The sequence below is a fragment of the Cyrtonyx montezumae genome, unplaced genomic scaffold, assembly GCF_038088225.1.
Source record: "Cyrtonyx montezumae isolate F1298 unplaced genomic scaffold, pur_monq_1.0 scaffold_14, whole genome shotgun sequence".
NCBI classification, from domain to species: Eukaryota; Metazoa; Chordata; class Aves; order Galliformes; family Odontophoridae; genus Cyrtonyx; species Cyrtonyx montezumae.
In genome coordinates, this window is record NW_027071870.1 from 7,791,409 (window position 1) to 7,899,141 (window position 107,733).

Below are 107,733 nucleotides of genomic sequence, written 5' to 3' on the forward strand. Positions count from 1 at the left end.
GTGAAAATATCTGCCAGAAGTATCTGATGTGTTAGATATATGGTGAAAAAGGTGATTCCTTCAGTCATTCCTTACACTCACCCTTTAGCATCTCTGGCAATATGCAGTTTTCAAATATCACCTTCCGCAACAAACTTAGGTCTTTATTTCCATCTATGTTAGCTAACCTACTTGTTTTTAAAAACCAGAAGTACAATAGCAAGGTAATTTAAAACACAATCTCATTTTCTTAAGCTACATATGCCCTAAGAAATAAGCATGTCACCTCCTGATTCACCAGATACCACTTAGGGATAGCCATCCTAATTTTGCACTGCTTATATGCTTCAGCAGCAGTATTTGAGGATGTAGATGAACTTCAGCATGGAACACTTTTTATGCCAGGAGCTTCAGAAGTGTCACGTTTCACAGGGAGAAACTCAAATATAGAAATATTGAGGTATTTTCTAAGTCATTTATTCATGCCAGTTAAACAACCAAATCAGTTTCCTTTTATCAGCTTGTCCAGGGTTATGCAGGAAGCCTCAGGCAGAGCTGAGGTCCCTGTTCCAAGTGTGAAATGTGCATTGCTGAAACACCTGCCCCCTTTTGTGTGTCTCTGAAGGCACTAAATACTGATGCACAAGTACAACGATGTGCCACACCATTATCAAGCGATCAGATCCAGGCACAATTTCCAGATCTAGGTGCAGTTTCTAAAGGAAAATTCTTAGGAGTTTGTCATTTCCACACTAGGACTAATACATTCACCAGATTTAATCACCTATTAATTCAGTTTTAATGGAGTATAGAAGGCAAACCTACCAGAGAATGCTATTGCAGAGGCAGGGCATTTTTCTGTATTCCCAGTCCATACAGATGGTGAAGACAGAGTACCTGCAGAAAAGCCTGCTTGCAAGCCAGAAGAACGAAAGGCTTATTCACTGCATTGATTTCCTTTTTTTTCCCTTTTCCTAAAGAGGTCAATTTACATTGATATGGGGTATTTTAACTTGTGAAGAAATATACCAAACTGAAATGCAAAGTAGATATGCTGTAAACTCATTACTCCAGAAGCCAGCTGCTGCTTGCCAGAAAGGGAAAGTTCCTTTTAACTGTCTTCTGAGACTGATATAAAACAAGTTATATGACAAGGTTTTTTTGTACCATATGTTATCAGGTATTTCTTAAAGCATAAATTATGAGTGATTTTTTTTTCTTTAACGGAAAAGAAGAATTATTCAAGACAAGCAATCCAGCTAACAATAATTCCACTTCTGATGTTTCAGGAAATGAGAAATGACTCCCCCAGTGCTGCTTTCAGTAACTCTAGGAAGATAATTTGAAACACCTTGACATGCAAATTTCCAACAATTATATTCAACAAATACTTTGATTTCACAGTAGCTTATGTGTTTAAACTCTTACAAAATTAAATATTAAAAATGTTGTTTCATAATATTCTTTCAAATGTGTTTCTAATCCACACTTGATTTATTTTTGCAAAAGCCTTAATTTAATCAAATTGATTGGACATTTGGCCCAGTTCCTTCGTAGGAAAGCATACAAATTCTATATAAATAAGCTAAATCATAAGCTAAATCATCAGAAGAAATTTCATTAAAACGTGTAATTAATAAAGTCCTTATTCACTCTATTAGGTATTAAGTCTCTGGAAAGCTCTTTAATTTCATAATCTCCTAACTTTAATGCAATTTGTATTATTCTGTTTTGTATACATTTTTTGTGGTAGTATAATTGTATTTCAATAAAATATTTGTTATTTGTGAATATTTTTCAGCGTTCTAAATTCTCATGGCATTTTGTAACAATTCTCATTAGTTTCCCTTCCTTTGCTTCCTTATTAGTACGCTGTTACTCAATGACATCCTTGGACTATTTTCACAAAAATTAAAATTATCTTTCTTGATATATCTGTGCAGTCGTGTCAAAGCACAATTAAGCATTTATATGGCTGTCACAGTGCTTGACTACCTCTACCTATGGCAAACAGATAAAAACAAAGACAGAAAAGGTAATCTTTGCAAAATTCATTTCCACAGTACAGTAATACCCCATTTATTTAGACTATGGGGTAGGTAAGTGCCCACAGTGTGCTCACAGTGCTTTGCTTTCAGCCACAAAACCAAATAGAAAATGACACTGGACTGAGGAACACGGAAGAAATGTGCTCATATCTCACTTGGCATGGAGTCAAAATGCCACACAAGCACACACGCCTGGAGGTGCTGCAGGCACATAATCAACAGCTGGGGAGAGAAAATCATGTTCATCTCTCTGCAGGTCATCTGCTGTTGTTCCTTCCTCCTTACCGCCTGTATGGTAGTCTAGTTCACTAAGTAGATGTACAATCATAAATTTTGTCAGGTGGTGCTGGTTGTGAGCATGAGAATCTTTAACTTTCAAGTAACTCAGTGTGTTGTTCCAGGACCACCTTGAAAGTGATCATGCACCTCATTACCACATCCCTCTTCTTTGACATGAATTTTTTGTTAATAGATATTGTTTATTTGACTGCTTGCATGAAAATAAAGAAAAGATGCAACTAAATGGGAAGACTGGCTATTTTGAATAGAATTCTGATCATAAAACTAACCACCACTGTGGATAAGAGGAAGAAATGCTATCATCATGGAGACCATTTTGTTTCTGGCTAGCTCATCCCAGCTATCAACTTAGCACCCACCAGCCACTTGCCATTACCCACTCCCAGTGGGATGGGAGAAATCAATTGGAAAAGCAAAAGCAAGAAATTGTGGGTCAAGATAAAAATAACTGTGGGTCATGATAAGCAAAGGAAGAAAAGTCAAAAAGCGATGCAAAAGCGATCATTCACCACCTCTCACAAGGAGACTGGACAGTTTTCAGCCAATTTTGGACAGAAATCATACAGTCCAGAGTGATTTCTTCTGTTTGTTAGTTCTGGATCACTATTAGTGTTCTCACTTGTTACTTCCCAGTGGCAGCGATGATCGGTCTCCTCATATCTTCTATGGGAGTGGTGATTTAAAAGTGGAATGTGATGCCATCATGCAGGGGGTCTGTTTGTGTCTAAAACTATCGGTATGACCATAGTAACTCTTATTCCAGTATAAACCAACGAGGCCTGGACCTATTCATTCTAAGATCTCCACAGATTGATACAGCTTGTAGTAAAAATACCTGAATTTACCCTTGTAGAACAACATGATAAAAAAACTGGGGAGAAAGCAATGCTATTAACGACAAAAATAAATCGCAGGAGGGAGCTAATAGCAGCTGCAATTTCTTTACATACGTTTACCTAACTTTTAGGTCGAAAAAGAATTATATTCGCCCATTTCCATTTGCTGCCTACCGACAGCACGGAGAAGTCGAGCGGGAAAGCGTGCAGCAGGAGCGCGCGCTCACACTGTCCTCAGCGGCTGCCCCGCTTTCCCGCCCTCCGCAGCGCGCATGCGCCGCAGCCATCTCCTAGCAACGGGGAAACAGCGGCTCGGGCCGCTGCAGCGCGATCGCCCCCGGGCGGTGCGTGGAGCCTGAGGGGGTAGCGGGTCGAGCGGCAGGAAGCGTCCCGCTAACGTTTGGGCGCCTTCGGTTCCAAGTAAGCAGAAATAACGCGTTTGTGGAGGCAGCGGTGGGAGTCTCGAAGCCGGAACCGCAGGAGGGGAGGTTTCGGCCCGGCCGCGCCGCGTCACGCGCTGTGGGGGGCAGCCTGCTTCGTGCCGTCCCTCCGCAGCCTTCAGAAACCGCGGGGCGGAGGTTTAAAAACAACAAACCCTGGGTTATTTTTGTGGCTTGGGAGCATAGGTTAAAGTTTTCTCCAACCACAGCCGAAACCGGCAGTTCACTGCCTGCTTGAGCAGCACCTGCTCCTGGATGGATAGCAGGCGCTGTTAGAAGATTTATGGTGGAGCTGTAGGACTTATGTAGATATGTAGAATTCCTCTGAAATAGTATTGTAACAGGTATGAGACCCAAAATAGCACGGGCAGTAAATGAGAGGGGAAAAAGGTGGAATGAAACTTCAAAGATTTACCTGAAATAACACTAACAGGTAGGGAGAAAATCTCACCCCATTTAGTGATGCTCCAAAGGTATGGGATGTATCTGCAGGCAGGAGCTCCTGCACCCAGTGCTGATTTGCTTGCAGGGGAGCATCACCTGTGTGAGAGAACTCTTCTTTTATAACCTTACTGTTTATAGGAATTGATCATCTATATAGTATACTCTCAATGCTGTACTATCTTAAACCAGTGGAAGGCAAGCACAGCTGCTTTCCATTCTTTGTTGGCTGTGAGCAAGCTATCTTTCTCACCTTTGTTAATGGAAACACCAGCACGGTTAGGATTTTTATTGCTGCTGCCATTTTCTGGTTATCTCATGTTCTGCTGCAGTGGTGAATGCCAAGATGGGCCTCTGAGTCCCTACAGCTCCGACTGCTGTCTGCAAATCTACTTCATGTACTTCTATCTCACACTGTAACAAATCTCTTCTTTTAGCCCACTGTTGATATTTTAAAGGCTAATAAGTGAGGATTTAAAATTAAATAATAACTCTATCCTCTTAAATATCACGAGCGTGGTTGTGACACAGTTGAGATGTTTGCAATGTACTCAGGGAAGTTTAAGTACAGTTTTGTACAACACAGGACGGGCTTTATCTGGGGTGTTGTGTTCAGCTGAGGTAATTTGTGCTTTTCAACAGTTCAATTAAAATAAAACTTCTTCCTTATGTCCAATAAGAGTGATGTGGCACTGTTTGCCCAGAGAGGTGGTGGATGCCCCATCCCTTGAGACAACCCAGGTCAGGCTGGACGGGGCTCTGAGCACCTGATGTAGTGTAGGTGTCCCTGTTCATGCAGGGGAGTTGGTCCAGATGGCCTTTAGGGGTTGCTTCCAACTCAAATGATTCTAGGATTGCAAGGATGGTGCGGATAATAAAGAATTGGGTGTTTTGAGGGATGTTAGAAGAGCTCTTTAACCTGACTGAATAGAGTTATATTTGTTATATTTTGTTTGTACTGCATATATATAAAACAGTATGACTAGAATATAGGTAATACATAATATGTTGTAAAAATATTTAGGGCTATATAGAATGTATGGAATATAGTAAATACATACTGCAATATTTATACTATAAATATTTATACTAAAATATTTAGTGATCTACTAAAGGAAGAAACTGACAAAAGCTCAAACACAACACAGATGTAGTAAACTATACTAAAAATAATAAAAAAACCCTCTTGTCTGAGCAATAACTTGTGCAGCAACTTTTGAGTGAGAGGAGCGGGAACAAAATGCCCACTATTTTTTTAAGGTATAACATTGGAGTTATCCAGTGGGATTAATGTGATGTGGTACATGTGACAGGTGGGATTGAATCCAATCATTTAGATTACCACTTTCAGCTCTGTAATGTCCCTATGAAACTGGTAGATGGGAACATTCATTTTAAGATGTGTGCATTGGTAGAGCTGCTTAAAAGCTTGCGTGTATTTAATTTTTACGTATCTTTAAGATGTATTTCTTCCGGTAGACCTCTTTGACTTCTGTATGAAGAGTGTCCAGCTATTGTTCAGAAAATGTCAATTTTTCTCTCTTTCCCTCTCTCTCTTTTTTTTAGATTAAGTCAATTTTTCTTAGGCAGTTTCTCATGGGATGAGGGATCTCACTGAGTCTTGGTGAGACATTTAAAATCACACTCATAATTTCTAAAGATCTCCTTCATTTGAGTTGTCACAGCTTGGATTCTCCAAGGACAGACCCCGGGTTTGATGTTATTTAATATGTTCATTTTAATTTGGAAATGAGCAATAACATGGAGAAATAAAAATTTTCTTCTGAGATAAGATAGTTTCAGTTAATTAAAACTTAAGGTGATTGCTAGAAACTTCTGAGAGCTATTCTGCAGTCAGGTGGACTGGTAACACTATGACAGATGAGGTTAGTTGTTGATACATGGAATATAATTTACACAGGCTTGAATATTTGGAACAACACTCTCTTCAGTAGTGAGCCTGAATTAACTGTAATCTGTTAAAGAAATGACCTGTTTACCATATGTGGATAGCTTAGTGAAAATCTTCACTGAAGAAATTGGGTAATAATTAATCCTCAAAAACGCATAATGTCACTGTAATAAATCAGTAGTGTTCTAGAATTGATTGTGGTATTCTGGATTAGGTTAATCATATCTGAGAAAGATTTAACAGTCACAGAGGGGCTCTGGGACAAGAAACATGTATGTCTGGAAAAGCTGTATGGAAAAAATAATTAAGCCAGCTTAGAAAGGTGATAAATCAGAATGTACAGGGAACTACAAAAGGAAGTAGAGAGGATCAAGTCAGGGCATCTTTCAACTAAATTTGTACTACAGGAATGTGGGAATGTTGTATTGAAATGAGTAATACATTTAAACTGTTTACATATTTTTTAAATCTAAGGAGTAGTTGCTTATGAAGTACACTTGACAATTGGAGCTGTGCCTCAGTGTGCCACAGAATGAAGAGTAAAGGGTTTAAACATTTATGTGGTCAGTAAAAATAAGCACTATTGCTAGAAAGGTCATAACAACTTGTGTTCTAAACCTTTTCACTTTGGGGAAATAAAAATACCTGTAACAGATAGAGGAAAACTGACTTTTGGGATTGATTTCATGAATTTATTGGATATATTTGGCTTTTATCACTGGAAGTAGTATACTGATCTGCCAGAGAAAACTTCTTAACCAGTATATTTTGTTCTGAGTCCTGTCAGTTGCTTTGTGATTTGTGAAGAGTGTTATCATGTTTCTTAATTCCTATTACTTCACTTTGTCCCCATTCATGCACTCTCTCTTGCACTGTACAAATTGATAATACATTGTGCTTCTTTAGCTTGGAATCACAACAGGAGGAAGGTACTCGTTAGTGCACCTCTTACCAGATGCCAGTTAAATTTCAGAAAACAAGTGTTCTTGGGCAACACAAAAGAAGGCAGTACTATTCATCAGAGACTGATGAGCCTGCTGTCTCTCTTCAGTTCTTTTTCTTTCCTCTGTCTGCGAGTTACAGGATAAATAGGAAGCAGGAGATGTGACAGTATCCGCAGAAGTGCAAAACTAGAAGTCCTGTTCTACCTCCTAAAGAGAGATGTTAAGGTTTCTATGATGTGGTGAAAACAAAAACTGGGGAAAAAGCCAGGGGAGATCTCATCATTGGCTATAAATACCTGAAGGGAGGGTGCAGACAAGTCTTATTCAGGCTCTTTTCAGTGTTGCCCGATGCCAGAACAAGAGGCAGTGGGCACAAACTAGAATAAAAGGTGTTGTGTTTGAACATCAGGAAGCATTTCTGTGCTGTGTGGGTGGCAGAGCGCTGGCATGGGCTGCCCATAGACGCTGCAGGTTCTCCTCCTCGGGGATCTTCAGGAGCTGGCTGGGCACAAGCCTGGGCATGCTGCTCTGCTTGGCCCTGCTGCAGCAGGGTTTGTGCTGGGTGTGCCCAGAGGGCTCTGCCAACCTTGGCCATGCTGTCATTCTATGGTCTTGCCCAGATGGTAGTAATGCAGCTTCAGACTTTCTTAAAGGATGAGTCCGTCAGATCCCAAAGTGGATCATGTAATAAGTAACTAATTAGAAACTATTCTTAAATCCTTCTTTGCTCTGCTTTTGCATCAGAGTAGTTGCTCTCAGAAGGGACGTTTGCTTCCTTGACTAAAGAGATTAGTTCCACAGCTGTCTATGTCTTGAACTGATTCTTGAACATCTCATTTCTTCCTAGAATTTCAGTGTGTGTCGGGTCTTAGGTTGTTGTGTCAGTTATTTAGGGTTTTAGAAGGCAGAAGATGTGAAAGGAACATATGTTTTGTAAATGCTTTGACTTAAAAACCATAAAGTAACATGACCTCTGTATGTATGCATTAGAGACAGTGTCAGCATGCACCCCATACAGAAAAGGAAGTGTTTATAGGATTTCAATATTTTGACCAGTACAACCACCATAAGACTTTTCTCATATTTCAAAGTGTAATCTATGTTACAAAGTAAGCCTTACAATATGTTATAAAATAAGTCTATTTTATATTTTTAATTGATACTAATCAGCTATTCATAATCTGGCAATTCAAAAAACCCAAAACCTTCTGTGCATGCTCACTGGTAAATGAGTGTATTGATGAAAAAGGAGTTGAAAGTCCACTGATAGTTTTGTTGTGTTGTTTCTTGTTTTTAATTTTTAAAAAGTCAGCTGTCAAAGAACTTGGTTAATCCAGTGAAGCAGTCATCTTCAGTTAAAAGCAGCAATGCTTAATGTCTTGGAAGCCTGATTTATTTCTTTGTCTTAGTATAGTAATTAGAAATAGGTTGCTGCCTTGGATTTGTGGTATAGGAAGCAGTTCACACTAGCAGGGAAGTTCCTAGAGTAAGCCAATGAAAGGAAGTAATCACAGGAATAATGGTCATCATTATCCAAAGATCTGAGACTTAAAACCTGCTCTACTAAGCAGGCTTCTGCAAGAAATCTTACAAAGAATGAAGTTACTTTTCCTTATTTTATTTGAAGTGGCAGAGATGCCAGGTCAACATACAACAGCCAGGAGGTTAGAGGGTTCCACTTTTGAATTAACAAGTCCACATTCATGACCTTCCTTTGAATAATTTTCCACTTATGGGTCAAATGTTCTGGTCATAGAGGTGTTACTGGAGGCTGTTCCTTCAGCCACTTTTAATAAGACAAGACAGCTGTGTTATGTCACGCGCCTAGTTCTGCTAGTGCTTAGTCTGCTGTGATAGATAGCATCAACGAGACCTAGCTTGGCATGTGGATTCGTGGAGAAATGGTGAAATATTGATCTCGCTTATTTTAATTGTCAACAGTGTAAATGTCAATATATAGGAGCTAGCAACTCTAGGCTCCATTTTTGGTTAGAGGAAAAAATGGCTGGCTTTAGACAACTACTTTAGGATGATCTGCCTTAACAGTTATTGGATATACTTGTTAGATCTCCATCCATTATAGAGGAGAGTGACTCGCTTAAGAACTGAAGCCTAATTTAGTTCTGGTCCTGCAGAAAAGCTGGAGGCCCTTCTGAAATTCAGTAAAACAGGGCAGAGAGAGAGTTCTGGGGACTGTCATTTTGGAAAGAAGGTATAGTTAGACCTAACATCTGCCTTACTGGATAGGAGACAGCATGTGGTCATGTCACTGCACTGAGGCAGGGTATGAGCGAAGGAGAACAGGCTCTTTTTAGATAATGCACTGAAATCAGTACATTCCAGGTGAAGGACAGGAAGCAGCACTGAATGATAGCTCTGTAGACTGCTCAGCTATGCACTGGCTACATCTGTTTAGTCAAAGTCCTTTATTACCTCTAGCTCATGTGATTTAAACTATCAACCCTTTCATCTCAAGACATATGTGAAAAACTACACTCCTCGTAACAACGTACAGAACATTACTAAAGAATATTATTTATTTTGTCATAAAGATTTAATTAATTACATTTAATCAGTTGCAAATAAAGTTTTAGTTTTTAAAACATTTTCGGATAACATAAACCCAACATTTAATCACATTAAAAATATAAATCTCGCTAAAAATTCTGTCTAAGTTAAAAATCTTTAGAATAATAAACTGAGTCAACAGCATTTGTTCTATGCAGAGTTATAGAGAGAAGCTGACTTACGGATCAATAACTTTTAAATATGAGTATTCAATACAGAAGGTGCATTTCTAGTGTTCGGTATATTTGAGAATATTGCACGCATCATAGCAGTCATTGTCTGACTAAAGACAGAAAACAGAGAGCTTTGTGGGGACCAAGCACAGCACCAGTTGTCAGCAGAGTGCATTGAAATCCAGCACAGTAACTGCAGTAAAGGAATAGACTGCAGGACATAATCCATGGTAAAGTGATTATCAAGTTCCCTGTGCTTGTTGCTTTATATGATACTGCCTTTTCAATACTACCATGGAGCCAAGTGTTTCTGAACGTGGGGAGCAACACGCAAGTTCCTTGAAAATATCCTTGAAAGCTGAATGTACTTATATAGCATAAAGGCTTTAGTTGTTCAGTGTTAGAATATGTATAAGAATTTCAATCTGTGAACATTAGTTACATAACAATTCCTCTTATATGTTAATTGGTCCCTACCCAAAACTGCAATTTTAAAACACTGAATTCTTCTATGTCTGTGTATTCATACTTGTACATGTATATGTGCACAAGGGTAAAGTCAATTGGAACTGAAAAATCTTTTTAAGAGTCTTGCTCTCAAAGCTACAATTAGTGACCTGCCTATGAAGTTTTAAACTTCAGGTCTATTCTTAGGATGTGCTTATCATCTGGATTCACTACTGCTATAGTTTATCTGGGAGGCCAGTAGAGGACCGGTACCTGAAAAAGTTCAGAGGATTCAAGAAGAGCTCCAAAGTTTTAGTGGCCACAATAAACGATAGCCATGAGTTTTGTGATCAGCCATGCTACAAACCTCATTGTGCTGGATAATCATCTCTTGCTGCACTTCAGGAAGCTGTCAGGCTATGCCTGGCTGAGGGTGATAGCATACTTTCCCCTTGAGAACTACCAAGGAGTTTTTAAGGGATATTAAAATGAGAGCACATTTTGCTTTTACACAGTGTTAAAACAAATCTAAGTTTGGCATAACTTGGGCTGTGTTCTCTGCATTGTTAGTGCTAGTGGGTCATGTTGTACTTTACTTTTTGCCTGTGGCTTAACTGGAAGGCTCTCAGACAAAGTTTTGCAAGCCACGTGAAATTAGGTCCACATGGGGTTATTACAACCATATGCTTCAGAAGCTGCTATTCAATGCAGCTGAGAAGGTCTTCCAGATTCACTTGCACATGATGCTAGTTAAAAAAAAGACAGAAGTTACCTGGTGTAATTTTTAAAATAAAATAAATAAAAAAAACAGTGAAAATTGTACACTACGAAACTGTTTCTTTGTACCTGCAGACCTGATTTTTGTCTTCTGTAAAATATGGACAGAGAATTTGAATTGAATTTGAAATCCATTTTCAAGGTAGAACTCATTTGTACATTCTATGGCTGTACAGAATGTTTGCCAACATACAGTGTATTGGCAAACACACAGAAATAGCCTGTTCTTGTATGATTTATAGATGCAGTCAGAACTGCCTTATTAAAGAGTGTGTGTGTCTTGTTTATTTGTACTGTGTAACAACTTGAGCCAGTGGTGTCTTGCATCTTTTAGCTAGGTGTTTTTCTGACAGATACATTTCACCAAATGTGTTCAAGTGTTAGAAAGTTTGTTGTGTTGCACAAATGAGATGTTACTGTTTAAAGGGATATGTTTATGTACAGAAATGACGATGTCAGTGAATTCTTTCAATTGTTCAAATTGAACAAATGGATCAAAAGATGCAAAAGTCAGTCTTACAAGTTATTTTAAAGTTTTATCTTATCTTTTATCTTATAAGTTTTCTTAAAGCTGATTCGTGAAACAGAAGGGAGTTTGTTTTTATTTTTCATTTTTGTGTTTTTGTTTTTAGAATGGGTAAAAAAGGGAAGAAGGAAGTAGAGCCTCCACCCAAGGATGTGGTAAGTTTATAAACTACAGCATGCTATAAAATAAACATTGCACAATTAGAGGCCCGGCTCTACCATCTTTACGTAGTTCCTTATTCTTCTAGCTTGCCCACATTATTCTAAAAATGTCTTTTAAAGATAATTCTGTTTCTGCTTTTTTTGGACACCGTACAAACCAGACTGACTGAGCATGTATAGTTCTTTGTGGAGATTGTTGTCTTTGGCAGGCCTTGCAAGAAGTAATGTATGAAACAATCCAGGCTTATTTTTATTTGAGGAGCAGCATTAGCTTTCCATTTGTAAAAATCAAAAGGAGAAGGTGGGAGAGACCTGAAATCTGCTTCTCTTTTGAACTTTGGAAACATTCCTGAGAATGAAACAGTTAAAAGTGTAGATAAATCTGCAGGTTTTTATTTTCTTACTGAATGCAAGGGTTGTACAGATATTTTTGTACATATATATACATATAGTATATATTCTGAATCTCTTGCAGAGATATATGGTCTCTAGGAGTAGTTCAGGTTTCTTTGATATCACTGAGAAGTGCCACAGTAAGAAGTGCTAGAATTGAAGACAAATGTGGAATGATGATGGTGTATGACTTTTTTTACCCCAAAAGTGGAGATTAAAGATCTGACACTAGGTAATGCACACTTTTTTGAGGGCTTCTCTGAAGTCGCAAAGTACAGAGACCCCAGAAGAGATAGACATTTAAAGTACAGAAGTTTTACGAGTCTTACTGGTTTATTCAGAAAGAAGTAGAAGAAAGAGGTGTGAACAAACAAAACACAAAATCAGCACCAGATATTGCATTAGTTAATGAAGAATTGGTTCCTTGGCTACTCTCAGAAAGAGTATAAAATTAAAGGTAAAGCTCGGTACATATGGTTTCACTTTGTTTTGTTTGTTTTTAAACAAAAATAAAAGGGTTTTATGTCTGAGAGTAATGGAACTGCAAGAACTTTTTCAAACATCATACCAAAATAGATTAGCAAAAACTACATTGTGGTGTCAGTGCTAGTTAAGGGTAAATAATTTTGACTAAGACAGTAAAAGTAGCCATTACGGTTGAATTCAAATGTCCAAAGTCATGATGTCACTGAGGTTTAGCAATTGTCTGATCTTACACAACTGTTCTGTGAAAAGACTAATAATACAAATGTAATTCATAAGCTCCAATCAATTATAAATGCTTATGAATGGAGTGAAAACTTTAACATGAGGGGGTAAATTTACCTAACCCTAACCCCAAAACCAAGGAGACAGAAAGAGGATGCATGTGTGTAAGACTAATTAAAGTAGACCTGAATAATTAAGACTAAATATCTTTACAGTCTAATAAAAAAATAGAAAGGCATTATAATAGGGGATTATAATAGGATTTAGGGCCTACAGATAGGCTACTCCCTTCTGAAGTAGTAAAAAGAGACTATAGAAATTTATAGAAAATCAATAGAAACAGGACCGTAGCTCCTATATTCAGAAGCCACCAAAGTTTCTGAAGAAAAAGTATGGTACAGCCATTCAGTAAACTGTGAATAGTGTCAGGAAACATGTTAAGCAATTAAAAAAAGGAAAGCATTAGAAAGTGAACTCCAGATGGCATCTGTGGTTTTTTGGCTTAGACACTTACCCTTGTTGTACTTCAGGTTAGCATTTCTCTTCTAGGAGTGAGATCAGGAGAAAGCAACTGAATGTTGCAAAACAGTATTGAATATGAATATAAATCCTTGATTAGTTTTTACTGTCAGCCAAAAAAATCTTCTAGCTATGAGAATATTGTTGACACCAATTGTGCCAAATCAAATTTCAAACCTTTAAATTTCACTTGGATATTTCAGATGGCAGGAAATGAGATGTGCACAAATGACCTGATGTATTAGTTGTTTTCTTCTGATTGATAAGTAGCTTATGAAAATGTTGAGTCCAAAAAAAGAAACCTTGAGACAATGTGGACAGGTTTATATAAGAGGGCATTGTGTAATTCTCTCATACAATACTGCAGATGATAACTAATTTTTATAGATTTCGAAGGATAGGTAGAAAATATGAACAAATATTGCTATTTGTTCATGAGTTAGGGCACCTGTGTTAAAGGGAAGCCTAAGGTTACCACTAGAGAAAATACTGAATCATTATCACCAAAGGAAAGATACAGCTATCTGAATATTTTTGAAAATAGCTTCACTCGTGACATTGATGTTAAAAATAGAAGTATGGAGGAATAGGAGTGGTACTGTTAACTCTGGACAGAAACACCTTTTGAAGAATTGATACCTAAATATTAATTTGACTTGACTTTTGTAAGGCTTTCAACACTGTCTGTCATAACATCCCCATAGACAAACTGATGAAGCATGGACAAGATAAACAGACAGTGATGTGAATTAAAAACTGGCTGAGCTGCTGAACTCAAAGGGTTGTGATCAGCAACATGAAGCCCAGCTGGAGGCCAGTCACTACTGTTGTGCCCCAGAGGTTAACCTCTTCATTATTTACTTGAGTGACAGGACAGAGTGCATTTGCAGCAAGTTTACAGACAGTATGAAATTGCAAGGAGTGACTGATGCACGGATTGGTTGTGCTGCCATTCAAAGGGACCTCAAAAGACTAGAGAAATAGAGAAAATGAGAATTTCTGTAAGTTCATTAAAGAGAGGTAATGAAGTACAGACTGGGTGATAATTAGCTGCAAAACACCTTTTGCAGGAGAGCACTTGGTGGGCTGTAAGCTGACCATGCTCTAGAAACAGGCACTTGTGGCAAAGGTCAGTAACATTGTAGGGTGCACTAGACAACATTACCATGGCAGCTTATGGGATGTGACTGGTATCTTTGTCTCAACTTTGGTGAGATCAAATCTGGAGTGCCATGTCCAAGTTCTGTGTTTATCTGATACAAGAGTCACATGGACTCACTGGAACAAATCTGGCATAGGGCCACAAAGATGCTGAAAGGCTTGAAGCATTTGTCATATGGGGAGAGGCTGAGAGCTAGAACTGTTCAGTCTGAAGAGAAAGCTCTGAGGGGTCTTGTCAATGTATATAAACACCTGACAGAAGGGAGTTAAGAACTCAGAGCCAGACTCAGTGGTGCCTACTAAAAGGATGAAAGGCAGTAGGTACAAACTGAAACTCAGGAGATTCCGTGTAAAGATAAAAAAGAAAACATCTGTGTTACTAATGGATGATATAACACTGGTTATGAGAAGTAGTTTGGAGTCTTCATCCTTGCAGATTTTCAAAACTGGACAGTGCCTACTCCTAAGCTCTAGCCAACCCTGCTTTGTGTACAGCCAGCTGGATGAACTCCACAAGTGTTTTCCAGTGTCAACTGTTCTATGATTCACTGGAGTATCTTGGTTTGATATTGTTAGTATGGGATCAGACTGCCAGAAGTGAAAGAGTATGACCAGATAAATGCTAACTCCTTTTTTTTTCTAGGTAAAGGATAAAGTATTGAAGACTATCAGGATTCTAGTAATTGCTCATAAAAGGTGCAGGAATAAAGCAGAACTATAGTCATTTAGTCCAAAAAGAGCTTTTGATGAAAATTTTAGAAAAATAGCATGATTAAAGAATAGAATAAAAGGAGACAGATACGTCTTTCAAAAGGTGGGATCAGTCCAGAAGTGAGTCTAATAGGAAGGTGCCTGTTACATTTTTCAGAGAGTAGTAATGAATATAATACCTATAGAAATGTATAGATGTAAGACCAATTTGACTCTGCTTATATGGCAACCTGCCATTAACACCTAGAAGTTATAAATGAATTGTGGTTTATACAACTACCTGTGGACATAAGAAGCAAAGAAAATGGAGCAACGTAGTATTTTTATTATTAGATCAATGTAAATAAATAACTGAGATTTAAAACTCTTATTTCATACTTCATTTCATATTAACCTTTATCTGGGATCAGTCTTTGAGTTTAATTTATGTTTCCTTGAAAGGATAACATCCTTTAATAAAAATTAAAGTTTCATTCTGTCACTAAATGTTTTTCCAGATTTTGCCCTGCTGTTGCCAGTGAAGTTTCTGCAGGGTTGGATTTAACTTTTCCTATTTATATATCACTTTTCATTCAGCACCTAATGTAATTAAAATGTATGCAATTACCTGGGACTGCTATTAAGAATCCATTTTGAATTGTAATGGAGAAAATGTGTATTGTAAATTATTACTTCATTGTGTATGTTTTTACTTTATTGAAGAATGTACTAATAATGGAGCCCTACAACCAATAGAGATAGAGAACATCTTTGTCAGTGTGTAAAAAAAAAAAAAAAAAAAAAAAGGGGCATACAAGGTGTGGCAAGGATTCTGCTTTGCTGCAGGCTGTCTTGTGAATACCCTTCTCATAGCTTCAGCCCTTGAAGTGCTGTTCGAGCAGTGTACCCTTGTGGAGCAGCTGCAAGAGAATGGAAAATTGTAGCTAGAAAAAAATATCCTCTTGCTAGAATAAAAACTGCCCCAATAAGCATATATTCTGTACTTACGTAAGAATTATTGACAGTATATATATTTTTGGTCATTGAGAAGTAATATGTCTTCAGCTAAGCTGAACAGGCATGAATTCAACATCAAAGAAGTATGACCTATTTGGCTTCTTTAAGTTGGGTTGTTTTGATTTTTTTATTGGAAGAAAGTTCTGCTCTATAAGTTTAACTATATCCATATCAGCAGCAATTTGCAGGTAGAGCTTACCCACACTGATAAAGCATTAAGAGTTTATACATAGTCCCAATGTTCTCTACTAATGGAAAAACAAAATGCAAATTTCAGACTAGACGTGTGTACTCAATTTTCATCCTCTTGTAGTGGAGAGGTAGCATGTGTTCATCTGCACTTAGTTAATGACTACCACAACTTGTCCAGCACCTCCATCTTGTCACAGCAAACATGAAATTGGGCAGATCTGCATTTTTTCAAGACCTGCTTGGAGCTAGGGAGAGCAGTTAAGCACATTAGCCAGGTAAACTTTTACTATTAGGAAACATGGATCTTCATAGAATCCTTAGAGTTGGAAGGGACCTTTAATGGTCCCATCTAGTCTAACGCTCCTGTAGTGAGCAGGGACATCCACAGCTAGATGAGGTGCTCACAGCCTGGTTCAGCCTGGCCTTCGGTGTCTCCAGGAATGGGAGTTGTGGGTTTTGTTGTTGTTTTTTAGTCTTGAGTCTTACTAAAGAGTAAAAGGCTGTTTTCAGAACAGCTCCCTTTCTCAAGTGATGTTACTCCTGAAGTCTGCTGAGAGGGTGAAAGCAGATGAATTTGTTGGAACATTTTATTTCTGTATGAGAGAAATCAGAGCTGGAAATGAATGCTTTGCAAAGCTCATCAGGGATTATCATGGAAATACTTGAGCATGTGCAAGATTGTGGTAAGCTAGTGTTCAGCAAGAGTTAACGGAAGCATGGGAAGTGTCATTTTAATTAATTTATTTTTATTAACTCTCGCTAAGTAGTAGTGGCACAGAGTAACCAAACCTTACTTCTTTCCTTATTTGATTTGGTAGCTATAGGATGCTCTTTCAGGTGTAACAGAATTACGTAGTCTGTTCTCTTTAAAACTTTCTAGGTGTGCAGAGAACTGTCAAGGTTTTCCCCAAATCTTTGTACAAGATGAAACCGTGATTGTATTATGTCAATTATTCTTTCTTATTTTTCAAAAACACCTCAAATTACTACTAAAAGTTAGAATTCTCCATTTTTAAATGAAGTGTGGAAGTCTACTGCAGAACACAGTAAGGCTTTAATATAAATTCAAACTATTCTTCCTTCTTTTTTTCTAGTTTGAGCCTTTACTGATTGTAAGCAAAGCAGCAGCCACAGTTGTACTAATGCTTGATTCTCCTGAAGAGGAAGTTTTGGCCAAAGCATGTGAAGCTATATATAAATTTGCATCAAAAGGTTAGTCTTCATTGCAGTAAGCCTTCCTTTGCCTTACTTATGTAACTAAGCTTCCTACTCATGCCATGACAGCCACTCAAATTGAAATACACTGGTAGAATTGTTATTGTAATTCATCTTTTTAATATATTCATTTCCATTTAATTTCTTTTCTTAAGACTTTTCTTATATACTGTTTACTGTATGGGTGGCAATTGTCAATGTGGTTGAAGTTATCAGAGAAAAATGGTGGTTTTGATAGTTGAATAGGCTTCTTGAAGGTGTTTGTGTTCAGCTTACAAAGGCAAACTTGGCTAAGGACATGCTACCAAATTTTGAATATGCAATGAGAGAATTTTAATTGAAGGGAAATAGCTATGAACTGCACACCATAAACTCTTGCTGGCTTTCTTCCTACTGTTCACAATAACATAGAAAGGGAAGACAGCTTCTCCCTTAGTTGATTGTGAAATGAATTATGAAAGGTGGTGTGGGAACTGAGAAGATAAGTTGATTTTGGATTTTGTTTCTAGTTTTTTTGGATTTACTTTTGCATGTGCACTTTTTTCATTTTCCTTGAGTGAGCAGGAAACTGAAGACTAGAATCATACTTAACACTTCTGTTGGTAGAAATCTTGATTGGATCACTGAGTTCCACTTATGGTAGTTGTTTCAGGAAAGTAAATTTGGAAGGCAAAAAGATAGGAAACAAAAATGAGGCTTACAGCAACATAATTCACCTGTACTTCACCAAATAGAAAGTAATCTGTGTATTGCTATGTTAGCCAGTAGTAAATGTGTGGGTATCCAACAGACAGAAGCATCCTTTGCTTTAAATATATGAATTAATCTGACAGAACTGTTCCTGTGCATTGAATTAGAAATCTCAAGTGTGTGGTGATGTTAAAGACTATCCATTACACACACAAAGAAGATATTGTTTAATTTGAGTAGTCAACTTTAGTACTGGGCTTCTGAATGCCTTTTCCTTTCCTTAATGTTTCTTAAAGTAATTTGTTCTATCCCTTTTATATTAAATATCCATGTTGAGATGAATTCTGTTGTAACTGGTGTACCTTTTGAAAGACATCCAAAAAGAAATAAAACAAATTAATGTTCCTTGATAATGTGATGATGAAAAGCCAGCCTATACCCTTCCCCACCACTTGGCATGGTAGGAACAGGTTCTTCCTTCTCTCCAGAGGTGTATGGAATAATCATTTCCACTGGAGATCTGTTGTGTAATATCTTACCCATGCAGTTACCGTGCCTGCGAAGCACCTAACTTTCAGTGCAGTCATTTTGGATTATCTGTAAATTCATTTAACATCAGGTGTCACCAGAACTGATAAAAATAGTCTCTGCTGCTATGTAGCAGCGAGGGCAGGCTGCCCTGCAAGGCAAGGGAAAGCAGGAGTCAGTGACAGTAGAGCAGGCAAGGGGCCGTGGCCTCTGAAATGGGTACATTCCCACGCTACATGAGTTCAGTGAGCAGAACAGGTCCCACAGTGGAAACCAGTCAGTCGACAGTCCAGTGGTCATCGAGCAGTCCATAGTGATGAGGCAGGTTTCAGGTCAAGCCCAGAAGTCAGGGTCTTGATGAGTGGATACATGGCCAAGTGAAATGAATAGAAAGGGACCTGCTTAAATGCAGCTCTGGATAGAAACAGAGAGTCACTGAATAAGGTTTTTCTAGAAGGGAATGGGTCCTCATACATTTTCAAACTTTTTATAGTAACACTGAGACCTATAAGTTACTTTTTTTGTCTTGAAGACTGAGTTCTGTTCTAATGTTATGATCCAGGAAGGAGATCAGGATGACATCAGATCTGTGAACTACACTTTTAGAATGTGTTTGATATATTATGTTTGATACTCTAAGATTTTTAGTAACTTTTTGATGGTATTATTGGCGCATATTGACAAATTTATGTTCTACCTATTATACTTTAGGTCACTGAAATACTGTTATCCTTTGTTACATTAGAACTGTGAGCTTGTTGCATTTTTTACAAAACTTTTAACCTAGTTACTCTTCAGGTGATGAAAACAAAGTGGCACTTCTTGGTCTTGGAGCAGTGGAACGTTTGTACAAACTCATCTCACATGAAGATCCAATTGTACGCAGAAATGCTATAATGGTATTTGGAATCATGTCTTCCAATAGTAAGAATCTCTGTTTCTCAATATTTTTCCATGTGTATGGTTGTAGTTCTTAAAGCAATAGGTGGCTGGTGTGGAAAAAAGAATAAATCCTATCTTAGTAACCCAAGAGATGGTTTTTCTAGTCAGCTCCACTGATTTTGGAAAAAAAATTTAAAAGAAAAGTGAATTTTCTCCCAGTCATTATTTTTGCTTTGACAGGGTGAAACTGGACGATTTTAATACTGTAATTCTGTTTATCTGAGAATGCCTGACTACTTATGATGCTCAGCTTATGTGGATATGACACATTCTGAACTTTTACAAAAGTTGGAAATGAGGGATAAAATACTATTTATCATGTACAGAAAATGCAGCATTTATTGAAGGCACTGGTAGAGCTACGACAATAGGAGAAAAAATGTACTAGATTTATAGCTGCTAATTCAGGTATCAGTAGCAAAAAAAGTCCCGAACTATGAAGCACTGATATACATATTTACCCAGCTTCTTTGGCAGGTCAGTGCTGTTGTAAGTATTTGCTATCTGTATCTGAGCTACTGAAAAGGAACTATCTCTCAGAAACATTTCAGTTATGGCAAACTTGTGTATCTAGTATAGCAGTACCGTTACTGGATGAGTTCACCACAACGCAATGTTACGTTGGACCTTTTGCTCCTTACCTTTCTTTCAACTCTACACTAGCATGCAGTTGTTTTGAACCTAGGCTTATTATGTTACTGTATGAACGTGGATCTGTGTGGCTGAAGATCTTTCATTTATAGTTACAAATTCGTTGTTGTTGTTCTTTCATCTAGTACATTCATCTCACTCTATTTCTCACACTTGTAATGTTAATAATTTCCCTTGCTGTTTTGTTAATAATGCCACAACCTTCCAAGATCACTTGAAATTTGTTTCAAAGAATATTTTTTAGTTGTTCTGTCTAGAGGTAGTTACTTTGCCATTTACAAGGAAAATGCTTCTGAAAGTCTTCCTTGTGATTTTAATAAGACTGTTTAATTAATATTTTCAATTTGCAAAGTGGGCCCTGATGGCAGAAAAATAGTGATGGCTTGAAAACTAAATTAAGGAAGAATTGTTTTTAGTTTGGTTACTCTCAGCTAAAATATTTTATCTGTTCAAGTATGACTTGTCTGACTATGTAATATATATAGCAAGAACGCTGCTAGATGCAAGTATTTTCAGTGTGAAGTGCTGAGAAACTTTTTTTCATGTGAATTAATGAAGACTGTTATCTGGTACTTTAAAATCTCCTTTGTGTTTTCTGGGCCCACTTTCTTTGTATAACTTTGGTTATATGTCAGTACCAATTAGGTCTTTTTGTCACTCATGGAGTAACCTGAAGTACATTTCCCTTGGAGCAGAATCTGGTTCTTTACTCAATCCAGCTTGCCAGATGAAAGACTTCACATATTTATTTCATTGTAGATGATGTCAAGAAGTTACTGAGGGAACTGGATGTCACAAGTTCACTTCTGTCACACCTGGTACCAGAAGGTAACTTACAGTGTTCCTTGTGCAAAAATACTCTCAGAAATCATTAGCTATTGCTATTTGACCAAACAGTGTAATAAAATCCTTCTCTCATAATTTGCCATAATACATATTAAATGGATGATCACTTTTATAGGCAGAGCTCGGTTATTCATTGAGCAATGTTTTATGTTGTACAGATGGAGCACCATGTTTATGGAGAATTGAGGTGCAATTAACAGCTAACGTTTATTTATTTTTTACAATATCTTTGACCACCACATTTGTGAGCATATACTGTGCTGAATAAACTTGATCAATTTTTTTTTTCTTTTCTTATAGAAGATGTGATTATTCATGAATTTGCTACTCTGTGTCTGGCAAATATGGCTGTTGAATATTCTACTAAAGTACAAATACTTGAGCAAGGTGGATTAGAACCACTTATAAGTCTACTAGGTAGTCCTGACCCTGATGTTACAAAGAATTCAGTTGAATGTATCTATCTCCTGGTACAGGTAAAGTTTATTGATTTAGAATAAATAAAATAATAAATAAAAATTACAGTGTCAGATAAGCATTTTCCTGTGAGGTCAATAATTTAAAAATATTTGGTTCCTTTACTCTCCAGGACTCATCAATGTATTTGAAAACATTAGTTGTCACAATAACTGTGAATGTAGCCGATTTGACTATGCTTCTGTTCAACTTAATGCAATTATCCATGCTGTATGGCAGTGTGAGATCAGAATCAGATTCAGATGCGCTTTCAGTTAAATATGTATTTGTTTTTCTTATTTGGAAAACATTAGTTTTGGTAATGATAGTTATAACCAGTCCATACAAAGGCTGGAATAATTCTAGAACTATATTAGTAATTGCATTATACCTTGTTTAGGCCATAGTTACAATTGTGAACATCTTTCTAATGATAGGTGGATGCTGTCAACAGCTACTTTCCATACTAGAGGAATAGATTTGTTATTGGCTACTTTCACACTCAGCACTAATGTCATCCATATGCTGCTTAGCAAAAGAATGGTGCATTTGTATGTCAGTTCTCTTCCGAGGCTTAAGCGAATCAATTCAATAATGGATTCCGTTTATAACTCTATCTCTTTTGGGGCATCAGAGCATGTCTATTCAGAATCACATTTTACTCTTTCTCCTTTTTTACTATCTCGCTGTCTTTGTTGCAGGGTATATCTGGATAACTGCACCTGGTGCTTGCTTATATTGATAAGGATAATTGCATGCTGCACATGTGCAATGAGCTATTTAAAAGCAAATTGCAATTTATTTATATTTTTTTCTATTTTAATAAAATCCACTACTGTCTTTTTATTAAGCAGCATATATATTGTTTAAATTTGAAAATTTTAATCATAGTTTTATAATTATTGAAACAAAAGATGTAACCAGGCAACCAGAGTGTAGTGGGAAAAGTATTTTTCCTCCCATTGAGATAAATAAAAATGATTAAACTAAATTTTAAAAAACTTTCTTAAAAACATGTATGTTGAAATAAGCATGGCAAAACCAAGAGTAAACAGGCTTCTTTAGGTGGAGCTAGATATTGTAGTGTATACCTCAATAGCAAAAAAATTTGGATTTTAATGCAGTGGGTGGAGATTGGTTGGACTAAATTTGATTCTTGGACAAAAAGAAAGGGATCTTTAGAACTGCAGGTTTTTATGTAGTGACTCCTTTTTGTGTTTTTGAAATTAGATTTTTGTGTTCTTAATGTAAACTCAGAAATTGTACTGCTATGTACTCCATTGCTAACATTCCTTGTTGAATATTTTACTGTAGGATTTTCAAAGCCGTGCTGCTGTTGGTGAACTGAATGTAATTCCACCCTTACTGGATCTACTGAAATCTGAATACCCAGTTATTCAGTTGCTGGCCCTTAAAACCTTGGAAGTAATAAGCAAAAACAGAGAGATGAGGATAATACTGGGAGAAAATCAAGGATTAGATTGTCTTCTGAAGATACTGGAAATCAATGTATAGTTTACTTGCCCTACAATTTTTCTGTTCCTGCTGCTAATGTTGTTCTGACTAATGAGAAATATTGTTAATGTTATGGAAGAAAGATATCAGAAGTAATAGCTCCTTACTTGGAGCTTGCTGTGACAGTAACAAAATAAGCAGGAGTACCTAACTTGCTAGAAAAAGCAAAGGGATTCAAGAAAATGTTTGTGTTTGTTTTATTGCCTTATTTGTGATACTCTTCTGTGCTTGCTGCCCTTTCTCAAATGGTTGTAAATATCAGACAAATTCTCCGTATACTTTTTCATATGATGTTTTCTCCAAAATCTTTATTAGATACTGAACTCTGGTGCTGCTTTGCAGTTTGAATACTGAGGTTGTTTTCTGAGTTTCCTTTGATATCCATGCCTTTAAATATAATTTTCTTCCTTGGAAATGTCGTTGTTTATGTTATTATGACACTTGCCGTTGTGCTTCTTGACTTCAGATGTCACCAAGGGAAATACCGTGCATAGAGAAATTTGTGGAGTTTTTGAAATTCTAGGATGACAGGCCCTTTCTGAATACTTGCCTACTCATTTAGATATAAATGAGAAACACTGTTGCTTCTTATTTACAGCTTTTAATAAGTTGAATTCTAAAGTGCATCAAAGAAAGTATATATATGAAAGATACAAAAATGAAAAGCTGTGTTTTGTACTATGTGCAAACTGTCCAAGAGAAAGTTATGACAGTTATCCTCCAAAGTTAAAAAATGAAGATATCTTAATTGTGGTTTAAGGGTTATTTGTCTGGGCTTTTTCCCCACTAGGAATTCAACGATCTACATGGGGAAGCTCTTGCTGTGCTGGGAAATTGTCTTGAAGATGTGCATTCTATGCAATTGATTCAGCAGACAGGAGGCCTTAAAAAGCTACTTTCATTTGTTGGAGTCTCTACTGTTCCTGATATTCAGAAGAATGCAGCAAAGGCAATTGCCAAAGCAGCTTGTGATTGTATGTGACTTTAAAAAATCTATGTGTGTGAATTTGTTTATGAAGTAAATTTTCATCCAGAATGAGGTGATCTTATCTGGTTGAGGACAGTACTTGAGGCAAGGAAGAATTTAAGCAAAGAATCTTGTCAATCTGAGCAAATATACAACTGCTCGTATATATATATATATTTATGTATGATCATTTAAAATTAACTTATTTTGAGATTAATTTATTTTTAAACATGTATTCTTGCAAAACGATGTCCACAAACAGGAAAATGGACCTCTGATTATGACCTTCATCTTTTGTTTAGGGATGCCAGGTAATTTAGATCTTAAATTACCTCTACTGACATATCTCATTGATATAAATTAAGATTTAGTTGTAAGCTTAGTTCCTTTTGTATGCAACTGCTCATCTAAATGTGAAGCACTTGGATATCAGGATATTGGATATTAGGAAAAAATTATTCTTCTTTCTGTCAAAAAAAAAATGATGGAATCACTGTCCCTGGATGTTAGGGACGTGGTTTAGTGGGCATGGTGTTGATGGGTCGACAGTTGGACTTGATGATGTTAGAGATCTTTTCCATGATTCTGTGATTCCATTTCAAATACAAATTCCTTTAGTGAGGACTTGAAAAAAGCCTTTTAAATGGCTTGCAGAATAAAATTCCCAGTGGAGTTAAGTAGTTTAATTGTCATCTTTTTGTAATTATTCATCCAATGCTTCTTTTTTATAGACTTTTCTATAATTCACCAAGGAATCCTAAATTAGACAGTACACACTCATCATTTTTTTGCCCGCAGTGATGCTTTTTAAATAAATCTTTTTTTTATATTCCTTCCATGCACTGGTTTCTGAGTTGCTATATATTTCTAGTACTGCTGTACAACAAAATGCCATGTGAGAAATAATATAATTCTATCTTCTGTCTTGATTTTGTCAAGGGATTTTGATAACAGTAACTATGACTGCAGATCTTAAATATTTTGTTAATATTTCTGTCATCTTGTGGTTATGTTATGGTTTTAATTTTATGGGTATTTTACAAATATCATCTAAATACATAGCTAAAATAGTGTCTCTTTTCTGCAGTATTTCAGACCTCCTTTCTTTTTGCTTCATCTTCTCTTTCCAATTCTTTTCTCACCTTCCTTAATTTGATTTCCTGAATATTTGTAATTATTTGGATTGTAAATTACATATTAATAGAATAGAATCTACCTTTTCTAGTATTCTATATTTCAGCATGCTTTTATCTTTATCTGCTGGAAGCTTTGCAAATCACAGAAAATTATTTTCTTTAATGTTTAGATATCAAAGATAAGAAGGTTGCTTCTTATGCCAGTGTTTTCTGTGTGTATTTTTTCAGCATTGTTATTTTATTATGCTACTTAGGACTGTCAGTATCATTTTTATAGTCCTGTGACAGGCTTGTAAGTAGTATGCTAAGCAGATTTATATTTGCTCCTACTAGTTTCTATCGCATCTTCATCCTTTTTCATATTTATTTTCAAATAAGCATAGTCTTCTTTCTCTCTTTTACTCCTTTTTCAGTTTCTGTGACCTAATATTTTAGCAGCTGTTAGTAGAAGCATGTCTGAGCACAACATTTTTAAAGCACCGTGGCAAGAAGTACACATAATATATTGCAGTATGGCATATGATCTTATATCATTGAATGTTACCGTCAGTGAAGATGCATCTTCTTGTCATATATCTTTACAAATGGAGTCAATGTGGTTTCATTATAAAGGTTTGCTTTCTTCTTCAGCCTATGACAGTTGGTATAGATGGAGCAAGCTGGATAAATAGATCAGAAGATTTAAAATATTTTCTTCCAAGCTGCAGAATTTTGGTGACAACCAGTTAGATAAAGGGTAACATGTAGTGTTGCAGTAGAAACACAATCCAGTTGCTGTTCAGCATGACCCCCAGAAATATTGAATTTTTTTTCAGATACCTTGAGCTACTGGTCTAAAGTCAGCCTTCCACTGGAAAGATATTGAGTGGAATGGCATTGAGGCCATTTAAAACAATACTGCAAAAGCAATAAGAAAGCAGAAATGTTTATCCCAATATGCAGATGATGTTTTTTGTTGGTTTTTTTTTTTTTCCTGTTTGGATCACAGTTGTAAATATACCAAACAACAGCTCTAATTTTTGCTTATACTAATACTTGACTCACTGTAAATCCAATATAGTAAAACATAACTCTTAAGTTCTTATACGGCTTTTTCATTAAACTTGCCGTAGTCATTCAGTAGCCCACTATTTTTAAGTTTGATAATTATGATTGCATTTTATGAATATTTCCTGCATATCTGAGGAAAAAAAAGACTTTTTCATTAAATGGAAAACTATACTTCTGCTATGGTAGAGCATGCATTTGTTTTATTTTAAATCTTCCTAGCTGCGTATGCAGTAGTGTCTGTGTTTGAAATGATTTGGTTTTTCCTCATGTGATCATAGCAAACAGTTTTGTTTTGTGCTGCTCTCAGCCATTTAAAAAGGATTCCTGTAACTTTTGGTTGTTGTTCTTGCTGTTACAAGACAGGCTTAATCACTTATGAAATATTCTCACTGTCATCTTCAGGATGCTACTCTGTTTAAGTTAAATTTGATCACATTTCTTTACGTGATTATCCCTTCAACACTGAAAATTCGTTCCGTTCTGCAATGTTATTTTGAATTTAATGTATTAATCTATCAAGAGTTCTACTTTGTATACTGAGAGTTATAGTGGTAAATTTCATTGTGATTCCTTCCTTGCCCAGCAAATAATGCAGTCACCTTGCAAAATATAGTTTAATGCTGTCAATTACTGAATATCTGTGAGCGAGTTGTTTGGACTGTTGATTAAGGAGTGCTTGACTTTCCTCTGACACACCACAACGGCAGAATGCAGTGGAGTGTATATGGAGAAAGTGATGATCGTGTTCACTCAAGTTTAGCTTCATTCTGACAAACTTTTATTTTGAAGCTAAGTTTTTTACATATGTCTAAATGCAGTTCATTTCAAAAGGGAGCTTACTGAATGTATTCTGTAGCCCAATTAACATATGATTTTTTTATATTTCGCGCTTCTATTTGTCTGGGTTATCTCAATTCAAGATCAATGGAGTTCATGATAATAGTTAACATTTTTCCATTTGAAATTGATGTAGCTAATTCCATAAACTGGCAACAGTGAGCTGAATGGATAGTCAGTAGAAATCTTTGGTCATGACTTTACAGTAAGAATTGGAAGCAGGAAAATACACTGAAAAAGAAAGGTTAGCTTGTGATGGAGTCAATTCATGAAATGCTGGACAGAAGTGCTAGTACTCTGGGCTCTTTTGGTTGGATGTGCCTATTTTATTCAGTATTAAATCAATGCATTCAAATGACTTAGGGGTCAAGAAATTCATCACTGTAAATACGGTGTTGGCATTGAACGTGAGAAGTGCTTAAAGACACGATGCTATTCAGCTCTACATTCTTTCTTTTGTAAAAACCAAAGGGAGCAACATATACAGAGAGAGGGTCAGTATAAAAATATCCTTCCCTTAAATAGAATTGGCACCTGGATCTTAAAAGCTTAATTTTCATCTCTTTAGCTAGCTAGCTAAATATAGATGCATGATGCTTACAGTAATCTCAAAATCTGTTTTTCTACATCATCGAGAAGTTCATTATTCTGCTTAAAATAGTTTAATAGTTTTCACCCATTCAAAGGAATTATTCTCATATAGGCATAAATTATCTTTAAAGTGTAACAGTGTTTCCCATTAACACATCTATTTTTAAAAGCAAGAATAATTTAAAAAAATCTGTACAGTACTAAATAACTCAGTGTACAAGAACCAAATTACTGAGGCATGAAGAACCTCTAGAGATCATTATTGGGGATTATGGACTACTTTGGCAAGCAACAGGCCAGCGGCAGACTTGATTGCTTGTCAAAATGGTCTGTAATCCCAATTAAGGCCCTCTCTTGAGAGCTTGCTGATACACATCAGGGTTGTGGCCAAGGTTCTGCAGATGCTTAAAATCCTCTCTGTTTTATCTGTTGCATCTTTTACTTTGTGACTTCAATTATGTATCTGTGATGATTCTAAAAACAGTTAAAATTGAGCTAGAGAGAAGAAAGCAGCCTTGTTGTGTATGTGCATGGAGCCATTTGATTCACAACTAAGTTTTTAATCACATTGTGTTTCCTTTGGCTTTGTGGACTTAGATTTGTTTAGGTTCATTCACTGTAGACTTAGTTTTATTTAAAAGAATACTTCCGCTATTTTTCTGTCTTTTTTTTTTTCCTTCTAAATTTTTGTTTGACAACAGACCACATAAAGACATTGATCCCTTAAAAAATTAGTGGGTACTAATGCATTTTCCAAATGTGCATATGGATTTGATGGCTTCTGAATTTCTTTGATACATTTAAAAATTTAACTATAACTTGAAGAATATAATTAATCTACTTCATATGCGTATGGTTAAATGTTTATTGACACTTGTAACTGTACGGTTTATGTGCTGTCCAGTGCCTTTGTAAGAAAGTTGAACTCAAGGCAAATACCTGTACACTGGGAGAAGAGAATGTCTGGACCTTTCCTCCAGACTTCTGATCTAATCCATTCTGGAATGAATGAGGATTTTAGCATGCTTGTCAGACTCCTGTGGTTACGCTTGATCCTTGTTAGCATAAACTAAAGTATAATCTACCAAATGGAAAAATCTCTATTAATCAAACCTGTAATCACTGTGTGGATCCTATAGCAATCAAACTTTGCTTTCTGTTATGCATGCTATGTGTGTTTGAAGCTGTATTTAATAGGCATCTTTCTGACTTGATGCAGAGTTCACTGAAGTCTAATGAGTTTTGGATCATGTCCTTTGTGCACATTTCTTAATTGCTAGTGTTGTCTGTTAGCAAAAATGTTCTCATTTCCATGTTATCAACAGCAAGTGTTTTATAGGAAATAAGTATATGAAATCAAATTCATGTCTTCTCACTGACTGGGAAAATGAATGCAGGTTAATTTTTTGTTTGTTTGTTTGTTTAAAGTTGAAAATAGAAAAATCTTAAATGAGGAAGATGTTGAGAACTGTCTCATAAATCTTTTGGAAATTGATGATGATGGAGTTAAAGTTGCTGCTTCCCAAGCTATTTCTGCCATGTGTGAGAATTTAGCTAGCAAACGTGTATTTGGACTGCAGGGTAAGTAGTGTGGGAACTGAGAATCTGTGCTTTTCCTTCTGTAAGGAACATAATATAATTTTGTAGATTGTTGTGGTTTAAAGGTTCGTATATTTTTTTTTTGTTTCAAAGGGATTCCCCAGCTAGTACACTTGCTAAGCAGTGATAATGAAGAAGTAAAAGAAGCTGCAGTCATAGCATTAGCCAATTTGACAACAGCAAGTCCCAGTAATGCAAGGTGAGTCTGCAATAATCAAATTATTATTTAAAACGCTAAGCTGAATGCAAATGATAATGTTTTGATTTTTAATGAATGTCTCATCTTGTCCTTATCCTACAAAGCAGGACTCTTGAATTAACCTGTAAGGCCCTCTGTGATTGTCATGAGTCATCTGGAACTGGTTGGTTCTCATCAGATTTATAAGTGTTGCACTATCCTTGCTAATTTTTGCTTTATCAGGGAGAGGTATGAAGCAGATGTAATGGAAGAGAGGTATAGATCATGTTTTGATAAGAACATGTGTCGAAAATGTGCCTCATAACCTAAGACATTTAATGTGGGGGATTTTTCAAAATTCACTGTAAGATGCCTTTTAAAATTTGATGACTCGTGCAGGTCTTTTTTGACTGATTTGTGACACTCAGATTTTCTGCAGTTGGCACTGTCATTCTCTTTCGCTTTTTGTTGCTTCCAAAGTAATAAAGAATGCTCATTGTGCATTCTCTAAAAGAAAATAAGTATAATGTCATTATCCAAAGTAATTAACAATGGTTGGTTAGCTGACTAAGTTCCAACATAACTGTACCAACTAAATTCTATTGTCAGCTACAGAGTTCTGTTATCCCAACTCTATTAAAAGTTCTGTTCAAGGAAAAGAAGCAGAGCAGTCTGACATATATGAGCAATCACATGTAACTAACAAACCATAAAATAAAATTCCTTAAAAGTTTCCTGGAATATACTCAAGGAAGTTGTAATCCATTCACAAGCATTCTTTGAAGTGAAAAAGTAAAATAACGCACCAAATAAATTATTTGTTTCCATTTATTGATTCAGCTCTAATAGTCACCAGAATTCACTTAATGTTGCCAGATGGAGCCATAATTTGACACAAGAGAATAATATTCTGTTTTCAGATTCACATCGTAGAATTTTTTTGGTCTGATTTTCTGCTCTCCTCATGTGCATGACTCCACTTGGTGTCAGTGGGAGTCATACACACATAAAAAGAGCACAGTACTGGAGTCCAGGGGTCAAGCTCTCAGCTCTGCTACAGCTGTTTTTCGTAGTGCAACCCTTTGAGGTTTCACATTATGAAAAAGGAATCTCTGGAGAGTTTTGAGTTGGTATAGCAGCTTATGTCAACTCGTTCACTTTCTTTTGCCAAGGAGATAGTCATGACATTGTTTAGCTCAACTGCTAGAACAATTCTCTGAGACTTCAGGCAGGGAAATAGCTGTCTCTGTTCCTCTGAATTATAATTGAGGCTGTGTTTTTTTCCTGCTAGGCAGTCAGGAAATTGTAAAGGTGGCTTGCATATACTTCTCTCTCCTTGCAATCCAGCTCTAACTACAATATGGAAGCACCAGATAATCTAATCACAGGTCTTATGTGAAAATCAGGAAGCAATAATTTACATTAAATATGTATATTGGATGAATGCCATGTGACTATATAATTACTTCAAAGCTTCGTTTCTAAATCAAAACCACTAATAAGTCATAGATGGCTCCAAGTGTGACTGGGATCTACAAATGAATATATAGAATTGAACCTTCAGCTGATACAAATTGGTATAGTTCCAGCTCACTGACCGACTGTCTGGCCCATATTTATTCCACATTCACATAACGGATTAAAAATAAAGTTTGGAAAAAAATGCACTGCAGATTGAGTTACCATACTCATATTTCATTTGAGAATATTTTGTGTATCTATCTTGTAAATCACTGAAAGTCAGTGTATATGTAATGAAGATGGTGATACACTTTTTAATGATGTGACCTTGGTGTATAATTGTGTTGACAATATTGTGGTCCCAAATCGGACTAATGAGACCAGTGCCCTTATATTGGCTATGTATTAGATTCTTGTTATAAACCCTCCAAGAATATTGAATCATAAAGCCAGCAGTATCAGGAAGACCTTGCAGGGACAGCACAAGAAAATGGCTACAGCAAAAGTGAAAACCATTTACTATAATTGTGTTTTCACTATTTATCATACAGCTAGATCACAAGTCAGATCTTGTTCAACACATATACTTATGTTCTGCTGTATTTATTTTTATGACTGTTTTGGCATGCGTTATGTTGATTGGAAGATGTGTACCTCGCCCATTCATTGTGTACAGTATATATTAACAGAATGCAAATAGTAGACAAACCAATTCTGTTTGTTTTTTTTTTCCCCTGAAGATTCATTGTTGTTCTTAGGAATATTTGATGAAGAAAAGTTACTTGCTTTTCTTATAATATGGAAGAAAATACAACTTAAAACAAAAGGTGTACTTAAGGCTCCTACAATAACTATCTTATTAGGATAAAGTCTTCCATTGATTAATAACACAAGAACAACACATGCAATGGGAAATACTGTCCCCCACTAATGTATATTAACCTTGACCTCTAGGTGCTTCCCCAAAGCAATGAAAGGCTAGTTCTGCACTCCTGCCCAATCAATCCTTTGTTTCTCAACTGAGACAGCTAATAAAGGTGTCAAATATGGTAGAGCTTTTGTAATTAGAACACCTGTTCACAATGTATGGGACAGAGACTAGCTTGTCATTTCACACCAGTCCCTGAGCAACTGTTATTTGGCAAAAAAAATAAACTGATCAATGACTCCAACCCCTGCAGTATTTTAACAAAAGGTCTAGAGCAGAAGAGAACACGAGTCCAATACTAACAGTTTTACTGGAAAACATGGATTTTTGATGTGACCTCCACCAGAATACATAAAAATTACTGTAACTTTTAATATATTACATCATTTAACCTCTTGCTACATAGCTGATGATGTGTCATGCTTCAGTAGCATATTTTAAAAAAGTTAAATGCCTGATTAATTTAAGAACTGACATCCTCAGATTATGTTCTTATCAGAATTTTAGTGGTCCTGTGTGTTGGTTATAAGGTCTTTTTGAAAGGGAAATCACTTGGGTAAATAAAAATAAGTTTTCTAAGTATGCTGCTCTTTAGAATCTCGCGTACTTCATTCGAACATAAGGTAGGAAAGTGGTTTGAGGTTGTTACTGCATGCATTGCTCCAAGTCCATATGTGTGTGTTTCCCTGCTTCGGGGAGAAAATCTTATGTTCAACTACTTGCATCCATTTCATAATTTTTTAATCCAGATCACTAACTTGCATTGTTGAAAGCCGTATACTGTTACTTGGATGGCTGAATGCCATTTTATAGACTCGATGAAATCTGTCCTTGCTTGATACGTCCAGGCATGGGGAAATGTAGGCACACTTCAGTAATGTTCATTATGCACAGATTGAAGAATTATGCACAAATGAAGAAACAGCAGTGCCATCTATTGGACAGAAAAATACATCATTCTGTGTTACACAACTGCCTCCAGAGCAAACGTTTTACTTTCTCTTTTGCCGACATTTTCCTGTTTAAAGTATAACCAATTATTTTTGCTCTTTGGGTGTTTATGGTAAGCTGATCACGTTAAATATAAACATGATATTGATTAGAAGTAACAAACAGAAATAAGACACCGAATGTATCAGTTAGGTATTAGTTAACTTGACCAGCCATTTCCTTCAGTATTTTCTTAGCACAAATGCCATTTTTAATAGCTGGCTTCATAAATCTGGTACTGTCAGAATGCTGGTCATCTACTAGAATTACCACTGAAAGAAAACATATACTCTGAAATTTACTGCTTTGTTCTAACTAACTAACTAACAGCCTCCATAATATTTGTCTTGAATTGTTTATTTTATGTGCAAAATTTATAGCATTCAGTTAGTTTGGGCTGGGGAAGAAAGGAAAGGATGAATTTTCTTTTTCTGCCCAAAAAACTGCAGGAACTTGTGGTACCCCATGGAATGACAATCTGGCAAAATATTTCTCTTGGGGTTCAATAGTTAGTATCATGCTACACATTTCTAGGAATCCTATCCAGACTCAAGATAGTAAAATATCATCAAAAAATCGCCAAAGCTTGATGATAAAATATTTTCTAATCCTTAAATTCTTCAAAGGAATCTCTGGACCTATTTACATCAAGAAAACTATGTCCATATTGGCGGATGTAGATATTGTTGCAGAATCTGCATATAGGCTTTGTGATATGCATAAAGATTTCCCAGATTTGTGAGTAGACTGAGAACAGGAAGATAGGCTGGGAAAGCATTGCCTTTAGACAGTGCTTAGTGAGTAGAAAATGTTTTTCTCCCTTGACTTAAATCAATGTTACATCTATTCCAAACTGAAATTCACATTCTGATTTAATGATTCAAAATGTATCCTTATTCCTCTCTGTGTGGATAGTGCTCACCTATAAGTGAGAGTCTCTCACTGTCTTAAGGGTAGATTTTCATTGTTCACAGGAGATTTTTATTATTTTTTAGAAGCATTTGGCTGTCAGGGAATAGATTAAAAACTGTCCAATTTTCTTATGTTTCAGATCTTGTTATTATTATTAAGAAGTAATAATTATTGCCATTAGGTATTAATGTCATTAGATAGCAATCTTGCCTATTAGAAAATGGAAAACTTAGTCATAAATTTTCTCTTTCAAGACTGTCAGTGGAACCTAGTTCACATAAACAGATGAAGATTGAAGAGCCACCATTCCCTGACATTCACTTACATGAACATGCATGTTAATTTATGAGAATAGATTGAAAAAAAAAATCTTAGTATATGAATACTAAAGTTAAAAAAGATATGGGCAATAATCTATAATGCAGGTTTTGTCTTTTTTATGGTTTAATCCAAGTTTGTAATCTGGAGGGGGGAAATCAACAATGGAATTCCAATAGGTGTATTGAAAAAAAGTAATATGTTTTAATACTGACCCCTAGTGACAGGATTATATTTTTGTGCTACGGCTCTGCCGTGAAAAGGGGAGTTTTGTTATTTATATTGTTATTTTTCGCATTAGTGCCTGTTCTGCTGAGCTCTGTACAAATACAAGCAGTTAACACATGACATGGATAGATTCCTGTTTTGACTTTCTCTTGCTGTATATCTGTAGTGTGGTGGGGACTTTCCAAACAAAGGACAAGATGGTTGTTACCTAGACAAGCTTTTCTGTGCAAGTTGCATGTTGTTTGGATTGAGAACTGCAGAATGTTTTATGGTAGATTTTTCCCTTGTCAAAAAAGCCGAATCAAAGCCTAATGCTGTGATGTCATGCAGAAATTGGTTTGCACTGTGACTGGTACACAGCTTGTGGACTGTACCCTAAATTGTCTTCCACTGGTAGGTGCAAAATGTTTCATACAACCACCTACTGTGAATGTGTGGATATGTGATCTACCAACCCAGATACTGGATTTTGTACAACACTTCTCTCACAGACAAAAGAAGTATTAGACTAGTTGTTTCATTTTATTTTAACTGTGTTGCCGTCAGGAGTTGTGTTGAAAACTGAGTCCAGTGTGAAGTATTCATCTCTAACACAAATTTCATGTACCGTATCTCAAGTCTCATGAGGACCTAACACACCTCTCAAGTGTGTATCTCTGCAATGACATTCAGTGGTACTCGCAGAGATTAATTATACTTTCTGTGAATTAAAGGAGGTTGAGAGTATCTCACCTTGGAGTAAATTTCTGACAAATCCATTGATGCTTTCACATACGTATTTTCTCTGTAACTATTTACTTCTTATGAATCGAATTAAATATATTTAATTATATAAAATATATTTAATTATGTATTTTAACTAATTCTAGTCTATTCTTTGAAATTATTTAAGTGTATCTAAGAAAAGATCAGATCTGATTATGCAAACCTGTGCTGCTGTGAATTTAAGCTGTGCCCCGGCTGTGGCTTATTATCAGATTAGAGGCTGTCATATGCACAAGGGAGTAAAATTAAGCTTTCACAAGTAACTTAAAACCTTTAGACTTGCAGTCTAGGTAATTTATGCTAACATAGTTCTGTATGTGTACTTAGGGATTAAAATTTTAAGAAAGAAGAAAATGATGTAAGTGTCTCCGCTTTGAATCACCCTGAGAGCTTGAACCATTAGCAGGGCAAAACAGATTGCTGCCATTTGAGATAAGGTAGTGGTTGACCAGAAGAAATCTAACCAGAAGGCATAGAGAGCTCAAGTTTCACAGTCCAAGTACTATTTGTAGAGACTTGGCACAGCTTTGTCATCCTCCTCATCTGGGGCTTCCAAAGATAGAAGCTGCTAGCAGCTCAGACCCTGTGTTCCAAGCAGTTGGTGTAGGGACTCTGCTCTGGCTCTTTCTTTCCTTTCATTACACCTCCACGAAGCTGCTCTGGCAATTCCTGAATGTTCTCTGTAGTTCTGCTCTTGTGACAATGTGGATTCCAGACTGTCAACACTTGTGCTGTTATTGATTTTTCTTGTGCTATTTTTTGTATCAGAAGAAAAGAGAGAGTGAATAGTGTCTTTCTCATGAGGGGCTTTATCAAGGCTAAAGCTATGTGAGATGTTAAAGGGATTTTCCTGAATTTCATCCTTTTTTTTTTCTAACAGTGATAGTGTCAGAACTTTTTTTTAGAGCTTGCAAATAAGACTATAATTAGTTGTCAGGAACAGATATTTCAGGTATATCAACTCAGTTATCAGGAACAGATATTTCAATTTCAATGCTCCTGCAGTGTTTCAAATTCAGTATATTGAAGTTCTAGCAGTGAGATCTTTGTAATTCTGTCAGATAAATTCAGTGACAGCCATCAGAAAACATGAGTGTATTTCTCAGTAAGAGTCGGGTATCACAGACTTCTAGCCCAGGCAGTGTAAGGTTTGATTGGTTCCAGACCATGAGATTTATTGAGTTTTGGTTGGCTGATGTTTTAACAAGGTACTTGTCACTAAAAAATAGGAATTGAAGGTTCTGTTCCTGAAATGAAAAATGAATATTGTTGATGTAATCAATACTTTTATTGCACTACAAAGAGCTCCCAAACTGTTGATCAGCTTCCCATGTGCTAGATTCATACCTGTAATAAACTCACTGACACTAGTTTACTTGGCATAGTGAAGAAAACTATTATATAACTAATTATAAAACTATCATTAAATAAAAAAAGAGCGACTATATAAAACGGTCAGTTGGTTTTGAGAATAATTAAACTGCAAAGTGAACATTGTGGTAAATGCAGAAGGTGTTTACCGAATGTGATTATTCTGATGGCATAACTAGGTAGATAAAGAATTATCAAACTAATAGACTTACGGGACAGAAAGGAATCTATTTCTTGGTGCTTTTCAACTTCTCGTTATGATGTTCTTTTTCAGTCTTTCAAGTTGCTTTCCAGACAGAAACTATGTAATAGAGCTGGATCAGAAATGCCTTGTGTGAAAAAGAAGTCATGCGATTTAACACAGATAGAGTTGATTTAAAAAAATGTGTGTGCAATTAGATGCATAATTCTTATGCATAATTTACATGCAATTATGTATGAAAATGAGATATGCACATGCATAAATGGCTAGCTAAGCACCTCACACACAATCACAGTAATTTTGCGCAGAAATTAAACGTGCGGTTGCAAATACGTTTGGAAAACGAAGTCCATGAAGAGTCCGGTGGCCTTTATGAGAAGGAAATTGATTTTTTTTCCTAAGGAAAGAGGTCGGTTAGATTCTTCTTCAGTCAGGAGAGGGAGAATTAAATTGCATAGAAGAGAACCAGAAGTAAATCTTAATACAGACCTATTTATTTTCAGTAGTGGTAGAAGGAGCAGAAACAAACATACTTCGTTGTTTTTATGAACTGTCAATCTCACAAGTGTTAATTAAACCAGAGCAAACCCAGAGCAAACAGTGGTGTGAAGGTGCACCACAGCTCTTCCGCTCCGTCTCCGCTCCATGTGAGGTGGCTCAGTTCAGCGGCTTGGGGGCGGACTCCATGGTTTCTGTCAGCAATTTGAGCACGGGCAGTTGCTCTCTCCATTATGCTGAACCTTCTCTTCAGGAGGAAAACTAGCTGGATCCGTCCGTACGCACTGAGGGAGTCAATAATCCGTTCCCTTTCTTGCCGTGGCTGGGAGGCTTGGGCGGGGAGCAGAGCTATTATGCTTGATGTGATGCCAACAAAGCCGTGGTTCTTGCCCCAGAGAACCTGCACTCCTGAAAAAACAATAATCTGGATGTTTGGTCTGATTTTTACTGATGATTATTTACACAATGCTCTCTGCCGATTTCTGAGCTTTCCTATGGCACCCCTGACAATTAAAACAATGACATATTCACTTAAATGAAAATCATATGCATCCCCATCTTAACTGTTTAAAAATAGCTTGTATTGTGGCACTTTTGGTAACAATTTTATTGTCTACTTGGAATTTAATTTTTGCAGTAAAAGACAGTGAACAGAACTTTAGTTTTCCTCCAGCTCTTAGCATTTATTCTTTGAGTTCTGAGTGATTTTTCAGATATTTTTCAAGTGAATATCTTAATTACTTGTTATGGTGTATATTTAAAATTAATCCTTTAAATTAAATATTTAATATCCAAACATTTAACGCTTGCTTTTCTATTGGTGTGTAAGAAAAATATTTTAGCTATTCTTGAAGGTAGGCACTTGAAACAATTCAAATGTAATCCTACTGTACTGGACACTCCAGGTAATTTAGACACCTAATTATCATAGCCACGTAATTCTGTATCATAGCATTTTAATTATTTTAACTCTAATTTGAGCTCTATGTGTTTGTGATATTCAGCTATATTGAATATATATCTGAATATTTCAGATATTCAGCTTTTACTTTTCAAAGAAACATAGTGATGTTAAATGCAACATCCTTTTATTTTTTTATTTTTCCCCTTGTCACTACCTTACTTTCTCTCACCTCTCCATGTATTTAGGGAATTTGATATCTCTACTCATGTAGAGGAAAAAACAAAACCTGAGGATCCATATAATTTATTCTTTTCTCTTTTTTCACATAAAAAGTTTATCTTTTTATTATTATTATTTTATTTTCCCCAGCTAAACCAAGGTTCCCTTCAGGATGTAGTCTTGTACTGGGAGTACTGATGGAAGTGCATCATCCCAGAAGGATGTTTCTGATGCAGAAATTGTGTGTTCTGGAGGCTAGCACTTATCTTCATTAGGCAAAGGCAGTGCTGGTAAAAGCTTCTTGCTCTCACTTTTGTTTCCTTGTAATAAAAAAACTATGCAGTGCATATGTTAGCCCAAGATGGAAGCGAAACCTTCCATATTTCAGTCTTGATGTTGTAGTGTTTCGTGGTCCTAAAACTTATTTATATTCATTCTTTCAGTTCCATTTTGAGGTCAGACACTGCTGTCTCTTTAGCACCTGGAGCTCTGTGGCCCTTTTGTGTTTTCCAGAGGGCTGTGGGACAGGAGAGAGTAGAACTGTGGGTTCACTGTTCTTCCCTCAAACCTCTTCTGTAGACCTTCAGCAGGTCACAGTACTTCCCCAAGGTATTCCAGCTCCTCTTAAAATCTTATCCACAGAGATTACTTTCAAATCTCGTTACCTGCTATTGTCACTTCTCAGATGAGTTCTTGCTGCCATGTGATCTGTTATGCTACTTGGTTAAACTTCAGTCATAAAATGCTGATTCAGAATGAATCTGCATGGAAGTAGAATGCAGGAGTGAAATAAATATGTATGGTTATCTAAATCGGTGATTCTCAACCTTTTTGAAGTTGAGTGGCACTTGAGAAAATTGGCTGTGCTCTTTACCTTGCTGAGGTCAGTTTGAAAGCACGAGGAGCTGCACCTTGCTCTTATTGGTAAGTACCATTGTACTTGTGTGCCTTATGCAGATGGTAACAAATCTGCCTGGCTCCTTTCTCTCTGTCAGCCAATAGGGACTGTGTGTTTATTAGGATTTCCTATGTGAGAATCCATATCCTCTGAAGTGCAGCGCAGGAGTAGTAAGTCCACCCTTTGGTGAAATGCTGGATGCTTTATACCTGTGACATGCAGGGATGCAATCCATGAGCAGTGACTCTGTCTCATACATCTTGGAAGCCCTAGAATTTCCATACATCCACCGTAGAGAAAAAAAAACGTTTGTTTTCTGGATAAGATGTGTGTGTATAACTGTGCAATGCTGTAAATCTGTTAGCTTACAGACATACCTTACTGTGCATGGCTGTGCACATGTATGGTGATTCTCTCCCACGCTTTGCTAGTGAGTGTATTAAATCATTGATACATGTGCTCTGAATGTGATGTTTTCCTGATCAAATCACAGTAAGATCTGCAATATGTCACCGTGTGATGTGAATGTATGGCAGGGTTTGCCATGTATTGGCTTTGTATGGTCTTCGAAGAAATGAGTGACTATCAGCATTCCTGAGATTTTTGTGTTTTATCAACACTGTATAGGGAGAATTCATTATGTTTTTGATATAGACAAAATGTACTGAAGAGGTAGTATAAAAAAGCAGTTGCAAGGAAAATTCAGATTGCTACCTGTGCATTTCCTTTGCTAACAACATTACCAACTTTTGTTTAACAAACAGATGAGCCCAGTATAAAATTACTAAGGGCAGACAGTTTCTGGGCATATGCCTGAAGTCATTTGATCAAATTGTATATATAAAACCAGAGGGAAGACAATTCAATTTTTATAGTGTGCTGTTTTATGGCGACATTGGAAAAATTACCCCTGAAATGGTAAGGTAAAACAGATATAAAATGATGCAGACAAAGAAATGAGTCTGTTCTTTAGTAGGAAAAAAAAGCCTTGGCAGGAAGGTTAACAAGAATCTTAAGTTATGGAATTTCTTATGTTATTTGAAGAATGTAAGTTATATTTGTATCAGTAGTCTCTTTTGCCCCTGGCAAGGAAACCAAGGAATACGTAATGAGGTGGTAACTCAAAAACGTATGTTTATCCAGCATTTGAGATTCAGATTTGTTAGAGCATAGTAGTTTCCTCTAAGTTACATCCAAGTTGTCTCTCCCAGGATCTGTGTCACTTGTTGTCAAGAGTTTACTGTCATTGAGAAGACATCACCACCTGCTTTCAAATATATTCTGTATCCCACGTATTACGTATGATGTTGATTTGAAAAATAAATAAATAAAGACCACAAGACTGTTCAGGTGAATGCCAGAAGCAGAATAATGTTAAGGTGATGTGTTCATAGGCCATTTCCTTCTGTTGTGGACTCACCTATAGTCTCAAGTAGCTATTATTGTCACAATACAACAGATTTAGGTCCTCCAAATGTGTCCTCCATTAGTACAGCTGCCCACGTCTGCTGTCTTCTGTTTTAATTTACTGCTTCCTCACCAGTGCTGCTTCAGCTTGGCTGTTCTCTTACCTAGCTCTATGAAAGCATCCTCAAAAACGTTCTAGCATTTGTCCCTAGTTTGGTGGGGTTTTTTTGCAAACAAGTTGTTCTGCTGGTCTAGCTTGGAACTTGTCCACAGCAGCTGTGTTCAGCCATAGGCTGCAGTGATTATGTGGGGACAGGGAGAGTGTTTAAGTTGGTTTGCTACTGATAGGCTGGAGATATGGTACCATGAAACTTGATGCTAATGCGTGAGTGTGCAACCTTTTGGCTTGCATGGGCCACAGTGAGTGAAGGGGATGCATATAAGTTGCTCTGAAAGTAATGCCTCCTATTTATTTCCATGGAAACTACAACAGATACAAAAAGCACAATAACACTGTTTGATAGGAAAAAATCTCAGCTATAAAGCAATATTTTTCCATTCTAGTCACCACCATTAGCTAGGCATTTTCTCCAGCAGTGAACAAGAGCCTGCATGCCACGCTTGTAAAGGTCTACACCAGTGAAGGTGATGCATTGTTGCCAGTGCTGAAATGCACCACACAGTGCCTTGCTGTGCCCATACCCACTGGTTGGTCTCCATAAACATTAAGCAAGTGTCAATGAGCATTAATGCATGTCATGTTTTCCTCACGGAGAAATTAAATTCTACACCTTTGTTTCATCTGCACTTCCATGTCAGACATCATTCTGTCAGACTGCCCCTCTGCTGCCATCTGTCACGTGGCAACAAAATGGAATGGAACATTGGTGGGAAGGTTCAGCCTCTACTGCCATACCACCAACATCCACCTCTGATGTCATGGGCCGACACCATAAAACCAGAGGCACTACTTTCAGAGCAGCCCTCATAAAATATATAACATAGTTAATATATATAAGTAACAAAATTTATTTTAGTCATTTTTATTTTTTAAAGAAGAGATGAATAAATACATAAAACTAGTGCAATATCTGATCTTGTTTTTTGTGAAACTAATGCATCCCTCCCTGGTTTGATGGCAGAGGTTGAAGTACCCAGAGAGCTCTCAAGGTGTTTGTCAGAGATTTTTGATGTAATTTTACTCTTCCTATATTTCATTCTTGACAACTTCACAAATGTGCGTACTTCCAAAAAGTGATGACACGAGTAAGCTGTGATTGTGAAGTGAAAGATGCTTTTCTCTGGTAAGATCAGGATTGTGAAAGTCCAATAAAGAGACATGGTCAGATTTTTGAGTTGAATATCTAATTGCAGCTCTATGCATTCCATTTGAAAATGTGCTCATCATGTATTTATAACAACTGAAAATGGTGCCACGAACATAAATTGATGTTTTTTATGGCAATCTTGAAACCTATTCTCAAACTTCTTTATTAAAGGGAAGGCACGGCTGCATATTCTTCACTCTTCAGAGCCCTATATGCATACAGTTGTTCACCATCACCTGAGCCAGCACTAAATGGTGCTGCTCTCCTCGTACCCAGTGTTCCATCAGTACAGTTCTCATTAGTAGCATACCAGCAGTTTGGTTGTGGCTGAGCAATGGGTGTGTGTGGGACCGCTCTGCTGGGAAGAGCTGCCACCAGAATAGCATAGGGTGGGAGGTGAAGCATTGCCAGCTGAACTGGGCTGCAGTTGGACATGCCTACACTAATGTGTCTGCTCCTGCTGGCTAAATCAGCTCCTAGAAAGACAGTCGGGTAATTTCTATATTGCACTGATCTGCAGCATGTAGACCTACCCTGTAAGAATGACAGGAGCTCACTGTACCATTCATGCTACCTATTCATCCTATTGCACATATTCAAGGAGACAGCAAAAAGAATAGCAATGTGATATGCTGTGCACTAAAATCCTAATTCGGAAAAATGCAAGAATGATTAGTGAAGAGGTGATAGGATTCAGAGGAGACATTTAGCTGGAGCTAAAGATAGAGAAATTCAGTATCTTTGAAAAGGTGGAAGATTTAGTTTGCTTATTTGAAACTTCAGAAAGAATCCATGTCCTAATAAGCCGAAGAATCCAGGAATTTGTGGCTTGATTTGCTTGCTTAGGTTGTGCCTCATGAGCGGTACTTTGCACTGTGAGTCAGATCTAGGTAAGGTGTCAGAAGGATAAGCAAAATTGTTCATTCTTCTTGAAATGTAAGACTAATTTTGTTGGTAAATATAACACAATAAGAGAAAAAAATACTAAAAGTATCTAATTTTTTATTCTTCATTTTCTTAGTGCTGTTGCAGAAGCTGAAGGAATCGTGCCTTTAGTAAAGACCTTAAACTCGGAGAGACATGGAGCAATTGCTAACGCTGCTACAGTGCTAAGCAATATGGCCATGCAAGAGCCTTTGCGCTTAAGTATCCAGAGCCATGGAGTGATGAGTGTGCTCACAGAGCCACTGCGTTCTGCCAGCAGCCAGGTGCAAAGCAGGGCAGCACTCACCGTGGCTGCCTTTGCCTGTGACGCTGTTGCAAGAGATGAGGTAAAAGTCTTCTCCAAGATTGGGGTTGTTTGTAAGAATTGTGAATCCTGAAGTTTTTGTTGCACCTACTGCAGATCCCTGTATTTTGTGTCTGCCTTAAAGTCTTCGGTTTCTAGATAGTAACTAATTTTGCATGGTTTATGAGTTCATCTCCATTTCTTATGAAGACTTGGAAAAGGTTTTCTTTAAATTTCATTTTTACTGCTATGTTTGCATGCACAAGTTCATGCTACACAGCTTTCCTGTAGCTTTAGTGAGTTTCAGCCAGGTCTATATCTTAATCCCTATGTTTATGAGTATTAAACGTTAAGGTTTCTTTCAGCTGCAACTGACAGCTGTATTTTGAAGATGATTAGTTCTCTTTGCTCCCCTCAGTGTTTTATTACTGTCCGCTTTCAAGGTCTGAATGGCAATGCCTGATTTTGATTTATGAGATACTGAATGTGCACAGAGTAAACGTAAGTCAAACAAAACTCAAAATGTAATTAATTCCTCGATCAGTAGCATCCAGCTAGTTGAACTTTTCACTGTTTATCAGTGGTCATATTATTTTCTTTTCATAAATAAAGATGGTGCTCTGTGCATTCATAGATCATAAGCTGGAGATTTCTCAAGGGTCAAAGCTGTTACTTAGGACATGAATAAGGGGAGTGGATAATCAGTCTACCTCTTTCATTGTCCTTAAAATGTCTTTATCTTCAAAAATCCAAATGAGCAATATTTCCTCCAACATGTATAGGAAAGGTGCTGTAGCACACAAGAGAATAGGATGTTAATAAGATTGCCATACATATAGTACAATTCAAATTCAAATATATTGTGATGTAAATTAGTTGCTAGGAGGCAACAGAAAGCAGAAAAAGGTGTGTAACTCTCTGAGGCAGCCTTGGGCTGCATAGTCTCTTCAGTTTCTACATTGCAATCTAGCAGTGTTATAGAGGATGCATGCCACTCTGAACCTCTCTTCAGCTCAGAATAGCACAGAAGCAGGGAACTCCCATAAATGTCCTTTCTGCCAGCCCACCATTGCTTGTCTACAAGTCTTGAATCAAGCTTTGGATGGAGAATTTAATATGTTGTTCTTGCTGGAATGAAGTAGGTGAAATATGTCAGCAGCCATGTCTTCGTGTTCTAATAGTTAAGAAATGCAGGTGGACTGGGACCGCTTGTTGAGCTGCTGCATTCGAAGAACAAAGAAGTCAGAAGAAATGCCTGTTGGGCTGTCATGGTCTGTGCAAGTGATGAACTGACCGCTGCTGAACTGTGCAGGCTAGGGTGAGTAGAAATAATATCAAGGAGCAGAGGGAGGATTTTAATGATATAACTCTATTAAATTGATCTTTACGTATTAATAACAGAAGGACAAAGTTAAGCTGTGCTGTTTGGTAAGCAGAAACTACTTCTCTATTGCCAATGTTATGGATGAAATGGTACTGATTTTACAGAAAAGCTGCAAACCTGAACAAAGAACTGTCAGGAATTATAAAAATATTTATTGTTTCTGTAACCAAATTAGGCTTTATATTGAAGATGTACTTAGATCAGTTAAAAATAGGGAGTACAAGTGTCCCATACATTTGAAACTGAAATTAAAGTTTCAGACTAAGTTCATAATGCAGTGAATTGTATTTAGTACTCAAGTGCTAATTTTTGTTAAAGAGCCCTGATGAACTGCAGATGTGCCAAACTATCATTTTAAAGAGAATCTGCAATATTACTTCCAAGAAACTCCAAGTTCCGTATGTTAATATTTAAATTAGAGAAGCTGTTTTAGCTAAGAATTATGTCTCAAGACTCATATATGGGGTGATTCTTTTATTGTTAAATATATATAATTGCCCTGCTCCCTCTGCTGGACACTTCTCTGGCTGCTGCACAGGTGCTTGCAGCCCATCTGTGAGGGAATTCTGCAGTCAGACCTCAGTAGCAGATCTGGAGACCTCAAAGGTCTCCTATCTGGCTGCCCCCTGTGACTGAATCAGGCCCACTGATATATTCCAGCTTGTTCATTGTGTACTGGCTATAAGAGGGTTTTACAACTTCTGAGGTAACCTCTGCTGGTGCTGAGGTATCCTTATAAATAGAAGAATTTTCTAGTTTTAAAGGTCCCTTACAGAAATTTTGTCTAATTATATCTTGTCCTAAGTGGAATTGAATAACCACCTTTTTATTGCAGTTTATTTTTTAACTTACTGAATTTTGTATCAGAAATAGCATATCCAGCAGGAGCAGGGAGGTGATTGTCCCCCTGTACTCAGCTCTTGTGAGGCCACACCTCAAGTACTGCGTTCAGTTTTGGGCCCCTCACTACAAGAAAGGCATTGAGGGCCTTGAGCATGTCCATGGAAGGGCAACGCAGCTGGTGAGGGGTCTGGAGCACAGTCCTTATGAGGAGTGGCTGAGGTAAATGGGATTGTTCAGTCTGGAGAAGAGAGGGTACAGTGGAGACAGTGTCACTCTCTACAACTGCCTGAAAGGAGGTTGTGGTGAGCTGAGGGTCAACCTCTTCTCCCAGATAATAGCCAAGGAAAAGAGGAAACGGCTCAAGTTGCAGCAGGGAACTTTCAGGTTGGATAATAAGGAAAACTTCTCAAAAAGAGTGGTCAGACACTGAAATGGGGTGTACAGGGAGGTGGTGAAGTCATTGTCCCTGAAGGTGTTCCAGAACTGTGTAGACATACTAAGGAACATGATTTAGTGGGCAACACTGGTGGTAGGTGGACAATTGGACAAGATGATCTTACAGGTCTTTTTCAGCCTTGATGAGTCTATGCAATTTCTCATGCTCCGTGTAAATTTCTCTATTTCCTTTTCATGACAAAGTAAAAACATTGAACCGCTCTTTGTTTTGAACTGGTATCATTCTGTCACACATCTCTAAATTTCTCTCTGTTATTTATGCTATGTTGAAATGTTGTCTCCCAGCCTGGAGGAGAAGGTATTTCAGCTGAGGTCATGCCACCATCAACCTAAGCTCAGTAATTATTTTCCATATCTTGCATATAGCACTGTTCTTATTTAATCCCTTCTTGGTGGCAGTGTCAGAGTAGGGCTCTAACTTATATGTCCTTCCAGTTTGGCAGCATGTTATTGGTAATAATACATTAAGCATAATTTTTCAACCGGTCAGGCACTACTTCATGTTATTTTCATATAGATCACATTTCTCTGACTTGCTCTTGACTGTTCAAATAGGAATATTTGGAAAGCCTTATTAAAGTCACAACATATCTCAAAGTCAAGACATACTTCACATATACACCTTGTGCCTATACATTAAGGCAGTTACCCTATCACAGAAAGGATTAAATTGGCTTTATGTGATTTGTTTATAACCATACATAACGGTTATTTCTAGCCACCTTATCTCTTGCACGCTTGCAAATTGATTGGTTAGGATTCTGATATGATATTCTTTGGACACTGAAATTTGGTTGAATGATCTCCATCATTTCCTTGTTCATTCTTTTTAAATCTAGATACTGTCTATGCCCTTCTCCATTCTTCTGGCTCCTAGCCTGTCCTCCCCAAATTTTCATTTAATTATAAATACTTTAGAAGTTGATTTTGCCATTTCAAAACACAGTATGGGTTAATTATCAAGCACTGCTAACTTTGTCTTCTGAAGCTTACATGTTATACCTACTGCTTCTACCTTCTTGTTAATATTGCTGTTAGGCATCTGTCTGCAACCATTTTATCAAAACTGAAGCAAGAAAGGCAGAGGACGCTTCAGTCTTTTCTGTGCCATCTGTTATGAGTTTTCTTCCCACACTGAGTCATAGGCTTACATTTTTCTCTTTGATTTGTAGTATATGAAACATTTATTTTTGTTTCGGGCCCCTGAATAGTTGTATCTCAATTTGCCTGCGGGCTTTGTGATTTTTGTCCCTTACTTTTTCTTCCCTGCTGGAAGTCTCCATATTTCTATTTCTGCTTGAGTCCTTTCTAGGTTTTCAGATAGTCACAGAATTGTTAGTGCTTCTGCATTTTGTCCCTTTTTGTCTTGTCTTTCCTCCATGTGAGGCCAGTGTGCCTCTAATGGCGTCTTAGACATTCCTATACTCACTAGACTTCATTAATTTTCCCTTTGAAAATTCTTCCCTTCATTATCTTACATTGTGATTATCTGATCTTGTTGAGATTTTCTTCATGACAAACAGTCTGTATGGTTGTTCTACTATTTTTTCCCAGTACTGTCTTCTAAAAGAGATGACTGTCACTTGCCTTGTCTGCCAAATTTGCTCTCTGAATTTCATTTGACATACTTTCAGAAGTCTATCTTGTAAATGTCCACAGCTGAGGCTCCCTGTGTAGTTCAGAGAGAGAAATTATGGAGTTCATTTTATATATACAAATATATATAAAAAATGCATATATAAAATTTATTCCTTAGAATATGAAGAACTTCTGCTTGCATGTATAGACATCCACATAAATTTGAATAAGTACACACACACTTGTTTTTTTTCCTGGTTTTATTATTACTATTATTATTATTATTATATTTTTTATTTTTTTTATTTCATTCCTAAACAGTTCCAAAACTGAACTGTTTTTCTCCTGCTTCAGCTTCCTTTCTTTTCCTATAAAGTTTTTCCTAAGTTTCACAAGCTGAAAGCTCTCAGTATGTGGATTTCAGTGCTGAGAAATGAATCCTTGCACTCCAGCGTACCCACGATTACTTGTTTCTGCTTCCATGCTGCTGAAGTACCACCAGCCTGGTTGTGCTACCACAACTGCTTATACTTCCATGCTAAGCTGAGCTCAGTGCATGTTTGCCAGTTTCTTTCCCAGCCCAGGAGCATTCTGATAAAAAATTGTGGCACCCTGAAAGCATTTCTTCTTGTAACTGTTTAACTGCTGAAAAGAATTGGTTTTGCTTTTGAGCACTGCAAGGCATTTTTTCTTCTCTAGAGAAATAATTCAGTGTAGCACAGCAAGACATGCTGGTCTAAAGAGCATTAGGGTAGCTCTTAGAAATAAGTCTGTCTTGGCCTTCATAATGCTGAAAACTGTGTAATAACAATGAATTGGTACTTAATGATGAATTAGCCATTGTGTTTTGTTTCACAGTGCACTAGACATTCTAGAAGAAATTAATCTGTCAACAGGGCGCAGAAATAACTTCAGTGAAGCTGCTCTGGAAAGGCTACTTGATAACAATCTTTCCCAAAAGTACAGCCAAATGGGATATTTGTCATCAAGTAATGTCATTACTGATGGATTCTATGATTATGGTAAGGTAAGTTACTTTAAATTACTTTGCTTAGAAACAATAAAATTTTCTTCTCCATTTTGAAAAAGAGGACTGTAGCAAAAGCCTGCACCTGACTACCTAAAATAACTCTACATGTTTTCTTGTTATGCTCTCTCCCAGGTTTTATAATAATTGCTTTTGTTTATCTTTCTTTTTGGAGAAATCTCATCATATTTATTCTATCCCCCAGTTACAGTCTTCTTCCCAATCACTTCCCAATCCTGGGTAATTTGTTGAGCTCGTAGTTCCTTACCAGAGCCTTTCTCAGAAGTTAATTCTTCTGGTATCTTTCACTGTAGTTTACTTGATACCAATCTGACACTGAATGACCTATAGACTTTTGTTTATTTTTACATAAAGAAGGGTTCATATTTTCACCTTGGTCATGACCCTTTCTCCCACACAGCACTGTTGATGTATGAAGACTGACTCCACTATGTATCGCCAGTTACTATGTTCAGTTTAAATCAGGGAAGGACTTTTCAAAATGCCCAAATAAATTAGAAATACTAGTCTTACTGAAAGATCAGTGAAATACATGCTTTTAAAGCATTTACCTACTTTTGAAAATTCCATCCTAAATTGTAATATTTTCAACTCAGGAATATTTCCTTATCCAAGATTTTAGAATGGCATAGTGACAATAATTACAAGTTAAATTATTTATAAACATTTTTTTTCTAAGAAAATTGAGGAAGGAAAATGCAAATAGGGAAAAGACTGTTTTTTTGTATATTTAGAATGAGTTTTATAAGTTCTCATGTAAGTCTTCTGTTAAAGATTAGAAATTCTACGTGACTCTTTAGAACTATTTTTTGTCTTCATTTCTAACTGAGAACACCACCTTATTTTTTGCCATTATTTTCTTGTAGATAAAACCTGGCATAAAGCTTCTGTCTTTGGAGGAACTGAGTAAACAAGAGCTTACTGACCGTCGGGCCATAATCTTCATTAATCCAAGGCCACAAGAAGAGTGAGTCATCTAATAATAATTATTGCAGCAACTCATTTTTTCCATCATTTCCACTATTTCCAATATGAAAGTAATCTATAGTTTATAATGTAAGAGATCTATTTTAATTTCAATGGAGTGCTACATGTCCTAACAGGCAAGAGATTGGATTTCATAAAATAAAAATGTGTACAATCAATATTTTTCCCCTATAGACAGAAGAGATTTATTCACTTGATTTGATCTGTTTTAGTTAGAAAACTTAGTGAAGAAGACTCATTCACTGAAACTCTTTGGTTTCTCATGGTGGGACATCAATTTTATTAATAGCTATAACAAAGCTTGCCATCTGCCATAATAATTATGCTATCAAAACTGAATATCAACATGCAACAATGAAACCTATGATTTGATAATCTTGTACAGACAAAAGCATGGCATTTTAAGCACAACATCCCAGGAGGCAGCGCAAAGCTTTCAGGCTTGGTAGAGAATCTGTGACAATTCCTTCTCTGTTTAAGTGGAAGCTAGCCTAACAAATCTTCTTAGATTTGGATGCAGGAAGTTGGTATTGGCCTTGTTTAACTGGGAGTCATTTCGTATAAACAGTCTCACAGATCAAAGAATGCTCTACCAGTATTTTGCAAGTCCAAAATCATCTTCTCTGTCAACACATCACATATTTGGTTTACAGTATCATAAGCTTCCCTTTTAAGCTTGTATACAACACCATAAAGATGTCTGAGAATAATCTATGACAAATTAACCTTTCATGCTCTTTGTTGATCCCTAAGCTTGTCTTTTAACTATTGGGTTTTCTTTCTTTGACTTTCATACAGCTTATTGCCTTGGCACCTTAGAATCAGTCCTACTACTCAGTTACTTTTGTGTCCATCACTGGTATCCTATACTCCATTTTTGATCCCTGAATCCATATTATGTTTATTGCTATTATTTCTTCCTTTTGTATATTTCTTATTAATATATTTACTGTCCTTCAGATTCATAGCTCTGTTTTCATAATTTAACATGCAAATACTATCTTACAAGTAATACACAAAAACATCTTACTTCTTTGCAGTGCCCGTGCAGTAGAGGAAAAGCCACAGCATTTATCTTCTGCACAGACTACTTTGTCACCTTTTACTTCAAGTAAAAGCAGTAGAGAAAAAGTAAGGTATGGTCTCAAAATTTACTAGTTGTCAGCGTTCTGTTGTTTTGCTAAAGTTAAAAATAGAATTCTGATTGAAAATAGTAATAGTTTCCTAACAGAGTACTGTAGCTGAAATACAATCTTCAATAGGTTTTCAAAGCCTTTCTTTCACATCCTAATTGCAGTAATCTTCCTTTGTTTATCTTAGTATTGTTTGTCCTCCCCATATTGTATTTGAACATCTCCCATTTATTTGGCTGTTTTTCCTTTTGATATCCCTAGGAGGCAGTGAAATGCAATTATTTTGCAGCGTGGCAATTAAGCTACAGGGAAATTCGGGTAGTTCTTTCTCAGTGTAAAAGTTACATGCGTGAATGAAAAGTCCCTCTACTACCTGATCTTCATAGTCTTTCTTCATAGATTAAATTTCTTCCATTGAAATTCCACAAGTGACTAAAAGCAGTGAAGAGCGTGTTCAGTACTATCTCAACTTTGACAGCAATGAGCCTAAAAATGCCTCACTCACTCATGGAGAGCCCCCTCTGACCCGTACAGTACACTAGGTACAGTCTTACCAGTCATTTCTGTGGGACTGATCTGTTGAGCATGTTTTCTTCTACCAAATAGGTGCAAACCTCCAATCTCATGGAAAATTCTTTCCTTCTTGTATGGAAAGAGGATTTGAGCCTGCCCCTGCTTGATAGCTGGGGCTTAGCAGTCTTATTCTGGTTTGCTGTAGCTTTACTAGCTTCCCTAATGAGGCATAACAGATGAAATAGTAAGCTCTGTCTGAGGCATTTCCCTGAGAGAGTTCAGATCAAAGTTCTCATCCTGGTCTTAATGACTTTTAATAAAAAATACTGAATTTGTATTTTGTTACTGTGAAAAAAAAAAAAGTGAACCACAGCCTCCCAGCTGAACTGACTCATGTGAAACAGCTGCACATTCACTAGTTCCAGGCAAATGTTCAGGACAGCAAAACCAGTCCAAGCAGAGCCTTCTTGCAATCAGGGGGATAGTGTCTAATCCTTTATAGGAATATGATGCAGCCTACAACTGTACTTGGTTCTACTGTTAGCTAGGTTAGGGACACAACCATTTATCATGTTGGTTTCTGTGGATTTCAGTCCTGACTTCCAAATTTACCTACTTTTGTGGTATAGTGGTCCTTGGCTACTTCTCATGGCTGTGAATTCTTGTCACTGATAGCATTACAGAATACTGTTTCAGGGTTTCAAAAAGGCGAGTGTCTGTCATAGGAACAAGCGTACCATGGTTGCAATTTTCAGCTTGGAGCTCATCCATGAACTATGATATGCTTCTGTCTATGCAGACCTTTTATTGATAGAGGTAATTGCTGATTTCTTTGTATTTCTGTGTTTGTATGAATCTGTCTGTGCTTGGGAGATTAAATGTGCCATAAAGAAAGACTAGGGAAAATTGGAACTTGCTTTGTGATCTCAATAGCTTTAATGGCACCTCCAGTGGAGGAAAAACAGGAACTATCTGGAAGAAGGTCTTTTGTCTGCATAAGCTGCAGTAGAGAAAAAGCTTTAAGGTGTTACACTCTGAATTATATTCATTTAGAAATGAAATGCCAATTTTTGGTAGATAATAGCTGCTGATGTTCAAGTGTTGAGGTTCTGACTTCAAACCTAAGTGTGGGATTAATCTAGCCAAAAGTTACTGACTCACAATTTGGCTAGTAATTCTGTAAGTACTTCTGGAATTCAGCTTAAATCATTTCATATTAAATACCTGAAATGAGTCCATGGGGTTTAACCCAGTAGCAGCTGAGCACCACACAGCTCTTTACTCCCTTCCCCCCAGTCAAGAGAATAAGGCTGAGGCTGGAAACAAAGTAGAACTCATGGGTTGACACAAAAACTGTTACGACAGAGAAAAGAAAAGGGAAAAGAAAAAAAGCAATAATAAACGCTTGGATGTCGTGCAAGGTTCTTGTTTCAGGACGCAGAAGAGTGGATGTGTATTTAGTCTCTTACAGGCCTACTCTAACGTCTGCTAATTTGAATGGTCCTCCTGGTGCCCGTCCCATGTCTATATCAGTTTACTTCAAGGGAGCAGAAGTAATGGGGGAATACCAAGCCAAAAATATTTGCTCTGGACTTGTGGGCATTTCTGTCATTTCAGGAGATGCTCTAGAGACTGAGACTATTTTGCACGGTCTCAAAGTGCACAGCTTAGAGACCTGTTCTGACAAGATAATGTGTTTGTTTATTAGTGTGTGAGGACACTCTTGGATACTTGATTTTTAATGTACAAGAGCTGTAATACCTCCTATTTCCTTATGTTGCCCCATAATGTCAGAAGTGAATGTTGGAGGTATGGCAGTAGGGGTTGAACCTTCCCACCAATATCCTATTCCAGATGGCAGCAGAGGGACAGTCTGACAAAATGGTGACTGACATGAAAGTGTATGTGAAGCAATGGTGTGGAAAAAATTGCACCCACTGATGTTCATTGGTGCTTGCTGAATGTTTCTGGAGACCAAAACGTGGACGTGAGCCAAGTGAGTCAGTGGGTGATGCATTTCAGCAGTGATGTCAGTGATGTGAGAGGCAAGCCATGTTCTGGGCAGCCATGCAGATTTTTGTGAGCACAGCGTGCAGGCTCTTGTTCATTGCTGGTGAAAATGCACAACTAATGGTGGAGACTATGCTGAAAAATAGTGTTCTGTAGCTGAGACTTTGCTCTATCAAAAAGTGTTACTATGCTCTTCATATCTGTTGGAGTTTCCACGGAAATATACAGGAGGCATTACTATTGGAGTAACCAATGTGATTTGTGTCAATTACACAGTAAATGACTGCATTGTTAGCAATTGTAATTCTTTTGGAAAGCAGAAATTTTTATTTAGGAAAAAACAAATTCCTGGCTCAATTTTCCCATAGTAAACTTGCAGGGATACAAAGACTTCTTTCTTCAAGTATAAAATAATTGCTTTTGAATGTCATAATCAAGTTGCATGATTTATAACCCCATTGTCATTCATTTTGAATCCATAATTCATACATCATTATTACTATTAATTTGTAAGATATATGGAAGTTACTTGAAGGTCAGTGGCTGACTCCAAGTCTTAAATGTGCTTATGCTTTTTTCTACATATTTTTTTCCTTTAATCATACATTTCTGTTCAACATTATTTTGCAGAGTACTACTGAACACAGTTTAAAACCATTGTTTTTGAAAAGTGATACTGGTTTATATAAACTGTAGTTGAAAGCTAAGAGAAAGGAGAATTATAATTGTCTGTTGGAAGTGTTTGAATTAGATGTAGAGAAAGTGCCTAGCTGATAGTTTGACATGTATTTGCATAGACAGATAGCAACATTTTGGATCAAACAGTTGCCTATCTGATATATACAGTGGCTGAACTAAAATGCTATCTTTAATGTAGACTAATAAATTTCTTGCATGCTGTATTCTTATAGAGCACTTTCTTGAGGAAAATACTTTCCAGTGCTCATTTTCTCCTTTTTGAAAGACAGGCGAGAAATTTGATAGTGGACAAAAGGAAAGAAAATAGGAGTAATTGGTGTTCTTTGGTGTCAGGGTAGTCCACTGGCTGCCATTTTCCTCATGCTGGCTCTCTGGAATCCCACAGGACATCCATACTGAACTTGCAACATGAATCCTAGCCCAGTTAATTCTCCTCTGCAGTATTGCTCTGCAAAAAAATTGCAGCATATTATAGAATCACAGAATCATAGAATGGTTTGGGTTGGAAAGGACCCCAAGGATCATCAAGTTCCATCCCCCTGCCAGAGGCAAGCCACCGACCTCCAGATCTGCTACTAGAGCAGGTTGCCTAGGGCTCTATCCAACCTGGACTTGGACACCTCCAGGGATGGGCATCCACAGCCTCTGGGCAGCCTGTGCCAACACCTCACCACACTCTCTGTGAAGAACTTCATCAGGAGCAGTAAGGCAGTTTTCAGAGATATGGGTGGATTTTTTGTTTTGTTTTTCGTTTTGTTTTTCCCAGTATCATAATTCCCATAATAAAATAAAATGTGAATAAAAAAGAGGGTGTGAAAGGGTTAGTAGAGGCCTACTGTGATGGTCACTGTTCATTTTATAGCCTTCAGCTGTGAGACAGTGATGCTGTTCCTTATGAGACAAATTTTTAGACAGACATGATGAACTGTTGAGGAAAAGGACAGAGACAGATGTGGAAGACATTAAAAGACACTTCACCAAGGAACAGAATGTAGTTGTACCTTCAGAAAGTAAGCAGCAAGAGACCAAAGCAATAGGAGAAGGGTGGGTACCCTTCTCTCGAATTTTTTCTTCCAGAAAAATTGGGATGAAGGGGAATAAAAGTGATCCAATAGTCATTTGAATAAAAAGGAATAGGAAATAAGTCCTCCAGTTGTAACACAACCACTTAGCACACTTCTCACTGGGAAGAGAAAGTTTCGGGAGGATAAAGTAGAGGAGCAGGGGAGAAAGATGTCAAAGAGCAAGAAATATTCCATCTATAAAAGTCTATTATTTTGAAAACCAGCCAAATTGAGCACAGGGCAGGTGGGAGTAGATCATTTTGATGTTGTTGTCTTTAATAAGTTATTCTCAAGCATAATACGTAAGTGCATAAATGGAGAAGTAGTTGTTTGATCTACTGTTATAAGGTCCCCTGGCTATAGAGTCAAAACAGATGAAGAAAACAGTTTGCCAGCATTTTTAGAGTGTGAGTGTAATTAATAACCAGAACAGTTTATTTAAGACAGTGGTGAATTTTCTATATTTTGAAGATTAAATCTTAATTGGTTGTCCTTCTAAAAAATGTGCTTTTTGAAATCTAAGAAAAGGGCTTTTTGTGAATATAATAAATCTTAATAGGTAAAAGTTGAAAAATATTCTGAAGACAAATTGCTTGAATTAGACTGCTGATAATGGTAAATGCCTTTCTGCTTTGTACAATGCCTTTTTAAGTCTTAAGAGTGCCATTCATTGTAAAAATTTTAAGAATAATTTGAAGAGCATACAGTAATTATATTGTACCCTGGAGCACACTCTCTTGTGGCCCTTTCTTTCTTTTCTTTTTTCTTCCGAGAACGCTGGAAGTATTATGGATTAAGAAAAAAAAAGAAATGAAAGGAGTTCCGTCTTATTTCCCAGTAGAATTACTCAAGATCTACACTGAAAAAAGACATAATGCTTACAAAACACAAGTTCTATGCATTCCCACAAATAAAAAAAATCCTAAAATGTCTGATTGTATGGATCTTAATAATAGCCCCAGTGAGATACTGATTTTGTAGTTCCCATGAAACCTGTGAAATGCACAGTGTTTTATTGGAGGAAAGCAAGCATTTCATTTATTCTTCTGCTAGTTCATTATGGGACCTGTTCAGGATTTGGACTTTAGGAGTAACAGTACTCTATTTACTTTATATTTATTTATTTATTTGTTTATTTATTCTGTGTAAGAAAAGGGAAGGGGAAAAAAGAGGAAAAAATGAAAGAAGTTATTATGTCTGAAGTCCCAGATGAAATAGATCTAGAAGATGCACAGTGGCAGCCACCACCTGACTTTGTGTTAATGAATTACATTAATGATGCTTCCAAGACAATTCTACCACTCAGCACTACTCGGGAACAGGTTGTGGCTCTTGCACAGTGAGTACCTCATTGTATTTCCATAAATAATGCAAGTAAGTTGATATTGGTAAAATAACAGTTTTCACAGGACAACTTTTTCAAGTTTGTTCTTTTTCCTACCCATAATTGGAATGCAGGTCAGCTTTGGCTCAGTATTTTAACATGGATTTTGATTTTAAGATTCTTCTTTCTTATTTTGTTATAATTAGTTTAAAGTACTTAAATAAAGTATCATTGGCAACAAAAAGGCATAATTTTCTCACTCTGAAAATATTCATGTTGGCATTTTCGGGTTTTTGACGTTTATATATCTGCACTGAGCCTTTCCAGTGAGCATTTCTGATAAATCAGGATTTCCAGCATCTTATTGTAAACTTTCCTGGTTGTTCTATAAATGAATGCACAATGAAAACTGTATTTAAAGTCTTTTTATATATTATAACTGTGAGAATTTCCTTTTATTAGAGAGCTTGTTTCATGAAATACATACCCTCTCCACATTGCACCTATTTTGTGATAATACAGATGGCCCTTATTCTTAATTGTCATCTTAGCTGTGATAATGCCCTGAAGGCTGTTGAACAGCAATCAAACATTAGGGGAGTAATTAATGTTTTTTTTTTTTGTTCCCTGGATTTTTAAAACAAACAACTAGAAAGAAGCATCACTTGCCATTATTTTCTTACTGCTACTGGGGATAGCCCAGCACAAAAAAGTGCTATGAGCCTTTCTGTTGACTCCGGTGGGTTTTGGATGAGGGTTATAAAACTGACCCGAATGCAGAAATTGAGTGCTCTGCAGGAGAAGGTCCACATTCCCAGAAGGTGCCCTTTTAATTCCTTGTATGTGGAACTTCATATAATTGCCACTGTCTATGCATGCACCCAGTTAGTGTGATGTAACCATTGCTGGAAAAAAAAAGTCTGTCATTAACCAAACATTATCAGTGAAGGAAAAACTGCATAATATTTGAGACTGCTGCAACTTGTATCTGTTCCTTGCCTTAGGATCTTTCTTGCTCTGTTGGTTTAGAAACTCCTTGGGAGAAGAAATCTCTCGTATTTTGTTTTCTACACCAAAAGCACAAAACACTTTTTAAAGGAATTTTCAGGTGCTACTATAATTAATATCCTGATGGTTTAATGGTGCCAGAACATTGTGATGACGTGTGTACAGGCAGTTGTTATCAATGTGTGATTCATTAGTAGCATTGGCCACTCAGCCTGGGCACCAATCACCGTCATCTCCAAGCAGTGTGGTTTCTTTTATCTTCTCCTCAGTTTAACCTTCGCTATCTTAGCAGTTTCCTGACTGCCTCCTGAATCCGAAGAGTTTGGCGTCAGATCCCGCCGAGTCTCTCAAAATTTGTTTTTTCTTTCTACTAACCTCATTTGTAGTGAAGCAGTCTGCTCTGATATGAGGAATGACTTCTCTGTGGATTGCAAAATTTGACAAGACAGGTATTCATCCTTAGCTGTCCAGCTGTGTATAAATTACGCTGCCTTTCTCAAAGTGGAACTCATAAAATGCTCTTTCAAATCTACTCTTCAAACATACAGATGAAATATTTGCAAATACACAACCTGGTGAAACGATTATCAGGAACTGAAGTAAAATGTTTTCTGTGGGGATTTGTATACATGTGCTGCATTTTCTGTGTGTGCCTGGGTGGCACATGCTGGATGGTCAGGGAAGGAGGAGACAGCTAGCTGCAGGAGCCCCAGCATGTCAGTGCTGTGTTTGCTGGGAGGAGGCTGCCGTGTTTTAGGGAATGCACCACGGTGCTGGCTGCCTCCTTTTAAATGAGCACAGCACATCTTCATGCACGCACAGGAGTAGTGTGCATTTGTAAGCTCAGGGGGCTTTGCTCCCTCTATTGAGAGCTGGCTGCAGACATCTGCAGCACTAGGGTCTGCTTGGAGGCCCCTGCTTCTTCAGGCTTCACGATACTGCATTCAGTCTGCTCAGCAATAATGCCCCGCACTGCTGCTTACCAGCACTTCCCTAGGCCCTGGATTTTTAGGATCAAGACCCCTTGAACTGCTTTGCGTGCACTGAGGCCAAAACCTGTTTGCATTTGTTTACTATGGGTGCAGTGATGCAGAAGTTTCCTCCCAGTCTAAGGTAGTGGCTGTCATGTCAGCTCTGCAGCACCTTGCCCAAAGTTACAGCCCTCAGTAATATCCATGACTTTGGCTGAGGACACTGTGAGGAACAAAGGTGTGCACATAGAGGAGCTGTGGCAGAGGGGAGGAGAAGGTGTCTGCAAAAGGAGTAGGGACCTACTAATCAGAGTTGCATCCTATCTGTGCGCTGTCACCCAGAAGACATTCTTTTGGCAGTGCTTGTGCAGCTTGTGAGTTCTGATCTTCTCTTTCTTCAGTTGAACTAGTATTTTTTTAAGGATGAAGGCATCCTGCTCCAAATGTCGGCCTTGGTGTAAGAAAACACATGTAGCGATTGAGGTATGCTTTCTGGATGTAGTTGCTTTCCTATGTTGTGGATATTGTCTATGGCTTTATTTTTGTCACACATTTTGCCTTAATTACAATTTCAAACAAACACTGGGGCTGGGGATTGTGATACATTACTCAAGTAATCTGCAAGCTGCAGAGATGAACATTAGCTTCTCAACTATTTACTCAGTGATTTCACTTTTGATGATGATGATCTCTGAGTACTTGATGCCCACACTAGACTCCCCAGAATCACAGCTGGCAGCTTTGTCTTTGTTCTGTGACATACGTGAGTGACCTGAGCTATATTTAACTTTAGTTAATAGTTAAAAAAACAGTTACCAAACAAAACAATTACAGCATTCATTGCAACACTATTAGTTGTGTATTGTTCTCTTACTGCTTCTGTACTGTTCATTTTGTGATAAATTCAAGAGGCACTGTAGGTTTAATCGATCCTGGTGTGCATTGGAACAGGTTTGTTGCAGACAAGATGGGTGGTGCAATTGAAAGAGACAAACTACACAATTTCAGCTGGGAGCTTCACATAAGTGAAATACAATTTGAACTGAAATCCAACATTGTGCCTATTGGGAAAGTGAAAAAAGGAACTTTTTACCACAGGGCTTTACTTTTCAAGGTATGTTAACATTTACTTTACAACATAATTTATTTTTTGCCAAATGGATATTAAAACTAGAGTATATTTGCATCTGTGTAACCTAATATTTATATTAATGTAATATCTTGTGTATATGTCTAAGTCTACAGAAATATATACATATTTTACTGGCAGAATTGATTTCCCAGTGAACGAAAGCCAGCACTGCTTCTTTTTGTAAACATTCTTTTTGTCATTAAATTGTCTTAAGTGATATCAGCAAAGCACTTGATAAATAGCAAAAAGCCAAGATGTTGATTTGCTAGTCAAAACATTTTATATTTTCTGTAAACCGTAGAATATCGAATTATGCAGTTTCCTGGGATTTTTGTTTGTTTTCTTTTGTTATGCTGCAAATGTAAATGTGTTGGGACGATTTCTATTCATTATCTGTCCACTATTCTTTGACAATGTGCAACAGCCTTTATGTTCTAGTTGCATAGACTGGAAAGCTTTGTTTTTTCCTCTGTCTTCGTGTCAGCCTGCTCTCTGTCCACACCTTCTTCCTTGGCTGTTGGGTAGCTGGCCTCTTCTCCTCCTTGGATGAAAAGAAGAGAAGGGCTTAGATATTAAGTGGGAGGGACCTAAGAAATAGTATAGTGACATCCACGGGGAGAGAAAGTTCCTAACATATTTTGTGTAGAGAAGGAATTAATTGTGCTGAAGCATTGCCGATGTTCTCTCACCCTTCACTCTCCTCCTACCATTATGTTTCCAAAGAAATATTTCTATAATTTTAAGAGACAGGACAAATCCTGTCTCTTAAAGCCGCTGCAATCTCAGCATGGAATGTCTTTGTCAGTTTGTAAAAAGTTAAAAATCTTTCAGGATTTTATTTGCAGATGCATTCTGAGAGTGTTTTCTGTAGCTGGAAGCCATTGCAGCACTGCTGCGAGCAACACAGAACTGAGGCCATGGAGGGGTTCTATTTAGCAGGCACTCACCTCATGTTTTATTGCTTCATACGCTGAAGGTGCTGAAAAGCGAGAGGTGTGCTTTGGAGTGAAGCAGCAACCCTAAATTTAACACTGATAAAAATGTTACATTCCCACACTTAATAGTGCATACGAAGTATGCAAGGTACACATATCATTACTTGTGTTAATGGTTCTTCAGAATATTATGCAGAACTTCCAGGAAGAAGAGTAACTTTCAGCTCAATGAAGATGCTGTTCTTCATTTGAGATCTGAAAGACAGATTGATGCATGAATATGTTGGTGTCTAAGAAGAGTAAAAACGAGCATTTTTAATATTGTGCATAGAACGTGGTAGAAACAGCACTTATAAGCAGCTGTATAAGCACAACCAACACTAAATATTTGCAATTTGGAACACCATAGATACTTACAGAGTCTGTATCAAGAAAGCTCTTCATGGTATTTCTTTTATTTTTAAGCAGCACTTGCTATAGCACAAGCAGAATGTATAAACTGATTAATGCCTTTTCTTTCTCTTTTAGGTGTTAGCAGACAGACTTGGAATTGGCTGTAGTTTAGTTCGTGGCGAGTATAACAGAGCTTGGAATGAAGTTAAGTTGATTGATGACTCTCCTCAAGGAGTAACTGGGCTTCTGCTTCCTCCTCAAGAGTATATTGTAGATCTGATGTTCATGCCGGGCTTTCTGATGAAGCAAGAAAGTGCAGAGGCAGATCAATACAAATATATTTAATCACACCCAAATTTCTCAAAAATAAGCCTTTTAAGATGATTATGTGCTATTATTTATGAAACAAAAGGGGGTTGTGGTCCAGCTGTCAAAAACAGCGTATCTACAGTCATTTGCTGAAAGGTGTTCTTCATTTTCCGAGAATACACTTTAGATATCTGCATTTGATATGTTGTCCTAAACATCAAATTAAACATATTTTATATAGCCAGCCTCAGTTCTTAGAAATTAGGGAGGGAGTGGAGGCCATTAATGGTGGTACTATTTCAAGACTATGATTAAAATCTAATAGATCAAGAATACTTGGTGTGAATACGTGGTATGTTGTGCTTATTAAATGGATTTAATTTCCAAACTACATTTTTCTTATGGTCCTTCACCTATTGGTGAAATAACAAGTCCTCTAAAAACAATTGCACACGTTTTTGTGTTAAGTAGCCCAAGAACTGAGAATTGGAAGAACTAAGATAACAGCATACTTTCAGCCTCTGGGGAAAACATCCCATTTATATTTCTTGGAACTTGCCATAATTGTAGATAATATTATACTATGGGTGAAAGCAAATATTGCTTGTCCTGGCACAGAGAAGGCAGATGATTGATAAATTATTGCTTGCAATCTCCCTCTAAATTCTTCATTTTTCACTTGAAGATAAAACGAGAAGGGAGCAGTTCTGAATGGAGAACTTGTATTTCTTACATCCATGGCTAACAGCAGTGCTGCCGAAGTGTGGTGGTTTATTGAAGTGAGGTAAAAACACTGACTACAACACTCCAGTAAACACTTCCTGGCTGAAATAGTCAGGAATGTACTGAAATAGAATATCCAAGGGAGCATCATTCGCGTGAGTTTACTTCATTGTGGAAAAGCAACAGGAAGTCCTGTACAAAAGTTAGTCCAATGCAGGCAACAAAGTGCAAAGCAATTTCAAAAGACCAGAGTGATGGTGATGAGGGATTTACTTCCTGCCCACCAAAAAAGTGATAAGGAAGTTTGGGGTCTGTGTTCTTTTAATGTTTTGATAATTGTCTAAGTACAGACCCTTGCATAGTAAGACACTTCAACAGTAAGGGTGGTGCGGCACTGGAACAGGTTGTCCAGAGATGTGGCTGATCCTGGAGACTTTCAAGGCCTGGCTGGATAAGGCCCTGGGCAACCTGATCTAGCTGTGGATGTCTCTGTTCACTGCAGGGGAGTTGAACTAGATGACTTCTAAAGGTCTCTTCCAACTCTAAGGATTGTATTAATTTATACCTTTCTAATGGATGTGAACCAGCAAAGCAGCAAACTGAAGGTGGTGGTGCTGTCAGTGGGATTTTGATATGAGAGGACCTTATGCCTTGACCCTGCACTTCTCTGTGTTTGCATGTTCTGCACAGGATTCTAAGTGGGTAACTCCGGGATTTTTAAACCAGTTTGCTGACTCAGAGATATTTCTGAGGGGTGCTTCTGTAGCTACACCAAGATACAGAAAAGGATTCTTCTGTTTTCCCCAAATTAGATGCAGAAGCAGCACAGACCGCTGGCAGCTGCAGTACCAGGGTTTGCACACTTCCCCTCTGTTGCCCTTTGTTTCTGATCAGTGGTAGGAGCATCCAGGTTAACTTCCACTTGTTTTATCTTTATGTTAGCAAGGGAATTAATGGAATTAATGCATTACAGATAGTTTCTGATTTTCCATTACTAAACAACAGCAACAGCAGAAGACTTCCAGTATGTCACTCCTTCTACTCCGTACTCCCTTGCATTGTAGAAATTGAATTATTTCTGCAGTAAATCTCAGTAACTGTTTAACTCTGGGACCTGAGAAGGATCCAGAGCTCATGGAGCAAAACAGATGTCTCTTTTCAGATCCAAGAGGAACTTTTAAAATCTATCTATCTATATATAAAACTTGGCTTCAGGCAAAAACAAACAAGTCTTGATGATGTACTAATTCATCCATAACTCCTTTGCATGAATCTGGACCTTTTCTATTACATGATTTCCTCCTCCAAAAATCCAACTTGTTATCAACACAGTGCCAAAATGGAGCCTGTGCAGAGGCAGCAGGCTTTTACTGGCTGGCGTGCCAACTAAGTTAAAATAGAAAAGTGCATTAATGCTCTCATTATATTCATAGCTCTCGTGGTGGTTTTTACAAGAGGCAATCTCCCCCCACGACCCACTGCAGTACCTATTTTCTTCAGAAGACTGAAAATAAGCAAAAACTTCCTCAGGCAATGCAAAGCCCCAGAACAGCATGCATCGAAGCCCATGTATGCGCCGTCACAGCAAAGCAGAAGAATAAAGAACGGCAAGAGTCTGTCTGCAGTAATGGCCGACACAGCAAAGGTTAACAGCGTGGCACAAATGCGCGTCTACATTTCCAGAGCAGTTTGCAGTTCAGGGGCAGCACCTCGTGCAGATGTCACCGAGGGAAGGAGCACGGGGCTCTGCTCCAGCACCTCTCCATGGGCCTTGCAGGACTGCTGTGTGGCTGTGGGTTGTGACTGTTTCCTGCTCTTTACCAGTATGGCCATTAGAGCAGAACTTTGCAGATAAATGAATTACCTCTTAATGAGCTAATTATTTTTCTATTATACAAATGCTACCTCTGACACTGAAAGATATCTGGTATACTGGGATGACTTTACCTGGCCTTCCTTGTCCACTATCTCCAGGCAGAATTCATACTTCAGATACAGGTGGTGTATGTGCAGCGATGCCAGAAATGAGGGGGCAAAGATTTGCACATGTGTGTCTCTGACCTATAAAAATGTTATTTGTAGGACATAGCAGGAACTCATGTGTTGGAGGCTCAGTGAGCTAGTAAAAGCTTCTCTCTCATTAAGGAGGGAGCCTATTTGCATGCTAATTAACCAGCCTGCTCTTCCAGCTCATTGATGTTTCACTGACATGCTGAGATGCCATCTATGGAAACTGCACAAAGCAGAACCAAAGACAGCTCCCGCTTGAAGCTGAGTAAATGCTGAGGGACATTTCCTCATATTTAAGGCAAATGACAGGCTGCAAGGTCTGACCTCCCCAGGCTGGGCAGCCACAGCCAAAGGCCTGTTTCAGGCTATGAGACAAAAAAACCCACAACTCTTCAGTAAAAGGCTCTGTTCAAAAGTGCAGTGCTGTTTGGTTCTGCAGCATTTTCTAGTCTTCCTAAGTCTGCCCACCCGCGGCCCATCGGTCCCTTGTGTCTGCTGTAGAAAACTGCAAAATACTACAAACTCCTGTATGGATTCCATAGCGTGCAACACGTTTCCCCTTGTGGTGCCAGCATCTCACAGGTTTGCTCCAGAGCACGGCGCTGCCTTCCTGTGGAGCAGGAGCTGCTCTGGGGGAGCCCACCCCACCCCCTGCTGCAAAGGGCTGTGCTGAGCACCATGGCCCCACGGAGCGCCCAGCCTGCAGGCCCTGCTGCCCCCTGCTTTGTTCTTCTCTCTCGTGTTGTCTCCATGAGATGTCCCCAGACTGTCTCACTGTTTTTAATAGTAGTTTATTGTGTTAACCTATGTCCTTCTACAAATGAGTGGCTCTTCCTAGTTACAAAAGGATTTAAGGATTTGGTGGGGAAAAAAATACAAAAGAAAAACCCAGAACACCAGAAAGAGTAATAGCAACAGAGTACATTAAATCCCTTTTTAATTCAACTTCACTGCAAAGGCAGCTTTTAGTGACAGAGATTGAAAGAAGAGTCCTTGAAGGCCAAGTGTCAATAGGATATTCTAGGGTCTAAAGGATTTTCAAACTGTCATTAATTTTAATTGGCGTTAGGGAACAAATTAGAAAGGATATGAGTGGAGTTCTGCTCCGTGTCCCAAGATACAAGAGGTTTTGTTAGCGATATCTAACATCTGAAGTTGCAAAACAAGCATGTTCTCTGACAAATGGGCACTATTCAGATACCGTTTACCTGTGGTAGATCAGTGCTCACATCACACAGCCTCTTCTCCCAGGTAACAGTGATAGGATGAGAGAGAGTGGCCTTAAGTTGCAGCAGGGGATGTTCAGGTTGGAGGTTAACAAAAATTCCTTCTCAGAAGGAGTGGTGGTGCACTGGCACAGGCTGCACAGGGAGGTGGTGGTCACCGTCCCTGGGGGTGTTGAAGGACTGCATGGATGTGGCACTGAGGGACGTGGTTAGTGGGGGGGGGTGGGGGGTTAGATCCTCTCAGTGGTCTTTTCCAGCCCTGGTGGTTCTGTGATTCAATCTGTGAATCCCTCAGGCAATGCTGTGGGCAGAACGACCTCTCGCACTGCTCCACTCTCTGACACAGTTCTTATTTCCCAAATAAAATATGCGTTTGAGGAAATTGCAATCTGTTTCTAGGTAGCTGGGGGAAAAAAACGTCTTCCAAAACTCAGGGCCAAACAACTCATTCTGAGATACTCCCATCTTCCTGACCCATGTGCTGTGCATTGGTCCTTCTCAGTGCAGTGGTTCCTGGGTGCTCAGCCCCTGCTCTCCCAAACCAGCAGCACTAAGGTGGAGATGAGCAAGCAGCACAAAGCCAGGGAACAGCTCCATGCGTCTTCAGTGAGAGAAGGGGTGGGTTTCACTGAGAACTGGGGGAAACGCAGGGTTTTAGGGTATTTTTCAGCAGCTTGGTTTTGTGTTTCTCCCAGTCAGAAAGTGCATCACACGTGTGTATTTTGGGGCTCCTCTGAGAGAGAAGGAAAGGTTTGTAACAGCGGTTGTGTGAATCCCAGATTTAACAGTACAACCAAATGAATGAGCACGAGTGCAGGCCGTTCTGATGAGCCCCATTCCTCAGGAGCTGCCTCTCACTGGGGAAGAGGAAAGCTGTTGGTGGGGAGCACGGCCCACTGCAGGGAGGAGCACAGCTTAACCTGCTCCTCAATCATTTCTATTCTACTTTTTTATGATACAATCGTGAATTAATTCTTTCTGCATTTGTAATTAGAGGGTAGAGCAGATGGTCAGGGCTTAGTTCAGGGCGATAAATCCATTAAGATAACCTACAGGAAGCTGCTGCTGTAGCAGTTGCCAAATTATCACTTGATGTTTTGTTCAGGGTTTGGAAGGAGGAGCACCACTGTTCTTCACGAAACCACACACACGGCTGTGGGGAATGTGTTATTCCTGGCCATGTGGCTCAGGAAGGATGAGAGGGAATGGACTCAAGTTGTGCCGGGGTGGTTCACATTGGGTATTAGGCAAATCTTCTTAGAAAGTGTGGTGAGGCACTGGCACAGGCTGCCCAGGGAGGCGGTGGAGTCGCCGTCCCTGGAGGTGTTCAAGAAAAGGGTTAGATGTGGCACTGATGGGCGTGGCAAGTGGGCAGTGTTGGTGGTAGGTGGACAGTTGGACTAGCTGATTTTAGAGGTCTTTTCCAACCTTCATGATTCTATGATTCTATGAACAAAAACTGCCTAAGCATGGATCTGGGTTTGCAGAAAGATGCTCGTGTGATTTCTGCAGCTCAGAGCTCCCTGCCTGGCTCGATGGTGACACTCCACTTGTCCCCAGGGCTGGCAGCCAAGGCAGAGCTGGGGCCATGATGAACACAAGCACGCTGTCCCTTAAGTACACACTGAGCTTTTCAGGAGGGACCCATCCCTCGGTGCAGTGTGTCTGTGTTCCAGAGTCAGAAGGCATCTGTAGCAATAAGCCAGCTGAATCACAGTTCAGGGAGAATTTACTTTAAATTTTACATACTGTAGCTAGGGGAGACTTTCAGCAGCTTCCCCTTGTGCGTAATGTGAGGAAAAAAAGAAGTGGAAAATTAAGTAACAGCTTAATTGGCTTTTATAACAGTCTGTGGGGGGAAGTGCAGGCCTGTTCTCTGCCTAGCTACAAAGCACGGTGTGTGCTGTAACCAGGGGAGGACGCATTACCGGCATGACAGGACAGTGATTTTGTTTTCAACAAGATCAGAAAAACAAAATGCCTCCGTTTGGGGGCTGCTTTCTTCCTGGGAAGGACATGTGAAGTGGCTGGAGGGTGGCAGGTCAGGCATTGGGTGGAGATGGGGCTGGTGGCAACCAAGAGCTGCTGCTCTGCTGCCTCCCTTCACCTGCGCTCTGCCCAGCGAGCAGGGCTGGCAGCCAGCGGGGTGCAGGGGCAGAGGGGCAGCAGTGGGCCCTGCAGCTTTGGGCCCTGCAGCCACAGGCCCCACAGTGATGTGTCCTGTGGAGGGTGACAGCTCCGAGTGCAGGATCTCAACTGTGAAATGGGGATGTTGGCATTAGCTGGATCTGCACGTCCCACCTTTGTGCTCACTGTGCTCAACGAGCAGCTGGCAACATTGTGGGCAGTGAAGAGGAGGGTGATGGCAGGGCTGATGAGCACGGTACCTTCTGCTCCCGCTGCTGCCCTGCTTGCACACAATGCCATGCAGAGGGGGGAAGAGGGCACACCAACAGATCTGCCTTGTTTCATTTCTCACAGCCTCCAAGTTGTTGCATTTTGCAGCAGAACCAGCCACTGAGAGGAAGATATCGACAGTCCATTTTTTATTGAATTTGGTCTTAAAAAATCCAAGCAGCAGTTAAATCAATGTCAATTACATTAAAACACACACGTTTCAAGGCTAATCACTTTCTCTTACCCTGCTTCATTTCCTGGTACCTAAGGCAGAGCTGTGCTGGCTTGTCCGCTGGGGGCTGGGGACAGGGCTGGTGGCAGAGAGGTGCAGATAGCACACCACCTTTGCAATTACTCAATCAATACAGCAAAGAGCAATGCTCGTCATGTGCATTGAGGAGAGCAAAAGCATGAGCATTTCTGCATGCAGACACTGGCCTTGCTCTCTGTAAAACCAATCCATAGCAGCCACAAATAAATGTCTCGACAGGATTTTTTTTCCCTGGCACCAATTAGTGTGCGTGCTACGCCTTCTGGCTGCGGTGTGAATTCAGCTGTAATCCGACAGTGGTGAGAGGCAACTGACACCTGCCCTGCTCACTGCTTTGCTGCCCTGCTTGGGCCAGAGTGTGTTCAAACACAACTGTTGTGAGCAGTACAGTAGCTCAGTTGCTGCTGGTCACAATGCCGATCTTACTGTTCACAGCGTGATTTTATTTGCTTTCAGAGACCTATGGCTGTGGATGGCAGGGTGGGAGGATGTGGACAGGTATCTATCATGATTGTTACCTCCAATGGCTCTGAAACAAACCCCTGAGAGGGCAGAATCCCAAAGAGCAAACAGAATGGTTCAGGAAGATATTCCCTGATCCTGGCAAAGCCAAAGATTTATAGCATGCTGCACTGTTCATCATCTGAAGGGACAAGGAGAAATCAGCAAAACTCAGTCAGCCTTTAGCAGTCCCACAAGGCCAGTGCAAAAGTCCAAAGCAGAGTGGAGGCCAACAGTAGGTTATCATGGCCTGAATGAAGTCATGCCACCACTGAGTGCTGCCATGCTGGACGTGCTAGAACTTCAAAATGAACTGGAATCGAAGGCAGCCGAGTGGTATGCACTGTGTTCCATGGGATGGACTGTGCACGCTGTGCCCAGGCCCCTGTCTGCACAACCAGGGCACTCATTCCAGACCACAGATGGAGGAAGAGGGTCTCCCTGCAGAAGCTGTGGAGCCCTGTACCAGAAGCCTGCTCCTTGGGATCCTGAGTGTTTTGTAAGTTCCTCAGAGGTGGTGACTCCAGCACTGAAATCCGTGTGCTTCATGTCTGACTGCTCTCCAAGTTTCTGGGTCACTCTGGAAGTCTTCCCTATTAACCCAAAGGCGTCCCTCCTTCATTTCTTTAAGATTGCTAATATTTATTCTTCAAAGCCCCACTGGGAAGCCCTCTTTTTATGATTTTTCCCATGTTGAATCTGATTCCTATGTACTTGATCCAGCTTTTAAAGACCTACACTATTGACTTATCTTTTTCCTTCTGGGATCAATCTGAAGAACACGGAGCTGGGGCCACACTGCTGTGTGTGCAGCGTGCCCTCCCCAGGTAACACCCCTTAGATCTCTCAGCATCCTGGCCACATCCTGACTGTGCCAGGAGGAGCTGTGTCTGTTCACGTGAGGAATGGAAAGCTGAGCTAGCAGGGAGGAGCAGTCCCTTGGTGCTGGAGAGCTACCTGCAAGATCTCCAGGGTGCCACAGGTGCATGCTCTGCCTTTTCCCCACTGTTGAAGGTCTCCAGCAGCCAGCAGTTATTGCACCAGGATCTGCATTTTTTCTCCTGTCGCACTCGCTGCTCTCCGGCTGACAGTAGTTCTTCCTTTAAGAGATCCCTGAGCTACAGACTGTGGCTGTGGCTGTGGCTGCTGGGTATCACGGCATGCTCACTCTGGTTTTGTTTCCCATCTCCTGGTGTTCGTGCACTGGCCTTTCCTCTGCCTCTGCACAGCTCTCACTGTTCTCATTTGTGCCCTCCTTGTACCACAGCTTGAGACCTTGCCGCCCCTCCCCCTTCTTGCTCCCTAAATTAAATTCCACCATTTTTGCCATTTTAGTTGCATTTACTTTAAAAAACCTGTCTGTAAATGGCCGTGCCATTTAACCTCTGCGCTCTTTACAATACTGTATATTTTGCAACTTCATTAAAATCTGAGTAAAAGGAAATAGAGTGCCTCAGTACAGGACATGCAGATGTCGTTCTGTTCTCTGTAGCTGAACCAGAAAGGATAGTTTCTCATTTTTGATCTAGAAAACAGCCTTTGTACCTTTCCAACTAAGATTTCGGTGCAATACAGCTGATATGCCCTTTTTGTGTGTGTGTGTGTGGTTCTTTTGTGAGTACTTTAAAGGACGCATCATACATCAGAATATCAGATGGGAAGCTGAGGGGTAAGACACACGGGGACTAAGAATAGGGAAGCGTGCAATGGCTGTATTAAAAGGATAAAAAAATAACATCGAAGTGTTGAGGCTGATAATTGCAATTAGTTCGTTGCTGCTATACAGATGAACCTTTGCCCCGATTTGTGTTTTTCCACAGAAGCTTGCTAATCGTCAACACTTTCAGATAAAATGATTTCAGAAGCTTGTGCAGCACTGCAGAGTACCCTGAAGACAAACACAAAACCCAAACGCACCTCGGGAAAATTCAGACGAATTAGAGAAAGTCGAACCCACTTCAGCTGAGGAAGCGTTCCCTGCGCACCGAGGGGAACTGCTTCTGCCGCTCAGCTAATCACCGACCGACAACAGAAGGCAAGAGCCGTGCTGCTGTTTGCAGCATCCTGCTCTCAGAGAACCCAGGTACTTCTGTTTAAAGCATGAAATAACGCAAGACCTCGCGGGCTGATACGGGAGAGCTCAAAAAAGAAACCAAAGAAAAAAGGGAAAGGAAAAAAGAAAGGAAAAAAAAAAAAAGCCTTTTGTGGAAATTGAAAATGGTGAAGTGTGTAAAGTGGCATGAAAATGCATTTATTTTTGCCACAAATGCATGACGTTGCAAAGGACACCGACAATCAGGGAGATGGTACTTGATAAGAGATTCGTTCAGCGTGATTATTTCCCAGTGCATTAATGTCCTTTCTTTCTGAAGTGCATTAGATCATTAGCTACAGGTAAACATGGAGCCCTTCCTCCTCTCTTTCCAAGAACATCTGGGTGTGTATACGTTTATACCATAATTTATCACCTTCTGCTAGCAAATTTTCAATTGGAAGAGTTAGAAATACGTGCAACAAACCTCTAACCCTTAGATAGCAAATTGCAGTGCTTTCATGAAATCACAAACCCTCCGTGAGCCACAAAACTACAGCTGAGATTCATACAGCAAAGAGCACTGCTTAGAATTATCTGGATTCCATCCAGGACGACTGAAATGAGGATCAAAGTAAATGACATGTGCTGGAGGAATGGTGTGTTGAAGGCTAATCTAATGCATATGTTTAGGGAAAGTCCATTTATCCATAAATTAAGTGGTGAAGTACTTCAAAGGACAAATATGATCTTGAACAGCAATATTTTGGGGCACTAAAATGTTTCTATTAGGGAACCTAAGTGATGTTACCATTAGTGAAACCTCACAGAGACTGTTTCCATGCAGACTGGTTTAACAGCCCTGAAGATTGGTCTGTTAGTGGTGGAAAACACCTACAATAAAGCCAGGTATTGTGAGTGGTGTGTAAGGGATGGAGTCAGCCAGGGTCGGACAAAAACCCACACAGAGCTACAGCAGGAAGAGCCTCCCAGGCCTTGCAGGCTTTCAGAGCATGGTGTGTCTTCCCTATGTCCGAATCAGCAGAAGAGTCCCTGTGTCGGTGAATGAAGAATTCCTTTTGAAGATAAAAGGAGAATTACACGAGTATGCACCAGGGAAATTCAGGGCATATGGGTGTTTGTGCTCACCCAGGTTACCATCTGGAAACCTGTGCCCAGCAGGTATGGTGTCTGAGGGGTTTTGAAGAGCAGTAGATCCTGCTTTAGCTGAAAGAAATAGGTCCGGAGCCCAGAACACCCTCACATGAGGATGAGAATCTGCAGAGCACGTTTGCTCGGTGCAGCCTCCTCCGTGTTCTGTTTGTCCCTGGTCTCACAGAGACGGGGAGGAAGCAGGTCATTTCTCATGCATCTTCATGGATCAGTGTAGCAGCCTGCACAACAGCCCCCACAAAAACCAGCCCTTGGTCATCTCTGTTCGCAAATCCTCTTTTATCACCATAGTTACACTGCTCCAAGAAAGCCACATCCGGTAATTGTAAAACGCGTGCTGGAGCTGTGACGCCGTTCTCTGGGTTGCACTCGTTAAGCTCGTTTGGTCAGCTTGTTCATCGTGCCTCTCTAAAAGCTCCTTTTTAGAGAAGATTCTAAGACTTTTCTTCACTGTCGTGGGATCCCACCAAAATACGCCTGTTTCCTTTCACCAGACGTTTTGCTTTAAATCGTACGCTGATATACAGCGATATAATGCCCTCTCCCGCAGCATCGCTGGTGCTGGTGCCCCGTCCACCACTAGGTGCCAGTAGGAGCATTGCTTTTGAGAGACGGGAGGCTGAGATTGGCAGCCCGGCTGCGGCTCTGCACGCACCTCTTGCGGTGGTGTGCGAGTCTGTCTTCATTTGAGCTCTACGTCATCCTAAAGCAGGGAGAAGGGAAGGATAACTCTTTGCTTGCAATTCGCTTCCCGCTATCAATACCTTTAAATAGATGGGATTTTCACATTTCTGCCTGCTAAATCCCCAGAGTAATTCCTGATCCTATTTACGATATGCTCTAGGTTTTAATATGCAGCTGAGCGGGGCTGGTAATCCTGCACATTAACAGGAGGCACCCACAAGGGGACAACCTGTAGTGCTTTCTTCTGATGGCGATGCTTATCTCTTGGGAAAAGCAAATCTTGCGCTGGCAGGATTTTCCCACCGGTGGGTTAAGCTTTGAGCAAGACCCTGTTTTATTTACCAGCTGGGCTGTGGCACACTGCTGGCTGCTTGCAGAAGCCACCCCCCTTCAAGGACCTGGCTTGGTGAGCCAGCACAGCCACCCTTCATACTCACTTCAGTTTTGTGTCACTTTTAATTTCTCATCATAAACTCTGTTCTCGGAAGCTGTGCTCCATTGTGCCAGGCTTTCAGCTGCAACTTTGCAGGTGTAGGTCAGCCACCAACATGTTTAGTTACTGGAAAAATTGAAAAAAAAACTTCTTTCAAGCTTTGTGACTTAACCAAACCATCAGTGAAACAGAAATGGCAAAAGCTGCTGTTGTGGGCTGGTCGAGAATTCCCTTTGGAGAAGAGATTCCAGCACAGCTCAGTGCCACTGAGAAAACTTCGACAGTGCCAAATGTTGTTAATATTAGTACATGATGAGGGAAGAAGATAGTGCTCTTATTAAAAGCAGATGGTTTTGTGGCATCTCTGTTCTTAATCAACAAGGAAGTCTGGTTTCCACTACAGTTCAGAAAATAAGTCCAGTCATGGGTCTGGATGGCTATTGTTTTCTGAGGCACACAGACAGGAAAGCAGCACCAGTGTTGTGAGATGATCAGACAACCTGCTGACATCTATGGGAACGGAAGTTGTCTTCTTTGTGGCAGTGAACCAGTTCACCTGAACACAGGGAATGGTGGCATTGGTGGAAAAATTCTGTCCCCCTTCCCGATATAAAATACACAAGCAGAGCTCTAAGTATCAAGAGCATATGCTGGTTTGGGATGGAGAAAACGATGAGACTGATGAGAGTGTAACTGTTCAAACAGAGCTGAAGGCTGAAACTTAGCAAATGTATTCAGAGGGCCTCAGGTGAGCTGCTGGAAGGGATTTAGTCCAACCATTCATCCCATTACAGAGTCAGTGCTTCCTAATGCAGTCCAACCAAACATTTGCTCACGGCGATCTTGAAATCCACACCTCACGATGTGATCAGGTGGAATGCTTAGGTCTTCCAGCTGTTGGTTAGGCTCTGGGGAAAAGGCTGTGTTCTCTTTGCAGCAGTGCGAGCTTATTGCTGTCTGCCCCGCATAGTGTTCTCTCATTTCATAGAAGCTGCTCTTCTAGGACACTGTCTTTATTCCCGCAGTCATCTCTCTGCTAGACTAGCAAGGGCCAACCCCCTCAATCCTTCCATTTGATGTGGTGTTTTGCAGAGGCCGATCCTTTTGCTGTCCTGTTTTGGTCACCTTTCAGTCGATGCTTTTCCTTGAAGCACAGTACAGAGCTGGACTCAATAAGCAGCTGGGCCCAACCTGCCTTGGCAATTAGGGGCTGTGTGGCTGTTCCTGCCTATGCACCTTCGCCTTCTCACAGCCCATGGCCCACACTGGCATTGTGACCTGCTATAGCACCCAGGGGCTTTCCTAAAGAACTGCCACCACAGCCATTTCTTCCCAACCCAAAATCTGCTGTTTATTACTTCTGAAAGCACACAATTGAGTTTAAGGAATTGCATCTTCAGGGAATTGATCTACCTGCCAAACCAACTGCTAGTTAAGGTTGCTTTTAAAGGTTTCTCTCCCCCAGTGGTCTTGCAGCCCCTTTTAGAAGGATTAGGTATCAGCTGTGAACATCAGAGGAGCTCTCTATAGTCAGTGACCACAATGTAGTTCATGTTTGCAGTAACAGCAGGTTTGGGGGTTATTTTCCCCTTACACGAGAGACCTTTAGCCAAAGCTGTACTTTCTGTGAACCACGAAGGCAACGTCCTGAAGGAGAACCTAACTAGAACTCTCTCAGGCAATGGAACATGGAGTCTTTCTTCTTCTAAATCCATGACTTGGATTCTGTGTCCAATAGCACAGCTGAAGTGAGATTTGCTCCAGGAGCTTCCTCTTACACAAATAATACTATGATAGTGTAATGATCTGTGTAGTACCTTCAGACTGCTGTTATCACTTGTGTGTTTCAGAATCCGAAAATACAAATGAATGTGAAGTGTTCTGTACTTAAGGGGGGGAAAAAAGCAACATTAAAATACATGTTCAGTAATGCGATCCTTTAGTTGAGAACATGCCCAGTCTGTTCCTCCTTGTACTAGTTTGCAAATACTTTGTATTCCTCCAAGCATTGTCACTGTGGTTTTCTGTAACAGGAAAATAAATCATGTTTGTTAAATTGAGCTTTCCTGCTTTCAGATTTTTTTCAGCAAAAATAATCTCTAAGTCAGAACATCAGCTTCATGAAACTGGCTGGGCTTAAATGACTCCCTGCTGAGAGTTACTAGGCAACATCTCATTTGGCTTCACCTATAACAGGCTGTTTCCATTCTCCCTGGCTCTGTTGCCTCAGTAATAAAAAGGGTGTGTTCACTTAGACTTCTGTGGCCTGGTGCAATCTAAAAAGTGTTTAATGTCTTTAGAAAGCAGAGCTCTAGTGCATGGAATTTACCTTTCCTCTTCTATTGTGTCTTTGGAGCTCTGCATTTTTTCCCATTCTCCCTGTGCTTTCTAAGCAATTTCATAACTCTTTCACAAATGGGCACAGTGATTGTCACAGCCAGCCTAAAACAGAGCTGCACCACAGCCACCTGGGAGGCGTGAAGCAGCAAGAACAGATGCAGCTACTGCTGCAGCACGGTGTCACAGCTGGCAGTGGCTGTGCTGCCATCAGAGGTGGCTGGGCTCTGTGTGCAGCAGGTGCTGGCCTGAGAACGGTGACTTTAGCTGGGATATCAAGCTGCAGAGCTCCTCCTATCTGCACATGCATCCTGTCACGTGCTAACATCACTTATCTGGGCGGGCTTACAGCAGGGTAATGACAGTGGTTTTAAACTTCTCTTAAGTTTTCCTTAAGTCATGCACGGTCCTTTTGTGATGATCAGCATAGATCATAGGTGGGATGAGAACTGGCAAAATAAACACTTCTGTCTGTGCCCACGGACACCAGATCTCACTGACACCTTCTGAGGGTGAAAGACTGAATGCCATACCAACAAAATGGACAACAGAGCAAAGAAACCACATACCCACAAGCACTTGAGTGCAAACTGCACTCAGTTTAGCACCTTGAATGTAAGCAGCCAGCAGAGACCACCTCCTAGTGAACTTGCACGTTAGTATTGGCTGGGAAGTTTGCCTGAGTGAGGGAGCATTTACACCTGTAAACATCATAGTGCACAACTGGGTGCTGGAGGTATGCAGCAGCTGGTTCCTCTTTACTCATAGAACAGAATAACCTGAGAAGGAGTCTTGTAAGGCTCAAGTTTGGCTTGTGCAGTGTTAATTACAGGTATTAAATATATGCACAGTCCCATTCCATCACAGACAGCCCCTGGCCTGCAGCAGATTGCAAGATTGCCAAGCAGCAGTGTAAAGCAAAACTACTGCCGCGGAGAATTCAGTGAGCTAAGCAACTTCATTCCATTTATTCCAATTAAAATAGTGGAAGAAGAAAGATTGGCTCCCCCTATATTTGTGAAGTTAGAGTGATGGCACATCACCTCTCAGTGTGGCTCTGCCCTGTGGTTTGAAGGAGCAGCACTGAGAGACATTCTAATATCCCTCCATGTACACGTCACCGTACCTCTAAATGTGTTTGGATGCCTGCACGTACCTGTGTGTATACATCAGTAGAGGAACAGGGAAAATGGTCTTTCTTTGTAAGCATGGTCACCCCTTCTACTGAAACACAACCACACAAATAAATGTGAAAAACTGAGACAGTAGGTAAGGGAGGTAAGAGTACAGATTTCTTGAATTAGCCCTCCTGAAGTTTTGTTTGTTTGGGTTGGGTGGTTTGGTTGTTTCGGTTGTGTTTTTTTTGTCATTCTGACTCTCATTCTCTGCTGCATCACTGGATGGAACTGGTCCCATGGTGATCTCGTGTAGCGTTGGGGGTACGAGGCATGACTTTCTTGATCTCTCTTTTTGTTAATTTACCTCTTGCAAAAAATTATCTGGATCAAATGGGGCACTTCAGTACTCCTCTATAGAATGTCCTCTCTGACAGCCTTGTTTTCTATTGTCTGTCCTGCAGTGCAGGATGGGGAACCACGTTCATTTGGGTACAGTACAATTCTCTTTACCAGAGCAGTATCAGTACGAGGGTAACTTAAGGTTGTGACAATATCTGCAGGTACAAAGTCCCAGGCTGTGTGTCTTTGGTTTTGCCACTCCCTCTGCTGGCTTTTTATTCTCTATCACCTCAAAGTTCTGTTTTTCACTTTTAAGACCTATCGTAGCTTGGTCTCACCTTGTGTTTGATCTCATACATTCTGACAGTGCTGACCTAAGCTCTGCCAGTAATGTCTGCTTCTGTAACTTTAAGGTTGATTTTTCTTTGAATGTATTTGTGTTTTAGCTTGGGCTGCCCAAGACATGGAGGAAATTCATCCCAGAATCTGCAAGGTGACTTAATTACTCTGCCTCTCTCTTCCCTAGAATTTATATCTCTCAGTATGAATACACAGCATATCTAAGCAACTGGTGGATGGGATTACACCAGCCATAATGGTTCCACCGTGTTGCTTCAAGTATGTGCAATGCAATATTTATTGTCATGTATTTGAGCATGTCTCCTACAAAGATGCATTGATACAGACTAATTTATGTCAATAAGCAGAGCTGTTGACATTCATGGTCTCATCCCTGTGTGACATGAACTGCTGGACATTCAAGACCTCTGATCCTGAGATCCTTGGGATGGAAACAGCATTATTTTCTGTGCCTACAGTACCAACCCCAGCACGAAAGATTCAGCTGAAGGCCCAAGGTGTTATGATACACTATTGAAGACCATCACAGGCTACAAGAATTCCCTTGTGCATCTTCACTGAATTCGTTCCATGATAGCAAATAAAGAACAGTTGCTTCTCTGAGCTGAGTGTAATCTGCCAGGCAACTCCAAATCGATGATGTTCCATCCTTTAAATGCGAGAAGCCTTTCAACATTACCATTTCATTAATCAGTTTCAATGATGATACTTTTTCTCTCATTGTGTTTTTAAATATCCTTTTAACAAACTCTAATTTATGTTTCTACATCATTCTCAAGAGATTTTGACTTCTTAAATAAACTAGTCCAGGCCTTCCTTAGTCCTTGAAGCGTCTCTGCAAGTAAGTAATCATTCTTGGTTTTGCTGAGGGAAGACTCCATGAGAATAACTTCACTGACTTGCTGAAGCAGCCAAGCCAGAATTAGAATTTGTGCGACTCTTAATGGTGTCCACATTTTCAGACATTACTGTTTCTAAAACTTCTTTGGCACTTAATTGTTTGGAGAGGAAGTGCAATTTAGCACATATTTTTCTAACTGTGTGTCAATGATTTATGTGCCAGTTTGGCCCATAATGGGCAGATGCAGGGGGACCCAAGGACCCACGCCCCAGGAGAGGGGAAAAGGGAAAGAGCAGGGAGATGGGCCTAAAAACAAAACAGCAGCAACGATCTGAGGAGGAAAGCTAATTTACTAAATAAGATATGGGAATGCAAAAAAACACAATATAATACAATATAATTGGAAGTGAAGCTAAAAAATCAAATAAAATGAGCAAGAGACAGTGTCCAAAAACCAAAGACCTTACCCTAATGCTGAAAGTGAGATGGCTCAGGGGTTCACACGCTGCTGGGATGATCCAAAAGGGAAAGAGAAGGATCTTGTGACTTGCCAACAGCTTTATCTTTCCCTGTGAATGGAAAATGGAAAAACAAAAGTAACACAAAGTTCTCTGGGGTACATAGTTGTTCTTCTCTTCTGAGACAGGTATACCTGGAACTATCAGTGATCCACAGAACTGCAACTGTAACTCTGTAACTCCCAGTGCACTGCATGATGTTATGGTGTACACTCATGACAACAACAACAACAAAAAATTATAAAACCATGACATTGTTGTATTACAGATAACTTTTGTATTACTAGCAGCTCCACCCTCCTTGCACCAGAAATGTCCGTTATGTTATCCATGTATCCACAGAACTGCAGTGATGCTCTGTCCTGCAGCACCATGCTGAACTGCCTCTTTCTCCACTCACATAATGACTTTTTGCACCAGGAAGCCAAGTATTTTACAGCATCTCTCCTGTGCCTTTCCTACCTCTTACCTTACCCAAGCCATGAGCATGCCACGTACCTCCCAGTACCCCATCACCTCACGGATTTCACAGCTCTTAATGCATAAATAATGCCTAGCCCTGCCCTTTGAGGCAGTGGTGAGCCACATGTCACAGAATAGGAAGCTGAGGGACAGCTGTGGGAAGTGACTCGCCCATAGTTCCCTGGGGCAGGGCAGGGAAATCTAATTACAGAAAGGATTCTCAAAAGCTCTCCAAGTGCGAGCTGCTGCCAAAATTCACAAAGGCAAAGTAGCTTAAAAGCAAAGCTCTTATTGAAGAAGTGCCCAGATTTTTTCAAGACTGAAAGAATTTGTCTCAAGGCAGGTGTGTCCATGGGGACTGGTTTTAGTAGCGCTGAGGAATGTGTGTGGAAGGGATTGGCAGCTTGCCACAGGGCAGAAGAAAGAGAAATTCATGCTCATTATTGTTCCTTTTACTGTCTTCTCTCTTTCTCTCTCCCCGACTCCCTTTAGATCCATGATAGCCTTCTTCTCTCTTCCCCAGAAATCTGTTTGTAATATCCCCCCAACTCTGTCTTTCTTAACTGAACTCACCCTTGTCTTGCGTCTGAACCATCTTAGCTTCCATCCCTCAGTCCACTTCCCCTAGTGCCAGAGATGACCAAGCACACAGCCAAGTGCCCACATCTGAGTCAGCAGCTACTTGTGTGCACTGGGGGTGGCTGTGGGGACCTGCCCTGCAGGGTGCAGAGAGGCTGGCAGAGCAGCTATCAGATGTGCTGCTTCAGATCCCCCTCCTCTGCACACGCTTTGTCAGCATTTACAAAGCAATTCCCTGAAAAACTGTCATTTAGAGAGGAGCTGCTAAAGAAATTGGGGGAAAAAATACAATTTACCAATGATGCTTGAGTATTCTGCCCAGTTCGGGAGACGAAGACTCTGCTGTCCTGATCCTCACTGAAATATAGAAATGTGGATCAGAGCTGGGCTCAGATGTCATTTCTGAAAGACCAAAAGCCAGATCGGGGCATTTATAATAGGAAGAAGGAACAGGGAAGGATAATAAGATACTTTGCACAATTCACAGAATCTGAGAATCACAGAATTGTTTGAATTGGAAGAGACCTTTGAATGTCATCTGTTCCAACTCCCCTGCAATGAACATGGATCTCTACACTAGATCAGGTGCTCTGAGCCCTGTCCAGCCTGACCTGGAATGTCTACAGATATGGGGCACCCACCACCTCTCTGGGCAACCTATTCCAGTGCCTCACCACCCTTACTGTTAAAAGCTTCTTCCTTATATCCAATCTAAATCTCCCTTGGTTTAGTTTGAAGCCATTTCCCCTTGTTCTTTCACCACAGACCCTGCTAAAGAGTCTGTCCACATCTTCCTCTCAGTATCTACAGTCTCCCCTGTAGATACTGACAGGCTGATACCAGCTCTGCCCAGAGCTTTCTCTTGTCCAGGCTGCACAGCCCCAGCTCTCTCAGCCTGTCCTCACAGGAGAGGTGTTCCATCTATGGGATGATTTTTGTGGCCCTCCTCTGGACACACTCCAACAGGTCCATGTCTCTCCTGTACTGAGGACTTCAAATCTGGACGCGGTACTCTGGGTGAGGTCTCAGCAGTACAGAGCAGAGGGGCAGGATCACCTCCCTGACTTGCTGACTACTCTTCTTTTGATGCAGCCCAGGATATAGTTGGCCGTCTGGGAAGTGAGGGCACATTACTGGCTCATGTCCAGTAATTGTTAGAAATGGTCACATGTGGCACTAAGGGAGGTGCTAGAGTCAAGAAGAGATCATGAGAATTAGTGTTTTCAAGGAGTCAGAACTCAGGGATGAAGATATGGCCAGTAAGAGTGATCATTGGCAGCTAAGGAGTGAGCTCTCAGGAATGGGATGCTGAGATCAATCCTTCCTGATGTGAAGTCTCTCAGGGACAGTTCTGATTGAGCCACGAGATACCCTCACATTTTCTTGGATTGCTGAAGGAGAAAGCCTTGTGAAGGGCTAGGATCTGAGCAGAGCTAGAAGCAGGTGTTCCTGCTTGGGAAGTTTAGGAGATTGACCGCACTGCTAATCAGAATACCAGGTGCAAAATGAACCCTCACACATCCACTGCCCCAGGAATGACCCTATTCCCAATCCAGAAAATCTTTGCTCCCTGTTTTAGGCTTTATATTACCTCTTAGTCCTGGGCCTCTCCTGAATGCACTTGGGTATTCATGCTTGGGTCCATTATGAACAAAGGTCATTAAACCTTGTTATGTACAATGTCTAGCTGGAGTTTCCTTAGGCCCCCAGAGAAGGAAAAAAGGGGCTCCATGACACTTCTCCTTGGCAATGGTCCAAATAGCCGTTTGCCTCTGGGCTTGGGCTGTAAGGAGGGCATTTTCCAAAAACGGATCACATGTAACTTTCAGTGACCTTGTAGCCTTCACTTTACTTTTATGAATGAATCTCTATTAAAAGCAGGGGGTAAATGTTTTTTCTTTGTCCCTCTTTCAGTTTACAAATTTGTCTTCTCCTATAGCCAGCTGTTAAAAGATTGGTTCTGCCCCTGCTTTCACCTTTCCTGTTTTATCAGCTAAGACGTCAAACTGGGGGCCTGACCACTTGGTGTTAAAGATCCATGGCTCTTTTTGTAAGGCAGTGGCCTGGCCAACTCTAGACTCTAAATGCTGCCTTGTCTTACAGTTTGAGTTAGCCTCTCACACCCTAAATAGCTAGGCGTTGTTGTCTTGAGCAGTGAAGAGCTTCTGTGTCCTAATTCAGGGGGACAGCAGTTAAGCAGTAGGTGAAAGAAAAGCACGTACTTCCGACATACTAGCACTCATAAGAGGCTTAACTTTTTTAGCCTTTGCAAGTTGTTTGATAACCACGGTTGAAAAGGGCTGTTTTGTGGGTGCTGGGAAGAGATGCAGGCATGATTATGAGGTTGACATACACCACAGCAGGAAGATCTCATGGGGTGAGGTGCAGTACAGGGAATAAGTGAGAACTGAGGTGGAGGTGTAGCACAAAAGAGATGTTATTCTTGTTGAGAAAGACATGGTGTGGTTTGGGGATACTGCTCCATGGAGGTATATGGATGGATGGTTTTGGAGAGGGATGGACAGTGACTATTCAGGTTTACCTGCAAATACTGCTTTAAAATCTCCACTTTTATATTTCAGAATGAGAACTCTCTCTTAGAACACAGCGCAGCTCAGATGGCTGCTCTGCGGTGACATCTAAGGCATGATTGCTTTCAGACCTGCTACAACCCTAGATCATCTAGAAAAAGCAGCCTCCCACAAATAGATTATACAGACCTACTTTCTCTCTCAAAGTCTTTCTGCACACGATGCTTTAGGTAGGTCACATATTGAGAGGGGAGGCTTGTTATCTACAGTTCGCTGTTGCATCAAAGGAGATTGCAGATGCTCAGCGTGGATCTGATCCAATACTCTTTGAAGTCAATGCAAAGCCTTCCCTCAGCCCCTCATTCAGTTCCTCTCTCTCAGTAGCTCCTTATGCAAATCATAGTCTATTTTGTGTATCTCTCCAATAGAATCATCATGTTTCTCCCAACCATATCCCTTTGTGGAACTGGATAGCAAACCTTTCAAAATTCTTGGCATTCTCTTTTTCTGGTGAAGCATGACTCGAAAGCAAATTGGAACCAACCAAAGCAGGGGAAGAAGCAAACCCTGACCCCAACAAACCTGTGGAAGTACCAATTACCGGGAGCTATTATCACGCTGTCTGCAGTAGGACTGCTCACCTGGGTAACAGCCAGGAGAAATGGGCCTCAGAGAGGGACCTGCTGAAAATCAGACACAACGCAGCTGAATGCAGGCCACTTGACAGCAGAAGGCTGTCAGGAAGCCAAACTGGAAAGAGGTGGCCAAACCTAAAATAAAACCACCTGCATTTTCAAAATAAACGAAATTGTGTATGGAACTCTGGAGCACAGAGATCCTAGAAAGTTTAGGGCAAAACTGTTGAAAAATGAGGCTGAAATTCACAGTAGAGGCTAAAACTACAATCTGGGGCAGCCCCATTTGTGACAACAGAGGTGCACCCTAATGCTCGTGCCTTTTACGATAGTCCTCACGTATTCATGTGCTCGCTGCTCCCTTTACAATTAGAAACCCAGGATACAGATTAAAGCAATAGCAGGTGGCATCGTAATTGCAATCAGCCTCATATCTGAACCTCTTGTTTGTCACATAAGCTCCCTACAGCTTGGCTCTCGGCCCTGTGGCTTAGGACAGGTTTGAAGAAGGGCTGGACGTCTGAACGCCGCCCATTGCGGACGGCGCCATTTGGAGGAAGGGAGCAGAGGAGCCGCTTCCCCCTTTCCATTTGCGAGAGTGCACACGTCAACTATTTTAGCGACATTATGAAGTCGGAAGGGCGGGCGGAGGCCCTGGGCTGAGGCGCCTGCAGGCAGCGCCATGCCGCGCCGCGCCGCGCCACAAGATGGCGGCAGAGAGCCGAGCGCGGCCGGGCGCGCACAACCTGCCCGCGGGTTCGGCTGCCGCCTCCGGGGAAGCTGACGAGAAGCCAAAAGCTGTTTTAAACCTCTCCCACTTGTGCTGTGGTGTTTCGCTGGCCACCTGATAACCAAGCTCGCCAGTTTCAGCCTGGAATTGCAAGGTGTGGGTGCAGATTTACTTGCAATTCATTTTCCTGTCTCCAGAAGTCTCTGTGGCATCGGCCTCTGGGCAGGAATGGTGGAAAGCTGCCAGCTCTCTGCTGGTGTTTTGGTGGCAGATAAAAACGTGTGACTTGAAATGCAGAAAGGCAGAGCTCGAGGGAGCAGCATGGCTTGCCAAAGGAGATGGCAACTGTGGGCACTGGAACAGGCTGCACAGAGAGGTGGGGCACGCCGCATCCCTGGGGACTTCTCATGGTAAGGCTGGATGCGGCTCCGAGCATGTGATGCAGATGTGATGTCCCTGTTCATGCAGGGGAGTTGGACTAGGTGGCCTTAAAAGGTCCCTTCCAACTCTTAACAGTCTGGCACTCACCAAAATGAAGTGACATGGGTACGAAATTTGGTAACTAACTGCGATAGATGAGGGAAGAAATTCGGTTTGCATCCTCTGTGAGCGCTCAGAACATGTATAACCTAGGTGAATTTTATGGCTTAGGTAACATTTATTAACACGACACTCCGAAGAGGCAGAAGTATACTCACCATATAAACTCCGTTTGGTCTTGGTGGCAGGAAAGAACTGGTTGTGCCATAGCCAACGGTACACCCTAAAATGCATTCCTGTCCCTCCACAGCTATCCCTGAACAATTGAGACTTCTCAGAATATAAAATATACGGAGGCAGCATCTCTGCATTCTAAAGAAAGGAAAACCCAGTGTGTGGATTCCCAGGCAGAAGTCCTGGGAATGCAGGAGCTGAGCCGTAAAGACCTGCAGAGGATTTGAAATGAATGTTGGCATGGTATACAGAGGGCAGTGAATTCACACGAGTTCCCCTAAGCCTTTGTGTGCCAGCCCACAGGGCCAGCTCTCGCTGCCCAGCTCCACTGTGTTAATTAAGGGATTCCCACTGCCCAAGAACAGGTGCAGCCCCACCCAAACAACAACGCTGCAGACAAAAGATTACAAATAAGGGCTAAATCCCTCTACTGTACATTGCAGTGGTGAGTGGGGACAGGTGGCCTAGGGTAATTCGGGTTCCATCCTCATGCTAGGGTGGGAAACTGTAGCAGCTCATTTGGATCTGATAACTCCTTGTGGGCTGTACTGATGTGGAAGCTGATGAAGGCATGGATTAAATGAAACAGCCTGTGTGTAACTGGCAATGGAATTATTCCTACAGATTTTTGACAGCTTGCAAATAAAGGCAGAAACACTTGTTTGTTTAGCCATAACTGATGATAGAGATCTTGTACATGAGTGCATGTGCAGAGCTAAAACCCAGGAGCTTATGGTTCTCGTGAACCTTTGGGAACTGATGATGTCCAGAAGAAACCTTGAGCATTTCAGTAACAAAAATGAGGCAACTGTCATCCAATTTGATCTTTGATGTTTTCTTAATTTACTGCATTTGCTGCTGGCATTAGCTGTGTCTTTACATTAGTGTAGATGTCTACACTTTGGATCTGGGGGAAGGTTGTACTGCATCTCGGGCTGTGGAGCAGCACAGATGAGCTTTCAGCTTTGCATTCTGTACTAATGGATATATCAAACCCTTGTGTCTTGGGTATATGCAGCTCTGCTGCTGCAGATTAGAATGTCTTGCAATCTGTCATGTGGTCAAAAGTCTGTTTTCTGGACTTAATAGATAGGGCTGAGTTATAAAACCTTGAATTCCTCTCAATGAACAGAAACCCCAAAACTAAGGTTTAGTTGGTGTAGATTCTTTTGGTAACTGTTTGAGGGCTATAAGCATATAAAGAGAGTATTCCAGATTTCAGAGGCTTTGGAGCAATCATCTTCCTAGCTTAGATATCTTGAGTAGTATTGAAAATAAGAGGGAATAAACATGGGGCAGTCTAGGTGCTAGGCACTTAGATACTGCACTTAAATACTTCAATGGGGCATTTGAACCTCTGTCACAGTGCCCTGTAAAACATGTAGCTCCCTAAATATGAGATCTCTGATCTGATGCCTTTTTTTTTTTTGTTCCTTCTATTGCCTGTGAAAAGCCTCCAAAGGCCAATTGACTTCATCATAGGGAAGTTCCACTCTGAATGTGGCACAACCATTATTTTCCCCTCAACTATTTGTGAACAACTTGTATTTGGGGGTCCAGCCACTCTAACCTAGTTGTCCTATCTGCTCGTTAGTGATCTCAGGTACCCTGTATACTCTCCAGCTGAACATCCAGAAACTTGGGTCTTGTGTCATATCAGCAAACTCCAGGAAGTGTCTTGGCTGCTATATAGTACTTTATATGATGTCATGTTCCGGTGTGCAAAGAACTGAGTCAATCTCCTAGTTCATGTCCAGCTTTTGAGTGGCTGAAGTTACTGGCAATAATGACTCACTCTCTAAGTCACTTTCTTGAGGTCACAGGACACTGATGCCAGAAACATGTGTTTACAAGCCCAGAAAAAGAGCTAAGGAGAGGATCCTGGGAAGTATAAAACTATCAGCGTCACCATGATAATGAGAGTCAATTATTAATCAATGTGTAAGCACATAAGTGATAAGAAGGCAGTAGCACATATTGAGATGGATTACTCAGGAACATATCACTTCAAATTAATTCAGTGTCCTTATTTGAAGGACTAAGTAGCCAAGTGTATAAAGAGATAGACATGATGGTTGTTGACTTTGTTAGTGTCAAAATACTTGCTCTTATAAACAAAAGTGTGTAATGAGATCAAAATGAAATAGGGATTAGAATGAGAACATAATGTTTGAGTCATGTGGAAGCACTGATCTGTTCACTGCCAAAGCTGGACATGCCAACTGGGATCCTGCATGCATCTGCTGTGGCCTCGATGTTTTCAGCAGTAAATTGTCTACTGGGAAGCACAGTTCCTGCAGGCAGTGGTGGGACAGGGCAGGAGAGGCTGATTCGGACAACAGGAGCAGGATTCAAATTGATCTTCACAGATTGGAGAGCTTGTCTGAAATCAATAAGCCTCACTGTGATAAAGGCAAGTACAAAATGCACTTTTAGGACAAAAGACATTTCAAATGCACGGTGTGTGAAATGGGGAATAACTGATAAGGCAGCAGTGCTACAGAAATGGATCGGCTTGCTATTGTGAACCACTCCCAGATTAAAGCTAGGTAAAACTCATACAGAAAAACAAATGTTGTTTGGGGATATATTATCAGCAGTGTCTTGGGTAAAACGCTGAGGTAATTATTCTGCTCTACTTGGCACTGTTGAGGCTTAGCTTGGGTACAGTGTCCAGTTTTAGACATTACATTTGAAGAAAAGCTGCAGGAAAATAGCTGAGAACAGTGATGTATAGGTGTTCAAAAAGTACACACTGAAGCTACAGGGGTTTGCATAGCCTCAGGAAGAGATCTTTGCTAGGTGACATGGTAAAAATTCTCATTATGAGAAAGGTGTTTAGAGAGCAGAACCAACAGTGTTCTCCCATGCCTGTCAGAAGGTGAGAGTAGAAGAAGAGGTACCAGGGTAGGTAGAGCAGAGCAGTGTAATGCATGTGTGGACAACTTCCAAAGAAAGTGCAGCATCTCCTTGTGCAGATGTTTTTTCATGTCCCTGACTTAGTTAATAATTGTCAACAAAGATAAAAGCCTCAGGGCTAAAAGATGCAGAGATGTGGTTTTGCAATGCCTTTTGAATTGTAGGTGCTGGGCACCCAGCCCCAAGGCTCTGGGTACAGCGAGAGGCAGGTGATCAACAAAGAGTGCAGTGAGCTCAGCAAGGAGCCAACAGGTGCTGTAAGACATCTCTAGGCTGGAGAACAGCCTGACTGCACCCACAGATGGAGACTGAAGGAAGGATACTCCTTTGGGTATCCTTTCTTCAAACTGAACAACCAAGGCAGCTCAGGTCTTCAGAGCTAAAAGTCATCGGGATTGTTTTCATGTCTTATTACAGCGACACAGCAGCAATGAGGATGCTTTCTCAGGAGAGACGCCTGTGGAGTTAGACAGTAGTGGAGGATTGATTCTTGGGAGTATCTATTAGTTTTAATAAAATGACTCACTGCTTGGGTTCACCAAAAAGACAGAGGTACCTGTTAGCTCTTGGACTCTCAGGAACAGTGTCTGTCAAAAAAAGTCCCTGAGCATTTTCCACTGTCATAGGTGAGTGAGGGAACTGGATGGAGCTGTGTCATGGCCCAGGGCAGTCATAGCCACCTCCTTGTTCATACAGATTCAATGGAAAATGTGCATTAAGAGTTTATTAACAAAAGAAAGAATCTTCTAACAACATCTGACAAAACTGCAGAGCAAGAAAGGCATCTTGGCACTGGGGAGGCTTGAAAAATCATCTATAACTGGAAGTAGTAGAATGAGAAAGAAGGAATTAAATCCGGTGTGAAGAAGCCATGCAGTGAAGGAGTATTGTAAGAACATGTACTGTGTTGTGGGCTCAGTAGTCCTTGCCAGATAGAGCCGAAAAGAGACCTTGGTCACTAGTTAATGACCAAGTGGTTACAAGCCACTGAAGGAACATGGCCATGGAAAGAGTAAATATTACCTTCACTGTATGACTTGAGGGTTTTTGGCAGAAAGGTGAGGGCTGACGGCATTCTCCAAGGAGCAGTGAGGACTCTCCTGGATGAAAACGAGCAGTCACAGTTCTGGTTGTCCCAAAAGATGAATTCTTGTTGAGAAAAGGTCAGGGAAAGGTGATTTGGATCTGTTTAACACTGAGCTTAATCTGCGTACGCTGGCAAAATGAGAGCCAGGAAGGAATGTGGAAACTGTATACACCTAGGGGAAAATCCCATGAAGACAGAGACCTTTAATGGGAGCCCACTCTTGCACAAGAACAAACGGTCATAACCCAGGGAGGAAATTAGAAAGCATAAGGATTCTGACCCACAAAGGAGCGGCAAGAGACGAAACTTAAAACACGAACCATTTCCCCTCCCCGTGAGTGCTTATGTGCGCTGGCAACCGGGACTCCTTATCAAACTGTGCTTGTTAAGTTCTGCTTTCCTCCGGTGGCCTTGAGCGCGAGCCCTCCGGGGGGAGCGGGCTCCCCGTCGGCGCTACCTGCGGCTCGGGGCCGCCTCGGGGGGGCCGAGGCTGAGGGCAGCGCTCACACCTGAGCTGCTCCCGCACGCGGCCGCGGGCTGCTCGTCGGCCCGGGGCTCGGCCGGCTCCCCTGATTTAAATGGTATCAGCGTTGCACCCCGCTATTGTCAGGGCGATTTAGAAGGCGACGGAACAGTAAATTGTCGGTGGAAACGTAGGCAGCTTTGTGCTCTGCCAAGCAGGTGCCTGGCGGTTTTAGTCAAGGATTGGTAAATTTACAAGAGCGCAGTGGACGTGCTCTCCCCGGGCTATTGTGAAATTCACGAGGGAACAAAGGAGAACGTGAATATTCACACAGCCGCCTTTCAGCGTGTGGCATTTCTCCGCAATGTTTAAAGCAGCACTTCTTCTTTCTGCTCTAAAAAAAAAAAAAAAAAAAAAAAAAGAACACAAAAAAAAAATCAGAAAGTACCTGTTTGCGTTTTAAAGCGCATGGAAATCACCCGTGAGCAACCATATAATTTGATTTGCTAAGCAATCTGCGAGGCGATTGCACATCATTTATAATGTTCATTGAGCATTTTGCTTAATTGTGTCTCTTTTTGTAAAGGAAGCACAGCCCCCTCCCGGCTGCGGCCGGCACAAGTGGCGAGATTCCCATGGACGGCAGCTTTGCCGCAGACAACCGCCGGCCTTGCGCGAGGCTTTTCCCAAGCGGAGCGGCCGGCGCGGTGCCGACGCGCACGTCTGGGAGCTCAGAATGAGGCGCAGGTACGAGCTCGCCTCCTGAAGTCCCTCCGTCCAGGACTCGGGCAGGTGCTGCCCCGCCGGCGGCGGAGGAGCGGCTGCGGGCGCGGTGCCCCTCGGCCTGCGGCTGCTCGACGGGGCGGTCCGGGGCGGGGAGCGGCGTCAGGGCTGCGCGCAGCGGGATCTGCGGAGCGCTCTCGGCCGCCTCCAGCCCGGCAAGGGCAGCGCCTTCGAGCACGGCCGCCCCTCCGCCGAGCCCTGGGCGGGCGCCGGTCCCGCTCCGGGTCGGGGCGAAGCCGGCAGCCGGCGGGGAGCGAACCGCCCGCCCGCCCGCACCTCGCCGGCCGCGGCCGCCCAGCCGCACCATATAATTTGATTTTCCCCCGTGCCCGCAGATCGATTGCAGCTCATTTGTTACATTCAGCGGCTCCTCAGGGCGGGAGAGCGAGGGAGAAAGGCGGGCCGGGGGAGCCCTCCCTCCGCCCCCCGCCCGCCGCCCGCCGCCGGCACAAGTGTTGGGATTCCCATGGGCTGCGCTGCTCTCCAGCTTGCCGTGCTGGCACCCCGGGCCGCGCGGCCGACAGAGGGGGGTTTGTAGACACGGTGACCTCCGCGATCTCGCCTTGAAAGAGCCTGAAAGGAGGCTCTTTACGCTGCATTACCAGCCAGGCGCCCAGGTACCGGCGCCGAGGGGAGTCCGACCCCGGCTGCAGGTGCCTACCCCCCTCCCCACGGCGCCACGCTCGCCCCACGAGCGATGCCGAGGGCGGGGGGAGAAGCTCTCCCTGGCTTATTTATGGCCCCCACGTGGTGGCAGGGCCGAGCCGGGCTCCCCGTGCACAGTCGGGTCTGCGCCGGTGGCCGCGTGGGACGCCCCGAGCGGGGCCGGGGGACACCGGGAGCTCTTCTGCCCGCGGTGTCCCCCGCTTCGGGACAGGGAACGGTGCGGGAGCGTGCGGGCAGGGAGCGTGCAGCTCCCCGGTGCTGCGCTGCTCTCGGCTTCAATCGCTGCTTGCTGGTGGTCAGCAGGACGTAGGAGAAGCAATCTTCGAGCAGCCGTTTGAAATCAGGGATTGCAATAGGGCTGTCATGTTGTTTGTTTGCTTTAAATCTTTCTCTGATAAAAGACTATTCGTGCGAACACCGAGCCAACCTTAGGCCGGTTTTTAAAAGACTCCCTCTTCTTTTCTGCGTCAAAAATTGTACCTCTGAAAGCCCAACACACGAAGGAATCGCAGCAGGAGCTGGTGAGTTTTGTAATCTGATGGAAAAGAAAAAAAAAAACAAAACGTCACACTCTCTATTTGCCCCATTGTGTCTCTATGGCCTCCGGACCTCTGGTTAAACAGGGGCTGGCGGGGTGGAGATGGAGATTTAAGAAAATTTGACACAAGGGGAGGGGGCACTCCCCCAGCTCGTCTCCTTGTATCTGCGGTTTCATGGCACTGGCTTAGCACCACGAGTTAGACAAAACCTGCAGGTCACCTAGGAGTAAGAGCTGGAGTTCAGGCCCAGGGTGGATAATCCCACAGATGCCTCTTAGGGCACCTGAAGCGTCTCAGCTCTAAATAAGAGGTTTCATTGTTCAGGATCATCGCACTGATTTGGAAGTGCTTCAGAAGACCTGGGAGTGAAAAACAGCACAGGGGACCCAGACCTTGGTTCTTCTGCACAGGGCTTCAGCGGTGCTCCTTTAATTCCCCCTCAGTGCCCATCTTGGGACAGCTCAGGACAGAAAGCACACGGAGGAGCACACGTGGGTACACGGAGCAGGGACTCTCGGGGCTGTGCAGCATCCTCGGGGACGATTAGGGTTAGGGTTGGGTTAGGGTTGTGCAACGAGATGTAGAGCTTCTTCCCTCCGCCCCGCTGGGGCTGGGTTTGCCCCATCGTCTTTGACTTTGAAGGGGAAGAAGAGTGGCCCTTGGTGCCGCCGTGCAGTTCCTGCCCTCAAGGCATTGGAATGATGACGCGTTGGGCGCTTCTCAGGCACTTCCCCGCTGGAGGTGCTGTCGGGAGCGTCACTGCCGCGCCCGTTCCCGCACGCCGGCGGTGTCAGGGCGATCCCCGACGGGCACGCGAATACCGAACCGAGGGCGTTGCGACACGGACGGTGCTCGCCCAGGTGCACGGCCACGGCACTGCGACCGCCTCCCTCTTGTCACAAGTTTCCTTTCCACGAAGTCTTGGGCAACCCTGCGGCAGGCATCCCTAAGGGCGACGCGCGTTCCTTCACCATGCACAGATGTGCGGAACAGCAGCGTTTCAGAGCTCTGCCCTACAAGCACGGCTGCGCTCAGGTGATGGCCCTGAGCTGAGTGCCCGAGACGCTGTCGTCCCTTCCCCATCGGGGAGCCACCAGCAGCTTATCCTTGCTTTCCAGCAGTCGATCTCTGAAAACATTCCCCCGTCCTCCCAGGAGTCCTGAACTAGGGAAATGTCGATCCCGATAGCTCAGCGTCTTTCCAGAATAGCCGTCTGTCCCCGCAGCAGCGTGCACGGGTGTTTCCAGGCACGGCGCCTTCACACGCGACGGGGACGCGATGTTTCCTGTTCTCCTTTACTGCAGTAGCCAGTCTAAGTTCGAGCCGGGCCTTTGCATTTCTATCATTCTGCCTGCAAATCTTGGCAAGTCCTCTGTAGTCTCCCCAAGTAGCCTGTTCGTGGGGCACACGGGAAAACTTTTCCCAGTGGGAGGAACGAGCGGCTCCGGCTGTCAGGGAGCGCTCGCTCCGACGCGGGGTGGGTCGGGCAGGGAGTGGGGTTTCTTCCCAGCGTCCCCCCACCCCCCCCACCGTGGCGGTGGCTGCGGCCACTCCTGTGCGCGTCCACGGCCTCGCGCGGAGGTTCCCTCTCTCCCGCCCCGTCCTCAACGCAGTCCGAAGGCGTTTCGAGAACGGCTGTGCGAGGCTCTTTGTTCCTCCTGGGACTCCCCCGTCCCCACCGTTATCACGGCGCTGTCAACCGCTTTGAAGTCGCGGTCATTTGTTACTTTTCGGAGCGGCCTCGGCTCTCTCCGCTGATAGAGGGGTTCGCTTCCCCTCCCCCCCCTCCCCCTCTCCGGTTTGATCTCTGCCTGCGTCGTGCGAAGCCACTTTCGATAAAACCTCGACAGCCTTTGCCGGCGAAACATCGCAGCGCTAATGACAGAGATAATCCTTCCCTAATCTGACGTGTAATCCATTTCCCCGCAGCGAGAATTGTGAACGCTTTCATCAGTGAGAGTCCGTTGGGGAATTATTAACCAGGCCTCAGCCGAACGGACTCCTCCTGGGACGGCAATCGCAGCGGGGAAAGGAAAAACGCGGCGCGGCCCCGTGTGCCACCCACCGACGGCTCTGGGGCGGCCGCCGCGGTGCAACTGGACGTTACGCGGCGAGTGCAGCTCGAGAAGCTCCGCTCTGCCCGCGGCTCTGCCGGCAGCAGCTGAGCCCCGCGGTGCCGCAGCCCGGAGCAGCCTCCGGACGCCGCCCTCTCGAGAGAGGCGCCCGACGCGCGGGAACCTTCGACGGCGCGCACCCCGTCCCTGACGGGCCGTGCGCTGCCCATGGCCGGCGAGGCCGGGGGCTCCCTCTCCGCCCGCCCTTCGCCCGACGGCATCCTCGAGGTGCCCCCCACCGCCGCCCCACGCGCACCTCCCACCCGACGGGGCGGGAGTTAGTGGGGGGGGAGGGCGGCTCCTCCGACGGGCCCTGATTGGCTGGCGGCGGCGGTCACTGGCACGCGCCCGGGGATGTCGTTATAAGACTCCTCGCGTGCCGGCCCGCCGCGCCAGCCGGCTCCGGCCTCCTCCCCGGAGAGCGGCGGCACCGGGCCCGGCCTCCCAGCGCGCCGCCGTTCCGCGAGGGGCGGGGAGGGGCGGGGGCCGGGGCGGCCGCGAGCGGGGCCGGTGGGAGCGGGCGGAGGCGCGTCCCGGCGGGGCCGCCCCCCCGGCCTCGCGGCGGCGGCATGGAGACGGTGCTGCTGGAGCACTTCCCCGCGGGGCTGGACTCCTTCTCCTCGCCGCCCTACTTCGACGAGGAGGACTTCTTTCCCGAGCTGCCCCCGCGGGAGGCGCTGGGCGCCGACGGGCTGCCGGAGCCCGACGTGGACTTCCTCGGCCGGCAGCTGCACGAGTACTACCGCGACGGCGGGGACCCCGACGGCGGCTATTGCTGCGAGGCGTCGGCCGCAGCCTTCCCGCCGTCGCCCGCCTCTCCCGGCTTCGCGTACGAGTGCTGCGGGGCGGCGGGCGCGGGGCTGCTGTCGCCGGGGGGGCGGCTCCGGGCGCTGGGCTCGGCCAAGCGGCGGCGGCGGGAGCGCTCCGAGGCGGAGCTGCAGCAGCTGCGGCAGGCGGCCAACGTGCGGGAGCGTCGGCGGATGCAGTCCATCAACGACGCCTTCGAAGGGCTGCGCTCGCACATCCCCACACTGCCCTACGAAAAGCGGCTCTCCAAGGTGGACACTCTGCGCCTCGCCATCGGCTACATCAACTTTCTCAGCGAGCTGGTGCGCTCCGACCTGCCGCTGCGCAGCGCCGCCGGAGACAGCCCCAGCCAGCCCAAGAAAATCATCATCTGCCACCGCGGCACAAGTAAGTGGCTCCCGCCGCCGCCCGCCCCGTCGCGGCCCCGCCGGGGCAGCTCCGCCGTAACCTCCTATCTCTCTCCCCCTCGGCCAGGATCTCCCTCCCCGAGCGACCCCGACTACGGCCTCCCCCCGCTGGCCGGCCACTCGCTGTCGTGGACTGACGAGAAGCAGCTCAAAGAGCAAAACGTCATCCGGACGGCCAAGGTGTGGACTCCCGAGGACCCGCGGAAGGCGAACGCCAAACCCTCGCTCAGCGACATCGAGAACGAACCCCCCCTCGGCTTCGTGCCGTGAGGCTGCGCCCCCCACCCCCCGTGCTGCACGGACAGACCTCCACCCGAAGTGTAATTTAAGATTCAGACTCTAAGGGCAATCAACTTTATTTATCTATTTATTACGGAGTAGACATAATGAGATAGAATCGTCTGTTTTGAATGTATAATTTATATAATTTATCGTGATTTTTTTTAAATATGCAATAGGTTTATCCCAACAGCACCTTTTTTTTTTTTTCTGGGAAAAAATATAATGTCGGAACCTGTGAAAATAATTTATTGCCACACGCGGACTCTTCCTGTGTCTGTGAATAATAAACTCGGTGCACACCTTCGGCGCAGCGTGGCTGTGGGGAGCGCTCCGGCTCTGCCGCCCTTATAGTGCCGGAGAATGGCGGGGGGGGGTGGGGGACATTTTCCACTTTCTCTCCACCCCTTCTGACGTCCGGTCCTGAAGTGTTTCCAAGTGATGTCTTTGTCTGTCTCCAGGGGGTCTCCTCCTTTCAAAGCCTTCTCTCTGCTCTTGGTTTCCAGCAGTAAGTCCCCTGGTCCCGCAACACCCTCCTTTGCGAGGTTTGCTCCCCCCCCGCCGCCTCGTTCCCGGCCCCGTGGCCACGGGGATGGGCTCCCGTTCCCCCTCCCGCCTCCAGGCGGACAAAGCTCTTCGCAAAAGTGCCGGGAGAGGGGACAGAGCACTGCCGCACCTGCGGAAGGGCCCCCGCTCCCCTCGCCTCGGGGACACCGCAGAAACGAGGCGGGGGAGTGCGGGGGGGGGGGGGGGGGACGGGGAAGGCAAAGTCGTCGGGCAACCGGTGGCAGAGAAGCTCTGGTAGCATTCCGAGTGCCGGGGGGCGGTAGGGGGCTCGGGCCCTGCACCTGCCCAGGGACCGAAGAGGGGGAAGGGGGGGGGGGGGGGGAGGCGTGAGGGCAGCGAATGCCATCAACGAGGGCCGAGGGGGAGGAGGGGGGCGGCCAAGCGTGGTCCGGGGTGGGGAGGGGGCTCGGCTCAGCGCCGCAGGTGCTGTTTTTCCCGTGGCACCCGCGGATCTGCCCCGACGGCGCGGCCCCGGGAGCCTCCGGGAGCCCCAGATGCCAGCTCCAGGCCGGAGCAGCGCTGTCCCAGGGAGGGACAGGCGAATGGGAATGAACCTGGTGAGCCGAGGTGTAATTATTACTCATCATCATAGAGACAGCATCACTCGCTGTCTTTTTTTTTTTTTTTTCAAAGCAGCCGCAAAGTGGGAGCAATATGTTGCGTGCATGCTAATTGCATTAACCTAGTTAGACACATTTAGTTCCCTAGCGTGGATGGTATGGATCTATTCCAATAGCAATTAGAGGAGCTACTTACCCACACCAACCCGGGCCGGGGAAGGCTCTTCTTATTTCTTTGCTCTTTTTCCCCGGATCCCGCAATGCCGCGAGCCTCGCACTGTCCTGCGGCGGAGGGAGGGAGGAAGGGAGGCGGCACCGGCGGCGTTGAACTTAAACGGGGCTCTTTGAGCGAGAAAAGCGCCGACCTATAACTCGATCTTGTCCTGTATTAGGACCTCATTAAACACAGAAAGTCGCTTTGGCACAAATGCTTCCATCAGGCATGTAATCTCATTACACTCATTAGAAAGTCAAATGGTAGTCGGACTTCGGCTTAATTATAAGTTATGGAAGTGTCGTACCGCTTCCTTCTGTGCATGGCCCCGTCCGTCTCAATTGGCTGTGGTGATGCGGTACCCCACCATTAAAACACTACAATCATTGTTATGGGGCACCTTTTCTTTGGCGTGCCACTTTTTTGTGATTCAATGCTTCAACACATCCTTTAGTATGGTGCAGATGAAGCGGAAGAGCCGGCCCTCGCGGGGAGAACACCAGGGTCTCTATCTTGTCACTCTCCCGTCCCGACTTGCCAAGTCCCTTTAAACGCGACCTTCAAAGAGACTGACAGCTTCTTTTGACTTCCTCAGCAGCCATTCACCCGAGCGCCGTGCTTCTGCGACAGAATCCCGCAGCAGAAGGGGCGGCCGAAGGGCCCGTGCAGGTCCCCGGGCCGGAGGGAGCTGGCGGACCGGGTCGCTCCCGCACACTGCCTCGGGGCAGCGCTGGGTTTTTGCGGGTGGGCAGCGCGACGCGGCGCGGGGCAGCCGCGAGTGACGGCCATTCAGCTCCCATCACCCGCCTGTCCCTCTTCTTCCTGCGGCCGCAGCAGGGGAAGGGGTTGGGGGGAGAGGGGGGGGGGTTGCAGCGCCGGCCATCGTCGTCGTCCCCCCCGGATGATAAATGGATGTTGTACCCCTCACTGGGAGCCCCGCAGCGCACCGACGGCGCCCGCCCGCACGTCCTCAGACGCGCTACCCTGGCGGCACTCCGAGGGCGTACGCTCCAGGGGGAGAAGGGTCTCGGGGCTGTAGAAAGGGGATCCTGGCGGGGGGGAGCGGAGGGGGGGTATCCCGAGCCTGGTCGGGCGGGAGATGGGAGGAGACGCTTGCGAGAGCCCCGTCTTTCCAGGTGGGAGCCCGGTCTGCGGACCGGTGTGCTGCCCCACGAGCCCGGCGTCCGCGCTCCTTCAGCCCCGGTGCACAGCCCATCCCGAGGGGGGCGTCAAAAAACACAACGCCCGCGGGCGGAACGCGAAGCACCGACGGGCCCGGCCCGGCACCCCGAGGCGGCTCGGGGCGGCGCGTCTCCTCCCGCGGTGCGCGGCGCGGGGCCGTCGGGGCGCTGTGAACGCGGCCCCCGGCGCGGTTCCCAGACCCGCAGCTGCCCGCTCGCTCCCCGCACGGAGCCGCCCTGTCCGGCCGCGGCGCCGCTCGCATTCACGCACCCCTCGCGGGCACCGAGTGCCAGCTGCGAGGGCTGACAAACACCAGTTGAGTGTCCCCGGCTAAATCTCCCTCTTTCCAAAGGCGTGCCGCAGCCGGTGGGAACGCCCCGAGAGCGCTCCGCGCCGCCGGGACCTGGAAGCGCGGGCGGGAGGCGATTCCCACGGCGGGGCCGGGGGCTGCCAACAGGTGCTCGGCTCTGGCGGAGGGCGCCGGGGGACTCCGGGGAGGCCGAGCCTCGCTGCCAGCAAGCAGCCTGCGCCGGCGCCTCCGGCTTTACATGGCGTGGAAGCCGCAAACAATCGCAATGATATCTTTATTGCTAGGTTCATGTCCTGGGCTATAACATATCAATCCCTGTCGTGGTTCTCTCGGATGCACCTGGTATTTCAAACTTGTTCTTTTTGTGCTTCTGGGTCCTGGACTGCAGCTGCCTAAAGCGAGCAAAGAGAGAGGCCCTTACAATGTGTCCAAGACGTGTTGGCATGGTTTGCTTGTCTTTAATGTACCATTAACCATTGTCTTTACACAATATGGGAACTGTAAAGCATGACATGTGTTATAATAAAACACATTTTCAATGATACACTTGGACTCGGGTCTGGGACGCGAGCAAACAAACAGGCCCAAACCTTGTTTTGTCTCCCTCGCTGAGCCCACTGGCAATTAAACTTAAGACCACTGCTCTCCCCCGATCGGCCAATTAAATTTTACGTCTCCTAATTTTTCACATAGAAAAAAAAGTCTCTGGGCTGGCCCCTAAAGACATTGATTTTCTTGCTATCACCTGGCGCTCAGACCTTAGTTCCATTTATCAAGAAGGGAAACGTCAGGCGTTACATAAAGTGACTCTGTTACCATAAGGCTCTCACCATCCTGCCCCATTGTTTTCCCTTGTTAATAACTCATTACCAGGATTTAACAAATCAACCATTACATATGTTTTGTGTCTCCATATTTTGATCCGTACGATTAAGCAGATGTTACGATTGAAAATTGAAAAGTCCAAGGCTACTCTAGTCTGAAAGAAAGAGGGCAGCCTCAAACAACGAGCTAACAATGAGATTCAGAAGATCTTCAGAAAAACATTTACGACCAATAAACAGACTCCAACCTGCTCCATTTCAACCATTGTGCGCCTTAGGGGAATAATTAAGTTTAATAGGAATAGGTCCGCGGGGTTTTCAATGCCAAGCCCACAGGTGCGGGGTGGCACGATGAATGATTCGCCTGATTTTTGCCAAGCTCAAGGGCCCTTCTTGTGGACTTTCAAGCAGATACGAAATATTGTCATTTCTTTTAATTCACGGCATTACTTTCAGGCCGAACAAAGGGGCGGGGGGATGAATGGCTCCGGCTGTAAATGAAGCGCTCCCGGGCCGCCGCTGGCCTCTCCGGAGCCCGCTCGGCGGGGCCGAGCGCGCCGCTCCCGCCGCTCGCGGGGGCCACCCCGGAGGGTCCCGAGGGCCCCGAGCCGCCCCCGCACCGCTCCGCGCGTTTCCGCGCCCGCCCGCGCCCCGAGCCGCCCCGCGCCCGCGCCCCGAGCAGCCCCTCCGCGGGACCGGACCCCGCGCGGGCGCGCGTGCGCCCCTCCGCTCCCCGCCGCTCCCCGCGCCGCCCCCGCGCCCGGGAGGAGCCCGGCGGGGCGGCCCCGCGCCGGGGGCGGCTCCCAACCGCGGCCCACGCCGCCGCCCCGCCGTCGTCGGGGCCCCCGCGGGCGGCCGCGGGCGGTGGCGGCGGGGCTCTCCTGCCCTCCGTTCCGCGTTGCGCATGGAGGTCTCCAAGAGGGGGCCCGGTTGCGGGGCGGCCTCGGGGGCGAGGACGGCGGCGCCCCGGAGCGGCGGCTCCGCCGAGGGTGGCCCCGAACGCTTCCCGGCGAGGGGCCGCGGAGCCGCGCCGCAGGGCCCCGTCTGGCGGCGGCCCCGCCGAACAGAGCCGGGCTCCCCCCTGGGCGGCCCCTGGGGAGGATGCGCGGGCTCGACAGGCAGCGCTCGGCTCGGCGGCGTCCGGCGCGGCGGCAATCGGAGCGGCGCGGAGCCGCGCTCCGGGGGACCCCGCGGGAGCTCCCGCTCCACAGCGGCCCCCGCGCTCCCCGCCATCGCCCGGCGACCTCGGCCCCGAGGCTTTCCCGTGCACCTGCTCGGCGCGGCTCGTTACGCCGAGCAGCTTGGAGAGGCCCTGAGAGGCCGGGCCGCGTCCCTCACGGCTCGGGAGAAGGCCCCCCCCGCGGCCGTCCCGGAGCTCGTAGGACCTCCGGACTCTCAACCCGGCTCCACTTTGACCCGCCGGGTACCCCCGGCCGGGCCCCTCGGCCCTCGCCGCACCGCCAGTCTCGGCCAGAGTGGCGCGACCCGACCCCACGGCCCCGCCGGGCGGATCTTCCCCGCCCCGGGGGAGAGGCAGCGCCCGATGCCGCACGGACGGACTCGCGCCGCCGCCACCTCGCGCCTCGACGGTGACCCCGAGCTCTGTGCCTTCGCGGTGCGCGCCGGGCGGGGGCGAGCTCCGGGCGAAGGAACTCCGCGCCCGGCGGGTGGACGGAGGCGGTGTTGGAAAATGCCTCCTTCGGAAGCCCCGGAGGATCCCCCCCTCCCCCCGCTCCTGAACACACAGGGACCGAGAACGGCCGCTCGGCGCTGCAGTTGCCGCGCTGCAGCCCCGGTTGGAGCGACGGACGAGGGAAATCCGCCGCTCGTCCTCGGGACTCCCCGGCGTACGGCGGTGTTCCCCCGACGGCACCGACCTCAGCCCCAGGGGCTACCTCGCGTCCCGGAGGAGGGAAGCGAGGCCGTACGTCAGTGCACGGTGCTTCTCGGGCACTCCCGCAGGTGCCTGGCCGGGGCCGGCACTGTTTGGGAAGAGAGGACGAGAAGGAGCGGGGAAGCGTGGAGAGACGGGGCAGGGCTGGGTGGCGGCGGGCGAATAGCGACTGGCGCGCCCCGACGGGGCGGGCGGTGGGACCGGGCGGCTCCGCGGTGCTCGCAGCACCTCGGCGGGCTGCCCCGAGCCGTCCTCCGAGGTACGCGGTCGCTCCTGCCCCCGCAATTAGCCATGAAAAGGGCTCGCAACGGCTTTTGCTGTCCGCCACCGCCCGGCGCAGCGCACCGCAGAGGGACGGCCGCTCGGCAGCCGCGGCTCCGCGCCCCGGCCCGGCCCCGACGGCTCTGCCCGTGCCCCGCTGCGACAATGCCGCGAATGCGTCGCTGTCAGCGCGCCGGGTGACTGATGAGGCGAAGGCTCAGAGCCCTCTCCAAGGTCAAGTTGAAGATCCCGGTGGCGGTTTCGCTGCTGAACAATGCCCGGCGCGGGGCCCTTAGGGAGGGGGTTAGGGGGGGGCTCCCTGGAGTTAGATTTTGCACCCCCACATCCCTTTTCTCGTTGTCCCCCCTCCCTCTGTGCCGAACGGCTCCGGGAGAGGCTCGGTGGCGCGGCCCGAAGGGATACGGATCTGCGCGGAGGAGCGCGGAGTGCGGACGCGGGGCCGGGGGGGTAGGGGAGAGGGGGGAGGGGGCCCTGGGCCGAGGGGGCCGCGCAGATCTCCGCATCGCTCCGCGCGCAGCGCTCCGCGGCCGCTTTGCTCCGCGTTCCGCCAAAGTTTTCCGTACGGAGCGGGGCTGAATAAACCCTTGGCCCTCCTCTCTCGCCCGCTCGCTCCGCTCCGTGATGATTGATATTTTTTATTCAGCCAACTTTTATTTACCTTGCAAAAATGTTCGGGACCAATGTGATAAATTACAGATATGCAAATTTCTTTGAATGGCGTTGTAAGTGTGTCTCGCTGGAGCTGAATGAGGCCTTGCAGTCGGTCTGCGCGCACTCAGGACCCCAGGGAGCTGATCAAAGCACCCTTTCTCTTTCATCCCCAGTATTCTCCTCCGAACTATTTCGATACAATATGTTTCCATGATGCACTCAATGTGCGAGGGACACAGGACTCATTACAACCTAGCTAGTTCTGCCGACCCCTTTGTTCCGAGGCATAAAGTTAAAAAAGGAGGAGGGGGTGCGGGGGGAGCTGCCCGTTGCCAGCTCTCTGAAATGTTAAAGCATGCGTCATTTTTCACCAGGTCTCGTCTCGATATCCTCAAAAGACAAACTATGAAACCGGCCTCGGCCCTTCTGGCATTAATTACGCCGCTGTCCAACTGATCTGTTTTTCCTATTATATGCATTTCTCAGCGGGGAATTTTTTTTTTTTTTTTTTTTTTTGCAAGACTAATGCAGCTGCGGGTCGAAGTATGAATGCGTTTTATCAGTATAGAGAAAGATCGGCGGAAAGGCTGAAAAAGATGTCAAAGTCCGCGACGGCGGTTTTCTCGCCCGCCCCTGTTCGAGGCAGCGGCTTTGGGGAAGCGCTGCGGACCGCCCCGTGCCGTTACTGATGGGTTCCGCCTCGAATTCGCAGCTCCTCGGAGGGGAAAATCCCAGGATAGAAAAGCTCGGTGCGGAGAGCGGGTGGTGTGGCCGCTGAACGCCCGTGCGCACGGCGCGTCTTCTCTCGCTCTCTCCCGACGGTCCGGGGAGGCGGCCGCCGTCGGCGGTCCCCGCGCGGGGCGGTCCGCTCCGAACCTACGCGAGGTTCGCTCGGGGCAGCGGCTCCGGCGGGTGACAGTCAGAAAGGAGCCCCGTTTCGGCGGATGGCGTTTGTTTAGGGGCTGATTGGTTGACGGAAATGGCTGGCAGCCAGTTCTGGGAAAGATTCCAGACCTGACTCCGATTAACCCTCTCTGGTGAAACTCTGCTGGAAACCAACTCACCAGCAATTGCCATTAATCTACTTACTAATTAAGCCAATTCATTTCTAAAGGAGAAAAATTCCTTTCTTTGGCCAAAGTGATGGGAGGAAATTTGAAAGAAGCGCCAAACTGTGTAACTGTAATTCAGCCAAGGACTGCTAAAACAAGGTGTTGATATATAGCTGGAGATTTAAAACAAGTTTCTAGGGCAACAATCCTTTGGAGGCGGTGGTATATAGTGCATAGTAGATGAAGCTCGAATAATGGTGGACCGCAGTGTGCAATTGTACGGACGCTGGTTGGAACCGGGGCCGCGTTTCCCAATTAAGCCCTTCAAGGCTTTGACTCCACCGATAATTTATCCGCCCCGGTGCAGCGCTTCGGCCGTGGGCGACTGCTACGGGACCCAAAAAAACATCGGGGAGAAGGCGTCTCCAAACTTTAGCCCGGTGGCAGGACGTGACACCTCCGGGTCTGGAGGCTCTGGGGAGGCGGGGGCCGCACTAAGCGAGCCTCCTCTTCAGGCGTGCAGCGTTTGGCTCCCGAAGAGCAAAGGCCGGGGAGGGGGCCCAAGGAGGACCAGCCGAGGCCCGGGACCCCGAGGGCGGGAGGGGGAGGGAGGTCCCGTCGCTCCTGTGGACCCCACGTTGGAAGCTCCCTCAGGAGGGGGAGGGAGGGTGCCGCCAGGGCCCCGCCTGCCCCGTCCCACCGCTCACCCCCGGTCCCGTTTTCATGCCGGATCCCCCCGGTCCCGCCCGGGCAGAGACAGGGAACGGGACCGCAGTGACCCCTCCGACGGCCAGCTCCGCTTGCGAGAGCTGATGCATTCGAGGGCGGACGGTTTAAACGAAGCGTTAACAGTTCCCCCGCGTTTGGTTTTCACAAGGTGTGGGGCGGCGAGGGCAATTGTAACAAATTCAGCGCTCAGGGACCCCGGCCCCGGGCGGGGAGGCGGAGGTCGGAGCGCTCCGCTCGGCCGGAGGGGGGGGGGCTGAGCTCCGCGCGCTGCCGGACCCCCCCGGGGGCTGCGGGGTCTCGGGAGACCTTCGGTGCCGCGACGCGGTGGGAGCGGACCCGCGGGAGGAGCCCGGGACGGAACCGAAGGACGTTTCCTGGCAGCGAAAGTCGCCGCGCAGCGCCGGTAGCGCGGTGTGCGCTCCCATCCCGGGCAAACACCCAACTTGTGCGTTTAATCTCTCCCTGAGATCATAAAAAATAGGACGCGATATCCTAAAAAGACTAATGACATTTCACAGGTAATGCAATTTTGAAAGCAACACTTCCATGTTTTCTTTTCCAACAATGTGCATTTTTGTAAACTGCTATAAATTGCAATTCAAAAGCCCTGATCTCGCCATCCCCAATCATTTTTTATACTGATCAAATGAATGCAGATACTCCCATTTGGGAGGGGCGACATGACATTTCCCTCGGCAGTTCTAAACAGGTCACGGACCTTTCACAGACCCTAAGGCAGTGGGAGGGAGCTCTTTACGAAACCGTGTAACCAAATCAAACCAATGGTTACCCCTTTTCAATACCGTTGGAATGGTTTGCACAATGCTATTCACATAGCAGCAGAGAAACTGAAAGGATGGTCATCCAATGGAAATTTCTTTGCTTTTGTTTAAACTTGCGGAGCTCAAAAAATACTAGAAAACAATTACTTTTTGTATGACAAAAAGATAAACACTCTCCGCGCAGCCGTGCGCGTACGCCGCGGCCCTCGGCGTGCCGAGATATTTATCCACGGAGCCTCACACATGTGTGTGGGGATGTACATTTATCGGAGATGTTGCTTTGTTCGAAGCCGTGGGCACAAAGACACAACATGGCTGCCCTGGAGATGACCTATTGCTTTCAAGTTGCTTGAGCACATCAGAATTTCTATTGTCGAGGTTGATTAATTGTAACTGATAAGTTACCATGAATAAAGATTGTTTTTCTGTTTAATGTGGTGGGCCTGATTTGGTAAATGCTTCATTCATGTAGCCTTGCAGCGCAGCATATGGGCGAGATTCATTCAGTATCGCAAACATATACAATTTATTATGCTCGTATGGTCACGGCCAAAAGGCCTTTCTATTTTAATGACAAAGTTTGAATGAAAAATTCCATTTAAAGAGTCACTAACGTTAAACGCGCCTTTGTGATTTATTCCGGCTCCCGGCTGCCGGTGAACCGAGCGCCCGGGGCAGGGCCGCGCCCGCGCTCTGCACGCACCGCGCACCGGCGGAGCCGGGACCCACGCGCGGCGCTGTCCCGCGTGTCGCGCAGTGCCCTGACCCCGTCCCCCGCCGTGTGCCCCAGACGGGGCGGGCGCTGGGTGGCCGCGCACCGGAGCCAGGTGTGGGAGAAGCAGAGGGGTTTGTCTGCGGTGCACGGGCATGCAGGGCATGCTGTGCTGCTGATCGCCAAGAGAGAAGTTCAGCCCCATGCGGCCAGGAGAATTTTTCCCTTTATTTTGTGAATCTGATCTCTTTGATTTCCTCTTGTCGTTGTTTAAAACTTTCTCAAAAAAAAAAAAAAAAATGTCGAGCTTTGAACTCTCTTCTGCTTAAAGATCCCCTACTCTCGAGAAAAGGGACTCAAAGCAGCGAACAAAACCTCACCCATCAGGAAAACCATCAAATTGATAATGCCTCCGGCCTGCAGTATGCCTCGGGGTTTTTGATCCTGTTCCTGCCCATTCGAGGGGACTTCTAGAACCGAATTTAACAAAATCAGCATTTTGGCAGGCAGACAAAGTACAGCTTATGCACCACCACAAATAACTGATTAAACATAGGGTTGATATTTGTGGAAAAACAAAACAAAACTAAACCAACAACAACAAAAACCCAAACCAGCAAAAAACAACCAAACCCCTGAAAGAGCCCTTTCAAGCATTTTTAGAAATATGACCTCTTAACCTTTTCTTCCCCTTTTGACAGAGTAATTTGAAACAGAAACAATGTAATCTATCAAAATAAGTTGTGTTACTTCTGTAAATCAGATATTTATGTTTGAGCTTTCTCTCGCTGACAAGATGTAAAGGCTCACTGTTATTCTAAGGGTTTATCTCCGTGGTTCTTGTCTTTTCTGCTCATTAAGAGTCTGTCTACAGATTACAAAGTCAATAGATGCAAACACCAGACTGTGAGAAAAATCTCCCTGAGTACATAAAAACCAACAGCAGTGTATGCTTTACAATGGAAAGCATAGATGTTTGTAGGTGTTCTGTTTTATCATCTTCAAACAAGAGTAATGGGAGTAAATATTGTGTCAAAACTTCGCCTTCCAGTGTTGTGCACTTCCTTTTGTCAGTTTCCGAAGGCTGATCTTTAGGAACCATCCTGCCTTAATGGCAAATTTAGTGAATAGTTTAACTGAACGATGGTTTACAGGTATTTAGAGTTTCTTACACAAAAGGACAGTGCTAATTATCAGTCCAGCTACAATGCAGAAGACCTGGTTGGGATGGCTCTATGGCTGTGTGGATCGTCTCTAAAGGGATGACTGACCTCACTGGTGCTCATTCATTTCATTAAAACACTCCGAGCAATCCTGGGCCCTGAGCAGGCTTAAGTTGTTAGGAGGTGTCTTTGCATGTGGACTGTTTTCTGCCGTAATGCATTGGAGTTATATGCATATTTTGTTAATACTGAAATATATACATTCCCAATATTCGTTTGTTTGTGCTTGTACATTAAAGAGGGGCTAAAACTAAAACTAGATAAAACCTCAGCTCCAACTCAATCCACAGTAGAGGGTAGTTATGCATGAGCAGGCTGAAGTGCACAGCTGAATGAATGGTACCACACTTCTAAAAGTCACATTAATTCGAACAAGACTGTTTTAAACCTTTACAAGCATTACGTTGTTTCATCTTCAAAATTGTGGAGGAAAAAAAAATGTATTTCCAAAAAGTTCACGTCAATACCAGCAGGTCTGTACCGGTGGGAAGTTACTCAAGAGCAGTCTGGATTGTGCCCAAGTGCTGCTGTTGGTTGTGAAAGGCCCAGTTGCTAATGCCCATGGTGTTGCTTGAGCACATCTTTAAGAGGGATAGACAAGAAATAAGCAAGGTACAGGCTTGAAAAGGACACTGAAGCAATCCTGTCACATGCTTAAATTCATCTGTGTATCATATGCTTTTAAAACAGACAAAAAAGAAAAGAAAAGAAAAGAAAAGAAAAGAAAAGAAAAGAAAAGAAAAGAAAAGAAAAGAAAAGAAAAGAAAAGAAAAGAAAAGAAAAGAAAAGGAAAGAAAAGAAAAGAAAAGGAAAGGAAAGAAAAGAAAAAAAGAAAAGAAAAGAAAAGAAAAGAAAAGAAAAGAAAAGAAAAGAAAAGAAAAGAAAAGAAAAGAAAAGAAAAGAAAAGAAAAGAAAAGAAAAGAAAAGAAAAGAAAGAAAAGAAAAGAAAAGAAAAGAAAAGAGAAGAAAAGAAAAGAAAGATGGCTAAAATAATTAGATAACTTCCCACTGACTGGAACTGGTGCAATCTTTGCAGAATGCCATTCTTCCTTTGGACAAAACTACATCAGCACAGATGTACTCTTCCCTGGCTGTGTGCAGACGGGTCTCTGATAACAGGCGCTAAACAGGGCTGAAAGGCTGACTGCTGGGAAGGAAGAACAGCAGGGCCACGGCTTCCAGGCCTGAGCTGGAAGCTACCCCGGGTCTGGTGGCTCGCCTTAGGGTCGGTTCTGCGGCTCCGACGGTGCGCGGCGGTGTGCGGGAGTGGAGCTGTTCGTGGTGCTGAAGCGCGGAGCTGGGCGCGGCACCTGTCCGTGGTGCTGAAGCGGCGGGAGGGCATGGCCCCAGGTAGCTACGGGCCGGAGCCGCTGGCCACGAGTTAGGACGTGGGTTCAGTTTCTCGCATCTTGCTTCTCCGCAAACATCAGCACTTATTGAAGTGCTGGCAGCAATTCTTTTCAAGCAAAATGACAGACAGCAACCAGAGCTTGCCATAAGAGAAACGTAAGCAACACAGCACAGTAATATTTTTAACCCTGGTCCTGTTATAAACAAAGCAAACAAAAAAAATATATATATAACAACAAAAACAAAAACAAAACAAACAAACCCCACATTGTCCATATAAAATCTATTTAATTGTTTATCATTTAATTTTATAACTGTTTAATTGTACATAGTGTTAACCGTTGAATACAGCTTCATGCACCTCATATTGTTCTATGTAATGTGTTTTATCTTTGATTCATGAAGAGACTTGCTCTTATTTCAATGATACAACATTCGGCTGATACTCATAAAACACTGGCAATTACCAAGAGCTGCCAGTAACGCCATCTATCGGGACAAATTCCTGCTTGGTAGGTACTTGAAAGGGTTATGCATTTGTTAGACAGACTTTGAAGAGTAAAGGAAACAAACTAGTGTTAATTCTATTGTGTGAAACATCCAGCCTCTAAAGTTATTAGACTTTCATCTGCTTATCAAGAATGCACACTCTCTCATGTTGAACTAGAAGAACCATAAACAAACAAACATCCCAAACATCCCTACTTGCTTAATCAAAATTTACATATACATATATATTTGAGGATTCCTGCAATTCCTCTGCTCCTGTGACTTGAATAAGTTAGTTGTGTTTTTGAGATAACTGTAAATTTGTTAATAAAGAACTTTTTGCCTCAAATCCCAAAGAATCCTCCACTTATATACTGGGCAGTCATCTCCTGCAAGAATTTAATAGATCTGAGTCATTTTGAATGTAGCCTTCTGCATGGAGAGGAACTGACACTGAATTGTTGCTCCAAAAGCATACAGGACTAACTTAGCTCTCTTTCCATAGCCTAAGCAGCTGACTGAAAGAAGGAAAAATCTGATTGTTCCTCTGAGGAAGCAAAATACTGTGACATACAACATATTCTTCATGGTTACCCTTATCACTGTTATTTATTGATCACAGTCAATGCTAACTAAGAAACAGTGGTGACAACTAAATGTTTCCAGAATTAGGACTGTCCAAGGGATTAAGCCTGTCAGAACAATTACCACATTCGTGGTATCTTTAATTCATCATCATTCATAAAAGTAGTTCATACATAAAGAATCAGAAGAACTGAAGAAGAGCTACATAAACAGAACACAAGGAGTAGAGCAATTTTCCAAGTAAAAACTTGTTTGCTGACATATATAACAAAATCAAAGGGAAATATTTAAATTACATTCGTGCATTTACAAAAAAAAAAGTAGAAAAGGCAGCAATTTTTGATATTTACATAGTCAGAAATACATATGAAAATTACAACAAATCATTTAGGAGTGTGTAGTTGGTTCTAGACATAAGCACAACCACTTGAATTAAACAGTGCTAACCACATAAATTGATATTAGGAATCTTGCCAGAGAAGGAATCATAAGGTATTGGTTCTATGCATCAGATAAACAAAAAGCTCTCAGAATTATCCTGCTTTTTAAATAAACCAATAACTAACATTCTAAGAGATGGAATGAACAGCATTTTGCTTAATTGCAACTACATTTAAAAAATTTAATAGCAGAGATATTGAAAAGAATAGGGTTTGTTATTATAATCATTCTGCATTGTTGTTGTAGTGTATTTCTGATAGATGTTAAGAGAAAAGGTAAAAAAATTATAATGTTCTTCAAATACAGTTCAGTGGTGATATTAGAATTCAGC

At 42.9% G+C, this 107,733-nt stretch overlaps 2 protein-coding genes across 2 annotated transcripts; both read left to right on the forward strand.

Annotated features, from left to right (window-relative positions):
- The first annotated feature begins 11,498 nt into the window (after window positions 1-11,498).
- ARMC3 (armadillo repeat containing 3) lies at window positions 11,499-60,958 on the forward strand. Its single transcript, XM_065731576.1, has 17 exons — window positions 11,499-11,546; window positions 17,327-17,444; window positions 19,464-19,589; window positions 21,018-21,086; window positions 21,405-21,580; window positions 22,875-23,069; window positions 23,866-24,049; window positions 29,085-29,237; window positions 29,349-29,454; window positions 42,884-43,133; window positions 44,272-44,408; window positions 48,210-48,378; window positions 49,266-49,366; window positions 50,427-50,522; window positions 55,956-56,144; window positions 59,060-59,222; window positions 60,704-60,958. The coding sequence occupies exons 1-17, from the start codon at window positions 11,499-11,501 to the stop codon at window positions 60,911-60,913; spliced, it is 2,490 nt and encodes an 829-aa protein (XP_065587648.1). The 3' UTR covers window positions 60,914-60,958.
- A 31,673-nt stretch (window positions 60,959-92,631) lies between these two features.
- Window positions 92,632-93,808, forward strand: PTF1A (pancreas associated transcription factor 1a). The gene is made up of 2 exons (XM_065731575.1): window positions 92,632-93,256; window positions 93,344-93,808. The coding sequence occupies exons 1-2, from the start codon at window positions 92,632-92,634 to the stop codon at window positions 93,544-93,546; spliced, it is 828 nt and encodes a 275-aa protein (XP_065587647.1). The 3' UTR covers window positions 93,547-93,808.
- Window positions 93,809-107,733: the final 13,925 nt, after the last annotated feature.

Coding starts and splice junctions, on each gene's coding strand:
- ARMC3 (XM_065731576.1), top strand. CDS start 11,499: ATGGGTAAAAAAGGGAAGAAGGAAGTAGAGCCTCCACCCAAGGATGTG. Junction 19,590..21,017: donor TGGAATCATGTCTTCCAATA/GTAAGAATCTCT, acceptor ATTTCATTGTAG/ATGATGTCAAGAAGTTACTG. Junction 23,070..23,865: donor TGAAGATACTGGAAATCAAT/GTATAGTTTACT, acceptor TTTCCCCACTAG/GAATTCAACGATCTACATGG.
- PTF1A (XM_065731575.1), top strand. CDS start 92,632: ATGGAGACGGTGCTGCTGGAGCACTTCCCCGCGGGGCTGGACTCCTTC. Junction 93,257..93,343: donor CATCTGCCACCGCGGCACAA/GTAAGTGGCTCC, acceptor CCCCTCGGCCAG/GATCTCCCTCCCCGAGCGAC.